The 110,485-nt window shown below is 51.2% G+C and overlaps 2 protein-coding genes across 23 annotated transcripts; one reads left to right on the top strand and one right to left on the bottom strand.

Annotated features, from left to right (window-relative positions):
* Positions 1-1,264: 1,264 nt before the first annotated feature.
* Positions 1,265-50,545, bottom strand: CCL25 (C-C motif chemokine ligand 25). Of its 17 annotated transcripts, none has more exons than XM_074025647.1 (11): positions 50,373-50,545; positions 47,663-47,787; positions 27,688-27,944; positions 26,759-26,904; positions 13,198-13,320; positions 10,606-10,664; positions 10,307-10,437; positions 7,307-7,424; positions 7,077-7,210; positions 5,311-5,430; positions 1,265-1,697 (listed from the first exon to the last, which is right to left on the bottom strand). In XM_074025647.1, exons 7-11 carry the CDS (start codon positions 10,377-10,379, stop codon positions 1,690-1,692), a joined length of 453 nt encoding a protein of 150 aa, XP_073881748.1. In that variant the 5' UTR covers positions 10,380-10,437; positions 10,606-10,664; positions 13,198-13,320; positions 26,759-26,904; positions 27,688-27,944; positions 47,663-47,787; positions 50,373-50,545; the 3' UTR covers positions 1,265-1,689. The 17 variants fall into 17 exon arrangements, with proteins under 17 accessions (XP_073881748.1, XP_073881747.1, XP_073881756.1 ...); XM_074025646.1 differs by lacking the exon at positions 47,663-47,787 and adding an exon at positions 12,623-12,733; XM_074025655.1 differs by lacking the exon at positions 47,663-47,787 and adding an exon at positions 12,623-12,733 and having other exon boundaries at positions 5,311-5,427.
* A 152-nt stretch (positions 50,546-50,697) lies between these two features.
* ELAVL1 (ELAV like RNA binding protein 1) lies at positions 50,698-94,677 on the top strand. 6 transcript variants are annotated; one of them, XM_065536396.1, is made up of 7 exons: positions 50,698-50,844; positions 63,738-63,878; positions 64,625-64,812; positions 75,731-75,834; positions 83,136-83,289; positions 89,216-89,441; positions 93,147-94,677. In XM_065536396.1, the coding sequence occupies exons 2-7, from the start codon at positions 63,832-63,834 to the stop codon at positions 93,469-93,471; spliced, it is 1,044 nt and encodes a 347-aa protein (XP_065392468.1). In that variant the 5' UTR covers positions 50,698-50,844; positions 63,738-63,831; the 3' UTR covers positions 93,472-94,677. The 6 variants fall into 6 exon arrangements, with proteins under 6 accessions (XP_065392468.1, XP_045235847.1, XP_073881743.1 ...); XM_045379912.2 differs by lacking the exon at positions 63,738-63,878; XM_074025642.1 differs by lacking the exon at positions 89,216-89,441.
* The last annotated feature ends 15,808 nt before the right edge of the window (positions 94,678-110,485 follow it).

Here is a 110,485-nt window from a genome sequence, read left to right as displayed (position 1 = left end):
GGTGGTGCATGCCTGTCATACCAGTTACTCAGGAGACTGAGGCAGGAGAATCGCTTGAACCTGGGAAGTGGAGGTTGCAGTGAGCGGAGATTATGCTATTGCACTCCAGCCTGGGTGACACAGGGAAAAAGGTGGGCATGTTCCCGGGCCATCAGCCCCCACACTACCCTTCCTGGTTCCAGGGGAACTCCAATGGCCAGGATATTCATTGTGTTAATAAATACACAGCATATACTGTGTGCTGTACATGTTACACATCACAGTGTATTTGGTCCCCAACAAAGCGCTATGAGGCAGGCAGTATTATCACCCCCATTTCCCAGGGGGGCAAAATTGAGGCTGAGAGAGCTTGTGGAACCTGTCTGGATCACCCACATAGTGTGCGGTGGAGCCTGAACACTGAACGTGACTGCATTTCTTCTGCAACTTCATCCCAGTCCCTGACCCCAAACCACCAGGGTGTCCCCTAAGAGATGATGTGCTTGGTTTTCCTTTTTTTTTTGAAACAGACTCTCGCTCTGTCACCCTGGAGGGCAGTGGTGTGATCTCGGCTCACTGCAAGCTCTGCCTCCCGGATTCAAACATTTCTCCTGCCTCAGCCTCCTGAGTAGCTGGGATTACAGGCGCCCGCCACCACGCCTGGTTAATTTTTGCATTTTTAGTAGAGATGGGGTTTCACCATATTGGCCAGGCTGGCCTTGAACTCCTGACCTCAGGTGATCCACTCACCTCAGCCTCCCAAAGTCCTGAGATGACAGATGTGAGCCACTGTGCCCAGCCAATGTGTGTTGGTTTTCATCCAGATCATTCTCTGTTGTGATGGAAACTCAGGTTGCCAAGGACCGAAGACAGCATCATCGGGTGGTGACTCAGGCCTCCACCTGCAGAATTGTCACTAGCGCCTGGCACCAGAGCTCTGTCCTTGGTCCACTCCTGGCCCACCTGACTTACCAGTGGCCTCCAGGCAGCCCATAAGAGCTTGCAGAGGGCTTCTGTGTCCATCAGCTGGACTCACCACAGCCCTGGAATCTAAGCAGAGCGAGCGCAGTGACCCTTATTCTACAGACAAGCTGAGAGGTACCAGAGAGTGACCAATTGTTTCAAGGTCACCAGCTGGGAAGTGCAATTTGCAGCCAGCAGCTACTGCTTGGCCCCTCGAGAGCTGTCTGTTAGGAGAGCTTGGGGTGGCAAAGATCGCATTGGCTTCACCCCAGGGTGGGGCAGCAGCAACTTGCACCTCATCATGAAACATAACAGGCAGGAATGACTCCATCACTCCCCGAGGTTTATTTAAAAGTTATAGAAAAGCATAACCTGGGAGGGGCATCCTTGAACTGACTAGAGTTTTGCAGGGACCCAGAGGGACACACTGGGATGGCTCAGGGGGGGTGGCAAGAAACAGCAAGTGAGAGAGGTATCCTAAGTCTTCTCTACAAGAGACACTGGCTGCTCAGGGTTGACGCCGGTCCCTGGAGTGGCAAAAGGCTTAAAATCAGGTCAACTCTCTCTTTCCAGTTGCCAGAGGGACAGGAGGTGGTGGGGGTGGAGAGGGAGGACCAACCTAGGTGCAGGGATTAAGACTTGACCCGAAAAACAGAGGCGTGGGGACAGCTGGGTCTGTAGGGCAATGGTTTTAGCGGAGAAAGATCTGGCCCCTCCTGTGCCGATGGATCCCAGAAATGAGTCGGCTCACAGTCCTGCAGAAGCAATTAGGCCGAAGTGAAATTGATGGCTGTGAAATAATAGCAACGATATGCATTGGTCTCTACCTCCAGTCCCTAGCACACAGCTCCTAAAACCCTTATGAGTTTCTGAGTAATAGGAGTGCTAGAATCTTTTGTGCTGATTTTTTTTTTTGAGACAGAGTCTCGCTCTGTTGCCAGGCTGGAGTACAGTGGTGCAATCTCGGCTCACTGCAACCTCCGCCTCCCAGGTTCAAGTGATTCTCCTGCCTCAGCCTCCCAGGTAGCTGCAACTACAGGCGCCCGCCACCATGCCCAGTCAATTTTTGTATTTTTAGTAGAGACGGGGTTTCACCATGTTAGCCAGGATGGTCTTGATCTCTTGACCTCGTGATCTGCCTGCCTCAGCTTCCCAAAGTGCTGGGATTACAGGCGTGAGCCACCGCGCCTGGCCTTTTGTGCTAATGTTTGGTCTTTGAATTCTGTTTCTGACACAGAGCTCTGGATCCCTTGGAGTTTCCTGGGTAATGGGGACATCTTTTATTCTAATGAGGTGACTCTTGGTGGGCTTCTGGGTGGGGGCTGGTCACCAGCAAGACCAAGCTGTTGATTAGAAACTAGGAGCTTTCAGTCCCATTCTCCAGGAAGGGGAAGAAGGTTGGAAATGGAGTTAATCATCCTTCACTCCTATGTGATGAAACCTCTAAAGAAACCTCTGGTTGGCCGGGCACAGTGGCTCACGCCTGTCATCCCAGAACTTTGGGAGGCCGAGGCAGGCGGATCACAAGGTCAGGAGTTTGAGACCAGCCTGGCCAACATAGTGAAATGCCGTCTCTACTAAAAATACAAAAAAAAAAAAAAAAAAAAAAATCCCTGGTGAAGGCCAGGCGCAGTGGCTCACGCCTGTAATCCCAGCACTTTGGGCAGCTGAGGTGGGTGGATCACCTGAGGTCAGGAGATTGAGACCATTGTGGCTAACATGGTAAAACCTTGTCTCTACTAAAAATACAAAAAATTAGCCAGGTGTGGTGGCACGCACCTGTAGTCCCAGCTACTTGGGAGGCTGAGGTAGAAGAATCGCTTGAACCCAGTAGGCGGAGGTTGCGGTGAGCCAAGATCATGCCACTGCACTCCAGCCTGGGCAACAGAGTGAGATTCCATCTCAAAAAAAAAAAAAAAAAAAGATCTCTGGTAAGCTGAGGGTACTGGCCTGTAGTCCCAGCTACTCGGGAGGCTGAGACAGTGAGCTATGTGGTCCAAGCTACTCAATGAGGCAGTGAGCTATGACTGTGCCACTGCACTTCAGCCTGGCAGAGAGAATGAGACCTCATCTCTAAAAAAAAAAAAAAAGCCTGAACTATGGGGTTCAGGGTCTTGTGACCACATCCACGTGTGTGGGATGGGTGGTGTACCCCAACTCCATGGGGACAGAAGCCCCTGCACTTGAGTTCTTCCAGTCTTTGCCTACCTAAGCATCTCTTCCATCTGGCTTATTCATCCCTATCCTTTGTAATATCTATCTTTTTTTTTTTTTTGAGACGGAGTCTTGCTCTGTTGCCCAGGCTGGAGTGCAGTGGCCGGATCTCCGCTCGCTGCAAGCTCCGCCTCCCAGGTTTACACCATTCTCCTGCCTCGGCCTCCCAAGTAGCTGGGACTACAGGCGCCCGCCACCTCGCCTGGCTAGTTTTTTGTATTTTTAGTAGAGACGGGGTTTCACTGTGTTAGCCAGGATGGTCTCAATCTCCTGACCTCGTGATCCGCCTGTCTCAGCCTCCCAAAGTGCTGGGATTACAGGCTTGAGCCACCGCACCCAGCTCTTTTTTTTTTTTTTTGAGATGGGCTCTCATTTTGTCTCCCAGGCTGAAGTTCCAGTGGTATGATCATAGCTCACTGCAACCTCTACCTCCTAGGCTCAAGTAATCTTCTCACCTCAGCCTCCTAAGCAGCTGGAGCTACAGGTGCATACCATCACAACTAGCTAATTAAAAAAAAATTTTTTTTTTCTTGAGACAGGGTCCTGCTATGTTTCCCAGGCTGGTCTCGAACTCCTCAGCTCAATTGATCCTTCTGCCTCAGCCTTTCAGAGTGCTAGGATTACAGGCGTGAACCACCATGCTCAGCCCCTTTGTAATCTTTTACAATAAAATGGTAAACGTAAGTAGAGCGTTTCCCTGAGCCTGTGAGCTATTCTAGCAAATGATCCAACCAGAGGTTCAAGCCCTGACTTACAGCCAATCAGTCAGAAATACAGGTGACAACTTGCTACTTGCAATCAGCATCTGAAATGGGGGCAGTCTTGGGGGACTGAGTCCTTAACCTGTGGGTTGTGTCACTACCTCCAGATAGACAATGTCAGCTGGACGCAGTGGCTCATGCCTGCAGTCCCAGCACTTTGGGAGGCCGAGGTGGGAGAATTGCTTGAAGCCAGAAATTCGAGACCAGCCTAAGCAACATGACGAAACCCCATCTCTACTAAATATATGAAAATTAGCCAGGCATGGTGATGCACGGCCAGTAATCCCAGCTACTTGGGTGGGTGAGGCACGAGAATCGCCTGAACCCTGGAGGCGGAGGTTGCAGTGAGCTGAGATGGCACCACTGCACTCCAGCCTCAGCAACAGAGTGAGACCCTGTCATAAAATATATGTTTTTGTATATATATTTTTATATATAATATATTTATATATTATATATTGTTATACATTATATATTTACATATATAATATATATTATATTATATATCATATTTTATATATGATTTATGTAATATAATTATATTTTATATATAATATTAATTATAATTAAATATATTAATTGTATATTTATATAATATGTAAATATGTATTATGTTATATATTAATTATATATCATATATATCTCGTATATCATGTCCATAATATATATAATATATAATATATAATATGTAATTTATTCTATATTTATAGTTTATTTATTTATTTATTTATTTTTATTTATTTTTTTTTTGAGACAGAGTCTCGCTCTGTCGCCCAGGCTGGAGTGCAGTGGCCGGATCTCAGCTCACTGCAAGCTCCGCCTCCCGGGTTCATGCCATTCTCCGGCCTCAGCCTCCCAAGTAGCTGGGACTATAGGCGCCTGCCACCTCGCCCGGCTAGTTTTTTGTATTTCTTAATAGAGACGGGGTTTCACCGTGTTAGCCAGGATGGTTTCGATCTCCTGACCTCGTGATCCGCCCGTCTCGGCCTCCCAAAGTGCTGGGATTACAGGCTTGAGCCACCGCACCCGGCCATATTTATAGTTTATATATAAATTTATATATATATTATATAGAGAGAGACAATGTCAGAATTCAATAGAATTACAGCACACCCACCTGGTTCCTGCTGAAGAATTGTTGGGTGTGGGGGGCCCTGGAGCTCTTGGGCCACTCCCCTGGGGCTTCACTTTCGCACTTTAGTGTCTTTGGGTTGGGTCACGGCAGTGGACAGCCACCGAGGACCCTCCCCTGTGAACGTGCAGCGCTGACCACACAACCACCCCTCCTTGGTCCTGGAGGTGAATCTCCTGTCCCAGCGTGAGCCAATCATGAGCCCTCAGCCCTCAGCAAAGGTGATGGATAGGAGACGGTCACATGACCAAGAGTCCTTACCTGAATTAGCTGATGTCAGGAGGGAGGCATTCCTCTTGCTGCTGCTGGTGGGATTGCTAAACTTAGACGATGGTAGTTTGGAGTTTGCAGAACTCAACTTCTTTGCAGCATGAGAGCCTGCTGGAGAAATGGAGAGAGAAATAAGCAAGAGCTCTGCCATCATCCTTTGAGCTCCTGGATCCAGCTGAGCCTGAAGCTGTTGACTGGTTATTTAAGCCAGTGAGTCTCCCATGTGCTTGAGCTTTCCATCTGCACCAATGGGAAGTGTCCTGATTAAAAGAGCTGGACTGGCTGGGTGCAGTGGCTCATGCCTATAGTCCCAGCACTTTGGGAGGCCAAGGCAGGTGGATTGCTTGAGTCCAGGGGTTCCAGTCCAGCTTGGGCAACATGGCACAACCTGTCTCTGCAAAATGAAAACAAAAAATTACCCAGGCATGGTGGTGTATGCCTGTCATCCCAGTTACTTGGGAGGCTGAGGTGGGAGGATTGCTTGAGCCCAGGAACACAAGGCTGCAGTGAGCTGTGATTGTGCCACTGCACTCCAGTAAAACCCTGTCTCAAAATAATAATAATAATAATAACAACAACAACAACAACAATAACAATGAGCTGCAGCCGGGCATGATGGTTCATGCCTATAATCCTAGTACTCTGGGAGGCCAAGGCGGGCAGATCATCTGAGGTCAGCAGTTCAAGACCAGCCTGGCCAACATGGTGAAATCCCGTCTCTACTAAAAATACAAAAATTGGCCGGGCGCGGTGGCTCAAGCCTGTAATCCCAGCACTTTGGGAGGCCGAGATGGGCGGATCACGAGGTCAGGAGATCGAGACCATGCTGGCTAACACGGTGAAACCCTGTCTCTACTAAAAAATACAAAAAATTAGCCGGGCGAGGTGGCGGGCGCCTGTGGTCCCAGCTACTCAGGAGGCTGAGGCAGGAGAATGGCGTGAACCCAGGAGGCGGAGCTTGCAGTGAGCTGAGATCCGGCCACTGCACTCCAGCCTGGGCGACAGAGCGAGACTCCGTCTCAAAAAAAAAAAAAAATAAAAAAATAAAAATAAAAATACAAAAATTAGCCAGGCGTGGTGGCATGAGCCTGCGCTCCTGCTACTCAGGAGGCTGAGGCAGGAGAATCACTTGAATTCGGGAGGCAGAGGTTGTAGTGAGCCGAGATTGTGCCACTGCACTCCAGCCTGGATGACAGAGCAAGACTCCATCTCAAAAAATAAAAATAAAAACTAAAATAATAATAATGAGCTGGATTAGTGGAGCATGCCTGTAGTCCTGGCTACTCAGGAGGCTGAGGTAGGAGGATTGCTTGAGCCTGGGAGGTCAAGGCTGCAGTGAGCTGTGATGGCACCACTGCACTCCAACCTGGGTGACACAGTAAGACTCTGTCTCAAAATAATAATAATAAAAGAGCTGGACTGGTGGCACACACCTGTAATCCCACCTACTTTGGGAGGCTAAAGTGAGAGGATTGCTTGAGCCCATGAGTTCGAGGCTGCAGTGAGCTATGGTCATGCTACTGCACTCCAGCCTGGGCAACAGAGCAAGAACCCATCTCCAAAAACAAAAACTGAACAATGACTCAATAAGTTGGTCATTCACTTGGTGCCCCACTCACCAGCAACTGGCTTTGTGTGGGGTTCAGGCAGGTGTCAGTATTCTGGTCTCCAATTCCCTCCCTCGGGGTCTGAGCCACACATGGGCTTGCAGGCAGGGAGGGCAGGCTCCCTAGATGCCCAGTGGGGGTCTCGCTCACCTGGGAAGGTCTGCGTGTTGTGGCGGAACTTTGCAAAAATCTTATTGCGAGCATCCAGGAGCTTCATGGCTCTCTGCACCTCCTTGTTCTTGGGGTTCCCACACACTTTCCTGTGTCTCTTGGGGAGGTAGAATCTGTGGTGAGCAGAGCGGGGTGCCCAGATTAGGGTATAGGCTGAGAGCAAGGCTGTGTGTGCACCTCACCCTGCCAGCCCCCATGGCCCCACTCACATTGCAGCAGGCAGATTGCAGCTCCCGCTCACCTCCTGGATCCGATAAGTCCAGGCGTGCCGGAGCACAGCCCACCCAATGGGGTAGTGGTAGGCCAGGCAGCAGTCCTCAAAGACACCTGCAACCACACAGCCACCCAGACACTCGCAGCCTTGCCTGTGAGCTTGGCGGGGCCAGCCACAGACAAGGGCACCTGTCTGCATACCTGTCTGCTCATACCACAACCCTTCCAGGCCCGCCAGAGGCTGAGGAACAGCCTTAGGAAAAGAAAGCCACCTGGCTCACCCCTTACCCCTGGATATTGGGACAGCCAGAAGTTGGAGAGGACCCTTGGGTCCCGGCTGGGAAGGGTGTGGAACCAGCAAATGAACGGACCAAGGCCACCTCTACTCCTGCCCTGGGGAAAAGGGTGACTCAGAGTGCAGGTGCACCCTGAGGAGGGGCCAACACCACCCCTCCCCAGCCAAATTCTACCCTCCTAAAAATGAGCTGATTGGAGCCTCAGCATGGTGGCTTATGCCTATAAACCCAGCACACTGGGAGGCCGAGGTGGGCAGATCGCTTGAGGTCAGAAGTTCGAGACCAACCTGGAAAACATGGTGAAACCCCGTCTCTACTAAAAATACAAAAATTGGCCAGGCACAGTGGCTCACGCCTGTAATCTTAGCACTTTAGGAGGCCAAGGCGGGTGGATCACCTGAGGTCAGTGGTTCGAGACGAGCCCAGCCAACATGGTGAAACCCCGTCTCTACTAAAAAATACAAAAATTAGCTGGGCATGGTGGCGGGCGCCTTTTTTTTTTTTTTTTTTTTCCGGAGTCTCACTCTGTGGCCCAGGCTGGAGTGCAGTGGCACAATCTCAGCTCACTGCAACCTCCATCTCCTGAGTTCAAGCGATTCTCCTGCCTCAGCCTCCTGAGTAGCTGGGATTACGGGTGCCCGCCACTACGACCAGCTAATTTTTGTATTTTTAGTAGAGATGGAGTTTCACCATGTTGACCAGGATGGTCTTGATCTCTTGACCTGGTGATCCACTCGCCTTGGCCTCTCAAAGTGCTGGGATTACAGGCATGAGCCACTGTGCCCTGCTGATGGTGGGGGCTTTTAATCCCAGCTACTCCAGAGGCTGAGGCAGGAGAATCGCTTGGACCCAGGAGGTGGAGATTGCAGTGAGCCGACTTCGTGCCATTGCACTTCAGCCTGGGCGACAATAGCAAAACTCCGTCTCAATAAAACAAAACAAAACACCAACCAACCAAACAAACAAAAAAAAAGTGTTAATACAAAGTATGGAGCTCTCAGTAAATGCCAGTTGTCTAGACAAGCAGAAATGAAACCCACAGATGAATTAGACCTAGTGTTGTCTTCGTGGAGCTCCAGGGAGATTGATCTCTACAGAGAGGAGGAAGCACAGGCACTGTGGGGGGTGCCCAGAGGAGGAGGTGATGCTGCCAGAAGGTTCTGGGGGGATGAGCAGGTGGAATGAATGAGCCGAGGATGAGCTGATGAGATGGTGGTGGAAGCTGGGGCACAATTCTCTGTCCAAATGGCCTTTGGAGTTCTCTGCAATCCCACCCCTGCCCGAACTAACCTCCAGAGGTCAAGTCTGAGTCCCTACAGAGCCCAGCCCAGCAGGAGCAGGGAGAGGGAGGACTCAAGCCCTCCAGGTATCTCCCAACCTCGGCCTCTGAGGGCAAGGGGCAGCGCGTTCCGTTGGAACCTCGGGCTGCAGTGCCAGGCAGGTAGTTCCCAAGGCTGGGGGCCAGGATCAAAGGGCCGGGCTGGGCCTGGCTCTGATAGCAAAACAATCAGACCACAGCCCAACCCCCTTCCCGGGCAAAGGCTAAGGACTTGGACCCATCAGACCCAGCCGAGGGCCAGGTGGGGCAGGTAGGGGCAGACAGGACAGGAGGGTGGAGCCCTGGGTCTGCCACGCAGCCAGAGGCCCTGCTTTGGCCAGCTGCTGAAACTCAGAGGATGTAGGATCCAATGTCAGGGCTCCCGTGGGGACACCCCAGGCTCAGGAACTGTCCTTTGGCAACTGAAATCCCCAAGTGCCTGCTCTGTGGTAGGGAGTGGGGGAAGAAGGAGCGTTCCCTATTAATAACAGGAACAGTTATTATTGCTGCCGCCAGACACGAGGCCTAGTCTTGTGCAGGCATGAGCTCACTGGACCCTCAAGTCAGAGCCATGCAGTGTGAAGTTTAGATTCCCACTTTGCAGCTGAGGAAAGGGAGACTCCTAAAGTTTAGGAAGCCGGGCGCAGTGGCTCACGCCTGTAATTCTAGCACTTTGGGAGGCTCAGGCGGGTGGATCACCTGAGATCAGGAGATCGAGACTACTCTGGCCAACATAGTGAAACCCCATCTCTACTAAAAATACAAAAATTAGCCGGGCATGGTAGCATGTGCCTGTAGTCCCAGCTACTTGGGAGACTGAGGCAGAAGAATTGCTTGAACCCAGGAGACAGAAGTTGCAGTGAGCCAAGATCGCACCACTGCTCTCCAGCCAGGGCGACAGAGTGAGACTCTGTCTCAAAAAAAAAACCAAAACAAACAAACAAACAAACAAAAAAACGGTTTAGGAGCAACTAACTCTCAGCTGGACTGCATGGAGGGACCAGGATGGGAATCCACTCCTGTCAGTCTCCAGGGCGCTGATTTCCAGCCCCACCCCTGGCTTGGCAGGATTAGGGTTCTACAATATATCGCTGGCAGTAACTGGCTTCGCCCACAGCTGGAAGCCACCATGTGCTCCCTCATGTCTTTAGGAGTCTTGCGAAGGACTCCATGGGGCTCTCGAAGAAGGAACTGGGAACACTCCATCTCCCCAACCCCATCCCAGGAGCTACCCAAACGCCAGGAGTTCCTGCATGTCAGGAGCAGGAGAATTCAGTGGAGATGGGGTTGGGGAGACCTCTGGAAGAGATAAGGGACAAAAGGGGTGGGGTGGGGGCACGGGGAGATGGGCACTTGGGGGTAGGCATTGCCGAACACAGTACCTTGGGTGTGGACAGTGGGGGCCCAGGCTCCCAGGAAGCCGGCCACCAGGCAAGCCAGGAGCCACAGGTTCATGCTGCAGGCGGGTCCTCCTCCCTGGGCACCTGGACAAATAACCGGGCCACCTGGGGTCCTGGAGAGAAGTGGAGAGGACTGAGGAAGAGGAAGGGAGTGGGTACTGGGAACACCCCCGTCTTAAGCGCCAGGCATATGGCAAGGGAAGGAGGTTGCATAAAATGGGAACAAGTTGTGCTGGAGGGACAAGCTGGTCATCTGAGTCATGTTCAAGGAAAAGACTCACCGATATCCACTGGGTCAAGGGAGCTGATGCCCGCCAGGCTGTATGCCAAGCTCTTCCATCTGCAGGACCAAGACGCTGAGCTTCACTCTTTATAGACAGAGCCCCACCCAGCCACCCCCTGCCTGCCCTCCTCCCTTCCTCCTCCTCCACACCTGCACTCTCAGCCTCTGGAATTCTCCCTCCTCTACAGCAAGCTCCGACCTCGACTCACAGGCCCCCTTGCCTCCCCACTCCCCATCCCAGGCTTGCCAGCCAGCACCCCTACTGTCTCCAGAAAGGGCCCTTTTTCCCCTGTTTCCCTCACCTGCACACACCTGGTGGACGCTGGCTGCCTGCAAACAAGGCTCAGACTGCCTTGAGCCCCCAAAGCAAGCCCTTACCTTCATGCTTCCCCCACCCTCAAGCTACCTGTTCCCTGTTGGGTCCCTGACTTTCCCTCTCCTTCCACACCAGAGTTAGGTAACTTAGCACGTCACAGAAATCCTCTGGTTGTGACCACAGGGAAATCCATAGAAACAGAAAGTAAATTATCGGTGGCCATAGGATGGGGGAAGGGGAGAATGAAGGAGTGACTTCGAGAGGGTATGAGTTTCAGAACAAAAGTTCTGAAATTAGATGCGAGTGATGGTTACATAACTCTATGAATATAGTCAGCACGGCACAAGGGTGCACTTCCCACCGATGAACAATCCCAACAAGAAATGAACTCTCTAGGCCAGGCATGGTGGCTCAGGTCTGTAATCCCAACACTTTGGGAGGCCAAGGCCAGAGGATCGCTTGAGCCCAGGAGCTCAAGACCAGCCCCGGCAACAGAGAGAGACCTGCGTCATTATAAAAAATTTTTAAAAAATTAACCCGACGTGGTAGTGCATACCTGTAGTCTCAGCTACTGGGTAGGCTGAGGTGGGGGGATTGCTTCAGCCCAGGAGGTTGAGGCTGCAGTGAGCCGTGATCATGCCACTGCACTCCAGCCTGGGCAACAGAGCAAGACCCTGTCTCAAAAAATGAAAAAAACGGTGACCGGGCACAGTGGCTCACACCTGTAATCTCAGCAGTTTGGGAGGCCAAAGCAGGCGGATCCCCTGAGGTGAGGAGTTTGAGACCAGCCTGGCCAACATGGCAAAACCCCATCTCTACTAAAATTACAAAAATTACCCAAGCGTGGTGGCAGGCACCTGTAATTCCAGCTACTCAGGAGGCTGAGGCAGGAGAATCGCTTGAACCCGGGAGGCGGAGGTTGCAGTGAGCAGAGATTGCACCACTGCATTCCAGCCTGGGCAACAAGAGTGAAACTCTGTCTCAAAAAAAAAAAAAAAAAAAAAAAAAAACCAAAATAAAAATGGAAGAAATGTTTTGTTTTTGGAAGAAAAACCAGGAGCCCCAGGTAGCCATGCCCTCAGGAAGCAAAGCAAAATTCACTGAGAAGGCATGTCCTCTTTCCCTGGGTCAGCAAGACCCACCCAGGACACAGGGACTAGGGGAGACACGGAGGTGAAGATTAGGGAGGGCGAAAGGAGCGCTGCAGAAGCCACAGAGCTGATTGCTTCAAACTTTTTATCGCCTGCATCCATAGCTACATCTGACCTCTGTGGGTATTTATCACACCCTGAACTGCTTTCTCATTTCTCCCCTTCCACTGGGAGCCCAGAGGCGGCGGCCCCTAGCCTACTTCCCTGTCCCAAACCACATGGCCGGGTGGGTGGGGCTTAGAGCTGGGGCCGGGTCTGGTGGGTGTGGCTTCTAGCCGGGGACGTGACTAGATAGATAAATGACACCTAGAGCCCAGGGGCAGGGCTGGGTGGGCGTGGTTTGTGGCTATGGGCGGGGCTTACTATATAGCTCAGAATGAGGGGCAGGGCAGAGTGAGTGGGATTTAAAACAGTGGGCGGAGCCTGACATATAGCGCTTATGGCAAGGGGCCGGGCTTTGTAGGAGGGGCTTAGACTGGGGCGGGGCCTGCACGGTCAGCCCCGCCCCACCAGAGGAGCTACGACGCGCCGGGGGCAGGTGCTCTCACCCGTCCCGTTGCTGCGGCCGGAGGCAGCCCCCGGGCCCGGGCGCTGCTCCAGTTCCTCCGCCTCTTTTGCTCTAGGTGGGTGAGGCTGGACCAGGACGCGGCTCCGCGTGGCTGCGAGCGTGGGGAAGCGGCGTGGCGGGCCCGGCCCAGGCTCTCCGCTACGGCCCACTGCCCCCTACCTGACCAGCCCGCGGGCAGCGGCCAAGACGGTGTTACCCAGGCTTGGGGGAGGGCCCCTACGTGTGAGTCTCCCTCCCTGCCTCACCCCTCACCGTTTGTCCCGCCGGCAGCCTTCACGGGGAGAAGGGGTTCTCAGCAAGGGGGCCCTCCATGGGCCAGCATGCAAGGTGCACTGGGGTGGGCGCTCTGGGGACCCGGGACCCAGGGGTTGGAGCAAGAGAGGGGATGATCCGGGAGTCGAGGCCCCGAGTTAAAACCCGGAGTTCTGAGGACCACAATTGCTGTGAATGAAGGCCAGACCTTCACATTCGGGGCAGGACTAGCCTCTTCCATTCCTGCAGCTGCTGGAGGGCATTAAGAGTAATCGGCTATCGGCTGGGGGCAGTGGCTCACACCTGTAATCCCAGCACTTTGGGAGGCCGAGGCAGCAGAATCACTTGAACCCGGGAGGTGGAAGTTGCTGTGAGCCGAGATCTTGCCATTGTACTCCAGCCTGGGCGACAAGAGCTAAACTCCATCTCATAAAAAAAATAAAAATAAAATTCATTATCAGCAGGAGTCCTCTTCTCCACCAGTGTGAAATCAGCACAGCTGGGGGAACAAGTGCCCCCCAACACCGACTTCTGTTCTGCATCTCTGATGATGGGAGCAGTTGAGGGTGGTCTCCATCCTGTAGCTCAGATAAATTCAGAGACTAATATCCCAGAGCCTGCAGGGTTGGGCGGGAAGGCAGGTGTCTTTCTAGACAAGCCCAGTCGGTTGCAGTGGCCAGGTGGTGGGCAGGGGCGATGAGATGTTCTGGGAAGCCTGCACCAGCCACCACCATCTCTGCCCCACCCAGTGGCAGGCACCTCTAGTGGGATGTAGGATGTTCCTGGGTGCTCACCATTGGCCCAACTGTACAGAGGAGGAGACTGAGAGTCAGAGAAGCCAAGTTATTTACTTTTTTTGTTGGCCAGGAAAATCTAATTTTTATTTCTTAAATACTGTGAAGAAAAGAACAGTCCCCCAGTGGGGAAGCGCCATAGAGCAGATGCCTGGGAGGTCATTGACAAAGGCACAGGGGCAATGGGAGAACTGGCAGAAGTGGCGGTCCTCCTGTAGTCGCTTTTGCATATCAGACCCCAGCTGCCTGCAGCTCTCCTGAACTCTGGTGCCTCCAGGTCCCTAATGAGACTCTTGGCTTCTGATGAGCCCCCACTGCCCTGCATGGTCACGAGTCTTGTAAGAGCCCCATCTGCCAGGCCTGGACTCCTGTTGTGCCCAGCTGCCTCCCTTTTTTTTTTTTTTTTTTAAGACAGAGTCTTCCTCTGTTGCCCAGGCTGGAGTGCAGTGGCATGATCTTGGCTCACTGCAACCTCCACCTTCTGAGTTCAAGCGATTCTCCTGCCTCAGCCTCCCAAGTAGCTGGGACTACAGGGGCCCACCACCATGCCTGGCTAATTTTTGTATTTTTAGTAGAGACCATGTTTCACTGTGTTGCCCAGGCTGGTCTCAAACTCCTGACCTCAAGTGACCTGCCTGCCTTGGCCTCCCAAAGTGTTGGGATTGCAGGCTTGAGCCACCATGCCCAGCCTCCAGTTATCTCTTTTTTTAAGAGAATTTGGTTATTTGAAAGATCTTTCTTCTTTTTTATGTAGGCATTTATTTATTGCTATAAACTTCCCTCTTAGAACCACTTTTGCTGCATTCATTGGTTTAGGTATATTGTATGTCCATTTCAGTTTGTCTCATGTTTTTTGTTGTTGTTTCTGTTTTATTTTGTTTCGTTTTTAGAGACAGATCTCCCTCTATCACCCAGGCTGAGTGCAGTAGCATAATCATAGCTCACTGCAGCTTCCAACTCAAGTGTTCCTCCCACCTTAGCCTCCCAAATAACTGGGACTACAGGTGAGCATCACCATGCCTGGCTAATTATTTTTATTATTTGTACAGATGGCGGGGCGTCTCACTATGTTGCCCAGGCTGGTCTTGAACTCCTGGCCTCTGGTGATCCTCTTGCCTCAGCCACCAAAGTGCTGGGATTACAGGCATGAGCCACTGCACCTGGCCTCGAGATATTTTTAAATTTCCCTTTTAATTTCTTCTTTGACCCATTGGTTGTGTAGGAGAGTATTGTTTAATTTTCTCACGTGTCAATTTTCCAGAATTCCTCCTATTAGTGATTTCTAGTTTCGTATCACTGTGGTCAGAAAAGAAAGATTGATATAATTGCAATTTTACTTTTTTTTTTTTTTTTTTTGAGATGGAGTCTCACTCTGTCACCCAGGCTGGAGTGAAGTGGCACGAACTGGGCTCACTGCAAGCTCCGCCTCCTGGGTTCACACCATTCTCCTGCCTCAGCCTCCCGAGTAGCTGGGACTACAGGCGCCCACCACCACGCCCGGCTAATCTTTTGTATTTTTAGTAGAGATGGGGTTTCACCGTGTTAGCCAGGATGGTCTTGATCTCCTGACCTCGTGATCTGCCTGCCTCGGCCTCCCAAAGTGCTGAGATTACAGGCGTGAGCCACCGCACCTGGCAATCTTAACATTTGTTTAGGCTTGCTTTGTGGTCTAACATGGTCTATCCTGGAGTATGTCCCCTGTGCACTTGAGGAGAATGTGTTCCACTGCTGTCAAATGGAATGTTCTACATAAGTCATTAGTTCCATTTGATCTACAACGTATTTCAAATCCAATGTTTCCTTACTGATTTTCTGCCTGGATCTGTTCATTGCTTTTTTTTTTTTTTTTTTTTTTTTTGACAGAGTCTCAGTCTGTCACCCAGGCTGGAGTACAGTGATGTTGTTATGGCTCACTGCAGCCTTGAACTCCTGGGCTCCAGCAATCCTCCTGCCTCAGCCTTTCAAGTAGCTGAGACTACAGATATGCACTACCACACCCCACAAATATTTTTTTTTAAATTTTGTGGAGATGGGGTCTTGCTATGTTGCCCAGGCTGGTGTTTTTTGTTGTTGTTGTTGAAAGTGCAGTACTATTCCTGTATTGCAGTTCAGATCTATTCATATTTCCTTCATATATATTTCCTTTATATATTTAGGTCCTCTGATGTTGGGTGCATATATATATAATTGTTTTATCCTCTTGATGAACTGACTCCTTTTTCATTTTATAATGACCTTCTTCCTCTCGTGTTAGTTTTGACTTAAAAACTATTTTATCTGATACAAGTATAGCTACCCCTGATCTCTTTCGGTTTTCATTTTCAAAGAATATCTTTTTGCCTCCCTTCACTTTCAGTCTGTGTGTGTCTTTAAACCAGCTGCCTCTTGCTTTGGTCCAGATGCATAGTGGTTGCCCAGCAACCGGAGGAGGAGGAGGAGGTGGGGGGGAAGGAGAGGAGGAGGAGGAGGAAAGAAGGGTTTTTCCAGGATGTCTTGTAAGCTCTTGGCCTGATGTTCGGCAATTTGGTTAATTCTAACCCGAACCCTAAGTCCCTGATGTAGCTGACTCTGCTGGCCTCTGGAAAGTCAGTTCTGAGGGGATCCCCACCCCGAGCTAACCAGAGGCCTCTGTCTTCCAGGGGACAGCTGTAGCAGTGGCCTGGGCAGGGGCCGTGGTTCTCCAGAGGGATTCAGACTACTGGTATTACCAAGCACATGACCTTGGCTTTCGTCCTTGTGCTTGTCCTGCCCATGCAGAATGTGCGGGGGCCGGACAGCTGGGAAGAGTCCCTGATCCTGGCCCTGCTGCCTGGGGCTGGAGGAGGGGTTGCATGGGAAAGAGAGGGTGGCAGGCCTTGGGGAGAGGGTCCCATAGGGTCCTGAGTCCCTCTTTGAATGTGCTGAGCTCCACTCACCCTTTCCACATCCGTTTTCTAAGTATCCCTTGTGTTCCAGGTACACGCTGGGCCCCAGGGTGATGGCAGTGAGCAAGCCGACATGTTGCAGCTATCAAAGATGATGGTGACTGGCTGGGTGTGGTGGCTCATGCCTATAATCCCAACACTTTGGGAGGCCAAGGAAAAAGGATCACTTGAGCCCAGGAGTTTGAAATCAGCCTGGACAACACAGTAAGACCCCCATCTCTACAAAAAAAAAATGTTTTTTTTAAATAGCCAGGCAAGGTGGCCTGCATCTGGAATCCCAGTTACTCAGGAGACTGGGGTGGGAGGATTGCTCGATCTCAGGAGTTCAAGGCTGCAGTGAGCTATGATTGCACCACTGCACTCTAGCCTGGGCAACAGAGTAAGAACTCATCTCCAAAAAAAAAAAAAAAAAAAAAAAAAGATGACGTTGATGTCACTGACGCCTCATGGAACATCTATGTGGGACCATTTGTTATTCATTCAACAAACACTTATTGAGCACTGTCTACGCGCCCAGCACCAGGCTGGGTGCTGGGGACAAGCAGTAAAGGAGTCAGTCCCACGTGCTCTGTGCCTAGTAGCATTGCAGACAAGAGAAGCAGCAAGTAATGAAGCAAGACATTCAGATGTGACTTTCTGCTGACAAGGAAAAAAAAATTTAATTTGAAAAAAATTTGAAAAACAATTTTCAGATGAGGATCACTGTCACCAATGCTGGTATGATTGGAAGAGATTAGGGATGAGTTGGATGCCTTTTTTTTTTTTTTTTTTTCTGGAGACAGGGTCTTACTCTGTCACCCAGGCTGGAGTGCAGTGGTATGATCTCAGCTCACTGCAACCTCCACCTCCTGGGTGCAAGTGATTCTCCCACTTCAGCCTCCTAAGTATTACAGGCACGTACCACCACGCCCAGCTGCTGGATGCCTTTAAAGAGAGTGGCTTGAGGTAATAAGACCCTTATTAGGTTAAAATTGATTCCCACTTTATAGAGAAAGAAAATCACCTGAGGCCGAGAGAGGTTACATTGCTTGACCAAGTAACTTGACTAAAATGCTTGTCTCTAAATAAAGTAAGTAAGTAAATAAAAACGGGTGCCCAGTGATGCGTGGGGAGCTGGAGACAGAAGACAGATAATACCACTCTCCAGGTGGCCCTCACAGTTAATGGGGAAATTGTTTTTTTTTTTTCAAGATAATGTCTTTGTTTTGTTTTTGGTTTGGGTTTCAGTTTTTTTGTTTGTTTTTTTTTTTTTTAATTGTTGTTTTTTGAGACTGAGTCTTGCTCTGTTGCCAAGGCTGGAGTGTGGTGGTGCGATCTGGGCTCACTGTAGCCTTCGCCTCCCAGGCTCAAGCAATTCTCCTGCCTCAGCCTCGCCAGTAGCTGGGATTACAGGCATGCACCACCACGCCCGGCTAATTTTTGTGTTTTTAGTAGAGATGGGGTTTCACCATGTTGGCCAGGCTGGTCTCATACTCCTGACCTCAAGCGATCCACCCACCTCGGCCTCCCAAAGTGCTGGGATTACAGGCATGAACCACTGTGCCTGGCGGAGATAATGTTTCTGTTGCTCAGGCTGGAGTGCTGTGGTGTGACCATGGCTCTCCGCAATCTTGACCTCTGGATTCAAGTGATCCCCCCGCCTCAGCCCCACAAGTATCTGGGATTACAGGCACACACCATCATGCCCGGCTAATTTTGTAACTTTTTGTAGAAACAGGGTCTCCCTGTGTTGCCCAGGCTGGTCTTGAACTCCTGGGCTCAAGGGATCCTCCCGCCTTGGCCTCCCAAAGTGCTGGGATTACAGGCCTGAGCCACGTCACTCAGCCTTAGGCTGCCATGCCTCCTGATCAGTGTCCTGGAGGAACATCTGCATCAGGCTGTGGGGATGTGAAGGGCATCCCACCTGTTTCCAGGGGGACCTACAGCTGAATGGTGACCTGAAGGACAACCTGGTGTTAGTCAGAGACCAGCAGGACAGGACGCTAGAGGGAACAGCCAAGTGCAGAATATCTGGGGCAGGAGGTGCGGGGGTGGATAGCGGAAGATGAAGTAGGCGGGGAGAAGCTATTCAGGGCCTCACATGCCAAGCCCAGAAGGGTGACCTTCATCCAGAGGCCATGAGGGAGCTGCTGAAAAGATTTATTTATTTTTATTTATTTATTTTTGAGACAGAGTCCTGCTCTGTGGCCCAGGCTGGAGTACAGTGGCATGATCTTGGCTCACTGCAACCTCCACCTCCTGGGTTCAAGTAATTCTCCTGCCTCAGCCTCCCGAGTAGCTGAGATTACAGATGCATGCCACCACACAGAGCTAATTTTTGTATTTTTAGTAGAGATGGGGTTTCACCATGTTGGCCAGGCCGGTCTCGAACTCCTGACCTCAGATGATACACCTGCCTCGGCCTCCCAGAGTACTGGGATTACAGGTGTGAGCCACTACGCCCACCCTGAATAGATGTATTTAGCCATGGGAGGGTTATGGTCAAGTCTGCGTCTGAGCTCTGCCAAGGTCATCTGGAAGATGCCACAGAGGGTGAGGTGAGGGCAGGGAGATTCAACAGCCCAGGCATGGTAGGGCATGGTAGTGTGAACCTGTAGTCCCAGCTATTTGGGAGGCTGAGGCAAGAGGACTGCTTGAGCCTAGGAGTTCAAGGTTACAGTGGGCTATGATTGCACCATGACACTCCAGCCTGGGAGACAGACTCTCCCTCTGAAAAAAATTTAAAAAGGGTTGGGCGCAGTGGCTCACACCTGTAATCCCAGCACTTTGGGAGGCCGAGGCGAGTGGATCATCTGAGGTCAGGAGTTCGAGACCAGCCTGGCCAACATGGTGAAACCCCGTCTCTACCAAAAATACAAAAATTAGCCAGGCATGGTGACAGGCGCCTGCAATCCCAGCTACTCGGGAGGCTGAGGCAGGAGAATCACTTGAATCCGGGAGGCGGAGGTTGCAGCAAGCCAAGATTGTGCCGCTGTACGGCAGCCTGGGTGACAGAGCGAGACCCAGTCTCAAAAAAATAAATAATTAATTAATTAAAAATAAAAAAAAGACGTGGGGCGCGGTGGCTCACACCTGTAATCCCAGCACTTTGGGAGGCTGAGGCAGGTGGATTACAAGGTCAGGAGATCGAGACCATCCTGGTTAACACGGTGAAACCCCGTCTCTACTAAAAATAAAAAAAAAAAAAAATTAGCTGGGCGTGGTGGCGGGCGCCTGTAGTCCAGCTTCTCGGGAGTCTGAGACAGGAGAATGGCGTGAACCCGGGAGGCGGAGCTTGCAGTGAGCGGAGATGGCACCACTGCACTCCAGCCTGGGCGACAGAGTGAGACTCCATCTCAAAAAAAAAAAAAAAAGGCCTATGTAGTGGCTGGACGTGGTGGGTCACGCCTGTAATTCCAGCACTTTGAGAGGCCAAGGTGGGCAGATCATGAGGTCAGTAGTTTAAGGCCAGCCTGGCCAACATGGTGAAACCCTGTCTCTACTAAAAATACAAAAAATTAGCTGATGTGATGGTGCGCGCCTGTAATCCCAGCTACTCAGGAGGCTGAGGCAGGAGAATCGCTTGAACCCATGAGGCAGAGGTTGCAGTGAGCTGAGATTACACCATTGCACTCCAGCCTGGGCAACAGAGCAAGACTCTGTCTCAAGGAAAAAAAAAAAAAAAGGCCTATGTAGCAAATAATTATTCTTGCTGCACTGTATACAAATAATTAAGCCAAATATAATAAAGCAAACCAGTCCTACCATTATTTGTCTTTTAATAAAGATGGGAAACTGAAGAGTGAAAATTATGTTTAAAAAACTATAGCACACTGGCTGGGCGCGGTGGCTCACGCCTGTAATCCCAGCACTTTGGGAGGCCAGGGCAGGTGGATCACGAGGTCAGGAGATTGAGACCATCCTGGCCAACATGGTGAAACCCCATCTCTACTAAAAATACAAAAAATTAGCTGGGCGCGGTGGCGGGCGCCTGTAGTCCCAGCTACTCGGGAGGCTGAGGCAGGAGAATGGCGTGAACCCGGGAGGCGGAGCTTCCAGTGAGCCGAGATCGCACCACTGCACTCCAGCCTGTGCTAAAGTATGAGACTCCATCTCAAAAAAAACAAAAACAAAAACAAAAAACCATAGCGCACCTGGGGGGAGGGGGAAGGGATAGCATTAGGAGACATACCTAATGTAAATGACTAGTTAATGGGTGCAGCACACCAACATGGCATATGTATACATATGTAACAAACCTGCAGGTTGTGCACATGTACCCTAGAACTTATAGTAAAAACAAAAACAAAAACTATAGCACACCTGTTGTTACATTCTAGTCTTGCCTAATTTTTTCAATTTTTATTATTTTCTACAGTTTAAATTATATCTGTTACAGAAATCAACTCCTGGATACATTACACTCAAGTCAAAGCCTGAAAAGTGGAGAAAGCAACCCCTAACAGCCCAGAAAAATGTCCTATCAATGTAAAAAAAAATAAGAAATCTTAATCTGAAAATCATAAAAGATAAGTGGCAGGCAAGGTGGCTCACGCCTGTAATCCAGGCACTTTGGGAGGCCGAGGTGGGTGGATCACCTGAGGTCAGGAGTTTGAGACCAGCCTGAGACAACCCCAACAAGGAGAGGAACCCCGTCGCTACTGAAAATGCAAAAATTAGCCAGGTGTGGTGGCAGGCACCTGTAATCCCAACTACTAGGGAGGCTGAGACAGGAGGTTGCAGTGAGCTGAGATCATGCCACTGTACTCTAGCTTGAGCCATGGAGCAAGACTCCGTCTCAAAAAAAAAAAAAAGATAAGTAACTAAGTGAAAATTACTCACCTTAGTCTCACCCCTACCTCACCAAATACCTTTTGTCACTTCTACGTCTCCTTTTAAACCAAATATTAAAACTTTTTTTAATGAAAATTATTTACTACACCACCCTCTGGGAATTGCTTTATCTACTATTTGCAGTAGAACTATATACTATAACGTCCCCAGGGTGGAATATCAGACAGAGAATCTCAATTACTGTAGCATTTGGCTTAGTTATTTTCCTCATATCAGGAATAACAGTTGCTAACAAAAAAATAACACACGGGTCTTCCCAAACACGTGCCTCTGCCTGTCACTGGGAAAAAAATGTTGCTTCTGTCTCAACCAATCGGACCTAATAAGAAACGCTGCTGCCGGGAGCGGTGGCTCACGCCTGTAATCCCAGCACTTTGGGAGGCCGAGGCGGGCGGATCACGAGGTCAGGAAATCGAGACCATCCTGGCTAACACGGTGAAACCCCGTCTCTACTAAAAATACAAAAAAAAAATTAGCCGGGCGTGGTGGTGCGTGCCTGTAGTCCCAGCTACTCGGAGGCTGACGCAGGAGAACGGCGTGAACCCAGGAGGCAGAGCTTGCGGTGAGCCGAGATGGTGCCACTGCACTCCAGCCTGGGCAACAAAGCGAGACTCCGTCTCAAAAAACAAAAACAAACAAACAAAAAAAGAAACGCTGCTGAAGGCTGGGCGCGGTGGCTCCTGCCCGTAATCCCAACACTTTGGGAGGCTGAGGCGGTCAGGAGATCGAGACCATCCTGGCTAACAGGGTGAAACACCATCTCTGCTAAAAATACAAAAAAATTAGCCAGGCGTGGTGGTGGGCGCCTGTAGTCCCAGCTACTCGGGAGGCTGAGGCAGGGGAATCGCTTGAGCCTGGGAGGCGGAGGTTGCAGTGAGCCGAGATTGCACCACTGCACTGCAGCCTGGGCGACAGAGCAAGACTCCCTATCAAAAAGAGAGAAAGTAAAGAAAAAAAAAACGCTGCTGAAAAGTCTAGGACTAATGTTTTTACCCTGCCTAATTAACCTTTTTAAAAAATTTTTAACCGACAGAATCACGGCCATTTCGCAGACAACTACCCAAAAACATCTACACACAATGTTGCTCCTGTAGTCAGTCCAAGACCAGAAAACTCTCCGTGCCTCCCGCGACCCCCAACATCAGCAGGAAGTAGCCAGAAAGAACACGTCGCGCCTTGTCCTTTTACAACTATAGGGTCTGGAATGACAGAGCAGGAGCACCGTCATCTGGGACAAACCCCGCCAGTGTCAGTTCCAGCTCCCTCTCTAGCCTCTTGCATTTCAAGGAAATCACTTATCTTCCAACCCACAAGCAGCCAGAAAGAGCAGATAGTAAAACACAGATAAGACAGCTCGGGCACAGAGGGAAATAGGGGGAAAGTCTCTTGGGTAACTGCCAAACTTCACCCTCATACAATGGGCCCCAGTAAAACAGTGAGGCCTTACTTAATAAGCACATTCCTTTCCCTTCAGGTGCGCTGAAATAGGGAAGCTAAAGGCTGACTTTAGCGGAGGAGAGGAGGGGGGTATGCCTGCAGCTGCAGGAAGATGTATGGGGACAGACACACAACTCTCCCTCCCAGACAAGTACAACAGAGACACAGAAGCAGTCCAAGCCTCTGATAAACTCTCCCACCCTGAATCAAAAACTCAGTCTGGGCTGGGCAAGGTGGCTCATGCCTGTAATCCCTGCACTTTGGGAGACTGAGGTGGACAGATCATGAGGTAAAGAGTTCGAGACCAGCCTGGTCAACATGGTGAAACCCTGTCTCTACTAAAAATACAAAAATTAGCCGGGCGTGGTGGCACACGCCTGTAATTCCAGCTACTAGGGAGGCTGAGGCAGGAGAATCGCTTGAATTCAGGAGGCAGAGGTTGCAGTGAGTCAAAATCCTGTCATTGAACTCTAGCTTGGGAAACAAGAGCGAAACTCTGTCTCAAAAAAAGAAAAATCAAAACCAAAAAAGCAATAAACAGGGCCGGGCACGGTGGCTCACGCCTGTAATCCCTGCACTTTGGGAGGCCAGGGCGGGTGGATCACGAGTTCAGGGGATCGAGACCATCCTGGCTAACATGGTGAAACCCCGTCTCTACTAAAAATACAAAAAATTAGCCATGTGTCATGGCGGGCGCCTGTAGTCCCAGCTACTCGGGAAGCTGAGGAGGCAGGAGAATTGCTTGAACCCAGGAGGCAGAGGTTGCAGTGAGTCAAGATCATGCCATTGCACTCCAGCCTGGGTGACAGAGCAACACTCCGTCTAAAAAAAAAACAAAAAAACCCACCAAAACCCAGAAACAAACAAAAAACCCAAACACAAAAAAATCTGGGCCAGGCACGGTGGCTCACGCCTGTAATCCCAGCACTCTAGGAGGCCGAGGCCAGTGGATCACAAGGTCAGGAGATTGAGAACATCCTGGCTAACGTGGTGAAACCACGTTTCTACTAAAAAATACAAAAAAACTAGCCGGGCGAGGTGGCAGGTGCCTGTAGTCCCAGCTACTCGGGAGGCTGAGGCAGGAGAATGGCGTAAACCCAGGAGGCAGAGCTTGCAGCGAGCGGAGATCCAGCCACTGCACTCCAGCCTGGGCGACAGAGCGAGACTCCGTCTCAAAAAAAAAAAAAAAAGTAATAAGAAATAAAGAACAAAGCTACCATGACCCAAGATTGGACCCTTGGGTCTTTATAGGAATCACTTTTTTCGCGGGCAGGGATGGCGGTAGGGTCTCCCTCTGTCATCCAGGCTGGAGTGCAGTGGCATGATCACAACTCACTACAGCCTGGAACTCCTGGGCTCCTGGGCTCAAGTGATCTTCCTACCACAGCCTCCCAAAGTGCTGGGATTCCAGATACGAGCCACCAGCCTGGCCTTTTAAAAAAATTATTTGGGCTGGGCATGGTGGCTCATGCCTGTAATCCCAGCACTTTGGGGGGCCAAGGCAGGTGGATTATTTGAGGTCAGGAGTTGGAGACCAGCGTGGCCAACATGGTGAAACTCCATCTCCACTAAAAATACCAAAAAACTAGCTGGGTGTGGTGGTGCATGTCTGTAATTCCAGCTACTTGGGAGGCTGAGGCAGGAGAATCACTTGAACCCAGGCGGAACCCAGGCGGAAGTTGCAGTGAGCCAAGATCAAGCCACTGTACTCCAGCCTGGATGACAGAGACAGAGTCCGTCTGAAAAGAAATTAAATAAATAAATTGGAGAGAATACGAGTCACTTTGTCTGCTTCTCCACCTCCCTAGCGAAGCTCTCTATGGCATAAAGCTTGAAGGAATGTGGTCCACCTAAGCCCTGACTCCGAAACCTTTTTCCATTGAGTTCCCCCATCTCCTAGGAGATGCTTGTCACGGCCAGTAGCTCTGCCAGGTTACAAAGCTCGTGCCAGGAAGGGCAAATGCCAGCCTGACTGCCCAGTGGCTCTCCAGGGCTGACTCGGGGCTGCAGAGCAGAGGCTGGTATGAGTCTCTTGTGGCTGCTGAAACAAATGACCAGAAACAGAGCAGCTTAAAGCAACACAGACTTATGATTTTACAGCACTGGAGGTCAGATGCCCTAAAATTAAGGCGTTGATGAGGCTGGTTCCTCCTGGAAGCTCCATTTACAGCCTTTCCCAGCTTCTAGAGGCACCCACAGCTCTCATCTTGGGGCCCCTTCCTCCACCTTCACAGCTAGCAGCACGGCCTCTTCCAGCCTCTTTCTGACGGTGACCCTCCTGCCTCCTCCCTTTTTTTTTTTTTTTCTCTGAGACAGAGTCTTGCTCTATAGCCAAGGCTGGAGTGCAGTGGCTCCATCTAGCAGCAACCTCTGCCCCCCGAGTTCAAGCGATTCTCCTGCCTCAGCCTCCCAAGTAGCTGGGATTGCAGGCATGCGCCACCACGTCCAGCTAATTTTGTATTTTTAGTAGAGACAGGGTTTCTCCATGTTGGACAGGCTGGTCTTGAACTCCCAACCTCGTGATCCGCTTGCCTCAGCCTCCCAAAGTGCTGGGATTACAGGCATGAGCCAGAGAGACCAGCTTTTTTTTTTTTTTTTTTTTTTTTTGAGACAGAGTCTTGCTCTGTAGCCAAGGCTGAAGTGCAGTGGCTCAATCTCAGCACACTGCAACCTCTGCCCCCACCCCCCCACCCGAGTTCAAGCAATTCTCCTGCCTCAGCCTCTCAAGTACAACTGGGACTACAGGCATGTGCCACCACGCCTGGCTAATTTTTGTATTTTTACTAGAGTTGGGGTTTCACCTTGTTGGCCAGACTGGTCTCAAACTCCTGGCATCAAGGGATCTACCTGCCTTGGCCTCCCAAAGTGCTGGGATTATAGGCATGAGCCACTGCAACAAGCCCCTGCTAATTTTTTTTTTTTTTTTTTTTTTATGAGTCTCGCTCTGTCACCAGGCTGGAGTGCAGCGGTGCAATCTCGGCTCACTGCAACTTCCACTTCCCGGGTTCAAGCGATTCTCCTCCCTCAGCCTCCTGAGTAGCTGGGACTACAGGCACATGCCAACACACCCAGCTAATTTTTGTATTTTTACTAGACACGGGGTTTAACCATGTTGGCCAGGATGGTCTTGATCTCTTGACCTCATGATCTGCCCACCTTAGCCTCCCAGAATGTTGGGATTACAGGCGTGAGCCACCGCGCCAGGCCCCAGCTAATTTTTAAAAATATTTTGTAGAGGCCAGGCGTGGTGGCTCAAGCCTGTAATCCCAGCACTTTGGGAGGCCGAGACGGGCGGATCACGAGGTCAGGTGATCGAGACCATCCTGGCTAACATGGTGAAACCCCGTCTCTACTAAAAAAAATACAAAAAACTAGCCGGGCGAGGTGGTAGGCGCCTGTAGTCCCAGCTACTTGGGAGGCTGAGGCAGAAGAATGGCGTGAACCCGGGAGGCGGAGCTTGCAGTGAGCTGAGATCCGGCCACTGCACTCCAGCCTGGGCGACAGAGCGAGACTCCGTTTCAAAAAAAAAATACATATTTTGTAGAGACTGTGTCCTGCTGTGTTGTCCAGGCTGGTCTCAAACTCCTAGGCTCAAGCGATCTTCCCTCCTCGGCATCCCAAAGTGATGGGATTACAGGTGTGAGCCACCGTATCTGGCCAAGGGGGCATTATTTTACCTACCACAGCATCCGTGGGGGCCAAACTCATAAGATGGGGGGGTCCACGGGAAACTTCCTGAGCGAGGTGATGTGTGGGTTTAGTTCTGGAAGACTGCAGGGCTGGTGGGGGTTTGTGCTATGTGGGAAGAGGATTCCAGGCCGAGAGAACAGAGTCCATAGAACAGCAGGCTCCTAAATACCTACCCCAAATACCTACCCTGGCTGTGCCTGGAGAGAGAGTTGGCTGTCACCGCTTAGGTGGGGGTGGTGAGGCGGGGCAGGCGGTGGGCTGCCAGAGAGCTGCTAAATAATCTAGAATGCACAGGACCACCCCCTACCAGGAAGAATCAGCCAGCGGGTAGCCTAGAGGGTTAGAATGCTTCTGTCCTCATCCGTCTGGACTCAGAGGGGGTTTCCCAGCAGGGGCAGCTGGAAGGTGTTTACTGGGTGACCTTTGGCCTTTCTACCCCTGCCCCCACCCCCCACCCCGTCTCCTGCTTTTCTTGGGAAAAGCTGATTTTAGTTCCTGGTGACCCTTGGCCTCCTCAGGGAACAGAAGCATTTGTGTGGGCTGATGGCTTCTACCTCTGGAATGTGACTGCTCGGCCTGACCCGAGCCCTGGAGGACAAGGGATCTAAGAATAGTGATGTTTTTCTCCCCACCCCTAGGCCTGGCCCGCTCTGGCCTCCGGATCCCATGCCCCTCGCTGTGCTGGAAGAGGTGGTCAGGCAGACAATGTCTGAGGGAAACGTCTTGAGCCTGTGCTGGTCACTGGGCTGGAAAGGAGCTGGTTCGTTCATGGGGCACAGGGCAGAGATGACGGGATTTGCGGAGGAGGGGTTGGGTTGGGGTGGTGGGTCTGCACCTTGCCAGCACCTCGCACCCCAGGCCTGCCCTATTCTCCCTACAGCTTCTTGTCCCTGCTGCCTCTGAAGGACTTATGTCACGGATCCCCTCATTGGCCACCCCTTGGAGTTGGCAGGTTCTCCTTGGGCTGGAGCAGGAGTGAAGTGCCTCTCTTGCCGACTGGAAAAGGGACCCCAAGCTTGGGAGGCCTGATCCAGTGGGGCAAGGGCCCTGGTGCCAGTGCCAGAGAGGGACTGGTCCCTGGGGGCCTCGTGTCTGCTGGGATGTCATAAACCCACCTGGTGTCCTCAAGACAGGCCCTTGAAGGTAGGGCTCACTGCTTGTTCATCCGGTCCGCAAGCTTCGACTGCCTCATGGGTGCCAGGCCCCCCATGCGGGGCACTGGGGATGCCAAGGGGGACAGATCCCCGCTTCCTTCCTGAAGGAGCCTGCAGTGACCCAGGAGAGCAGGGCTCACATTTGCTGATGTCTCAGTCAAGAGCCGGGCCCTGCACTGGATGGGGGAGCTGTGGTTGAGGGCAAAGCAGCTGCATTTCTGGGGGACAAGGTAGGGAGACATCAGCCACAGGAAGGGAAGGCAGCAGGGATCTGGGTAAAGAAAACCCCAGGGGCCGGGTGCCAGTGGCTCATGTCTGTAATCCCAGCACTTTGGAAGGCCAAGGCCGGTGGATCACTTGAGATCAGGAGTTCAAGACCAGCCTGGCCAACATAATGAATCCCTGTCTCCACTAAAAAAAAAAAAAAAAAAAAAAAAAAAATTTAAAAATTAGCCGGATGTGGTGGCACATGCCTATAATCCCAGCTACTCAGGAGACTGAGGCAGGAGAATCGCTTGAATCTGGGAGGCGGAGGTTGCAGTGGACTGCACTCCATCCTGGGCGACAGAGCAAGCCTCTGTCACTAAAAACAGACAAACAAACCCGGGTGCAATGGTATAAAGAGGGGGACGAGGAAGGAAAGTTTGTGTCCAGGGAAGCCCCTGCACCCTGGAGGGTGGAGGCTAGTTTCAGGGTTTGGTCGTCCCTCCCACGGGGGCCCATCCAATCCCACTGCTGGCTCCTGCCCTCTACCTGATGTGGCTGCAACTGCTCTGGCCAGCCGGGTGATTTCCATGTGACCCCTCCCCAAGCCTGAGCCCCGTGAGTCAGCAGTGTGGGTAACAAGGGCCACCCGAGGTCCTCTGCTCACCCTGCTGAAACCCCGTGGGCTGTAGAACAGTCATGCGTCCCCCGGGGTGCACCCCAGTAAGACAGAAGCACATCAGGTACTGAATGGGAATGAGGATGGAACACAGATGAAAAGACCACTGAGACTGGGCAGTGGCTCATGCCTGTAATCTCAGCCCTTTGGGAGGCCGAGGTGGGCAGATCTCTGTCGCCCAAGAGTTTGAGACCAGCCTGACCAACAAGGTGAAAACCCTGTCCTTATTGAAAATAAAAAAATTAGCCGGGTTTGGTGGCACATGCCTGTAATCCCAGCTACTCGGGAGGCTGAGGCATGAGAATCGCTTGAACCTGGCAGGCGGAGGTTGCAGTGAGCCGAGATTGTGCCATTACACTCCAGCCCAGCCTAGGTGACAGAGCAAGAATGTCTCCAAAAAAAAAAAAAAGACTAATATGGCCGGGCGCGGTGGCTCACGCCTATAATCCCAGCACTTTGGGAGGCCGAGGCGGGCGGATCATGAGGTCAGAAGATCGAGACCATCCTAACACGGTGAAACCCCATCTCTACTAAAAATACAAAAAATTAGCTGGGCATGGTAGGTGGCGGGCACCTGTAGTCCCAGCTACTCGGGAGGCTGAGGCAGGAGAATGGCGTGAACCCGGGAGGCGGAGCTTGCAGTGAGCCAAGATTGCACCACTGCACTCCAGCCTGGGCGACACAGCGAGACTCTGTCTCAAAAAAAAAAAAAAAAGATGAATACATCCCTTTTCCCTAGCTGTTTCTTCCTCTCCCACCTGGACCTGAAGCCACCGCTTTAACTGCACCATTTAGAGGGTCCCTGTCTCCCCAAATTCAAGCCTCTTAAGCCTCAGGCCCTTGATTGGATGGAGTACCCACAGATGTCACCATAAACCCACGATCTCCCACCCAGCTGGGCTCCTCCCCTCCCCCAGAGCAGCCCTTTGCTGTAAAATGGGGCTAACAGAACTGAATAGGCTGTTACTGTGAGGATTTGAGGGTATCAGTACAGTGCTTGGCCCAGGGCTCGGGAGCCACTACTACTCTACAGGGTCACAGGCCTCCTGACCGTAACTCCTATGGGTGCATGATTTACCGGGCCAACCTGAGTGCTGGGCATTTAGGTAGTTTCCAACCAGAAGGTAACTTATTAAAGATCCTAAGACACGTCCTCCTGCAGGCAGCCCTTCCACAGGTGGCTTAGGGGTAATTTTCAGTGGTATAATCACAAGCTCAGACTATGAACCCTCTTTTTTTTTTTTTTTTTTTTTTTTTTGAGATGGAGTCTCGTTCTGTTGCCCAGGCTGGAGTGCAATGGCACGATAGGCTCACTGCAACCTCCACCTCCCAGGATGAAGCGATTCTCATGCCTCAGCCTCTCCAGTAACCAGGATTACAGGTGTGCTAATTACTGCCATGCCCAGCTAATTATTATATTTTTAAAGAGCTACTGAGCGCGAACTCCTGATCTCAGGTGATCTGCATTTTTACAGAGCTACTGAGCTCAAACTCCTGACCTCAGGTGATCCGCCTGCCTCAGCCTCCCAAAGTGCTGGGATTACAGGCAGGAGCCACTGGGCCTGACCTTTTTTTTTTTCCCCATAGAGACAGGTTCTTGCTATGTTGCCCTGGCTGGTCTTGAACTCCCGGACTCAAGCAATTCTCCTCCTGCCTCAGCCTTCCAAAGTGCTGGGATTACAGGCGTGAGACACCACGCCTGGTCTATGAACCCTCTTATATGCTGGGTATGCATTATCCAAAGGGTCTCTCCAATTGAAATGGCAGCCACCCCTTTGGAAAGCAAGTGTTGAGGTCCTGGCAGCATTGGAATGATCCTTGCTGTGACCAACCCTGGGCCAATAGGCCCTCCCCTGATGCCCAATACATCCACTCTTAGGCTCCTAGACTCCCCTTCTCTTCCTGGGAATTGTCTGTTTCTGATCTTTGCACCTTTGGTGCTTATCAATTTGCATGAGCTTTTAATAGACTGATAACACCTGATGCTACAGTTTCAATGTTCATTCCCTCCAAAACTCACGGTGAAACTTAATCCTCGATGTAGCAGTCAGTGTCGACAGAGGTGGGGCCTTTAAGGGGTGACTGGGTCATGAGAATTCTGGCCTCATGAACAGATCAATCCATTCATGCGTTAATAGATCCACAGGTTAATAGATAATGGGTTATCATAGGAGGGCAACTGGTGGCTTTGAAAGAATAGGAAGAAGGGGCTGGGTGCACACGCCTGGAATCCCAGCACTTTGGGAGGCTGAGGTGGGTGGATCACAAGGTCGGAAGATCGAGACCATCCTAACACGGTGAAACCCTGTCTCTACTTTAAAAATACAAAAAATTAGCCGGGTGTGGTGGTGGCAGTGAGCCGAGATCACACCACTACACTTGCCGCAACCTCCGCCTCCTGGGTTCAAGCAATTCTCAGGTGATCAGCCCCCCTCAGCCTCCCAACAGGCTAAGATTACAGGGGTGAGACACTGCACCCTGCCAACCCCCAGCTAATTTTTATTTTATTTTTATTTTTTGATATGGAATTTTGTGTCGCCCAGGCCGGAGTGAAAGTGGCGCGATCTTGGCTCACTGCAACCTCTGCCTCCCAGGTTCAAGCAATTCTCCTGCCTCAGCCTCCTGAGTAGCTGGGACTACAGGCTCTCGCCACCATGCCCCGCTAATTTTTGCATTTTTAGTAGAGACAGGCTTTCATCGTGTTGGCCAGGCTGGTCTCAAGCTCCTGACCTCAGGTGATCAGCCTGCCTTGGACCATCAATGTGCTGGGATGACAGGCATGAACCACCCCGCCCAGGCTTGATTTTTCAAAGATGTTTTAAAGTTAGAGTCTTGCTATGTGGCCTAAGGGAACTCCCCGCCTCAAGTAACCCTCCTGACTTAGCCTCCGGCATAGGATGAAATTATATTCAACCCTAAAAAGGAATGAAGTACTAACTCCTTCTACAATAGCACATGAACCTTAAAAACATGCTCAGTGAAAGAAACCAGACACAAAATAATTCACTGGATAAGATTCCATTTGTATGAAGTATCCAGAGTAGAAAAATCCGTGGAGTCAGGAAGTAGACTAGTGGGTTCCAGAAATGGGGAATGACAAGCTAATGGTTACAGGGTTTCTTTATGGGGTGATGAAAATATTCTGGAGACCAGGCATGGTGGGTCACACCTGTAATCCCAGCACTTTCGGAGGCCGAGATGAGTAGATCACTTGAGGTCAGGGGTTTGAGACCAGCATGGCCAACACGGCGATACTGTCTCTACTAAAATACAAAAATTAGCTGGCCGTGGTGACACACACACGTAGTCCCAGCTACTTGGGAGGCTGAGGCGGAAGCATCACTTGAACCCAGGAGGTGGAGGTTGCAGTGAGCCAAGATTGTGCCATTGCACTCTAGCCTGGGTGACAGAATGAGACTCCATCAAAGAAAGAAAGAGAAAGAGAGAGAGAGGGAAAGAGGGAAGGAAGAAAGGAAGGAAGGAAGGAAGGAAGGAAGGAAGGAAGGAAGGAAGGAAGGAAGGAGAAAGCAAGAGAAAGAAGAAAGAGAGAGAGAAAGAAAGAAAGAGAGAAAGAAAGAAAAAGAGAAAAAGAGAAAGAGAAAGAAAAAAAAGAGAAAGAGAAAGAAGGAAAGAAAAAGAGAAAGAGAGAAAGAAGGAAAGAAAAAGAAAAAGAGAAAAAGAAAGACGAGAGAAAGAAAAAAGAGAAAGAAAGAAAAAGAGAAAGGAAAGAGAGAAAGAAAGAAAAAGAGAGAAAGAAAAAGAAGAGAACGAAAGAAAAAGAAAGAAAGAAAGAAAGAAAAAGGAATGGAAGGGTTATAGTTAGGATCCAGAAAGTGAACTCTGGAAAACGTCCCAAGCTGGCTCAGGCCAGTGACCTGTGTTATCTTGCGTGTGGTGTTAGAGAGGCTGCAATTCTGTGACAAGCAGTGGAGAGGTCTGTGCTGCCCTCTGGGTCACTGACCCCCATGCTGTTTACTGGACGGCCACCAAGAAGGTGCGTTAAGTGCCCTGCTGGGTTCCTGCTTTAAACAGGCTTTTGAGGTGGTGGCACCAGTACTGCCTGCCTTGTACAAATAAACAAACTGCGGCTGGGGAAAGTGAAGTAATTCCTAAAGTCAAGCATGGTGGCCAGGCGCGGTGGCTCACACCTGTAATCCCAGCACTTTAGGAGGCTGAGGCAGGTGGACCATTTGAGATCAGGAGTTCTCGACCAGACTGCCCAACATGGTGAAACCCCATCTCTGCTAAAAATACAAAAAAATTAGTCGGGTATGGTGGTGGGTGCCTGTAATCTCAACCATTCAGAAGGCTGAAGCAAGAAAATTGCTTGAATCTGGGACACGAGGTTGCAGTGAGCTGAGATCGTGCCACTGCACTGTAGCCTGGGCGACAGAGCAAGACTCTGTCTTAAATAAATAGGCCAGGCGCAGTGGCTCACACCTATAATCCCAGCACTTTGGGAGGCCGAGGCAGGTGGATTACGAGGTCAGGAGATCAAGAGCATCCTGGCCAACATGGTGAAACCCCCATCTCTACTAAAAATATAAAAATTAGCTGGGTGTGGTGGCACGTAACTGTAATCCCAGCCACTTGGGAGGGTGAGGCAGGAGAATCGCTTGAACCCAGGAGGCGGAGGTTGCAGTGAGCCGAGATCATGCCACTGCACTCCAGCCTGGCGACAGAGTGAGACTCCATCTCAAAAATAAATAAATAAATAAAGTAAGTAAGCCTGGTATTCCTGTGTCTGCTCCGGGGCCAGCCTCTTCAGGTCAGAACTGTGCACAAGGTAGAACTGCCAATGAGCCGTGGCTGCAAGGACTCTTCACACAGTAACACCGTGGCCACCTGCCCCTCCAACTCTGATCTCATCCAGGAAGTGAACTCCAAACTGCTGCTAACCTGAAAATAAACTCAACTGCCTGAGAAAAAACATAAAGCCTCTAATCTTCTCCTATGACCGATTTCACTGGTGCTTGAGGTGGCATTGGATTGAAGTTGGGCCTCAGAAGAACACAGGGCTTCTAGAAGGTTCTTCCAGCTTTTTGGAGCTTGCCCGGCTTCTGTTTTCAGAATGGACAGTGAACTGGGGTGGGCTGTGATGCCTTGGCTCTGTGTGGGGGCTGACCAGTGAACTGCTCGCCTGACAGGCACACCCATTTCTGATGATGTCCCCAGAGTAACTCCATCCGGTATATGGAACTCTCCAGAATTTTGAGACAGAATGGCTTTCCCCCACATCTGTCTCTAATTGACCTGGCTGCCACCTTCTTCACATTTCACTGGTCACTCAGGGTCCTGCTGACCCCACATCTTAGACATCTGGAATCAGCCTCCTTCTCTCCAGAACCCTCCAGCACTCCTCCGGCCACCAGTCCACTCTGCCATCTCTCCTTCAGTTGTCTAGATGGCCTCCCTGGAGGCCTCCCCACTTCTCATGTTGTATCTTCTACTTGCCCCAGGTTCCTGTGGAAAGAAGGAAAAAAGGAAAGAAGAAAGGAAGGAAGGAAGGGAGGGAGGGAGGGACGGAGGGGAGAGAAAGAGAAAGAAAGGAGGGAAGGAGGGAAAAGAAAAGAAAGGAAGGAAGGGAAAGAGAAAGAAAGAAAGAGCTAGAGAGGGCCAGGTGCCATGGCTCATGCCTGTAATCCCAGCACTTTGGAAAGCCGAGGTAGTTAGACTACCTGAGGTTGGGAGTTCGAGACCAGCCTGATCAACACGGAGAAACCCCATCTCTACTAAAAATACAAAATTAGCCCCGCGTGGTGGCACATGCCTGTAATCCCAGCTACTCGGGAGGCTGAGGCAGGAGAATTGCTTGAACCCAGGAGGCAGAGGTTGCGGTGAGCCAAGATCACGCCATTGCACTCCAGCCTGGGCAACAAGGGAGAAACTCTGTCTCAGAAAAAAAAAAAGGAGAGAATCATATAAGTCTCTCAGGTTTTTTTTGTTTTTTTTTTTGAGACAGAGTCTCGCTCTGTCGCCCAGGCTGGAGTGCAGTGGCGCAATCTCGGCTCACTGCAAGCTCTGCCTCCCGGATGCACACCATTCTCCTGCCTCAGCCTCCCGAGTAGCTGGGACTACAGGCGCCCGCCACCATGCCCAGCTAATTTTTTGTATTTTTAGTAGAGACGGGGTTTCACCGTGTTAGCCAGGGTGGTCTCAATCTCCTGACGTCGTGATCCGCCCGCCTCGGCCTCCCAAAGTGCTGGGATTACAGGCGTGAGCCACCGCGCCCGGCAGTCTCTCAGTTTTAAACTCTTTCAGCTAAAAGATAAATTCTTTGTTTGTTTGTTTAAGACAGATCTCACTGCCGTCCAGGCTGGATTGCAGGGGCACAATCTCAGCTCACAGCAAACTCCGATTCCTGGGTTCAAGCGATTCTCCTGCTTTTCTCCTGCCTCAGCCTCCTGAGTTGCTGGGATTACAGGCATGTTCCGCCATGCCTGGCTAATTTTTGTATTTGTATTTTTATATATATTGTTTGAGATGGAGTTTCACTCTTGTCGCCCAGGTTGGAATGCAGTGGCATAGTCTCGGCTCACTGCAACCTCCACCTCCTGGGTTCAAGCAATTCTCCTGCCTCAGCCTCCCAAGCAGCTGGAATTACAGGCACCCGCCACCAAGCCCGGCTAATTTTTGTATTTTTAGTAGAGATGGGGTTTCACCATGTTGGCCAGGCTGGCCTTGAACTCCTGACTTCAACTGATCACCAGCCTCAGCCTCCCAAAGTGCTGGGATTACAGGCGTGAGCCACCACACCCAGCCAATAAATTTTCAATGCCCACCCCCTTTATTTCTCTGCGGCTACTGTAACAAACAACCACAACCCTGGTGACTTAAAACAACTATTTTATGTTATTTATTTTATTTATTTTAATTTTAGACAGGGCCTCACTCTATTGCCCAGGTTGGAATGCCATGGTGCGATCATGGCTCACTGCAGCCTCAGTCTCATGGGCTCAGTCCATCTTCCCACCTTGGTCTCCCAAGTAGCTAGGACTACAGGCATGTGCCACCACACCGAGCTAATTTTATTTTTTGTACAGATGGGGTTTCACCATACTGCCCAGGCTAGTCTCAAACTCCTGAGCTCAAGCAGTCTGTCCATCTCAGCCTCCCAAAAGTGCTGGAATTACAGATGTAAGCCACCGCATCCAGCCCAAAGCAGTACATTTTTATTATCTTACAATCCTGCGGTCAGAAGTCTGAAATTAGTTCTTACTAGGTTCTAAAATCAAGGTGTGCGCAGGGCTGGTTCCTTCTAGAGGCTCCAAGGGAGGATCCATTTCCCTGCATTTCCCAACATCTAGAGGCCGTCTGAATTCCTTGGCTTGTGGCCCCTTCCACCACCTTCAAGCCGGCAGTGCAGCCTCTTCCAATCTCTGATTCTGATCCTCCTGCCTCCTTCTTATAAGGACCCTGTGATGACATTGGGTCACCCAGATCATCCAGAATGATCTCCCATCTCAAGATCTTTTTTTTTTTTTTTTTTTTTTTTGAGATGGAGTCTTGCTCTGTTGCCCAGGCTGAAGTGCAGTGGTGCAACCTCGGCTCACAGCAACCCCAGCCTCCAAAGTAGCTGGGACTACAGGCGTGTGCCACCATAGCTGGCCAATTTTTGTATTTTTAGTAGAGACAGGGTTTCAGCATGTTGGCCAGGCTGGTCTCAAACTCCTGGCCTCAGGTGATCCACTCACCTCAGCCTCCCAAAGTGCTGGAATTACAGGCATGAGTCACCATGCCTGGCCCATCTCAAAATATTTAACCAGGTTGGGCACAGTGGCTCACACCTATAATCCCAACACTGGGAGGCTGAGTTGGGAGTATCGTTTGAAGCCAGGAGTTCAATAAAACCAGCTTGGGCAACACAGTGAGACCCCATTTCTAAAAAAATTTTTTTAAATTAGCTGGGGATTATGTCTGTAGCCCCAGCTACTCAGGAGGCTAAGCCAGGAGGATCGCTTGAGCCCAAAAGTTTTGAGGCTGTAGTGAACTGTGATCATGCCACTGCATTCCAGCCTGGGTGACAGAGCAAGACCCTATCTCTCTTTTTTTTTTTTTTTTTGAGATGGAGTCTCGCTCTGTTGCCCAGGCCAGAGTGCAGTGGCACGATCTCGGCTCACTGTAAGCTCCCCCTCCCGGGTTCACGCCATTCTCCTGCCTCAGCCTCCCGAGTAGCTGGGACTACAGGCGCCCGCCACCACGCCTGGCTAATTTTTTATATATTTAGTAGAGACGGGGTTTCACCATGTTAGCCAGGATGGTCTCGATCTCCTGACCTCGTGATCCACCTGCCCTGGCCTCCCAAAGTGCTGGGATTACAGGAGTGAGCCAACGTGCCCGGCCAGACCCTATCTCTTAAAAAAAAAAAAAAAGACCCTTAAGCCTGCCATGTGATGTACCATATTAATTGGTTCCAGGGTATCAGGACATAGAAACCTCTGGGGTGGGGGGGAGACGGGATCCACCAATGTTTCCTGAAAAGGGTCTGATAGCAAATATTTGGGGCTTTGTAGGGTACGTGTCCTCTGTTGCTAGGGCCGGCTATATAATTTCCATGGCCTGACGCAAAATAAAAACGCAGGGCCCTTCAGTCATAAACTATAAAGAACTTCAGAACGGGGACAGTGGAAGGGCAGGGCCCTGCGTGATGCAGTTTGCACATCCATAAAGCGGGTCCTGTCTGCACAACTTCCACCTCTGTGGCAGCTCAAGAGCGTCCCCTGGCCACACACAAAGGAGAGGCGTGGCTGTGTTACTGGCAAGCTTTATGGACACTGAAACTTGCATTTCATGTATTTTTCACGTGTCACAAAATACTACTGTTAGTTTTCCAACCGTGGAAAAATCATTCTTGGCTCACGGGCCATTGGAAAACAGGCATGGGCCGCATCGGGCTGTAGTGGGTTGACTACATGGGCTATGGGATCACATCAGAGCTTCTCTGCCCGACTTTCCAGGGCTCCTCAAGGTCAGTGACACCTCACTGTGATCTCCCCTCCGAACCAGCGCCCCTGCTCCCCAAATGATCCTCCCTGACAAAAGTTTTGAGGCTGTAGTGAACTGTGATCATGCCACTGCACTCCAGCCTGGGTGACAGAACAAGACCCTATCTCTTAAAAAAAAAAAAAAAGAGCCCAGGAGGCTGAGGCTGCAGTGAGCCATGATCACACCATGGCATTCCAGCTTGGGCAACAGAGTGAGGCCCTGTCTAAAATTAAAATAAAATAAAATAAATAAAATGAAACGGCTCTGTGCCATTGCTCCTGCCAGTCCCTCTGTCTGGAACTCCCCACTTCTCTTCTCTGCCCGGCCGACCCTTCCTCATGGATTAATGTGGCCCCGACACTGCCCTCCATGGGAGGCCGATCTGTGCCCATCCCTCGTCACGCTGGGTGGATTTATGTGTCCACGTGTCCGTCTTTGCCTCGGGGCAGTGATATCCTCTAGAGCAGGGACTTGGGCTCAGTCAGCTTCTGTGTCTCCTAACCTCCTGGACTCACAACAGCTTATGCTGAAGGAACGGACAGGGACTGAGAGGGACGGCAAGAAAACCCCGAACTACCGTTGCCGATTGATTCCTACTTCCTAGGATCAAAACTATGCTTCTGATTAAAAAAAAAAAAAAAAAAAAAAAGGAAAACAGAGCCAGACGCGGTGACTCATGCCTGTAACACTTTGGGTGGCCAAGGCGGGTAGACCACTTGAGGTCAGGAGTTCGAGACTAGCTTGGCCAACATGGCAAAACCATGTCTCTACTAAAAATACAAAAAAATTAGCCAAGCGTGGGGGTGCGTGCCTGTAATCCCAGCTACTTGAGAGGCTGAGGCAGAAGAATCGCTTGAATCCGGGAGGCGGAGGTTGCAGTGAGCTGAGATCTTGCCATTGCACTCTAGCCTGTGCAACAAGACCAAAACTCCATCTCATAAAAAACTAAAAATAAAAGTGTAATCCACTATCAGTGGAGGTTACAGTGAGCCGAAATTGTGCCACTGCACTCCTGGATGACAGAGACAGACTCCATCACAAAAAGAAAAGCAAAACCAGACAGGAACTTCCTATCTCACAATCAGAGCAGGCAAATAAAGATCTTTGAGACCAAGCAGACCTGGGTTTTGTTTTTTAGAAAATTTTTTTAGAGACAGGGTCTTGCTGTCACCCAGGTTGGAGTGCAGTGGCATGATCACGGCTCACGGCAACCTCAAACTTCTGAGCTCAAGGGATCCTCCCACCTCAGTCACCTGACTAGCTGGGACTACAGGCACACGCCAGCACGTCTGGTTAAGTTTTTTTGTTTTTGTTTTTTGAGACAGAGTCTTGCTTTGTCGCCCAGGCTGGAGTGCAGTGGCACGATCCCGGCTCACTACAAGCTCTGCCTCCCGGGTTCACACCATTCTCCTGCCTCAGCCTCCCCAGCAGCTGGGACTACAGGCGCACGCCACCATGCCCGACTAATTTTTTGTATTTTTGGTAGAGATGGGGTTTCACCGTGTTAGCCAGGATGGTCTCGATCTCCTGACCTTGTGATCTGCCTGCCTCGGCCTCCCAAAGTGCTGGGATTACAGGTGTGAGCCACTGTGCCCGGCCGCCTGGTTAAGTTTTAAAAATTTTTGTAGAGACGGAGTCTTGCTTTATTGTCCAGGCTGGTCTCAAACTCTTGGCCTCAAGGATCTTCCTGCCTCAGCCTCCCTAAGTGCTGGAATTACAGGTGTGAGCCCCAGCACCTGCCCTTGGTTCCAAAGATTGTAAAAGTGGGTCAATTTAGTTCTCACAGTGCCCTCAGGAAGTGCGCCTGACCCTTATACACACTGCCCCAAAATTTAACCACCAATAGCCCACTGTTGACCAGAAACCTTACTCATAACATATACAGTCCATTAACACATATTCTGTATTTTATTTGTATCGTATATTTTTATGATAAAGGAAGATAGAGAAAACAAGATGTACTTTAAAAAATCATTAGGAAGAGGCCAGGCGAGGTGGTTCATGCCTGTAATCCCAGCACTTTGGGAGGCCAAGTCAGGCGGATCACATGAGGTCAGGAGTTTGAGACCAGCCTGGCCAACATAGTGAAACCCAGGCTCTATTAAAAATACCAAAATTAGCCGGGCATGGTGGCAGACGCCTGTAATCCCAGCTACTCAGGAGACTGAGGCAGGAGAATCGCTTGAACCCAGGAGGTGGAGGTTGCAGTGAGCCAAGATCATACCACTGTACTCCAGCCTGGGGAATACAGCGAGACTGTCTCAAAAAAAAAAAAAAAATCATTAGGAAGAGAAAATACATTCATCATTCATTAAGTGGTAGTGGATCATAATGGTCTTCGTGTCGTCTTCACTTGGAGTAGGCTGAGGAGGAGGAGGAGGAGGAGGAGGAGGAGGAGGAGGAGGAGGAGGAGGAGGAGGAGGAGGGGTTGGTCTTGCTGTCTCACAGGTGGCAGAGGTGGAAGAAAATCCACTTGTAAGTGGACCTGTACGGTTCAGATGTAGGACCCGGGTTGTTCAAGGATCACCTGGACTATGATAACCCCCGTTTTATTTATTTCATTTTTATTTTTAGAGACCGAGTTTCACTCTTGTCTCCCAGGCTGGAGTGCAATGGCGCGCTCTTGGCTTACCGCAACCTCCGCCTCCCAGGTTTAAGCGATTCTCCAGCCTCAGCCTCCCGAGTAGCTGGGATTACAGGCACCCACCACCACACCCGGCTAATTTTGTATTTTTAGTAGAGACAGGGTTTCTCCATGTTGGTCAGGCTGATCTCGAACTCTCAACCTCAGGTGATCCGCCTGCCTTGGCCTCCAATGTGCTGTGATTACAGGCATGTGCCACCACACCAGCCTTATTTTATTTTTATTTATTGGAGACAGAGTCTCGCTGTTGCCCAGACTGGAGTGCAGTGGCACCATCTTGGCTCACTGCAACCTCCCCTTCTCGGGTTCAAGTGATTCTCTTATCTCAGCCTCCAGAGTAGCTGGCATTACAGGTGTGTACCACCATGCCTGGCTAATTTTTTTACTTTTAGTAGAGATGGGGTTTTACCATATTGGCCAGGCTGGTCTGAACTCTTAGCCTCAAATGATCTGCCCACCTCAGCCTCCCAAAGTGCTGGGACTACAGGTGTGAGCCACCACATCTGGCCCACCGCCATTTTAGACATTTTAGAGATGAGGAAGCTGAAACTTAGAGAGATTAAATGACTCGCCAAGGTCACACAGCTGGTGAGTGCAGACCCTTTCACAAAAAACCAAAAAAACAAAAAAACAAAAAAAAAAAGGAAAGAAAAAACAAAAAGAAAAAGAAAAGAGCTATTGATACTGGGTTTGGTGGTTCACGCCTGTAATCGCAGCACTTCGAGAGACCAAGGTGGGTGGATCACTTGAGCTCAGGAGTTCGAGACCAGGCTGAGCAACATGGTAAAACCCTGTCTCTACAAAAAATGCAAAAATTTAGGTGGGCATGGTGGCACACGCCTATAGTCCCAGCTACTTGGGACACTGAGGTGGGAGGATGGCTTGAGTCCAGGAGGTTTAGGCTGCAGTGAGCCAAGATGGCACCACTGCACTCCAGCCTGGGCAATATAGTGAGACCCTGTCTTAAAAAAAAAAAGGAAAAAGCTACTGGTAATCTAAAGATCTAAAGAAACAACATTCCAGTAGCAACAAGCACTCCTGGTGCCCCAGATCCTGGCTTTCAATACCATTCTCTACTAAAAGGAACCAGGGCCCCCTTGGAGACATGGCTGCTTCTAGGACAAAGGGCAGAAATATACAAGATAGGCCTGCAGCATTTTGTGTTGCCACAAAGTAAGCAACTGCTTCGAATAAAACAAATAAACAAAAAAACCACTGAAAAACACATTGATGGGAATATGTCAGAGGGCCACAGAAGCCAAATTAAAGAGTGGTAGATGGCCAAAGCCGGAACAATTTGACTGACAAAATACAGTAGTATTGGGTTATAACACAAAGCATAAAATAAACATCCAGGCCAGGCGTGGTGGCTTATGCCGATAATTCCAGCACTTTTGGAGGCCGAGGCAGGCGGATCACCTAAGGTCGGGAGTTCAAGACCAGCCTGACCAACGTGGAGAAACCCCGTCTCTACTAAAAATACAAAATTAGCCGGGCAAGGTGGCACATGCCTGTAATCCCATCTACTTGGAAGGCTGAGGCAGGAGAATCGCTTGAACCTGGGAGGCAGAGGTTGTGGTGAGCTGAGATCATGCCATTGTATTCCAGCCTGGGCAACAAGGGCAAAACTCCATCTCAAAAGCAAAATAAAATAAATAGGCCGGGCGCGGTGGCTCAAGCCTGTAATCCCAGCACTTTGGGAGGACGAGATGGGCGGATCACGAGGTCAGGAGATCGAGACCATCCTGACTAACACGGTGAAACCCCGTCTCTACCAAAAAATACAAAAAACTAGCCGGACGAGGTGGCGGGCACCTGTAGTCCCAGCTACTTGGCAGGCTGAGGCAGGAGAATTGTGTAAACCCGGGAGGCGGAGCTTGCAGTGAGCCGAGATCTAGTTACTGCACCCCAGCCTGGGCGACAGAGGGAGCCGGGAGGCAGAGCTTGCAGTGAGCCGAGATCTAGTCACTGCACTCCAGCCTGGGCGACAGAGGGAGATTCCGTCTCAAAAAAAATTTAAAAATAAAAAATAAATAAATAAATAAATAAATATATAGCATTCCATCCTGATATAATTCAATGACCTAATACATGGGGGAGAGTGACATAAATCTCCCATGTGGAAGGATTCTAGAAAACTTATGTTTCAGCTGTGGACAAGCTTAAAAAATAATAATTTATGTAGGCCAGATGCAGTGATGTAAATCGTAACCCCAGAACTTTGGGAGGCCAAGGTGGGAGGAGTGCTTGAGGCCAGGAGTTCCAGACTAGCCTGAGCAACATAGTGCGATCCCACCTCTACAAAAATATACAAAAAGTAGCCAGATGTGATGACACACACCTGTAGTCCCAGCTACTAGAGGCTGAGGCAGAAGGATCCCTTGAGCCCAGGAAGTTGAGGCTGCAGTGAGCCATGATCACACCACTGCACTCCAGCCTGGGCAACACAGCCAGACTCTGTCTCTAAAATTTAAAAAAAAAAAAAAAATTATGTAGACAGTCTACCCTTAAAGAAATAGAGTATAACTTCCCACAACTTAGGTGTGGGTTACATATAGTGACTTCCTTCCACCGTATTCCAAAAAAAAAGAGGAGGGCTGGGCACAGTGGCTCATGCCTGTAATGCCAGCACTTTGGGAGAACAAGACGGGAGGATCACCTGAGGTCTGGAGTTCAACACCAGCCTGGCCAACACGGTGAAAACCCATCTCTACTAAAAAATACAAAATTAGCTGGGCATGGTGGTGCACACCTGTAATCCCCAGGCTGGAGTGTAGCAGCACAATCTTGGCTCACTACAATCTCCACCACCCAGGTTCAAGCAATTTTCATGCCTCAGCCTCCAGAGTAGCTGGGACTACAGGTGCACACCACCACATCCAGCTAATTTTTGTACTTTTTTAGTAGAGATGGGGTTTCACCATGTTGGCCAGGCTGGTCTCGAATTCCTGACCTCAAGTGATCCACCTGCCTCTATCTCCCAAAGGGCTAGGATTAGAGGTGTGAGCCACAGTGCCCGGCCGGGACCCTGTGTCTTTAAATAAAAAAACAATAAATTTGATAGGCTGTACCCTTGATATGGTGTGATGAAAATGGCACTTTACTTCCTTGATCTTGCTGCCAAAAACATGTCATCCCACTCTTATGAGAAAAATGCCACATGAATTCCAAAAGAGGGACATTCTTACCAAAATACCTGACTGGCACTCCTCAAAACTGTCAAGGTCATCACAAATTAGGGAAGTTTGAGAATCTGTCACAGCTAAGAAGAGCCTAAAGAGGTAAGAGAACTGAAAGTGAGATGAACTGGTCGGGCGCGGTGGCTTACGCCTGTAATCCCAGCACGTTGGGAGGCCGAGGCAGGTGGATCACTTGAGGTCAGGAGTTCAAGACCAGCCTGGCCAACATGGCAAAACCCCATCTCTACTAAAAATACAAAAATTAGCCGGGCATGATGGTGGGTCCCTGTAGACTGAGCTACTTGGGAGGCTGAGTCAGAAGGATCACTTGAACCCAGGAGGTGAAGGCTGCAGTGAGCCGAGATCACACCACTGCACTCCAGTCCAGGTGACAGAGCGAGACTCCATCTCAAAAAGAAAAAAAAAAAGTGAGATGGTCTCCTGGGTAGGACCCTGGAAGAGAAAAAAGATACTAGGGCAACACAAAGGAAGACTAAATAAACTCTGACCTTCAGTTAATAGCAAAGTATCAGTATTGGTCCATTAATTGCAACAAATTATCATTATTAATTTGTTACCAATATGTTACTCATTTGTAACTAAAATATTTAACTAATAGGGAATAATGGTAATTCTGGTTTTTTATTTGTTTTTAACACAGGGTCAGGTCTCACGCCTGTAATCCCAGCACTTTGGGAAGCCAAAGCAGGTGGATCACCTGAGGTCAGGAGTTGGAGACCAGCCTGGCCAACATGGTGAAAACTCGTCTCTACTAAAAATATAAAAATTATCTGGGTGTGGTGGTAGGTGCATATAATCCCAGCTACTCGGGAGGCTGAGGCAGGAGAATCACTTGAACCCAGGAGATGCAGATTGCAGTGAGCTGAGATCACACCACTGCACTCCATGGGCGATAGAGTGAGACTTGGTCTCAAAAAAAAAAAAAAAAAGAAAAAAAAGGACAGGGTCTGGCTATGTTGCCCAGGCTGTTCTGCAACTCCTGGGCTCAGAGATCCTCCCACCTTAGCCTCCCAAGTAGCTGGGATTATAAGCACCTGCCACTGCACCAGGCCTGGTAACTCTCTACTACTACTTTGGCAGTATTTCTGTAAATCTAAAATTTTTATTTTATTTATTTATTTTGAGATAAGGTCACACTCTGTCACCCAGAATGGAGGGCAGTGGTGCAATCACAGTTCACTGTAGCCTTGACCTCCCAGACTTAACCAGCCCTCCCACCTCAGCCTCCTCAGTACCTGGGAGCACAGGTGCATCCTACCACACCCAGCAAATTTTTTAAATTTTTGCTAGAGATGGGGGTCTTGTTATATTACCTGCGCTGGTCTCAAACTCCAGGCCTCAACAGATCCTCCCACCTCAGCCTCCCAAACTGCTGGGATTATAGATGTGAGCCACTGTGCCAGGTTTAAATTTTTCTAAAAGATAAAGTCTTTTTTTTTTTTTTTTTGAGACAGTCTCACTCTGTTGCCCATCACTCCAATCTCAGTTTAGAACATTTTATTTTCCTTTTTTTTTTTGAAATGGAGTTTGGCTTTTGTTGCCCAGGTTGGAGTGCAATGGCGCGATCTTGGCTCACTGCAACCTCTGCTTCCCCGGTTCAAGTGATTCTCCTCCCTCAGCTCCCAAGTAGTTGGGATTACAGGCGCCACCAAGCCCGACTAATTTTTGTAGTTTTAGAAGAGATGGGGTTTCACCAAGTTGGCCAGGCTGGTTTATTTTTTATTTTTTGAAATGGAGTCTCGCTCTGTTGCCCCAGCTGGAGTGCAGTGGCACGGTCTTGGCTCACTGCAAGCTCTGCTTCCCGGGTTCACGCCATTCTCCTGCCTCCACCTCCCAAGTAGCTGGACTACAGGCGTCCACCACCACGCCCGGCTAATTTTTTGTATTTTTAGTAGAGACAGGGTTTCACCGTGTTAGCCAGGATGATCCCGATCTCTTGACCTCGTGATCCACCCACCTTGGCCTCCCAAAGTGCTGGGATTACAGGAGTGAGCCAACGTGCCTGGCGGCCAGGCTGGTCTTGAACTCCTGACCTCAAGTGATCTGCCTGCCTCAGCCTCCCAAAGTGTTGGGATTATATATGTGAGCCACCACACCTGGGATTAAAAAATAAAATCTATCAACAATACTAAAGTATAGATGAATGAATGAAGTTTATTTTTCATTGTGGGAACAATGATTATAGCTCCCATATCACAGAGCTATTTCTAGGATTTCGTGTTTTTGTTTTGTTTTGTTCTGTTTTTGAAACAGTCTCGCTTTGTTGCACAGGCTGGAGTGCAGCGGCGCAATCTCAGCTCACTGCAACCTCCAACTCCTGGGTTCAAGCGATTCTCCTGCCTCAGCCTCCTGAGTAGCTGGGATTACAGGCGCCTGCTACCATGCCTGGCTAATTTTTGTATTTTTAGTAGAGATGGGGTTTCACTATGTTGGCTAGACTTGTCTTGAACTGCTGACCTCGTGATCCGCCTGCCTCGGCCTCCCAAAGTGCTGGGATTATAGGCATCAGCCACCCTGCCCGGCCTATTTCTAGGATTTCACAGGAGGATGTCCATAAAGCATTTGCCATGAAGGACCCACTTAATTCAGAGAACTTGTCACCACTGTACTAACCCTATGCCGTCCACTACAGGATCCACTAACTCTATGTGGTTATTTACATTTGAATTAATTAAAAACTTATGCTCAGTTTTTTTTTGTTTGTTTTTGTTTTTTGACATGGGGTTTTGCTTTGTTGCCCAGGCTGAAGTGTTGTGGCATGATCACAACTCACTGCAGTGTCGAACTACTGAGCTCGAGAAATCCTCTCACCTCAGCCTTTCAAGTAGCCGAGACTAAAGGCCCACACCATATCACCTGGCTATTTTTTTTTTTTCTTTGGTAGAGATAGGGGCTTGCTATGTTGCCCAGGCTGGTCTGGAACTCCTGGCCCCAAGTGATCCTCCCACTTCGGCTTCCCAAAGTGCTTGAGATTACAGGCATAAGCTGCTGTTGTCTGGCCAGAAAGTCAGTTCTTTAATGGTACCAGCCATATGCCAAGTGCAAAAAAAAAAACACCCCACAAAACACATATGCAGGTCAGATGCAGTGGCTCATGCCTGTAATCCCAGCACTTTGGGAGGCCGAGGTTGGTGGATCACCTGAAGTTGGGAGTTCAAGACTGGCCTGGCCAACATGGTGAAATCCTGTTTCCACTAAAAATACAAAAAAAGTTAGTCAGGTGTGGTGGCAGGCGGTCCCAGCTACTTGGGAGGCTGAGGCACGAGAATCACTTGAACCCGGGAGGCAGAGGTTGCAGCGAGCCGAGATCACACCACTGCACTCCAGCCTGGGTGATAGTGCAAGATTCCGTCTCAAAAAAAAAATAATAATGATGATAATAATAATAAATAAAAATATAAATATAGGCCGGACACTGTGGCTCACGCCTGTCATCCCAGCACTTTGGGAGGCCAAGGCCGTCAGATCACGAGGTCAGGAGATACAGACCATCCTGGTTAACATGGTGAAACCCCATCTCTACTAAAAATACAAGAAAAAATTAGCTGGGCGTGGTAGCGGGCGCCTGTAGTCCCAGCTACTTGGGAGGCTGAGGCAGGAGAATGGAGTGAACCTGGGAGGCGGAGCTTGCAGTGAGCCGAGATCGTGCCACTGCACTCCAGCCTGGGCGACAGGACGAGACTCTGCCTCAGACAAAACAAAAACAAAACAAAACAAAAAATATATATATAAACATTAGCCAGGCGTGGTGGTGCACGCCTGTAGTTCCAGCTACTTGGGAGGCTGAGGCAAGAGAATCGCTTAAACCCAGGAGGCGGAGTTTGCAGTGAGCTAAGATCACACCACTGCACTCCAGCCTGGGTAAGACAGTGAGACTCCATATTAAAAAAAAAAAAAAAAAAAGAAAGAGAAAAAGGAAAGAAAGAAAGAAAGAAAAGAAGAACAGAAAGAAAGAAAGAAAACCCCACGGAGCCAGGGGCTACTGAATTGGACGGTGCTGATACGGAACATGCCCATTATTGTGGGAAGTTCTTCTGGACAGCACTGTGGCAGACAACGAAGAATGTAACTATTCGTTCAGTGCTCTCACCTCCTTTGGGTCCCTCTGCAAATGACATCTCTTCAACCTTCTCAACCATCCTCTTTCAAACAGCAACTTCCACATTCCCTGTGCTCTTTCCCTAATTTGCTTTTCTTAGCCTGTTCACTTGACATGGAAATCACCTGGTTTCTCTTCTGACTCCCCATCCAGCACTGCACAGTCTGATGCAGTAGCGACTGGTAATGTGTGATGGCTGAGCTCTTGAAATGCAGCCAGTCCGACCTGAGATGTGCGGTGCTGTGCTGTGCTGTGGAGTATAAAATACATACTAGATTTCCAAAGCAGGCAGCCAGTCCGACTTGAGATGTGCGGTGCTGTGCTGTGCTGTGGAGTATAAAATACATACTAGATTTCCAAAGCAGGCAGCAGCCGAGCGCGGTGGCTCATACCTGTAATACCAGCACTATGGGAGGCCAGGGCGGGTGGATCACTTGAAGTAAGGAGTTCGAGGCCAGCCTGGGCAACATGGTGAAACCCCATCTCTACTAAAAATACAAAAAATTAGCCGGGCATGGTGGCAAATGTCTGTAATCTCAGCTACTCGGAAGGCTGAGGCAGGAGAATCATTTGAACCCAGGAGGCAGAGGTTGCAGTGAGCAAAGATCGTGTCACTGCACTCCAGCCTGGGCAACAGATTGAGACTCTGTCTCCAAACAAACAAACAAACAAAACCAAGCAGGGCAACATGGTGAAACCTCATCTCTACTAAAAATACAAAAATTAGGCTGTAATTCTGGCACTTTGGGAGGGCGAGGCAGGCAGATCACCTAACATCAGGAGTTCGAGACCGGCCTGACCAACAAGGTAAAACCCCATCTCTACCAAAAATACAAAAATTAGCTGGGCGTGGTGGCGCACGCCTGTAATCCCAGCTACTCGGGGAGGCTGAGGCAGAAGAATCACTTTGAACCTGGGAAGCAGAAGTTGCAGTGAGCTGAGATGCTGCCACTACACTCCAGCTTGGGTGAGACAGACAGACAGAGATTCGTCTCAAAAAAAAAAAAAAAAAAAAAATAGCGGGGTGTGGTCACGGGTGCCTGTGATCCCAGTTACTTGGGAGGGAGGCTGAGGCAGGAGAATTGCTTGAACCCGGGAGGGGAAGGTTGAAATGAGCCGAGATCCCACCACTGCATTCCAGGCTGGGCAACAGAGTGAGACTCTGTTTCCAAAAAAAAAAAAGCATGCAGGAAAGAAAAAGGACACACAAAGTATCTTGTATTTTGGAAAGATAATAGATACAAAATATCCTGTATTTTAAAATATTGACTACATGTTTAAATAATAACATATTCAACATACTGAGTTAAATAAAACACATTACAATTAACATCACCTGTTTCTTTTTACTTATTTTTAAATATGGCTAACAATTTAATTAATTTAAATTACATACCTCGCTGACAAATCTGTGGCTTGCTTATACTTCTTTTTTTTTTTTTTGAGATGGAATTTCCCTCTTTCACCTAGGCTGGAGTGCAGAGGCAGGATCTTGGCTCACTGCAACCTCTGCCTTCCAGTTTCAAGCGATTCTCCTGCCTCAGCCTCCCGATTAGCTGGGATTACGGATACCCGCCACCACGCCCAGCTAATTTTTGTATTTTTAGTAGAGATGGGGGTTTACCATGTTGGCCAGGCTGGTCTTGAACTCCTGACCTCGTGATCTGCCTCCCAAAGTGCTGGGATTACAGGCATGAGCCACTGTGCCTGGCCTCCTTTGCTTATATTTCTATTGCACCGTGATGATCCAGAATGCTAGCTACCATAAAATATAACAATTAAATGTTAAATTTAACATTTAATTGAGCTAGGTGTGGTGGCACATGCCTATAATCCCAGCTACTTGGGAGCCTGAGGCAGGAGGACTGCTTGAGGTCAGGAGTTAAACCTGTGGGATGATTGCACCTGTGAACACCCACTGTACTCCAGCCTGGGCAACACAGTGAGACCCAATCTGTAAAAAGCTTTTCTAGGCCAGATGGTGGCTCACGCCTGTAATCCCAGCACTTTGGGAGGCCGAGGTGGGCGGATCAGGAGGTCAAGAGAGAGAGACCATCCTGGCCAACACCGTGAAACCCCGTCACTCTAAAAATACAAAAATTAGCTGGTTGTGGTGGCACGCGCCTGTAGTCCCTGCTACTCAGGAGGCTGAGGCAGGAGAATCGCTTGAACCCGGGAAGCGGAGGTTGCAGTGAGCCGAGATCACGCCACTGCACTCCAGCCTGGTGACTCAGCAAGACTCCTTCTCAAATAAATAAATAAAAATAAAAAGATTATTATTTTCAGATCACACACACACAAAAAAAAGAAAAACAAAATTAGGCAGAGTGCAAGCATGCCTGTAATCCCAGCTCTTTGTGAGGCGGACGCAGGAGAATCACTTGAGTCCAGGAGTTCCAGACCAGCCTGGGCAACAGAGCCAGAGCCCATCTTTATTTAAAAAATTAAAGCATAAAAAAATTAAACATGTAGGTTGTATGTATTTCTACTAGGGCATTCTAGGTCAGCGCTGGCTTAGAATGTTAGCCCAATAAGACCAGGTATTTTTTTTCTGCTCACTGCCCATACAGTGACTGACACACAGTAGGCGCTCAATGACATTTTAATGAATGAATGAGAGGCTGAGCCTTCGGGAACTGGCTTGCTCAAAGAGCCAGCACCGATGGTGCTCTGACCACGTTCCATGCCCCGCCTCCTCAGCGCACCAGAAAAGGAAACTGAGGCCCGGCAAGGTGACGTCAGCTCCTGCCCAACCGCACTACGTGAGGAAACGTCGGGGCCGGGATTCGAACCTAGGTTTTGTACGCGTAACCCCGGCGCGCTGACCGTTCCTACCTTACTGGGCGGCGGCGGCAGGTCACACAGGTGCGGGACATACGGCGAGCGCTCAACCAGAGGCGCCGCTCCTCAGCCACCTCCTTCCGTCAGCCTCCGAGGTCGGGAACCCAGTCCGCCCCCTCCGCGGCCATCGCTGGCTGCCCGCGTCTCCGCCGGCCGCGGAGCCCTTCGCAGGCGGCGCCGACCGGAAGTCCCGCCTCTCCCGCGCGCCCCGGGGTGCCGCGACAGCCACGACGGCCAATGAGCAGCGCGACGTGGCGGACGCCGACCAATGGGCGCGCGCGCCGGGGGGGCGTGTCCGGTCCGCGGGCCGGAGCGGGTCGTGCGCGCTGAGGAGGAGCCGCTGCCGCCGTCGCCGTCGCCGCCACCGCCGCCACCGCTACCGAGGCCGAGCGGAGCCGTTAGCGCCGCGCCGCCGCCGCCTCCCGCCCGCCCCGGAGCAGCCCCGGGCCCGCCCGCCCGCGTCCAGGTGAGGCGGTGGGGGGCCTTCGGCGGCGCCCGACGGGGTAGGCCGCGGCAGGCCTGAGCTCGCCTGGCCTGGCCGCGGGGCGCCCGCGGGCCTGCACCGGCCGAGGCCCAGGCCGCGCCGGACCGCGGGAGGGGACGCGCGCTGGGGCCGCGGCGGGCGGGTCGGGGCGGGCCGGTGTAGGCGCCGGCAACAGGCCCTGGGGCCGGATTCCTCTGGCGCCTCGAGGGACGGGCGAGGGGAATACGGCGTGGGCATGCGCCGGGGGGCCGGGCTGCACGGCCGGGGGCTCAGGTCGCCTTGGAAGCCCGGGCTCCGGGGGCGGGAGAGTGGGGCCAGCGGCGGGGGGAGCGCGGGGAACGCTTTGAGCGCGCAGAGGTCACGGCCCACGGGCTCGCTCCCCCGGGAAATCCCACAGATTCTTTTGTGGTCGTTGTCAGAGCACCGCGGCCGGTGCGAGGTCCTTTGAGAAGTGTGCAAACCCTTCAGTAGATACACGGGAGTCCTGGGGGGGGGGAAAAAATCTAAACTGCATCTTTTTTTGAGCGCCATCTCTAACAAAGCTGTTTGTGGGGCGTGGGACGTTAGGATTTGTAAAATATGTGTGTGTGTCTGTTGGAAACACAAACTGCACACAGTTGAACAATGGGGGATGGATGCCCTTCCTTCCTTTTCCGGTGCTCTGGGCTGCCGGGCTTGTTAAAATGGGTTTTGGTCCCTACTGTGTGCAGGGCAGGTGGGGAAGAACTTCTGCACAACTTCTGCACGGGCTTCCCGTGGTGGGACTGAGCCCCCTTGCTGGAAAGTGTTCATCTAAGATCCGGATGGCCAGAAGTGGGAAGATCAGGAGAGTGACCTGGCTAGAGAAGGGTTTCTCAACGTTAGCACTACTGATGTTCGGGGTCAGATAGTTTTTGGTTGTGGGTGGGGGCCTTCCCTGTGCAATGTAGGAAGTTGAGCCGTATTCCTGGCCTCTACCCACTAGATACCAGCAGTATCCCCATCCCCCAAGTCGTGAGGATCAACAAGATCTCCAAACATTGCCAGATGTCCCGGGTTGTGGGGGAGGGGTCTCTTCCACTCTCTCATACACGCAGGTGAGAACCATTACTGAACTAAATCCCTTCCTCCAAAAGTTCTAATGCCCTGGGAGATGCTCCCAAGACCTCGAACAAGCTTGACTCTGTTGAGCCTTAGTTTTCTTATCTGTCAAATGGGAAGGACAAAAGTGTGCAGATTGAAGGGGTTGAGAAGCCTGTTGCGTTGTGCGTGGTCTGTACCTGGTAGGCACTGAATAAATGATGTTATACATAACCACCAGTATTTATTGAGGATTTACTATGAGCTCGACACTTTGTGGACGTTTGTCTCCAGTCCTTGAGGCGGATGATGTTATAATTTCCATTAATTTCCATTTTAGAGATGAAGAAACTGAGGCTTAGATGGGTCACTTCATATGACCAGTCTCATGCACTAAAGTGGCTGCGCCAGGGTTTGAACTCTGATTCAAAACCCTTACTCTTAACCACCCGGTTGTATTGCTCCCATAATCGCAAGGCTCCAGGACACTCCACTCAGTTGTCATCAAGTATTTTCTGTGTGCAAAGTTTTGTGCTGGGATCTGTTATCAAATTCTGCAACTTCAAGGCCCACAAAGAGGTTGAGATACGTGAACGTCTCCAAATGTGGAAGGAAATAATACTGTTTATGTTGACGCATTGGTTTTGAGCAGACAGAGTTTCAGTTTGGATGTGTTGAGTCTGAGATCATGGTGCTTTTTTTTTTCTTTCTTTCTTTTTGGAGACACAGTTTCACCCTTGTAGCCCAGGCTGGAGTGCAGTTGTGCCATCTCGACTCACTGCAACCTTTGCCTCCCGAGTTCAAGCGATTCTCCTGCCTCAGCCTCCCGAGTAGCTGGGATTACAGGCGGCCGCCACAACGCACGGCTAATTTTTTGTATTTTTAATAGAGACAGGATTTCGCCTTATTGAGCAGGCTGGTCTCGAACTCCTGACCTCAGGAGATCCATCTGCCTTGGCCTCCTAAAGTCCTGGGATTACAGGCGTGAGACACCGCACCCAGCCCATGATGCTATTTCAAGTAAAAGAAATGAGAATTATGAAAAAACTGTTTATGAAAACAACAAGAAATTATGAAAATGTATTGCCTCTCTCACTCGCGGCTTCCAATCTCTTCCCCTTTCCACACTCCAGCAGGAGTTCTGTTCTGTAAATGCACATCTAATTGTGTCCCTTCTGATTTAAAATCTTTGGGCAGAAAAAAGACGTTTTCTTGACCTCTTTCGTGGCTTAAAAGATAAAGTTAGAAGCCCTTAGTTTGGAGTACCAGTTCCTTCACACCCAAACGCTCCCTGCCCCTGCATGTAGACGCCAAACTCTAACCCTCCCTGCCTGTTGCAGCCTCCACCTGGAGATAGATCTCTTCCACCTGGAGATCCGTTGCTCAGGCTCCATGGCTCAGCCCAGAGCTCACTGGCCGTTTGAAGCCTCGTCTGACTGCCACTCTTCCTCCCCCCAACCGGAATCAACTGTTCCCTCTTTAGTGTTCCCATCCCGTTCAGTTTATTGAATCGAATTCAAGGCTGAATGGCAAGAGAAGCGCAGCGCCCGACTGGCGCCCCTAGGTGGCAGTAGCGAGGCGGTGCGGCCAACCCGAGCTGTGGGTCAGGGGAAGACCGACGGAAGCCAGCCTGTGGGAGGGAAGTGAGGTTCGCTCCCGCCTCTGAACGACTCTCCCTGCTTCGCTGCTGTGTCCTGGCCCACGCTAGGCTCTGGAGAGTGTGCATGATGTGTGTAGGTCATCTCAGCCCACTCTGATGAGTGTGGTGAGAGTGATGCCCTGGCTGATGTGGAAGCCCAGAAGAGGGACCTGGATGGGCACAGGAGAGCCCAGAATGCTTCCTGGAGGAGAGGAGGCAGTAGCGGTGGGGAGGAGTTACCCAGGCAAAGACAATGGGGTGGGGCTTTGTAGGATACAGCGAAGACCGGAGGTGGAACATCGCAGTGTTCAGAGAACATCGTGTGTTCAAAGAACCACGTGGATTCTTTAGGGGCAAGAAGGATGAAGTGGGTAGTCGTGGCAGGAGTGCTCAGGTGGCCGGTGGGCAGAGGGCTTGGCTGTTACTCTGCGGCTAGGCCAGAGGGTGGCTACTGAGCAGTTTTAGTTCACTGCTCACCCTGGTGGAGAGGCTGGGGGGAGACAAGGAGAAACTAGTCATGGGCTATTGCAGTACTGAGGTGGCCCCGTAATGGCTGAACCGCTTGAGGGTCAGGACTGGGACTGCTTCTTTGTTTTGTATGCCTGATGCTATGCTCTGTGCCTGGCACGTGGTTGCTATTTTGTCTGTGCCAGGGAAAGGAAAGATTGGCAGACCACTCAGAAGTGACTGGATCCAGGTACCTGTCAGACAGACATCTGTGGCTGGGTGTAGTGGCTCACACCTGTAACCCCGACAACTTGGGAGGCCAAGGTGGAGGATTGCTCAAGGCCAGGAGTTCAAGACCATCCTGGGCAACAGAGTGAGATCCCATCTCTAAAAAAAAAAAAAAAATTTTTTTTTTTTTTCACAGCAAGACATTTATGTCAGGGGAAGGAATCACAGGAGAGGGAACAATCCTGAACAACTCGATGGCCAGACTCATGTCATCATGAACAGAAACAGGCAGACTCAAGGAAGGGGAGTGACTAGGCGGGAGAAGACGAAGCTGGGTTTAGAGACACTGAGTTTGAAATCCCACTTAGGAGTCTGTCTAGGAGGAGGTGACGGGAATCTGTATGGGGATGGTGGCAGAGAGGTGGCAGGACAGTGAGAGATCTCACGTGTTAAACTGGCAGGACATGGTGCTTGATTAGGTCCAAGGGAGAGAGAGAGGTGGCTTGGGGGACAGGTGGGGCTGTGCCACCAAACGAAGTAATTCAGGGGGCGGAGGCGGTTTGAAGAGAGGGCAAGGGCAGGAGGAGAGGAGATGAAGGTGTTTGTAGCTGCAGACAGGGAGGTTGGGGAGACATATGTTCACCTTGATTTTGTTCATGAAGTGGGACTAGAGACAGGTACTCACTGTACCAGGCGCTGTGGAGCAGGGGGTGACATCCCCAGTGGAGGAAGCTGAAGCTCTGGGAAGGGGGAGCGACTTCTGCATAGTAGTTCAGCCGGTGAGCAGGAGACTTAGTGCCCAGCTCGGGCCTGCCAGACTCCAGAGTCCAGGGTTTTTTCCTGCCATTCCCTGTCGCTTTGCACTTCCGTGCGAGATCCCTGCAGTGGCCTTTGGCCTTGACCAGCCAGAAAGAAGCCAGAGCTCTTAGCAGGGCTGTGGGGTGCCTGGACTGGGCCATAGGCCAGCCACACCTGACCTGCTCCTGCCCCGGGCTTCTCAGCCTGGCTGATAGGGAATTGTCACTTAGCTGGAGCTGCTCCAGCCAGGCATCCTGCCCTTCTGTGGGCCATGGGCAGGGGCCTGGAAGAAGCCGGTGCTGTGTCCACCTGAGACCTCGCGTTGCGTGGCAGTTATAACTGGGTCAGGTGGTGCTTTAGGTTTTCTCTGGCAGCAGAGCATTTCCTGAATGACCTAAGCCTTTTTTACCTTGAAGACTCAGAATGTTGCATCTGGAAAGGACCTTAACAATTACTGGGTCCAAGCCCTATCAGATGATGTGTGAAGTGTCAAGATTGAGCCTGAAGATAGATTTGACTGTTCTAGTTTTGCTCTGGCTCAAGTGGTTTAGAATACCTGCTCCATCATGATGCAATGAAAGCGATTCTCATACATGCCTGGTGGAAACAGCCTCTTTTTCTGTTACACATAAAGACGCACACATCTCTCTCCCCTGGATATGTGCTAGATGATCTACGGATGTGAACAACATCAGTGGTGTCACGTAGACAACCAGGATTGTTTAAAATAGTGCATTGGAGTCAAAAACCTTCAGAGATCATCCAGCCAATACTTCTCCCTGAGGTCAGGCACGCCTCTAAGCCCAGTGCTTGGGAGGCTGAGGTGGGAGGATCACTTGAGGTCAGGAGTTAAAGACCAGCCTGGGCAACATAGTAAGACCACCCCCACCCCCACCCCCCCGCTCTACAAAACATAAAAAAGCAGCCGGGTGTGATGGCTCATGCCTGTAATTCTAGCACTTTGAGAGGCCAAGGCGGACAGATTGCCTCAGGTCAGGAGTGCGAGAGCAGCCTGGCCAACATGGTGAAACCCCGTCTCTACTAAAAATACAAAAATTAGCCGGGCATGGTGGCAGGTGCCTGTAATCCCAGCTACTCGGGAGGCTGAAGCCGGAGAATTGCTTGAACCCAGGAGGTGGAGGTTACAGTGAGCCAAGACCACACCATTGCATTCCAGCCTGGGTGACAAAGCAAGACCCCCCTCTCTACAAAACATTAAAAAGCTTAATCAGAACTACATAGAGGACTTAGTAGGACTGCATAGTGATGCAGGTGCGCATCACTATGCAGTCCTAGGTACTTGGGAGGCTTAGGTGGGAGGATCACCTGAGCCCAGGAGGCCAGGGCTGCAGTGAGCCGTGATCATGCCTCTGCACTCCAGCCTGTCTGAGAGCCAGCAGCCGCCTGTCCTGCTGTGTGACACGCCCTGGGTTTGCCTGGGGACTCTTAAATGGCAATGATATAACCTGGGCCCTCAAGGTTCTCACCATTGACACTGGTTGTTGAGTGTAAAGCAAATAATGATAGGAGTGGTTTGGACAGTAATGAAGGTTTACAGCAATGGCATGGAGGCGCTGAGAACTAGAGTAACCCGTTGTCCTGGGGGAGGTGGTTTTTTGTTTGTTTGTTTGTTTTGAGACAGTCTCACTTTCTTGCCTGGGCTGGAGTACAGTGGTATGATCTTGACTCACTGCGACCTCTGCCTCCCGGGTTCAAGTGAGTCTCCTGTCTCAGCCTCCTGAGTAGCTGGGACTACAGGTATGTACCATCACACCCAGCTAATTTTTGTATTTTTAGTATAGATGGGGTTTCGCTATGTTGGCCATGCTGGTCTCAAGCTCCTGACCTCAGGTGATCCGCCTGCCTCAGCCTCCCAAAGTGCTGCGATTACAGGCGTGAGTCACCACACCGGGCCAGGAAGGTAGCTTTTTAAAGATGAGCCAGCCTGGTGTAGTGACTCTCACCTATAATCCCAGCACTTTGGGAGGCCCAGGTGGGAGGATGACTTGAAGCCAGCATGGGCAACAAAATGAGACCCTTGTCTCTATAAAAAATTTAAAAATCAGCCGGGTATGGTGGCACACACTGGTAGTCCCAGCTACTTGGGAAACTGAGGCAGTTCGAGTCTGCAGTGAGCCGTGATTGTGCCACTGCACTCCAGTTTGGCAGCAGAGAAAGACCCTGTCTCAAAAGAAAAATAAATAAGTAAAAATAAAAGTGAGCTGGGAGGCCAGGCGTGATGGCTCACACCTGCAATCCCAACACTTTGGGAGGCCAAGGTAGGAGGATCACTTGAGCTTGGGAGTTCAAGACCAGCCTGGGCAACATAGTGAGACCCCCACTCTTTAAAAATATGTATATTAATTTTGAAAAATGAGCTGGGAAGTGAAGGAGAGGACACTTGTGCCCTGCAGAGGGAACAGCCAAAACAGAGGCCTGTAGCATATTGGCAAGAAGCTGGAGTGAGCGGGAAGGGAGAGTGGCGACTGAGGCTAGAGAACCACCTAGGTCCGATCGTGAAGGGCCTTGCCAATATGACAGTTGCACTGTCATGACAACTTGAGGCCTGGCCCTGACACTTATTAACAGCACGCCTGACTGTGAGCATCATCGCGTGACGTCTGAGCCTCAGTGCGTGGTGACCACTGACAGGGAAGATCAGAGAGGCGAGCATCTTGATTGCGGGACAGTGCAGGCCTTGCACCTTGAGAGCCAGAGGCAGCTACAACTTGGGAGTCATTGATAATTGAGTGGTGACAGGCCCGGTCGCGGTTGGAGTTTGTGGGACAGAAACTGATTTGGCCTGGGATTGATGATGCAGACTTGGAGAAGGTCAAGCAAAGGGCCTCCAGAGAGTGGGGTGGGGGCCCGGAAACACCATGAAACTGCTTGGGGGTGCAGGCTGTTGGTTTCTCCCTTGTTGCTCGTTGACCAAGAACTTGACCTGCCGGGGCTGCTCAGCCTTGACTCAGAATGTCAAGAGGAACAGGGCCACAAAGCAGAAGTTCTCTTTTTAAACCTTTTAAAATTTATTTTTATTGTGGTTTTGTTGTTGTTTTTGAGGCAGGATCTCAGTCTGTCACCCAGGGTGGACTGCAGTGGCGCAATCATAGCTAACTGCAGCATTGACCTCCCAGGCTGTAGTGATCCTCCTGACCAAGCCCCCGATTAGCTGGGATTGCATACAGGCATGCATCACCATTCCTGGGTAATTTTAATTTTTTTTTTTTTTTTTTTTTTGTAATGATGGCATCTTTCTGTGCTGCCCAGGCCAGTCTCGAACTCCAGGTTCAAGCAGTCCTCCCATGTTGGCCTCCGAAAGCCCTGGGATTAAAGGCATGAGTCGCCACACTCAGACAATTTATTTTTAAATTTGCATGTAGGAAAATTCATTCTTTGGAGTAGAGTTCTCTGCGTTTTGACAAATGGATAAAGTTGTTTGATTACCACCATAATAAAGATTGGAAAGTTCGCTCTCCCCCAAACAGAAATACTCCCTCCTCCTATCCCTGTGTAATCAACTTTTCCCCTCACTCCCTAACCCCATCGACCGCAGATCCATCCCTATGGTTTTGCCTTTTCCAGGTAGGCACAGAAATGATGTGGCAAGATGTATTTGAGATTCACACAAGTAGCATGAATTGGTGGTACCTTTTATTGCCTAGTAGTAGTCTGTTGTATGGTATATCCCAGTTTATCCATGAATGGCTTAAAGAATATTTGGGTTGTTGTAGTTTTGGATGATTATGAATAATGCCACTCTACACATTTATATACAGATTTTTGTGTGAACATAGATTTTCCTTTCTATTGCCTTAATACTAGGAGTAGGATTGCTGGATCCCATGCTAAGTGTATATTTCACCATAAGAAACTGCCAATCTGTTTTCCAAAGTGGCTGTCACATTTCACATTTTTGCATTCTCACCAGCAGTGCATGAATATTCTGGCTTCTCCACATCCCTGCCAGCACTTGATATTGTTTTGTTGTTGTTGGTTGTTTTTGTTTTATTTTGTTTTAGCCATTCTAATAGGTTGGTAGTGGTGTCTCGATGTGGTTTTAAGTTGACTAATGATGTTGAGCATCTTTTCATGTGCCTGTCTGCCATCCATATATATTCTTTGGTGTAGTGTCTGTTCAAATCTTTTGCCATTTTTGAAACCAGGTTGTTTGCTCATTATGTTGTTTTTGGGTTTTGTTTTGTTTTGTTTTGTTTTGTTTTTCTTTGGAGACAGAGTCTGGCCCTATTGCCCAGGTTGGAATGCAGTGGCGCGATCTCGGCTCATTGCAACCTCTGCGTCCTGAGTTCAAGCGATTCTCCTGCCTCAGCCTCCCCAGTAACTGAGATTACAGATGCCCACCACCACGCCTTGCTAATTTTTTTTGTTGTTTTATTTTTGTAGAGATGGGGTTTCACTATGTTGGCCGGACTTGTCTCAAACTCCTGACCTCAGGTGATCCACCCACCCTGGCCTCCCAAAGTACTGGAATTCCAGGCGTGAACCACCACACTGGCCTGCTTATGTTTTGAGAGCTTAAAAGAAAGTGTTCTGGGCCAGGCGCGGTGGCTCACACCTGTAATCCCAGGACTTTGGGAGGCCGAGGCGGGCAGATCACGAGGTCAGGAGATCTAGACCATCCTGGCTAACACGGTGAAACCCTGTCTCCATTAAAAATACAAAAAATTAGCTGGGCCTCATGGTGGGTGCCTGTACTCCCAGCTACTCGGGAGGCTAAGGCAGGAGAATGGCGTGAACCTGGGAGGTGGAGCTTGCGGTGAGCGGAGATCATACCATTACACTCCAAGCTGGGCGACAAAGCGAGACTCCATCTCAAAAAAAAAAAAAAACAAAAAGTGTTCTCGGTTGGGTGAAGTGGCTCACCCCTATAATTCTAACACTGTGAGAGGCTGAGATGGGAGGATCACTTGATACCAGGAATTCGAGACCAGTGTGGGCAACATAGCAACATAGTGAGACCCCATCTCCACAAAAAATAAAATATTAGCCAGAAGGCTGAGGCAGGAGGATTGCTTGAACCCAAGAGTTTGTAGCTGCAGTGAGCTATGCTTATGGCAGTGCACTTCAGCCTGGGCAGTGGAGTGAGACTTTGACTCAAAAAAAAAAAAGGTGTTCTAACTACAAGTCCTTTTTGCAAATGTTTACTCCAGTTGGTGGATTTTACTTCTCTTAGCAGTATCTTTCACAGAGCAAAAGTTTTAAATTTTGATAATATCCAGTTTATCCTTTTTTTTTTTTTTTTTAAATGAAGTGGGCTTTTGGTATTGTGTCTGAGAAATCTTTGCCCAGCCCAATGCCACAAAGATTTTTCTCCTAGAAATTTTATATTTTTACATTTTAAAACAGAGGTCGGCAGTTTTTTTGTGTGTGAAGAGCCAGATGGTAAATATTCTCAGCTTTTTCGGCCATACGGTTGCTACTACTTAACTCTGTTATTGTGGTACAAAACTATCTATAGACAGACAATACATAAACAAATGAGACAGGCCGTGTTCCAATAAAACTTTATTTATAACAACAGGCAGTGGGCCAGATTTGTCCCACAGGCCATGATGTGTGTTTCAGAAAGTCCAATTTTCCCAGGCCTAGAGGATACCACACTGTGGACAGTAAGCCTGGGGCAGCCATTGTCCATCTCACCGTCCATGAAAACAGAATGAGGGAAAAAGCAGAGTATATGTGTAACTCTCAGAGAAAGGGCGAGGAGAAGGAAGGGTAAAAGAAGAAAGAAGGGGAAATGCTTGAATCACATTTTGAACATGCTTCAGTGTGCATTTTAATTCTTCAGAGTTAACCCTTGTGGTCTGTTTGGATCAGCTTCCAGCAAATGTTTTTGTCTGTTTGTTTGTTTTTGAGCCAGTGATCTATTTTAAAATCTCATGGCCACAGATGGTGTAACAGACACGTGTAGTTTCTCATGATTAAACTCTGTAGGTCCCGAGCTGCTACTGAAAGTTGATATTTACCCATTCCCTATTAACGAATATTTGGAATTCTATCCAGTTTTACACTCTTATGAACCATCAGTTAGTGCCTGCCTTGCACTTTTGTTTCATTTTGTTTTCAGACAGGGTCTTGCTCTGTTGCCCAGGCTGGAGTGCAGTGGCGCCATCATGGCTCAGGCAGCCTTGATCTCCTGGACTGAAGCAATCCTCCCTGCCTTTGTCTCCCGAGTAGCTGAAACTATGGGCACGGGTCACCATGCCCACTAAATTATTTTATTTTTTGTTAGAGTCAGGGTCTCACATTGTTGTCCAGACTGGTCTTGAACTCCTGCACTTGAGTGATTATTTCTGTAGAAAGATCCTGCAGTTGTGAGTCAGGTTATACCATCTCATACTCAGATCAGTAGCAGGTGATCTTACGCTGGATTTTATTCCATGTGACTGGCAGAAAGTAGCATCTGGTTTTCTTTTGCATTTTCCTCATTGTTCATGAAGACGAAGTTCAGTGTCTTTTTCTGGACTTATGAGCCATTTGAATTTCAGGCCTTTATTATAAATTGCCGCTCACATCCTTTGCCTACTTCGCTCTTGGTTACATCTCTTCTTTTTTTTTTTTTTTTTTTTTGAGACGGAGTCTCGCTCTGTCGCCCAGGCTGGAGTGCAGTGGCCGTACATCTCTTCTTTTATCCCTTACCAATTTGTAGATGTTCCGAATCAAGTTTTCCCAACCTTGGCAGCACTAACATTTGGGGTCAGATAATTCTTGGTTGTGGGGCTGTCCTGTGCCCTGAAGGATGCTTTACAGCTCTCTGACCTCTACCCACCAGATGTCAGTAGCACCCCCCACCGCCGACCCCTGGCCCTGACCAAGTCACAGTAACCAAAAATGTCTCCAGACATTGCCCAGTGTCCCCTGGGGGGCAGAATGGCCCGGGGTGAAAACCATGGGTCTAAATAATAGAATATGCAGTGAATCTTTTCTCCAGGCTACTCCTCCTCGTCTAGGTCTATGATGCCTTTTGCTGTACAGAAGTTTTTAATTTCATGGAGTCTCACTTTTCAGTCTCTTTTTCTATGGCTTTTGATGCTAACCTACTTTTTAAAGAGCGGGGAGCATAGGACATCCTCAAATAAAAGAAATGCTAGGAAATTGTACTGATTTTGCTCATTGTCTGAGAGTAGTAGGAGGGTAGGGAAGACCTGGATGTTTCCACCAGGAAGAAAGAAACCAGACCTAATTCTTCCCTCAGTGTTGATTCAGGAAGTAGGTAGGAAATCTCCACATGAGAAGTGTGTTCAGATTTTTATGTAACTGCTGGCAAGGCTATTTTTAAAGAAGGCCAAAGGCGCGTGACCGTGGGCACTGGGTGTTCAAACATAGCATAGAATTGAGCAACAGGGATCTGGGGAAAGTGGTGGGCTCTCACCGAGACCTCCAGGCGGGTGGCCATCCTCAGGGTTGACTACCTGCGTGTTTAGAGGCAGGGATTGAGGGGCCTCTGAGAAGCGAGCCCAGGATGTGGCGCACTTTCAGCAGGGCGGGCTCGGCATGCTTGGCCACATTGATCTGGACTCTTCTCCAAAGTCACCACTGGCTCTGATGTTTATCACTGAAAGGAAAGACTTCAGCAACTGAGAAAGACTTTTCAAAGCCTGCAAACTGTGAAGACCAAGTTCTCTGACTGGTAGAGAAACCCTCACCTCCTTCCAGCTCAGTCACTGCATCTTTGAGAATAAACAGATGCAGAGGACCATTGCCTGCCCGCCCCTCAGCAGCAGAGTGTCCAGGGATGGGATTCAGGGACACCCCACAGGCTCTGGACATGGGGAGAAAGCAACTAGAAATCTGGAATGCTCTTGAGAGACAACCCAAAGGCCTTCTTACAGGATCTTAAATTGTGCTGGAATTGTTCGTAGGTCTCTTCAAAGCCCTCTTAGTGAACTTGGAGTTGTTCTGTTTTGTGTCCATAGACTATTTTTTAGAGCAGTTTTAGGTTTGCAGGAAAATTGTGAAGTGGAGAACACTCGTTCCGTAGCGTTACAATGAAGTATTGACTGAATAAAATTTTTTTAAAATAGAAGCCGGACACAGTGGCTCATGCCCGTAATTGTAGCACTTTGGGAGGGTGAGACGGAAGGATTACTTGAGGCCAGGAGTTCAAAATTAACCTGGGCAAGATACCATCTCTACAAAAAGTGTTAAAAATTAGCTGGGCATGGTGGCGCATACCTGTATTCCCAACTACTCAGGAGGCTGAGGTGAGAGGATTGCTTAAGGATCTCCCAGGAGTTCAAGGCTGCGGTGAGCTGTGATGGCACCACCACACCCATTATTAGCATCTCACATTCACATGATACCTCTGTTATTCTTAGTGAATCAATATTGACACATTATTAGTAACTAAAGCCCGTAATTCAGATTAGAGTTCACTGTGTATATTGTTCATTCTATAGGTTTTGACAAACATGTATTGTCACATCCACCATTATGTATCATGCAAAATAGTTTCACTGCCCTAAAACTCTGACAATCCTGTGTTCCACTATTTGTTGTCCCCCCCACCCCTGACCTGCATCCCTGGCAACCACTGATCTTTTTCTCTGTAATGTGCCTTTTCCAGAAGGTCATAGAGTTGGAATCATACAGTATACTGTGTTCCTTCACTTAACAATATACATTTAAAGTTCCTTTAAATGTCTTACCTGGCTTAATAGCTCATTTCTTTTTATCATCAAAGAGTGTGCCTGTGTACAGCTGAACCACACGAATGAAGTCTGTTTATTCATTCACCCATTGGAGGAGATCCTGGTTGCTTCCAGGTTTTGGCAATTATGAGTGAAGCCGCTGTAAACCTCCACGTGCAGATTTTTATGTGGCTGTAAGTTAACGTGCAGTGTAGAAAAGAATCTCTAAGTGCAGGGCCAGAACCAGGGGCTCACGCCTCTAATCCCAGCACTTTGGGAGGCTGAGGTGGATGGATAATCTGAGGTCAGGGGTTCGAGACCAGCCTGGCCAACACGACGAAACCCCATCTCTACTAAAAATACAAAAATTAGCTGGGCATTGTGGCAGACACCTGTAATCCCAGCTACTCAGGAGGCTGAGGTAGGAGAATCACTTGAACCTGGGATGCAGAGGTTGCAGTAAGCCGAGATTGTGCCACTGCACTCCAGCCTGGGTGACGGAGTGAGACTCTGTCTCAAAAATAAACAAAAAGAAAGAAAGAAAAATTTTTTTTTTTTTTTTTTTTTTTTTTTTGAGACGGAGTCTCGCTCTGTCGCCTAGGCTGGAGTGCAGTGGTGCGATCTCGGCTCACTGCAAGCTCCGCCTCCTGGGTTTACGCCATTCTCCTGCCTCAGCCTCCTGAGTAGCTGGGACTACAGGCGCCCGCCACCGTGCCCGGCTAATTTTTTGTATTTTTAGTAGAGACGGGGTTTCACCGTGGTCTCGATCTCCTGACCTTGTGATTCGCCCGCCTCGGCCTCCCAAAGTGCTGGGATTACAGGCGTGAGCCATCGCGCCCGGCCTAAGAAAAATGTTTAAGTGCAAATGCAGTTTCTAGTTTTGCCTTCATATACTGCAGTATGAACATTTTGAGTTTACTTGCTCTTTTTTCCTTTGTAGATTTTTGAAAAATACAATGTCTAATGGTTATGAAGACCACATGGCCGAAGACTGCAGGGGTGACATCGGGAGAACGAATTTGATCGTCAACTACCTCCCTCAGAACATGACCCAGGATGAGTTGCGCAGCCTGTTCAGCAGCATTGGCGAAGTGGAATCTGCAAAACTCATTCGGGATAAAGTAGCAGGTAAACATATGGAGGCGTTTTAGTAATTTAGTATTGGTGGCCATCCGGTGGGCATTGTCTCTTCTGTCTGTGACTCTGGCATTCCTCAGTGCAGGATGACTACAGCCTTGAAACGATGGCTGTGGAGTTTCATTTTTATTTCAAACTCCATTTGTCCATTGCTCTTGTATAAGATCAGACATAAGTTCCCAAAAGAGGAAAAATTCATTGTAAGACAGAGAGCGTGTACAAAATAAGACATTGCGAGGAGAGGAAGGAACCAGAGACAGGGCATTCTGAGAACTGGAAGGGGCCGGAGAACCACAGCCTGACCTGGCTTGGCCTGGGCAGGTCAATTGTGTCCGATGTGTGGAAGGGACCCCGGCGAGTGTACTGTCCAGGGCAGGCGCAGGCAGGCCCGCCCCTGTCTGTCCAGGCCCCCACGTTTGGTCAGGCCCAGTTCAGCAGAACACTGACGACCTCGTGGACAGCCCTTCATTATGTTTGGGCTGCTCTGTTTACTGTCAACGCCATCAACTTGAACTTCTGCACCATGCTGAGCTTGAACTCTCAGAGGGGCAGGTTCCTGGCAGCTGAAAGCCCTGATGTTCCACTCCCTCACAGTGGGACTTCTAAGCCTCTGTGTCCCCATCCGGAATGTGGAGATTGTGGCTCCTACATCCTGGTGGTCCCTACCTCATAGGTGTTTGCAGAGGGCCTGGCACCTGTGAAGGCCCTCCTTACAGAGTGGCCTCCATTCTGAGAGTGTGGCTTCAAGGACTCTGGAGAGAATTACGGACAGACCATGTGTGGAGCTGTCCTCCTCCTCCTCTCCCAGTGCCCCCTCTTCCTCCTCCTCCCTCTACCCGCCACCACCCCCCTGCCTTCCTTTCTGTCTCCACCCTGCTTTTAGGAAGCCAAGGAGTGGCCATTCCTCTCCAGGCTGTGGCTGCTACCCTGGATTTGGGGACTGTGATTCCCTATACTGAAAACTCATTTCAGGCCGGGCATGGTGACTCACACCTGTAATCCCAGCACTTTGGGAGGTCGAGGTGGGAGGATCACTTGCTCAGGAGTTCAAGACCAGCCTGGGCAACATGGTGAAACCCCATTTCTACAAAAAATACAAAAACTTAGCTAGGCGTGGTGGCCCGCATTTGTGGTCCTGGCTACTTGGGGGGCTGAGGCAGGAGGATTGCTTGAGTCTGGGGGGTTGAGGTTGCAGTGAGCCGAGATTGCACCTTACTAAGTAACACTTGGTACTAAAGTGTCTTCTACACTTGAGCGTGGGCAACATAGTGAGACTTCGTCTCAAAAAAAAAAAAAAAAAGAGAGAGAACTAATTTAAAAGTTAAACGCTGGGCACAGTGGCTCATGCCTGTAATCTCAGCACTTTGGGAGGCCAAGGCAGGCAGATCACCTGAGGTCAGGAGTTTGAGACCAGCCTGGTCAACATGGAAAAACCTCATCTCTACTAAAATACAAAAGTTAGCCAAGCATGGTGGCGCATGCCTGTGATCCCAGCTACTCGGGAGGCTGAAGCAGGAGAATCACTTGAACCTGGGAGGCGGAGGTTGTGGTGAGCTGAGATTGCGCCACTGCACTTCAGTCTGGGCAACAGAGTGAGACTCTGTCTTAAAAATTAAATGAAAGTTAAAAAAAGTTTCTATTATGAAACGTTTCAAGCATACATGAACATAGAGCGATGTGTTGGACCTAATGTGCCCATCGATGCACTTTATCTTCAACAGTTCCCCAGTAACCATAAGACACCTGACCCCCCAGTGACTCCCAAAGAGCCTGTCTGGCGGCTGTACAGGGAATTCAGATGCGGGCACTGAATACAAAAGCCTTCTCTCCTTCCAACTCCAAGAGTCTGATTTAATAAACGCCTTCTCAATAGGGATTTTACGCAGTATACAAACTTAAGCAGTGTTAGAATGTTCTAGAAGCCAGCATCTCTCTCCTGCTCCAGGAGACCATCCTGAATAAGAGAAGGGTTTAAAAATTCTCCTGTGCCACTAACAAGTCTCACCTTTTTCCTCTGACTTTCTGGTGGAAGGGAATTTTCCTTGATATTCCTGAGCACTGGAGATTTTGCAAGCATTCCCACGGAATTTGCAGTCGTTCTCCTGGAACCTGACTTCTTTGTCTATTCCCTTGTGGTTTTCACAGGAATGTGAGCTATGCTAATAGGAACACCTAGATTTGGCTCGGTCTGGAGAAAACTGGTTTTGAGAATCAGTGAAGTCTGCAAAAGTGTAATTTGGAAATTATTTCAGTTCAGAGGTGAGCTCTGTCTTATCTTTGGACAGTAGTTAGTAACTGGCACACCAGGAGTTGTGGAGTGGCTGGGCCTGGGCTTTCATCTTGGCCCAGCCTCTTGCTAGCAGCTCTTCAAGTGACTGGAGCTTTATGGAGAACATGCTGCAACCTGGCTTTGCTCAGCCTGCCGCCAATGTGGGCAAACCTCTTTGCTGGCGGGGCCCAGGGCGTGGCCCTAGGTCTCACCACCCCTCTTCCCAGCCAACTGCTTTCTCCAGCCCCCCAGGATAGCCTCTCACCTGGCCAGGCAAGCACCCCGGCAAATCTGATGCCTGGTCTAGCTTATCTTACAACACGGGTGTCCCGGAGCCCCACAGGAGCCATTTCCCTGTGTTTACCCTCCTCAGGCCTCCAGCCACCCACTTCACCCTCAGCGGATGACACCTCCCGCTTCGCAGTGGAACTGACAGCATTTCCAGCTCTCCAACTCCAATCCTTCCTACCCTTCCCTTCCCTTCCCTTCCCGGCTTCCCAAGAGCCTCAGGCTCTCCAAGTACCCACTTTTCCTGGGCATCGAGTGTCTTGAAAGGAATCCTTCCAGATTCCCAGCTTCCTCTAGCTTGGAGTTCCTCCACGTCCATGCTCCTGACGTCGGGACTGGACACCATGCTGGACGCTGCAGGTGTTGAGCAGCATCCTGGCCTCCACCCATGTGGTCCCAGCAGTGACTTCCCAGTGGTGAAACCCAATAATGTCCTTACATTGCCGCATGTCCCCTGGGAGGCAGTCTCCCTGAGTGAGAGCCACTGCTGTGTGTGTTGGCCTCCCACCCACATACTGTCCTGTTCCCTGTCTCTTCCTTCCAGAAGCATCTTCTCCCATTGGCTTTCAGGAGCATCACCTCCTCCCACCTGTCTGACTGCCCCTGAGGCTGTCTGTCTTTAGCACCTTTCCCCAGCCTTTGACTCAGCCGGTTATGCCAGAGGTTTATGCTCAGAGGATTATGCCAGAGGGTTATGCCATTGTCCTCTTCTTTTTTTTTTTTTTTTTTTTTTTTGAGACGGAGTCTTGCTCTGTCGCCCAGGCTGGGGTGCAGTGGCCGGATCTCAGCTCACTGCAAGCTCCACCTCCCGGGTTTACGCCATTCTCCTGTCTCAGCCTCCTGAGTAGCTGGGACTACAGGCGCCCACCACCTCGCCCGGCTAGTTTTTTGTATTTTTTAGTAGAGATGGGGTTTCACCGTGTTAGCCAGGATGGTCTCGATCTCCTGACCTCGTGATCCACCCGTCTCGGCCTCCCAAAGTGCTGGGATTACAGGCTTGAGCCACCGCGCCCGGCCTGTCCTCTTCTTCCAAAGCCGACATTCAGCATGGGCAGAGTCACTCCATGGTTCCCAGCTGCCCTTTGTCTACCACCTCCTTTTTGACCAGAAAGCTGTCCTGAGCTCCAGATGCCCTTGGCCCCTCAAATGCAGTATATTCCAAACTGACCTGAGTCTCCCTAAAGCCAGCTGCTCGTTTCCAGTTGTCCCCACCTTAGCTGATGGCACCACCATCCACTTGGTAGCTCTGCTCAGAAATCTGAGAGTGTCCTTGGCTCTTGTCCTCCTGGGTGTTTCTTCAGTCCATCCCTTTCCCCTCTCTCCTCAGCCACCATTCTAGCCCAGGACACCACTGCCTGTGGCCTGTGCGTCGTTTTGGCCTCTTAACTGGCCCCCTGTGCTCCCTGAAGACCGCTCTCCTCACTGCAGCAGAGGGGCCTGTTTGACAGCCCGCATGTGTCCCTGTCACTCCCCTCCTCAAACCATTCACGTCCTGGCCCTGTTTGCTTAAGGAGGCCTCCCCTGGCCCAAGTGTCGGATGCTCCGCTGTGGGTTCCCATGGCACCTGGGCCAACCTGCACTGTGGGGTTTCCACCCGGCACTGAGCTGGAGCTTTCTGGTCCAGCACATCGGTATTGCTCCTGGAGGCAGGAGCTTTGTTAGTCTCTGTAGCCCTAGACATAGCCAGTCGGTGTTTGCAGAGTGAAGGAAGGAATGAATGAATGAGTGGTACTGGGCAGGAGGAGAGTGCAGATCATCATTCAGCAAATCCTGGTTGAGTGCCAGCCATGGGCTGGGCACTGGTGGCAGGAGGAAGGAGGGGCGTGGTGATGGCTGGGAGGAAGGGACTGCCCCATGTGCCGCCCTCAAGACTCGGATTGTTTCTGGCTGGCCTGGCCCTGGTCCCTATGTTGGGGATATGGTGTTGGTTGGTTGTTGGCTGTTCCACCTACAAACACCAGCTAAGGAGGCCACTGCAGCACCCAGTGGTCCTGCCCGCTGCCTTCCTGGGCAGCCCTGCCCTGGTGTCTGGTCTCTCCACGGTGGCCCCATATGTCCCTCGGGAGATCAGAAGGAATGAGCCCGCCACCCTCATGGACGGCCTGTCATGCTGGAGCCACCAGGCTGCAGCCCCGTTCACGGCTTCTGTCTTGCTGTGTATCTCTGGTCGGGTTAAAGTCCTCATCCCTGCCTGGGGCTCCCAAGAGCCCTCGGCGCTTGCCCCCTCTTCCCGCTTGCTGCACCCCCCGCACTCCTCCAGTCAGGCCCTATTCTTAGGCACTCTGATTCTCTGAACACTGTTCCCTCTGCAGGAATGCCCTTCCGGGCTTTCCCAGCCTTACGGCTTTTTTCTTAATATGAGTCATGTTTGCTTCTCACAGAAAAAAACTTAAGCATGAGCCAAGCAAAAAAAAAATCACCTACAATGACACTGCTGTTAGCTTTTGGGCACATGTCCCTCCAGATGATTTTCTTTACGTATTTGTGGCCATAAGCAGTCATGTACTTCTATAGAATGGGCTCTCCCCTCAGGCTGCAGATAAACTTTCCTTCCTATATCTGGACATTTTTCCACTTCGCTGAACATCTTGCGATCCCATCATTATGCAGTCACATAGTATTCTGCTTTCCATTTGTTGATATTTGAAAGACCCGCTGAGATAAATGTCCTGGCACAAATCTTTGCTCATTGTTTATTTCCATAGAAAGTCTTCCTGCCTTCGAAGCAGCAGATGGGAGAGCACACCTTTTAAAGGCTCTTGGTCCCTGTCGCTAACTCACTCTCTAGGGGACTCCTAGTTCGCCCTTCCTTCTGTCCGGCCCTGCCATCCTCTAGCCTTGGCAGGATTTCTTACCTTTGCCACCCTGTGAGGGACGAGCGACATCCAATCAGGGTGATTCCTATTTCTCATGAAGTTCATCACTGTTTCTATTTAGTGGTTGGTTGTACTTCTTTTGTAAAATACCCTTCTTGTCCTTCGCCCATTTCTTTTCTTTTGCGGACCTTTGCTGTTTCTTATTTATTGCTGAATTAATTCACTCCCCACCTCCAGTCTCTGTCTCTCAGTGAAGTCTTCCCTTGAGCCTTTAAAGAGAGAACTCACAGGACCTGCCCTCTCAGTGCAGAGGAGGGCTTCACCCACAGGGCACTTGCCCCCTCAGCCCTGCATCCCACGTCAGGTCAGGGCGCTGCCCGCGGCAAGAAGCACTGAGGGATGGAAGCATTATGTCTGGCAGCGTAAGACAAGGAAGCAGCTCTCCAGTCTTAACCCTCATCTAAAGAGAGGGAAAAATGTGTTTGGAAGTTTGAGAGCACTAGCTGGGGTGGGCAGGGTATGGGTGCCCTGCTCAGGGTATGGGTACCCTGTAAGGTGTCCGTGGTGCTCCCCGCAGAGGCAGCTTTGTCTTCTCCAGGCAGCAGCTCTCAGGGTGCAGTCCCTGGGCCAGCAGCAGCATCGGGATACCTGGGGAAATGCGAGTCTCAGACCCCATCCAGACCCCTGAGTCAGCCACTTGGGGTGTTTGACCATCTGTGCTTTAACCTTCATGGACGGGGATGCTCATGGCAGGCAGGCAGAGAACCAGAGCCCAGAACCCCTGCCCTGTGGCCAGAAAGGGTGCGGAGGCTCTTCCTCCAGTTGAGGGAAGTGAGAGTCGGGCATGCACTGGCCTCTGGGACAGCCCTGCATCTTACTCCTGGGTTCTGTGTCCTGCATTCCTCCCTGCCGGTCTCCTCCTTCCTGCTTCCCTGTATCTCCCACCTGCACGCTCTCCATCCCATCTCCCATCCCAGGGTCCCCGTTTGCCCCCCAAGCACCTACATCAGGCAGACCCACTGCGGCCTGTGCAGGAGCCAGGCCCCTCTGAGCTTGCCTCCCTGTCCTCCTGCTCCTTCACAAGCCCTCAGGCCTCCTGTCTTGGGGCTGATCTCCTATCTCCAGGCAGGGGCTCTGGCAGGCTCTGCCATTGGCGGGCAGGAAGAGCATCTGTAAGGAGTTTGGAGATGCGGATTCCCACGCCTGCCTGACATCCTAGGTCCCAGGCTGGGGTGTAGGGGCATCTAGGGAGCCAAGTTGTTGCCCTGAAGTCCAGATGCCCCTGGTACAGGTGGCTTGTGGACCCTGCCTGGAGAAACAGTAACTTGGGGGCCCATTTCCACTTCTTCTCTAGAGGCCTCCTCTCCTCTGCATAACCATGGGAAGCCCCCTGTCCCTCATGCACTGGAATCACTAGGGAGCTTTAAAAACTACTGAGGAGGCCGGGTGCGGTGGCTCACGCCTGTAATCCCAGCACTTTGGGAACCCGAGGTGGGAGGATCACTTGAGCTCAGGAGTTCGAAACCAACTTGGGCAATGTGGCAAAACCCCATCTGTACAAAAAGTAAAAAAATTAGCCAGGCATGGTGGTGCGCCCCTCTAGTCCCAGCTCCTTGGGAGGCTGAGGTGGGAGCATCACCTGAGCCTAGGAGGCAGAGGTTGCAGTGAGCTGAGATCCTGTCACTGCACTCCAGTCTTGGCAACAGACTGAGACCTTGTCTTGAAACCACTGAAGCCAGCTGGCAACCCCCCCACCTCCTCCTTTTCTGACTTCATTGGTTGGGGGTGTGGCCTGGGCAGTCAGTGGTGGCTTAGAAAGCTGCCCAGGTTGGTTTGTATTGGAGGCAAAGGTGGAGGTGGGCGGTCAGGTGCTGGATGAAGCCCTTCTGATTGACGGCCTCACCCAGCGGGTGGAAACCAGGACAGCTTCATCCCTCACCTTCCTCCCTTCCCACTGCCTCCAGGCACCCACTGCAGAGAGGAGAGCAGACTCTGGGGATGAAACTAGGCCTTGACTCACAAGGCCCAGCCCATAGGGAGGACAGGGCCCTTACCCCACTACCCCACGTGTAGTCCTCTGGGTGGGGTATTCATCTACCGCCCTGGCCTGTGCACATAGCCTGCATCTCCCATCTGGATTAGATCAGCAGCCCACTGGCTGCACACTGGCTCTGCCCTGCTGCCAGTGGCCACTTCCCAGGCCCTTGCCACACGGGCCACCTCTACTTTCTGGGAATACACAGGCATTGTCTCTGCCTCAGAGACTTGGCACCTGCTCTTCTGTCTGGAATGCTCACGCCAGCCACGCAGAGGTTTTGTTTAAAATATCTCCTCCGCCACGGGCCCTCCTGACCCCTGTCTTAATGCTTGTCAGTTTCTCACCACCATGTTGTCTGACTTGCCCCCAGGGATGTGACAGCTTTCATGATGGTAGCGACCGTCCTCTGTCGTGCATCACCAACCCCCAGCCAAGCACAGGGCCTGACACATAGTAGGTGCTCAGTTAATGCATCAGCTCCTTGAGGATAGAGAAGGAGCTTGACCATGGGAGGCGACGGGGGCCGCCCAAGGGTGTGCGACTCCCTCGGTGTTGGCAGGCGTGGGCACATGTGGTGAGGAAGAGCATATGGCAGAGACAAGGGCCAAATGTGGGTGGGTACTCAGGGCCCGTGAGTCTTCTTGGAATGGACAGGGGATGAGGAGCCTGAGGAGGGACAGTCAGGGAGATGGAAACCTGGTGTGGTTTCCACATCCCAGAGGAGGGGTGTCCCAAAGGGGTAGGCCCTACCCTAAGCTGCCGAAAGCTCAGGGGACACATCCTGAAACGGTCCCTGGAGCAGTGACCATCCTCGGGGACCAGCCAGGACCACCCAGCACCTGGGAGATGAAGCAGGGACTTGGGCCAGGCAGGGACTATGTTTATGTGTTGAGAGGAGCTGGCTGTGGCTGAGGACACAGGAACGGGGATTGGTGCTCGAGTCCTTACCGGTGTGTGACTTTCTCAAGCAGTGCTTAGGCTGCCTGAGGCGCTGCAGCCAAGGAGGCAAGTGGTCCAGGCTTGTGGATGGAGCAGAAGGACGGGGCCCGAATGTAGATGGCGCTGAGCAATTGGAGAGCAGGTGTTCAGGAGTGAATAAAACCCAGCCAGGCTGACGTTGTGGTCAAGAATCCATATCACAGGAATCCCTGACCCCAGAGGCTGTCCCCTCTGGTCTTGCCCTTGCCATCCCGAGTCCCTCCCGTGGTGTCCAGTGAGTGGGTGTTCGTTTGTACCTGTGCTGAGTGTGTCACAGAGTGGGTGCAGGGACACCTGCCAGTTTCACACTGCCGTCTGGAGCGCTTGCAGAGGCCCTGGCAGTCCCGACCTGGCCGCGCTGCTGCGCTGCTTGTTCTCTGAGCTACGATCCCAGTTCGCTCCACGTGGGCCTGGTCCTGCAGTCTTGGTGCTCTGGGTTCTCCCTTTGTCCAGGGCCCCAGAGCTGAGTCTCTTAGCCCCATGGAGTTTTATTAGAAATACGGGTCTAGAGGATCTGATTTTGGTTTTGTTCGTCAGGAAAGAGAGTGCCCCATGCAGAACTAGCTGCATGTCATTTCTGTAGCTGCTACATCAGGGCCATTCCTTAAGTGTGGGCTGGGCGTCCTGACTTCCTTCCGCGGAGGGCAGTGTGGAAAGGGGTGGGAGTCACTTTACAGCGAAGAAACCTGGCAAACTGACTGCCTCGGCCGAGTGATCAGGGTCAGCACCAGCAGCCATAAGTCACGTTGACGGCCTGTGCCCTTGACATAGTGTGATGAGAAGGGCACTCCAGCTGTGCTCTTCTGCACCAACACCCGCAGCCCCACTCCAGGCATGACAGAGACTCCATCAAACCCGATGGAGAGTCTATGGAATATCCGACCAGTCCTCAAAACTGTCAAGGTCACGAGAAACAAGAAACTGTCGTAGTCGAGAGGAGCCTGAGGGAATGTGACTACTAAGTGTCACATGGGATCCTGGATGAGGTCCTGGGGCAGGAAAAAACATGAGGGAAAGACTAAGGAAGCGGATGGGGCATGGACCAGAGTTAATGGGAACGTTCATCATCACCAGCATTCCATACTCACACGCGGTGGTACCGATAGGGAAACTGGGAGGGAGCCGTATGGGAACTTGGTATTATCCTTGTAATTTTTCTGTAAACCTAAAACTGTTCTGAAAAATAAAATTCATTTTAAAAAGAAAGTGGCAAATCTGGGTTAGGCTCTCTGCTGGATTTGTAATCTTGCTGTGGGTGAGATGGGTCTGGATGCCCCTGGCGCAGCTGCAAAGAGGATCTCTGCCGCAGTGGGGCTCCAGGCCTCCTCTTCGGTGGCCTGCTCATTGTGGTGCTCTGCTGGCTGGGGGAGTGGAGCAGTGCCGGGTGAGGCTCCGGCCAAAGCAGGTGCTCAGCAGCGTTGCAAGTGCATGGATATGCTGGGGGGAGGCGGGGATTGCGCTCTTCCCTGGGCCTCCTCACTTCCCCTTTAGTGAGAGCGTTTAGCCAAATGTCCTATGAAGCTCCTTCTGAACCCTGACCTCAGAGGCTGTTTCCTCTGGTCTTGCCCTTGCCATCCCGAGTCCCTCTCGTGGTGTCCAGTGAGTGGGTATTCACTTGTACCTGGCTGAGTGTTTCACAAAGGGGGTGCGGGGACATCTGCCCGTGAACTTGGTTCTCCCCCACTGTCCGGCGGGGCTGGGGATTCTCAGCCCCTGGCCTCTCCTTGGGCTCTCCGTCCTCTTCTGCCCCACAGCAGGGTCGGGCTGGTCTCAGGCTTGGGAAGGTAAATGGAACTGGTGCTGGGTGGTGCCAGCAGACCCTCCTGCTCTGGACAAGGAAGTGGTAGAGAAACAGCAGTGACACAAACTGGGGTCCACCAGCCTGTCCACTGCCATGGTCTTCCTTTTCCTCACCACCCAGGTCCACAGAGTGGCTGGCACCCACGGGACTGGTCATTCAGAAAGATGCTGTCCGTAGCACAGTATTTTTAAAAAATATTCCATTTTAAATAACTTTTGGGGTTATTTTAATTACAAAAATAAAACCTCTTGGCCAGGCGTAGTGACCCACATCTGTAATCCCAACGCTTTGGGAGGCCGAGGTGGGAGGATTGCTTGAGCCCAAAAGTTTTAGAACAGTCTGGGCAACATAGTGAGACCCCATCTCTACAAATAATTTTAACAATTAGCTTGGGCCTGCCGGAGTGGGCCTGTAGTCCCAGATACTCTGGAGGCTGAGGTGGGAGGCTCTAGCCCAAGAATCTGAGGTGGCAGTGAGCTGTGATCACAGCGCTGGACTCTACCCTGGGTGACAGAGCAAGGTCCTATCTCCAAAAAAAAAAAAAAAAAAAAGTAACCTGTGTCTATTGCAGAAAATGTACGTGTTTGCCAAAGTAAGAAAGTCTACTAGCACCTGTAATCGCATTTCCCAAAGGCCTGGCAGATAAAGTACTTCCCGACCTCCCTGTCCCTCACTCACAGACGGTCAGCTTACCAATGTCCTTGTGTTCTCCCGCACAGGACACAGCTTGGGCTATGGCTTTGTGAACTACGTGACCGCAAAGGATGCAGAGAGAGCAATCAACACGCTGAACGGCTTGAGGCTCCAGTCAAAAACCATTAAGGTAAAACCATTAAGGATCTGATCATCACCGCATCCATTCCTGCCCTAGACACAGGTCTGTGCTGAGCCCCGCCCAGCCTCACAGTCACTCTCCAAGGGACTATGAGCACAGCCACTCCTCCTTGGGGGCTCCCATCAGATACCCTGGTCAGGTGGTGACCCTCCCAGGCCTTACATGGGTGGTTCAGGGCCAACTCCCCACCCAGGGTGCCCCCAGGTTGCATCAGCTCCCAGGCCTCCCCTGTCGTCTCTCCTGCCTGACTTGCTGTGTTCCCATCCCTGGACAGCTCCATCCACTCCCAACTTGCCCAGCGCTCCCTCTGCGCTCCCTGGGGCCAGTTGTAACCCTTCTCTCACCCAGCACCTCACTCAGCACCTACCGTGTGCCCCACAGTGACCAAAACAGACAAACTCAGTGCCCCCATGGGTCGGGGGTAGACAGTAAACAAGACAGAGGATAGCCATGTGTGACAGGCGGTTGCCGTGTGTGGAAGCTTCACAGTGGCAGGTGACTAGAGGAAGCCAACTGTGCAGCAACCCAGGGGTGGCACCTCCAGCAGGGCCATGGTGGCTTCCTGGGATGAGTCACAGGTCCTCCAGGTCACACAGATGGATTTCCTCTGTCTTCATCATCTGACCCGTGCCCTCGTGCCCTGGGGCTGTCAACCCCGAACCCCACTTAACCCCCGTCTGCACGTGTCTGCCTTCTGGCTCCTGGGTTTGTGGGCAGCTCCTGCCATCTGGATCAAGCCTCGTGTCTTTCTGACCTTTGCTCCCTGGTCTCCTGTCAGTCCTGGGTGCTGCTGAGCCTTCCCTAAGCCTCCCGTGTCCCAGTCAGGCCCCTGCAACCGAGCTTCCTGCAGCAGCCACTGCACCCACCCGCCCTCAGTGCCGGCCTTCACAGGGTACCCACAGACGTGAGAGCTTGCCGGCCAGTATCCTCTCTCTTGCTCCGAGGCCATTTGGAATGAGGTGGTCCTCTGTGAGCCTTTAGATCTGCTAGATGCTCCTGCCCCAGAGAAAGGTGCTCCCTGAGTCACATCGGTCGCCCAGAAGGGTCCCTCTTGGACCCGCACCAATGATCAGGGCCCCTGGGGAGCTGTGAAATATAGATTCCCAGGCTGCGGGGGGCCTCCTGAGTCGCTGCAGGGTCGGCCTGGGAGCCTGGGTTTTTGCCTGCCCACCAAGAGGGGTCCTGTGACCTGGCAGTGGCAGCACCTTCAGCCAAGAGGTGGCCTTTGTCCCTGCCTTCAGACTGCCCCATGATCTTGGTTACTCAGGGGCCAAACCCTCGCTCAACAGCAGCTCTTCTAGACCTGCCCCGTGCTGCATGGGCGTTGTGTGCAGTGGGCTCCCCGAGGGCAGGCGTGCCACTCCTGCATCCTCATATCCAGCGCAGGTCCTCAGAGGTGCCTTCCCTGGTGGGGGCTGCTGAGGGCAGCCAAGCGCCATGGGTTTCCACCTGAGCAGGGGCGGCCCTTCCGGAATCACCTCCAGCCCTGGGTGGCTTATCCTTGGCCCTGGACTCCCCATCTAGGAATTCTTTTCTCCATTTAGAAAATGTTTGAAGGTTCTTGTTTCTGAGGCAGCCCAGCCAGGCGGAGGTGTGGAGCAGAACAGTTGATTATTCCTGCGCAGCTGTTCTGTTTACTCAAATGCAAGAGCCGGGTGCCCAGTGCGTAAACAGGACTCTCTTGCCTCTCTAGGATTGATGTTGGCGGGAAAGGCTGGTGTGGCTGCCTGAGTTTGGAGCCAGAGCCTCACAGAACACCAGGGGCTCAGGCCTGGGCAGGTGTCCCTCCCCGTCATCCCGGCCATGCGTGCAGAAGCCTACCTCACCTTCGGTGGCCCTGCCCTCTGCCGGCAGAGTCTGGTTCTCAGTGGCTTCCCACCACTGTCCTAGTTCTGCAGAAACAGGCCAGCCTCATGGGGATGTGACAGCCCTCAGTAATTTCTCCCCAGGTCTCCCCGAGGCTGCCTGGGCCTGGCTTCTCTAGCAGTTCCCCTGGCGCAGCCCTGGGGTCCTCTGTGCTCCAAGTGTGTTCATTCTGCAAACCTTTATTGAGCCCCTGGCCAGTGTCTGGTGCTGGTCCAGGTACCTCGATACTGAGGGACTTCGGATCCCCTGCCCTCCCCAGTTTAAGGGTGGTTCATCTGTGCAGCGTCATAAGGGCCTGGATGGAGTTGTGCGTTCAACTCATCCTGGATTTTTTTTTTCCATGTTGGTCTGATGCCACCTGGTATCCTGCAGTTCTGTTCTGACACCAGTCACCCAGAGTTAGCACAGCCCCCGCACATTTAAGGCCATAGTCTCCAATGAGACCGCCCTCACCTCAGATGCCAGTCACCCTTTGGGGGTCCCCAGGCCCCTGCACTTCTGACCAACTGGCTACAAATTCAGAGGTTCCCGCCACCCCTTCAGGGTGCATGACTCACTAGAATGACTCCTGGAACCCACGCTTCTGATGACAGTTTGTTTATAAAGGTTGCAACTCAGGGCATGCCAAATGAAGAGCCACACAGGAAGGGTCCCAAGCACAGAGCTCACATGTCTGCACCTGGTGGGATCAGGTGCCTTGTCCTCCCTGCATGTGACCTGCGCACCTGCCGGGAGGCTCCATATAGCTTTGGTGTCTGGCATTTTTACTGGGCTCATTACGAATGCATGACCGATTGACTCTTCGGCCATGTGATGGAACTCCATCCCCAGCACCCTTTTCCCCTCCCCCACCCTGGAGGTCAGGCCGGTATCGCCCAGCTCAGAGCCCCAGCCCTCTAGTCACATGCTTGGTCTTTCTGGTGCTGGGGCCTATCCTGAGCCATCACTTAGCACAAACTCAAGTGGGATCGAAGGCCTCATGGTAACAAAGACAGAAATTCCAGAAGTTTTACAAACTCTCTCCTAAGAATCTGGGACAGAGACTAGACAAATCCTTTATGACGGACAATATGGGCTGGGGCCAAGCCTTCTGCCAGGGGCTGGGGGTCCCTGCCCCATGGTCCGCCCTCGGGGAGCCCAGCGGTGCCCACTATTCACTGTAAGGTGGTCCCAGGGTGGGCTCAGGAGCCTATAATAGTGGCCAGTGCCAGGGGAGGCTCCTTCAAGAAAGCCAGAGTTGAGATCTGGAGGAGGAGAGGGAGTTAGCCAGGCCAGGGTGGGGATGAGGGTATTCTGAGCAGCAGGACCTACAGGGGCACAAGGCAAGGGCCACATCCTAGAGGAAACCCAGTGGTCAGGCACATCCTGGGAACTGCAGGCTGGCCCCAAGCCTCTGCCCCACTCCTGCCCTGCAGGCAGGGCCTCCTGGAGCCTTGTGCTCACCCTGGGCTCTGAGGCCCCAGCCCTGCACAGACAGCCGAGACATGCCCTTACTTTCACCCTGTCCGCTCTGTCCTCTTTGGTCCTGATGTCATTCCCTTGATGGCAGAGTGGAGAGGGAGGAGTCCTGTCTCCTCATCCCTGTCTATCTTTTCCCCGTAGTAGCAGCCCAAGCAGCCACAGTGGGAGTGGTCCTGCATGGAGGCAACCGGCTGAGCATGTCCCAGATGCAGCTCGGTGTCCCTGCCGGGACGCCGCAGTCTCTGTGAGCAGCTCTGCATCACTGCCGGGTCCCCTATGCCACACACAGCCGGTGTTTACCAAAGGCTGACGGGAGGCCAGACCTTCCATCCCGTGTCTCACGTGCCCTCTCCACAGCCCCATAGAAAATGGTCCCCAGATTTGGGTTGAAGAAGCTGATGTTTCCAGTTGTGAAACAGCTCTGCCAAGGTCACGGAGGGATGGGGGGGCAAAGCCAGGGTGTGAAACCAGGTGCTCTGTGTGGCTACAGGCACTTAACGTCACCTGGAGGCTTCCCTAGCACATTGTGAGAACCAAGCCTCAGGAACCAGAACAGCAAAACTCCTGTCACCCACAGAAGCCAGCGCTGGGGACTGCAGTGCAGATAGGCAGACATTCTTCACAGCAGCGGCAGCTGCGCACTCCATTCACACAGCAGCAGTCCCCAGGTGCTTACCGTTCACCAGAGGCTGCTCTGAGTGCTTTGGATGTGGCAGGAAACACACAAGTCTGGCCCTCACAGAGTCTGTTTGCAAAGTTAAAAGTTAAATAAATAAAGTAGATGCCAGGCAGGGTGGCACATGCCTGTAATCCAAGCCATTTGGGAGGCTGGGGCAGGAGGATCACTTGAGCCCAGGAGTTCAAGTCTAACCTGAGCAACATAGCAAGACCCTGTCTCTACAAAAAAAGCTAAAAAAGTAAATAAAATATGTAGCGTGTCAGGTCATGATCAATGCAGTCAAGAAGTAAATAGGGAGAGGAGGAACTGGGCATTGATGCCAGTGGAGGGATCTGTGGCAAGCTGAGTGGTCAGGAGTTTGCTCAGCTGCCATGACAAAGCCCCACAGGCCAGGTTGCTTCAACAGAAGAAGAGTATTGACTCAGGGTTCTGGAGACTGGAAGCCCAAGACCACGGTGTCAGCAGGGTTGGTTTCTCCCGAAGGCACTGGGTAGGGATCTGTCCAAGAGGCCTGTCTCACAGCTTCTGGTGGAAGCTGGCGGTCTCTGGCATTCCTTGGCTTAGAGAAGCATCACCCCAGTCTCTGCGTCTGTCTTCACACAGCCTTCTCCCTGTGTGAGTGCCTGTATCCACATTTCCTGCCTTTCTAAATTGAATTTATTTTTTCAAAAAAAAAAAAAAGCTTTTTTTTTTTTTTTTTTTTTTTTTTTAAGGGCCTCACTCAGTCACCCAGGCTGGACTGCAGTGGTGTGATCACGGCTCACTGCAGCCTCAAACTCCTGCACTAAGGCTATCCTCCCACCTTAGCCTCCTGCGTAGCTGGGACTAGAGGTGTGTGCCACCATGACCAGCTAATTTTGTTTTTTGTAGAGATGGGTTCTTGCCATGTTGCCTGGGTTGGTCTTGAACTTCTGTGTTCAAGCGATCCTCCCACCTCAGCCTCCCAAAACAGTGGGATTACTGGCCTGTGCCACCACGCCTGGCCTAAATTTCCCTTATTTTTATAAGGATATCAGTCACATTTGATTAGAGATCACCCTATACCAGTGTGACCTCATCTTAACTGATTACACCCCCAATGACTGTATCCAAATCAGGTCACGTCCTGAGGTCCCAAGGGGTTAGGACTTCGGCTATGAATTTGGATTGTGGGGTGGGGGGAACACGATTGAACCCCTCACTGGATGAATTATTGAGCATTGGCAGCCAGAAAAAGACCCGATTGAGGCCAAAGAGCAAGCGATGTTGGGAGCTTAGGAAAGAGGATTCTGGCCGAGGGGCCGGGGATCCCCAGGTCAGTGCACACCTGCTCTGCACCAGCTGCTCTGATTCTAGCCTGACTGAATGTGACCATGTCCAGAGAGAAGAGGAAAGCGGAGTTCCCATGGTCCTTGGAGACACCTGTCCTTGGGAGGCATCAGAGCTTTCCCCAGCACTTGGCTCTAGGGCGCTTCTCCTCTGGGGCTTCATCCAGGGACGGCAGTAGGTCCAGTCAGTGACAGCCTCAGCTCTGCTCCACCGGCACCAGGGTCACGGTTTGGCAGGTCCCCAAATACTGCCCCAGTCCAGACGGGTCTGCAGCAAGCCAGGGCAGGCCCGGACACTGTAGGGGAGGCTGGGGGCCCAGGCAGCCTCTTTTTCTCTGGGGACAGCACTGGCAGCCCCTGACCCACATTGTGGGGTGGCCAAGTGTCCGCAGAGCTCCTGCCCACAGGCTGATGGAGGTGCCCCAGGCCTGGGAGCAGCACGGCTTCCCCAGAGACCTCTTGGGCCCCGTAGTGACATGCTCCCTCGATTCCCACCGCTACCGGGTGGAGCTGGCCTCCAGCCCCACACTCCTCTCCTCATGGGGCTCTCCTGTTCCCCTGCTGGGCTGCCCGCTGCCCTGTGAGCAGGGGCAATGTCTGTCGTTCCTTCTCTGGGACATGATAGGAGCTTCTCAGAGGACGCTGTGTGTTCTCGGCACACAGATTCTGCCCAGTGACTCCTGAGTGGCGGTTTCTCCCTGCGTTCTGGTCTCAGTTACCTTGGCTCATCAGTTCTGTGCCCCTCCCTCAAAGGGAACGAACTCCTTTTGCACAGGTTCAAGTCCCCACCCTTCCCGGGCACACAGCTCCTGCTCCCTCTGTTCCTGCTCCCTCTTCTCCTGCTCCCTCTGCTCCTGCTCCCTCCTCTCCTGCTCACTCCTCCATATCCCAGCCTGCTGATGAGGCTGTGAGTCCTGCCAGGCTGCCCCTTCACAGGCAGAGGGGTTCTGCCGTGGTCCTTTTTTTTTTTTTTGAGACGGAGTCTCACTCTGTCCCGCTGGCTGGAGTGCAGTGGCGCAATCTCGACTCACTGCAAGCTCCGCCTCCCAGGTTCACACCACTCTCCTGCCTCAGCCTCCCCAAGTAGCTGGGACTACAGGCGCCCGCCACCGCGCCCGGCTAAATTTTTTTTGTATTTTTAGTAGAGATGGGGTTTCACCGTGGTCTCGGTCTCCTGACCTTGTGATCCGCTGGCCTCGGCCTCCCAAAGTGCTGGGATTACAGCGTGAGCCACCGCGCCCGGCCCCGCCATGGTCCTTTTTCTCCTTCTGGGCCCGTGGGGTCTGCACGGCTGTCAGCGCCAACCTGAGAAAGCACTGCAGGCCTTGTCTTGCATCGGCCTGCGGGCTCCCCTCACTGCCCTCTCCACACGAATGATGAATGTACCATTTTGACAAAGTATCCAGAAGGTTCTCTTCAGTTTTCTTTGATTTTGCAAAATAAAAATCCAAAAGGTGTTGAGTCATTTAATATTGAATGCTTGAGTGGATTTGAGTACAAACTCGGGGTCCTCCATCAGGGCTTCCGTGGCAAGCTTGCTCTTTGGCAGGGGCGTCTCGTGGAGTCTCGTGCGCTCCCAGTAGCTCCCAGCTTGCTTGCCCGCTGCAGCACGGACTTCTTTCGGGCACCAGGACCTATCTCTGGCACTGGCTCATTGTCCAGCACATCAGAGAGGTAGCCACCCACAAGCGTCAGGCCCTCAGTTGCTGGGCTTTGTGACATAGGAGTCACACTTGCCTCCTTGAGGATGGTGAGCACCCAGTGAGGAAGCGCTGCCAGGCACCCCGGCTCACGGCCCATCACGCAGTGAGCTTGCCACCATGCGGCTGCAGGTGGTGAGTGTCAGTGATGATAATCGTTCCTTGCATGAATTCTTACCACACAGTGTTGGCTTTTCCTAACCTAAAATTTAGCACCTTCCTCAGTGCTTTGGCCACGTACCTGTCCTAATCTCAGAAAGTGGTTGTGTTCTCAAGGTGTCGTATGCTCGCCCGAGCTCAGAGGTCATCAAAGATGCCAACTTGTACATCAGCGGGCTCCCTCGGACCATGACCCAGAAGGACGTAGAGGACATGTTCTCTCGGTTTGGGCGGATCATCAACTCACGAGTCCTCGTGGATCAGACCACAGGTACCAGAGGGGCCCGAGATGTGTGGGGAGGGTGTTCTCTAGGTGGAGGCTGGGTTTTCTAGGGAAGGCAGATCACTGTTTGATTTTAAATGTCATTAGTTATTCTGCAAAAGAGGACAACACCAAAATGAGAAGACGTTGACTTTGGTTTGAGAAGGCTGAGGAGGTAAGATGGCATTAAAAGAAGCTGGAGATGGCTGGGCGTGGTGGCTCACGCCTGTAATCCCAGCACTTTGGGAGGCCGAGGCGGGTGGATCATGAGGTCAGGAGATCGAGATCAGCCTGACCAACATGGTGAAACCCCGTCTCTACTAAAAATACAAAAAATTAGGTGGGCATGGTGGTGGGCGCCTATAGTCCCAGCTACTCGGGAGGCCGAGGCAGGAGAATAGCATGAACCCAGGAAGCGGAGGTTGCGGTGAGCTGAGATCATGCCACTGCACTCCAGCCTGAGTGACACAGCAAGACTCCGTCTCAAAAAAAAAAAGGCCGGGGATTAGGCCAGCGTTTCATGTATGGTGAAGACACCAAGAGATTCTAGCACCTTCCCTCAAGCACCCAAATTCCTGGCCTTGCCCATGAACGGGGTGAAAAGGACACTGCAGGCTGGGTGTGGTGGCTCATGCCTATAATCCCAGCACTTTGGGAGGCCGAGGCAGATGGATCACCTGAGATCAGGAGTTCGAGACCAGCCTGGCCAACATGGTGAAGTCCCATCTCTACTAAAAATACAAAAATTAGCCGGGTATAGTGGCAGGTGCCTGTAATCTCAGCTACTCGGGAGGCTGAGGCAAGAGAATCGCCTGAACCCACGAGGCGGAGATTGCGGCCAGCTGAGATTGCACCACTGAGCTCCAGCCTGGGCAACAGAGCAGGATTCCATCTCAAAAAAAATAAAGGATACTGTAGCCAGGTGCGGTGGTGTGGGCTTGTCATCACAGCTGCTCAGGAGACTGAGGCGGGAGGACTGCTTGAACCCAGGAGTATACAGCTGTGGTGAGCCGTGATCATGCCACTACACTTCAGCCTGGGCAACAGAGCAAGATGCTGTTTCTTTTTTTAAAAAAAAAAAAAAAAAAAAAAAAGGCTGCTACACATTTGTCCACTGTGAATTTCATTGCAGGCATTTGGGGTGCAGTAGTCTGATGGCCCAAATCCCCAGAATTCGGATGCCCTTCTCTGGGGAGCACATCTAAAATGCACAGAGGACATGGCAGTGAATTCCTCTAATGGGCAGGCAATCCTGGCCACTTTGCTGGCCCTTCCATGCTGTCTTGCCATTGGACATGGGCATGGGGCTTTGTGTGACGCCATCAGGCAGAGATGAGCAGGGGACATGTGCACATCCACGGCTGTGCTCCGGCCCCACTTCCCGGCCCGCCTGCCGCACTAGGCTGGGAACCAGTGCACCACCACATCGTTTGCCAAGCCCTGCATGTGGCCCCGCCTGGGGGATGGGGAGCTCGGGCCACCCTGAGGGGATTTAGAATCGCTTAGCTCTGTTTGGGGCAGGAGCAGGAGTGTGCTGACCAACCAGGAGGGAAGAGTCCGCTCCCCAAGCCCAGTGAGGCCTGTGCGTTCGTTTTATGGGTGGTTTTCATATTCCTCCCACACAGACTGTGCCCCACCTTGGCTGTGATGTTGAAATAACACCGAGTAGTCGGGCCACAGGAAGTCGTGCTCTGAGGTGACCTCTTTTCGAGAGAACAGCAGCACTCCCCCAACAGCCCAGAGCCTTGCCTTTCATGTGCACACAGGTGGGGCCTTCCTGGCCTGCAGGCTGGAGGGGCATGCACATCGTCCTGCATCCCCTGAGCTGCGTGCTTTGGGGTGGGCGGCCTTATCAGTCTCTCTCCCTCCTGGCCGGCTGTGGGAACCCCACCTGGCACGCACCGGCCCTGCTGCTGCCGGCCTTCCGTCCCGCTGGGGCCCGAGGAGGGGAAGGGCCCCTGTGCACTTCACGGGGGCTCTGGGGGCTGCCTGTAGCCTAGCACAGACTCGTGCCCTGGCACCCAGCAGTGCCGAAGGACGGGGCTCACTCGCACGGCCGCCTCTATTCTGTCTTCGCTCTGGGGAGAGGGTCGGGGGATGCCAGTTACTTGGTGTAAACTCCCCTGATTTGTACCAGAAGAATCTCCTGTGGTTCCTGAAGTCCCCTCACTTACTTTCAAGTGCTAGCTGAAAGAACGATCCTGTCGGTGGGCCAGTGTGTGGGTTCCTTGCCCCCCACTTTGCATTATGGCATCTGAACTGGCTGCGCAGGGCCCGGGGCTGGGGAAGCTGACCTCGCCGGCCCACAGTCCACTCTCCTCCTCCTCTAGACCCCACATGCACGGCTTTGCCTCGGCCTCTCTCTGTCCAGTACGGTCCTGATGATGGGAGCCTACACTCCACTTGGAGCCCCCAGTGCCTGAGAGCATGCCTCCAGCCACCCAACTCTCCCGGGGCCTTCCCTAGTCTCTCAGGCACACACAGGCCACAGGCAGGGGGAACTCACCTCTGCACACAGCTGCTGGGGGCATTGCTTCCTTTCCCTCTGCAAGGTAGTGTCTCCCAGGGTGTTGGGGGCACCTCAGTATCGCCCGCCAGGTCAGCTGTGAACCTCAAGGTGGCATAAGCAACCTTTGGCATCTTTGTAGAGGGGTGAAGGAGGCAGAGAAGGGAGCCAGGAGGGTCTCCCTGGCTCTGCTTCCCACCCCAGGGTGCAGAATTGGTGGGAAGGTGAGGCTCCCATCCCAGGGCTATGGCTCCCTCTGCTGGGGACAGAGGGTGCCTGTTCCTGGGACCTCATGAGGCGCAAGGCGGACAGCAGGGAAGAGAAGTGTGTGGCAAACCAGCCTGTGTGGAGTTTGCCTTCCTGCGATGGGCTTTTCAGTGTTAAATAGACGAGGATGGCTGGGCGCGGTGGCTCACACCTGTAATCCTAATACTTTGGGAGGCCGAGGTGGGAGGATTGCTTGAGCCCAGAAGTTCAGAACAGCCTGGCCAACATAGCGAGACCCCAACTCTTTTTTAAAAAAAGAGAAAAAAATCCCATCTTGAGCTGAAACAGCTTAATTTTTTTTTATTCCTTTGCTTCTGTATCCATCTTAATTGTGAACTTTATAGTGTGTTCATCTGGAGATTATGCTGTTTCTTGGACTCTGCTGTTAAATTCTAAAAAACACAAGGGGGCTGGGCGCGGTGGCTCACGCCTGTAATCCCAGCACTTTGGGAGGCCGAGGCAGGTGGATCTCCTGAGGTCAGCAGTTCGAGACCAGCCTGGCCAACATGGCAAAACTCCATTTCTACTAAAAATAGGCCAGGCGCAGTGGCTCACGCCTGTAATCCCAGCACTTTGGGAGGCCGAGGCATGTGGATCACGAGGTCGAGAGGTCAAGACCATCCTGGCCAACATGGTGAAACCCTGTCTCTACTAAGAATACAAAAAATTAGCCAGGCTTGGTGGCGGGCACCTGTAATCCCAGCTACTGGGGAGGCTGAGGCAGGAGAATCACTTGAATCTGGGAGGCGGAGGTTGCAGTGAGCCGAGATTGCACTATTGCACTCCACCCTGGGCAAAAAGAGTGAAACTCCATCTCAAATAAATAAAGTAAAATAAAATAAAATAAAGATTAGCCGGGCATGATGGCAGGCGCCTGGAGTCCCACCTACTTGGGAGGCTGAGGCAGGAGAATCACTTGAACCAGGGAGGTGGGGGTTGCAGTGAACTGAGATCGTGCCATTGTACTCCAGCCTGGGTGACAGAGTGAGACTCCATCTTAAAGACAATTAAAAATAAAAAACACTAGGGGAAGACAAAAAAAAAATGCAGAGCCATCTTCAGAAAGTATACATCCATTACATAATTGAGTGAATTGATATCCCCCTGTGTTAAACAGCATCGCTCCTGCCCCGCTTACTTGAGTTTTCTTCGTTTCACTCAGGCAGTTTGCATTTGAAAGCCACTTGACAACACCAGAGGAGCCCACACTTGCACGCATGCCTTCTCTCCGCTGTGCCGCAAGGTCTTTAGAAACAGAATGAAGCCATCTGCTTGGAGCCAGCTTCCCTACGAGCCGGCCAGCGTCAGCTCTCAGTCGTATTTGCCTAAAGTTAGATTTTCATTTAGGTTTCCAGGACTGACTAAGCTGTCATTCGTGTCGTGAGAGAGTCAAAGAAAACAGCGTCTGTCAGGGTTATGTTTTCAGGTGTTCCTTCTGAGTAGCAGCTCAGAAATGAGCTTGAGCCCCAGAATATTCCTGGCACATGTGTGTAGCGCTAGGTCTGACCTTACTAAGGCTGCTGTCTGTGTGCTCACGTGTGACCTGCAGTGTCGCGATTGTGGGGCAGCTGGTAGGACCCTCTGGAAAGTGGTGGAGTAAGGTGCCGGAAGAGATGTGGAGACAGGACATGGGGACAGTTGGGTGCCTGCTGGACAGGTCACCCACGGCTCCAGGCTGCCTGACTTTGGTCATTGTTCATTACCATGTGCCAGAGGCCTTTGCCTGGAGAAGAAACCTGACTTAAGACACCCTTTGACTGGAAGTCTTTCTTTTTCCTTAAGAGATGAGATCTTACTATGTTGTCCAGGCTGGTCTTGAACTCCTGGCCTCAGACGATTCTCTTGCCTTAGCCTCTGGAGTAGCTGAGACCACAGGCACGAGTCTTGGCCTGGCTTGACTAAAAGTCTTGAGAAGTAGGGTGTTTGGGTTGGGTTGTCTGCGGCCGCCTCTCCCACTGGGACACACCCACGACTCCCACCTAGCGACATCACTCTCAGACTGGCCCTCAGCTGTCACGTCTCCGATCCCCAGGCCTTCCCCTGACCCCATCGTGTCCTCGCTCCAAGAGAAGGAGCTAGTCCGCCTCTCAGTGTGCCCTCACCCCCATCCCCTCATCCAGTTCCCAGCCCACTCCCCAGGTTCTTCAAGGGACGGGCTACTCATGTTTCCCTCCCGGGCCTAGTGTATGGACAGGCAGGGGTGGAGGACAGCCACGCTCTCCTTCCACCCACCTTGCTCAGCGTCTCACACCAATGCTACCCACAGTAGGACGGGCCTCAGGTCTCACGCTGCCCCGTCCAGGGATTGGGTTCAGCCTAGAACCCGGGACTGGCCCTTGGGTGGCTCAGTTGAGGTAGCAAGAGAAGGTGCCCTCTGGGCTTGGCTGCTGGGGCCCTGGCCTTTCCCACACAGGGACCCCAGGCCTGCCTGGCGAGCCTGTGGATAGGTTCAGCTCTGCTGTGTGAGCCTGGGCAGTGTTCTGGCCTCACTTGATTCTGACGGCAATTTGGGGCCCACGGGAGGGTGCAGGACCTTAGAGTGGAGTATCCCAAGACAGGAGTGAGGTGACGGCAGCAGCACAGAGCTGGCAGGGGGCAGCCACAGGATCCCACTCCCTCCTGGCATGAAGGAGAGGGCATGCAGGCTGAGCTGGGCACCTTGACAGGAGGCTCGGCCACGAGGCCTGCTGTCACAGTGGGCCCCAGAGACAGCAGCCAGGAGGGTGGCCCCAGAGCCCAGGGAGGAACTCTCAGACGCAGTCCCCACCCCGACCCTGTTACCCACCAACCCCACACACCCACTCTGTAGTGGGTATCTGGCAGCTAAATAGTGACGGTGGACATGCTGTTTCCTAATGTTGCTTTCTTCCAAATAAGAGGCTTGGGTGTCTATTGGGGATGTCTGTCACCAAAATATCTTTGGGCGCTGACACCGTGGAGTCGTGGCTTCAGCCGGGAAGAAAGTCTGAAGTTTTAATCTTCTGTTAGTCATTGGTTTTCTTTACTCCATCCATTTGTTTTCACTTTTAGGTTAATTTTTGTTTATTTCCTTAACCAGACTTCCAGCCTGGCCCACAGTAGACTGACCTGACTTTTGCTTTTCAGTTTTGAAAGTCCTAGCATTTTTCCCCCTAACTCCGTTTTTGTTGGTTTGTTAAAAAGGTTTGTCCAGAGGGGTTGCGTTTATCCGGTTTGACAAACGGTCGGAGGCAGAAGAGGCAATTACCAGTTTCAATGGTCATAAACCCCCAGGTTCCTCTGAGCCCATCACAGTGAAGTTTGCAGCCAACCCCAACCAGAACAAAAACGTGGCACTCCTCTCGCAGCTGTACCACTCGCCAGCGCGACGGTTTGGAGGCCCCGTTCACCACCAGGCGCAGAGATTCAGGTGGGTCGGGAGGGTGCGCACTCCTGAAAGCCATACGTAGCCCCGCTGGTGGGCGACGGCACAGCCACAGAATAGAAACCACGGGGACGCTCGACTGATCCTGCCAGAGAGCACGTTTCAGAATCATTCTGCAGCTCCGCACCACAATTTCATCAGAAAGGTATCTGTAGGAAAGCCGTTTACTTCCGATGGGGCGTTGTCTTTCATGGGAATCAAAACAGTGACTCCAGGCTAGACACAGTGGCTCATCCCTGTAATCCTAGCACCTTGGGTGGCCAAGAGAGGAAGATCGATTGAGCCCAGGAGTTCAAGACCAACCTGGGCAATATTGTGAGACCCCATCTCTACAAAAAATACAAAACTGGCCAGGCATGGTGGTGCGCTCCTGTAGTTGCAGCAACTCAGGAAGCTGAGGTGGGAGGATTGCTTTAGCCCAGGAGGTTGAGGCTGCAGTGAGTTGTGATCATACCACTGCACTCCTGGGCCACAGAGCCAGAACCTTTTTTTTTTTTTTTTTTTTTTTTTTAAAAAAGACGGCACCAGTCCCCACCAGTTGCTATGTGAGCGTGAGCACCAGTCCCCACCAGTTGAGTGTGAGCGCTTAGAGCTTCAACACGCAGTTCCTAGTAACAGGAGAACGGAGCAGCGAGCTTTAAAGATGGTTTCATGCCCAGTGTCGGGGAGCACACACCAGTAATCTCAGCTATCAGGAGGCCGAGGTAGGAGGATTACTTGAAGCCCTGAGTTTGAGCAGCCTGGGCAGCAAAGTGAGACCCCCGTTCCTACAAAAAGTAATGAAAAAACGGCGTGGTGGTGCTGGCCTTTAGTCCCAACTACTCAGGAAGCCACGGCGGGAGGATCACTTGAACCCAGGAAGTGGAGGCTGCAGTGAACTATGATTGCACCACTGTACTGCAGCCTGGGTGACAGAGTGAGACCCTGTCTCTAAAAAGTAAATGAATAATGAACGTCTCATATCTGTGGGAGGAAAGATGCTGTCTTAGGTATAGTCGGGTGAGAGCAGATCTTCCAGAGTTCCTAGACGTGATCAGCAGCCCTAAGGCAAACTTTCTTCATACACCTGCCTTGTGCAGTCATTTGTATTGGTGAATGTTATCAGTATGCATTCTGTTTATGAGCCCTGTCCTAGATGGGAGCAGTTTTCCCGGATTCCTTAGTCTTTCCATCCTGAAAATGGGTCTGGCTGCCAGGATGAAGTGGGATAGAGGTGATGAGAGTCAGGGCCTTGGACTCCAGGATCTGGTGTGCTGTTGCCTCAGAAACAGCAGAGGTCTCAGTGTCAGGGCTGTTTTGTTTCGTTCCTCAAGGAATGACATCGAGGGCTTATCTCAGGTATGACAAGGATAGATATCCCATTTTTAATGTTTTTATTTTTTGTTGAGATGGAGTCTCACTATGTTGCCCAGGCTGGTCTTAAACTCCTAGCCTCAAGTGATCCTCCTACCTCAGCCTCCCAACGTACTGGGATTATAGGCGTGAGCCCGGCCCCATCGTTGTTTTAACAGTGAGGCTGGGTGGGCGCTGCCCACTGCCACACATGCTGCTGTGAGAGGTGTTATTCTCATGGCTGTGTTACCCAGCATTCTCCGCCTGGCTCAAATTCCAAAGCTGGCCTGCCTGCCTTGAGGTTTCTGGGTTGAAGACAAGGCTGGAGAAGCTTCTCTGGACAGAATGGAGCTGAATTTTAAAATCCAGCTGTAGGAATTCCACCATACAGTTGGCACTGCTCTTGATGGGGCGGGCTATATGGGCAGTGGCGTTGGGTGAACTGCTCCTTAGCCTGGAAGGAAGACAGGGAAGGTTGGAGGAGGAGACATGGGACTCTGGTCCCGGTAATGAGGACGGGAAAAGAAAGGGGAAACCAGAGGAGTGGACATTTCTGGTCGAGCAGGAAAGTGAGTGGCAGGGCAACCACCAAGACAAAGTTATGGAAGGAAGTGGGGAGGGCGGGAGAGTCTAGAGGGAAAGATCTGCTCAGGAGGCTGAGAGAAGAGGAGGAAGAAAGACCCAGACTGCAGGGAGTTTGCCGTCAGTCCCTATCACGTCCAGAAAACCCCGGAGAATTGGGTTGGAGGAAAAGAGAGATTTATGACTGTCAAGACCAGAGAAATCAGCAAGAGAAAAACTACCAACAAGAGTAATTCTTAAGAAGGCCGGGCGCATTGACTCACGCCTGTAATCCCAACACTTTGGGAGGCCAAAGCAGGAGGATCACTGGAGCCCAGGAATTTGGGACCAGTCTGGACAACATAGACCCTGTCTCTACAAAAAATGTAAAAATTAGCCCAGTGTGGTGGCACACACCTGTGGTCCCAGCTACTCAGGAGGCAGGAGGATCACTTGAGCCTAAGAGTTTGAGACCATACTGGACAACATAGTGAGACCCTGTCTCAAAAAAAAGAAAAAATCACCCTTGGGCTAGTGAGCTGCCCCGTGGGAGCTGGTGTCCTCTTGTGTCTGTTGAGAGGGTGAATCGGTTTAATGGCACTTGAAGGCACTCACTTACCTTAGCTGATAGGGCCATAGCCTGAAGCCCAGTTTTATTTTGGAGCAGGAAATCCTTCTCTGCATGCATCGTGCGGCTTCACAGATGCTGTCTTCGCAGATATACGGTACTCAGATATTCCCAAACTGACCCTCAGACTTTTACTTTTTTAATTTGAGAAAGTTCCAGAGGGAAGCATGGCTTTAGGAACTGTTTTGTCATCTACCTTAATCCTTATTACGGCATCTGTACGTTTTCAGAAGGCTTTATTTTCGTTTAGTTTGGTTTTAGTTTGATGAGGTTTTTGTTTGTTTTTTTCCTAGAGATGGGGTCTCTCTGTGTTGCCCAGGCTGGTCTCAAACTCCTGGCCTCCAGTGATCCTCCCACCTTGGCCTCTGAAAGTCCTGGGATTCCGGGCTTGAGCTACCACGCCTGGCCCAGAAAGGCTTTTTTTTTAAATGTAAATAAAAGTATCACTGTGGAAAGAGCCCCACGTGTGTGGTCAAGTTTGGTGAGTCTGCAGTTGCTGGTGTCCCAGGGCCCTTCCCTGTCCCTTGAGTTCTCAGCCCTCAGTGGTTTGGCCCCTGGCCCTCGTGGGATGTTGAAATGCAGCCACAGAAGGTTGGTTGCCTGGTGCGTGGGAAGGAATTCTTGGGCCCTACAGTGGCCCTGGCAAAGGCATGCTCTAACCAAAGACCACTGGGCTATGAACCCTTGGGGGTGGGTCATGATGAGGGGAAGGTGCAAAATCTGGAAAAAGGAGTTCAGCCCCTGCACGTACCCCACAGTACGAGGAGAGTTTCCTCCAGGGAGAGCTGAGGCTGTCTGCGCCTGCAGAGCGTTTCTACCCTCAATGGAGGACCCGGAGAAGCGCCCATCATCTAAAATGTGGGGAACCGCAGAAACCCCTAAACAGAAACCCCCACATACACAGTGGGAGGAGTGGAGGTCACCAACCAGCCCCTCAGAGTCAGCTCCCTATAGAACAGGGTCCTGCCCCTCCATTACTGTATTTAATTCCTCCCAGTTTAAAACAATGTCATGGTTTTGACCCATGCAGGTGTCTCAACTGTGAGCACCTCGTGGCTGCGCAGAGCGGGATAGGGCCCAGCGGCCATGGTCAGCATGTGTCCAGGCCTTGCCCCATCACCAGGCCGCCTGCACTGACTGTGGCCTGACGCTTGCTCTCTGTCTGCCAGGTTCTCCCCCATGGGCGTCGATCACATGAGCGGGCTCTCTGGTGTCAACGTGCCCGGAAATGCCTCCTCCGGCTGGTGCATTTTCATCTACAACCTGGGGCAGGACGCCGACGAGGGGATCCTCTGGCAGATGTTTGGGCCCTTTGGCGCCGTCACCAATGTGAAAGTGATCCGCGACTTCAACACCAACAAGTGCAAAGGGTTTGGCTTTGTGACCATGACAAACTATGAAGAAGCCGCGATGGCCATAGCCAGCCTGAACGGCTACCGCCTGGGGGACAAGATCTTACAGGTTTCCTTCAAAACCAACAAGTCCCACAAATAACTCGCTCATGCTTTTTTTTTGTACGGAATAGATAATTAAGAGTGAAGGAGTTGAAACTTTTCTTGTTAGTGTACAACTCATTTTGCGCCAATTTTCACAAGTGTTTGTCTTTGTCTGAATGAGAAGTGAGAAGGTTTTTATACTCTGGGATGCAACCGACATGTTCAAATGTTTGAAATCCCACAATGTTAGACCAATCTTAAGTTTCGTAAGTTATTTCCTTTAAGATATATATTAAACAGAAATCTAAGTAGAACTGCATTGACTAACCAGTCCCTCTGGATGGTGGTGAACCTGAAGCATGCTTTAACCTCTAAGACTGTCTAACACGCGTTTCATTCAATGTCTCCACAGACTGGGTAGCAAAAAAAATCACCTTTTAGTTTTAGTTTTTAATCTAAAGATGTTAGACAGATGCTGAGTGTGCGTTTTCTCAACCGCTTCAACATTGTAAGCGATGTATGCTTTGGTTGACAGGAAGTTCCTTTTCCAGGCAGGTCCCATTGCCACCTCCTGCTCACTCAGTCCCGGGCTCTGCCAAGTGGTCCTGGGAATGGCGGTGGGCCCGTCCAGCGTGGGCCACCACTGGGGCCGGGGGCCGCATGCCGGGCGGGCCCTCCAGAGAAGGACACAAACGTGTTTCGTAAGCCCAGGCACCAATGGGAATGGACCAAAGAGTTTCAGGGAAACTCCAGTATATTCCAGAGTTAGATCTAAGCTCCAGGCACGCCTGAAGATGTGTTGCTACTCTGACGCCCCGAGTTTCTGTCCACACATTGCATGCACAGTGCCCCACACATTGGATACTGTTGTTCCACGATAATTTCTCCCATTTTCCAGAGCATTTAACATAGCTTGGAGGCATAAGATGGCTCTGTTTTTTAATAACACAGAAACATTTGAGCATTGTATTTCTCGCATCCCTTCTCGTGAGCGCTTAGACCTTTTTCTATTTTAGTCGCATTTTGTTTTGGAATTTTGCTTTTGTATGAACACTCAGCAGAAAAGTACTTACTTCTTGCCAGTTATCTATTAACCAAAACCTTTGATTTGTAGTTTTAAAGATTAACCCTCAAAGTTCTCTTCATAACTGCCTTGACATTTTGGGTTGTTCTGTTCTGTTAATTTTCTTTTGCTTTTTTGTGTTTTTTGTTTGTTTTTACTTTTGCATTTAAGACCATTAAATTTGATTTTGTTTTGCTCGAATTTTGTTTTGTTTTTTATTTTACCTTTTCTTTCTTTTTGGCTAGGGAAGGTGCAGGCGGCCCAGCATTCAGGGAGGAGTCGTAAGATCTTAAGAAACCAATACTTGCCTCAAGCAAAAGCATTTCTGAATATGTGACGCAGGAATGTGCAGTTACAGGCTGGTGGCTTTTAAACCGGGAGCCCGAAGGAAGGGTGAAAGAGAAAGCCTGTGAAATAGGCAGGGCCAGATCGCCCAAAACTCCTCAGGACTGGGATCTGGCATTTATAAATAGTATACAGAGAGAATCACAAACAGGATAACTTAGTACCAGCAGTTTTTAACCTTGACGTGAGACTAAAACGTGACCGTAGGCTGTTTTTTAGTTATTGCTCTCATGAGATGACGGCTGTATTTATCTGTTTATTTATACCGATCTATTTATTTATTTATTTATTGAAGTGGGAAATGGAGCAATAGGCAGGCACCACCGTCCCCAGAGCAGGTCAGCGTCTCTAGAGGCCCCTGGACAACTGAGGATGCCCATCCCCTCCCCTTTCCCTGATCTTTTACCGAGGGGCTGTGTGCGCGATCCTTGCAAATTGATGATGTTGCCATCTGTACCCAGGCCACATCTCATAAAAGTCGGCCTGGTGCCAGAGAGGACCTCCTTTCTCCCACAGAATCCCAGATCCTCAGGAACCTAAGCCAAAACCGAGGCCCGTTTGCCCAGATTCGACACAAAAGAGGGTCCCTGCTCTGTTGCCGGAGAGCAGTCTCCACCCTGGGACCAGAATGTTTTCCTGGAAAAAGAAGCCTTTCAGGTTTCCCCAGGCCAGCATCTTCAGATGGAAGGTGGGAGCCAACACCTTCTGATGGAAGGTGGGAGCCAGCATCTTCTGATGGAAGGTGGGAGCCCACACCTTCTGATGGAAGGTGGGAGCCAACATCTTCTGATGGAAGGCTGGATTCCCGCTTCTGAAACTCCCCTTGGAGTCTCACTGCCATACATGCCCGTAGCTAGCATTCAACAGAGAACTCTGTCTTAAGCTTCAACTGTGAAAAGGATGACGGGCTTGTAGCCAGCACCTCAGCTTCTTTCCTCGCCCCTTTTTATCTGAATCCTATCAGTTGTTCTGATGCTGGGACAGGTGAGAAGAAACTGTGAAGTGTATGAGCCTTTGAGAGTTCCCTGAAGTTTCTCAGTTCAGGAACATTCTCATTGTACGTGGTCTCCACTGTTTTAACAGCCTTCTAGCTAAAAAATTCCAACGCCTTTATTTGGGAGTCTTAACTTGCAAGCTTGTGGAAGGATTTAGCTTTTGAACTGTCACTCCTGAAAAGCAATCTCCGTTCCCATCAAGGTTCTAGTTGCCGGCCCTGTGCCCTCCAAGTTCATTACATCTTGCCAAGGCCTGTTTGCAAAGGGGAGATCCCTTTTCTTTAAAAAGGCACAACTCAAAAGAAACCATTTCTTTAAAAATTTTACGTAGATGAGTCGTATTTATAGTTAACAAAAATGAGTGCTCTCCTTTTATTTGGGAATTTCGATGAAAAAGCGTTCAGAGTAGATAATGTTCATTTATCAAAAATCTGGTTTGGGAAATACCAAAGAGGCTTTGATTGAATTCCCTTTTGACCTGTGTGTAACTTCCTCTGGTAGTTAGACCCCAGGCAACTCCGAATTTGTGAACCTGCTTCCTGATGAATTCTCCCTTGTTCCCCCTTGGCTTTGCCATTATTTCGTTTTCAGTGTGATTTGCCAAGCCACAGTTTTCTGTGCTGGCTGTGCCTCTAGTCACAGCTCTGTGACTGATTCCCTCCCGGGTGCTGAGTCCTCTCCTTGGCCACTATCCTGCGTGAATATCCTGAAATTCATGGACTTCCTCAGGGGCCTGCCCGCAGGTGGTGCTGGGTGGGGTCCACCACCTTCTCCTGGAAGGTGAACCTTTTCCTGGCCAAGGGCAGCTGCCTTAACCTCTGAGAGTCTGCGCTTGGCCTTAGTCCTGGAGACCCAGTCTCCAGGGACTGAATCGTGCTGCTGTCGGGAGCCAAGGCCGGCCCTTTGGAGCTGGCAGCCCAGGGGTCCCTGCTGGATCAGAGAAACAGAAGCACCCGAAGACGGTTAGTGGCAATTCCTTGACCAGTTTGCTTCCAAACGAAGGCCATTTGTCCACCAGGCATTGAAAAGACATGACTTAACCAGTCCGGTATCGGACTTGAAAATCAAAATTGACATCACTCAGCTGTTAACATTTCACATCCCATTCAGCCCGGTTTTATTTCCATGTGCTTTTCGCAGCCTTCCTGTGTTGGATGAAAGAGAATAAGAATTCAGCTGACAGGAGGCCTCTATCGTCTGTCCCTCCACCCCTCCCTCCACCTCAATCCCCTCCCATCTTCCCCAGACCTACCTCACCTACTAGGACCTGAGGCAGCTCCTTAGCAGAGACCCCTGGGGTTCAGCAGACTGGGGGTCAGGGAGTCCTGTCCCCAGACTTCCCAAGACAGCCCTGAAGTCACAAGTGCTTTTTTTTTTGAGTGGCATTGGCAATTGGCATGTAACGATGGCAGTAGAATCTGAATCTCGGATCCCAGGCAGGGTTCACGTTTCCAAACCTTTTGATTTCCCCTGACTTCTAATGGCCGGATCCTATTTTTCTACCTTTCAGTGACATCATTCAGGTTTTTTTCTTGGCCATTTAAAAAAAAGCTTTTTTTTTTTTTTTTTTCTCGCTTGTAAGTCACCGCCAGTACGTAAGTTTGGCTAACGGAGACTTTGACAGGACTGGATTTTTCTTCCACTAGAAGAGAAGGCTTTTCCGTTGGTTTGGGGCCACCTCTTTGACCATGACCATGTGATGTTCCGTTTACAGTGACTTGCTTTGGGGGAGGGGAGGCTCTCTTAACCGATTCCCATGTTGTACAGTAGATGGTTAGACCTTTTGTATATTAGTGTGTTTTAAGTTATTGATTTGTTTTATATAAAATAATTTATTTTTCAGGTGCCATTTTTCATTTTAACTTTGTTTTTACATGGGTTTGTTTTCAATAAAGTCTGACACTGGTGTCCAAAAGTCAACAACAAAATGAATCCCATTGTGTTCTTTTGAAGATGCTTATGTAACTTTTAAGTTTTTAAAATTATTTTCAGAAAAAAAAAAAAAAAAGAAAGAAAAGCCCTCACCGGTTTTCCATCAGCCCATTGCCTTTTTATTTTTATTTTTAATCCTTGTGAATAAATGTTCTTTAGTGTTTTAGGAGGAAAAAGCAAACCTAGATTTTGATAACCCAGAAGACTTCAGATTAATAAAGAAACTTTGAAAGAAGACCATTTTTCAAAATTTTAGTGAAGTGTGAATATTTTTTGTCAATGGCTTTCTCAAAGAGAATGAAACTTTTGCACCATTTTCAGAGTTTTTATAGAGATGCCAAATTGATATATTTACATGTAATGGAAACATGAAAAAGTTTTATTAAACAATTGTTCATAGCTGTGTAGACATTTTAATTCAGTTTCCAAAGCTCTCAAAAAAGCGTATTTTTGAAGTACGGAGTGATGCGGTTTGGGGCGTGGCTTACAGTTCCAAACGACTCAATTGTCCGGATACTCAGTTCTTTCTGCAGGTATCAGGTTCGTGTTAAACGCTGTATGTTAACTATGACTGGAATTCTGTGATATTTTGGTAATAAATGAAGTGGGATCATTGAGATGTGCTGGTGTAGGGGTGATGGTGTGTCACTTGTGAGCAGCCCACAGCCCAGTAATAGAGTGCTAGGGGATGGGGACCTCCTCCCTCCAAGGTAAGCCTGGGCCAGGCCCCGGGAGCCCACGAGGGGACACCCAGTTCGGGTGTGCCCTGTGCTGGCTCACCCATGGCCCTTCAGCTCCCACCCAGATGCCCCTCTTCTCCAGGTTCACAGGTCAGTGGGCCCACTGAGTGGCCCCTGGATATGGCCCCCCTCCATCTGCTTCCCACACCAGTGCTCCCTGAACAGTGACCCGGGGATCCAGCCTCTTCCCCTGTCTGTATGTGGAACCATAGTCACTCCCGAGCCCTGGGACCGTCCTGAGTGTCCCCTCCGTGAGACTGATCTCCTTTGGGATGGGAATGGTTAGGGGTCTCAAGGTCAGAGAGTCCAGGTTCAAATCCTGGCTCTGACACCACTCCCCAGCGTGCGACCCGGGGGAAAGTCTCTGGCTCTCTGAGTCTCCGCTCTACCCTCTGTGAAATGGGTCCACGCTGCCCATCCCCTCCAGATCCTCAGGAAAATGAGATCAAGTAGGAATGGTGACAGTTGCTACCAAGACTCCGCCAAGGACTGGATGGTCGCGCTTAGCACTCGGAGAGTTGAGCTAACATAGTCCCACGGGCGGGCTTCTCGGAAAGCATTTACGGAGCCCGTTTTCAAGTCGCTAGTTTCTCTATTGCTTGTGCGTCTTGTGGGTCTGCGTTCACCATCTTCTTTTCCAGACGTGACTGATCCCTCGGCTTCCGGGAAAACTTCGTGTTATCCGACACCACCTGGGGCCAAAGGGCCAGGGCTGTGCTCCAGCCAGAGTCCTGACAGTGCTCAGGGCTGTCCCTCAGGTGTTCAGAGCCCAGGGGCTGACAGCTGGGGCTCCAGAGGCCTCTGGGCAGCTCCCACTGGCTCAGGCTAGTGGATCTCCTGACCGCCCAACCTGTGAACCCAGGAGAAGGGGTCTGGGTGTCTGCGCCTCCCAAACTTAAGAATGCATCTGCCTCCCACAGGGGAGCATCGTTTCAAAGCAGATTCAGCTTCTGCAGGTCTGGTGCGGGCCTGGGAATCTGCATTTCTTTCTTTTCTTTCTCTTCTTTCTTTCTCTTTTCTCTCTTTTCTTTTTTTTTTTTTTTTTTTCTTAAGACAGAGTCTCACTCTGTTGCCCAGGCTGCACTGCGGCAATCTCGGCTCACTACAACCTCCACCTTCTGGGTTCAAGCAAGTATCCTGCTTCAGCCACCCGAACAACTGAGATTACAGGCCCACGCCACCATGCCCGGCTAATTTTTGTATTTTTAGTAGAGATGGGGTTTCACCATGTTGGCCAGGCTGGTCTCAAACTCCTGACCTCAGGTGATCCACCCGCCTCAACCTCCCAAAGTGCTGGGAGTACAGGCATGAGCCACGGCGCCTGGCCTGAGAACCTGTATTTCTCCTGGGCGACGCCAGTGTCAGAGACTCACCTCGAGAAGCAAGAAGTTTAGAGGAGTCCCCTATGTGGGACGAACCTTAATGAAACCTGACAGCCCCCATCTCCACCTCTGCTCCAGGGATGGCTTCCATCCCCGCCTCACCCCAGAATTCAGAGCCAGAGAGGCCCAGCCCCAAGCGAGGCCCCTGTGCATGGCAGGCGACACTCAGGTTCCACCAGACCTCTCCAGACCTCCCCTCTCCAGACCTCCGCCTTTCATGGGGGCTATTTCCATTGCTCCCTTCAAGGGCAAGGGTCTGAGGCCTGCATCCTTTTTCCCTTGGGCTTCGCGTGTGTGTGTTTCAACCTCAGTAATTTCTTAGCACAATTTAAAAGGATTTCTGGAAGACAAGGAGAAACTGACACCTGTGTTGTCCGGAGAACCACAGTTTGTGTTTAGTAATACGAGTCCTGACATGAGAGTGTTTTCACCGGGGGACGAGGGGCAGGGAGAGCGTGGGTTCCCTCCCACCTCAGTGTCCTTAGAGCCTGAGGAGTTCTCAACAACCTGTCCTGAGAACTGGTATGAGGAGGGAGGATCGCCTGAGATCAGGAGTTCAAAACCAGCCTGGGCAACATCATGAGAGTCTATCTCGGGCCGGGCGCGGTGGCTCAAGCCTGTAATCCCAGCACTTTGGGAGGCCGAGGCGGGTGGATCATGAGGTCAGGAGATCGAGACTATCCTGGCTAATATGGTGAAACCCCGTCTCTACTAAAAATACAAAAAACTAGCCGGGCGTGGTGGCGGGCGCCTATAGTCCCAGCTACTTGGGAGGCTGAGGCGGGAGAATGGCGTGAACCCGGGAGGCGGAGCTTGCAGTGAGCCGAGATCACGCCACTGCACTCCAGCCTGGGAGACACAGCGAGACTCCGTCTCAAAAAAAAAAAAAAAAAAAAAAGAGAGTCTATCTCTACAAAACATGTAAAAATGAGACCGGGCATGATGGTTCATGCCTGTAATCCCAGCACTTTGGGAGGCTGAGGTGGGTGGATCACTTGAGGTCAGGAGTTCCAGACCAGCCTGCCCAACATGGTGAAACCCCGTCTCTACTAAAAATACAAAAATGAGCTGGGCATGGTGGTGTGTGCCTGTAATCCCAGCTACTTGGGAGACTGAGGCAGAAGAATCACTTAAACCTGGGAGGTGGAGGGTGCAGAGAGCCCAGATCATGTCACTGCACTTCAGCCTAGGTGACAAAGCAAGATGCTATTTAAAAAAAAAAAAAAGGCTGAGCACAGTAGCTCACGCCTGTAATCCCAGCACTTTGGGAGGCTGAGGTGGGCAGATCACCTGAGGTCAGGAGTTCAAGACCAGCCTGGCCAACATAGTGAAACCCCGTCTCTACTAAAAATACAAAAATTAGCCGAGCGTGGTGGCGGGCGCCTGTAATCCCAGCTACTCGGGAGACTGAGGCAGGAGAATCACTTGAACTCAGGAGGCAGAGGTTGCAGTGAGTCAAGTTCACACCATTGCACTCTAGCCTGGGCAACAAGAACGAGACTCCATCTCAAAAGAAAAAAAAAGGCCGGGAGTGGTGACATGCACCTGTATTCCCAGCTACTTGGGAGGCTAAGGTAACAGGATCACTTGAGCCCAGGAGTTCGAGGCTGCAGTGAGCTATAAAAGAAAAAAAAGAAAGGAAAGGAAAAATGTGCAGGGCCTGTTGGTCAAAGATGACTAAATTTCAAAATGGTTGCTGGGCATGGTGGCTCACACCTGTAATCCCAGCACTTGGGGAGGCCAACGCGGGTGGATCACGAGGTCAGGAGTTCAAGACCAGCCTGACCAACATGGTGAAACCCCATCTCTACTAAAAATACAAAAATTAGCCACGCGTGGTGGTGGGTACCTGTAATCCCAGCTACTCGGGAGGCTGAGGCAGGAGAATCACTTGAACCCAAGAGGCAGAGGTTGCAGTGAGCCGAGATTGCGCCACTGTACTCCGGCCCGGGCAAAACTCCGTCTCAAAAAAAAAAAAAAAAAAGGAATTTCAAAATGGCAACAGAAAGCATTAACCCACGCGGGGGGTGGGGGGTGGCCCTTGAGCACCTGCCAACCTCCCCTCACTCCCTCCGCCTCCTGGGCAGCCTCCTCCCTCCCCTCCCTCCGCCCCCGCCCAGGGTCCCTCCCGGCAGCTGCTGAAGGCCCTGGCTGGGAAATTCTCTCCCAGATACCTGAGGCAATCGAGTCTCCGCTCAGAACTTTTCCGTTCATCTTAGGACTTCTTGTAGACCGTGGCCTTTCACAACTTCATTGCAAGGATGGCATTTTGTCTGTTTGGTTTTCTCACGGTGAGGGATGTTAATGCTGGGGGATGGTGGGGGAAGAGGAAGAGGAGGAAAGGGAGGAGGGGGAGGAGAGGAAGGAGAGAGGAGGGGGAGGAGAGAACGGGAGGAGAAGCAGGAAGGAGGAGAGGGAGGAAGGGCATGAAAGGAAGGAGGAGAGGAGGGTGAGGAGAGGGAAGAGGGGAGGAGGAGAGGAGAGGGAGGAGGAGAGGGAGGAAGGAGAAGAGGAGGGAGGGAGGAGGAGGAGGAGTGGGAGAATGAGGTGGAGGAGGACAGGTAGGAGGAATGGAATGGCAGCCAGCCCAGGACCTGTGGAATGAGTGGGGCCTGGGTAAGGAGAGGAAATTGCAGCTGAGAGAGCCAGCGCGTGGAGGGAGGAGAGGGAGCAGGCCTGGATAAGGCCACTGAATCAGGCTCCTTACCAGTTGATGGAACCCAGGATAAGAGATTGGAGGAAGGGTGCACCTAGGAAGGGGCAGTTGACAAGGGGATTTGTGACAGGACAGGCCCCAGTGCCAGTTTCTATCAAGTCAAGCCTCATGGAGACAGGCCTGTGGGTCCTCAGCGAAAGCCACGCATCCCCCAACCCACAGCATGTAGCCGGCCACTGGCCAGCGTCAAAGAGCTGGGGAAGTCGAGACCGTGGAAATAGCCTGTGATGGACCTGGGACCTCTCAGGAGACATGCCTGAACCCCCCCGCCGCCCATTAGGGCCGAGGGCCTCCGGAAAGTCTGGAATCCAGGCAGGAGGAAATGATGCCTTGGCCACAGCCAGTTTTGAATTTTTTTTTTTTTTTTTTTTGAGACGGAGTCTCGCTCTATCACCCAGGCTGGAGTGCAGTGGCCGGATCTCAGCTCACTGCAAGCTCCGCCTCCCAGGTTTATGCCATTCTCCTGCCTCAGCCTCCCGAGTAGCTGGGACTACAGGCGCCCGCCACCTCGCCCAGCTAGTTTTTTGTATTTTTTAGTAGAGACGGGGTTTCACCGTGTTAGCCAGGATGGTCTCGATCTCCTGACCTCGTGATCCGCCCGTCTCAGCCTCCCAAAGTGCTGGGATTACAGGCTTGAGCCACCGTGCCTGGCCAGTTTTGAATTTTTTTAGAGACAGTGTCTAACACTGTGTCACCCAGGCTAGAGTGGACATCATCATAGCTCACTGCAGCCTTGCCATCCCAGGCTCAAGCGATCCTCCTACCTCAGCCTCCTGAGTACATGGGATTACAGGTACATGCCACTACACCCTGCTATTTATTTTATTAATTGTATTTTTTTTTTTTTTTTTTTTTGAGACGGAGTCTCGCTCTGTTGCCCAGGCTGGAGTGCAGTGGCGCAATCTCGGCTCACTGCAAGCTCCGCCTCCCGGGTTCACGCCATTCTCCTGCCTCAGCCTCCCGAGTAGCTGGGACTACAGGCGCCCACAACCGCGCCCGGCTAATTTTTTGTATTTTTAGTAGAGATGGGGTTTCACCGTGGTCTCGATCTCCTGACCTTGTGATCCGCCCGCCTCGGCCTCCCAAAGTGCTGGGATTACAGGCGTGAGCCACCGCGCCCGGCTATTAATTGTATTTTAATTCTTTTTTTCTTTTTCTTTCTTTTTTTTTCTTTGCACAGAGTCTCACTCTATCGCCCAGGCTGGAGTACAGTGTCGCAAACTTGGCTCACTGCAACCTCCGCCTCCCGGGTTCAAGCAGTTCTCTGCCTCAGCCTCCTGAGTAGCTGGGACTACAGGCACCCGCCACCATGCCCAGCTAATTTTTGCATTTTTAGTAGAGACGGGATTTCACCATCTTGGCCAGGCTGGTCTTGAACTCCTGACCTCAGGTGATCCACCTGCCTCGGCCTCCCAAAGTGCTGGGATTACAAGCGTGAGCCACCGTGCCCGGCTTCTATTTTAATTTTTGAGACAGGGTCTCCCTTTGTCGCCCAGGCTGGAGTGTGGTGGTACAATCACAGCTCACTGCAGCCTCGAACGCCTGGGCTCAATCACTCCTCCCACTTCAGCTTCCCGAGTAGCTGGGACCACAGGCATGTGCCACCATACGCAGCTGACAGATTCTCTTTTACATGCTAGCTGCGTGGCCCTGGGCAACCCCCTTCAGCTCTGGAAGGCTTGGGCATGCACCGCTTTGGTATAAGAGAGCTAATGATAGCCCCTGCTTCCCAGGGTTGCTGGGTTGGTGTTAAATAAGATACGGCCTCCGATGGCCAGGCAGACACTTTGGCACAGAGCAGACAGGCACTAGTGCCAGCAGCTATAATTATACCTCGAGAAGGAGAACCGGAGATGGAGGAGTCCGCTGGGTAGAAGGTACAGAAGTGAAAAGGAAGCCAGACAGAAGGCAGACAGATGGCAGAGGCCTGCAGGCAGCAGCCAATGCGAGTGGGTGGGGGCCGGGAGCCAGAGGGAAGAGGCTGAGGGGCACCTGCATTGGTTTGCTCGGCCTGCAGGTAACAGAGCACTCAGATCCCGTGGCTTCAGCAGTAGAAATGCATTGTCTCACAGTCCTGGAGGCTAGAAGTTTGAGATCAAGGTGACAGGAGGGTCCCTTTCTTCTGAGGCCTGTCTCCTTGGCTGGCAGATGGCCATCTTCTTGTGTCTTCCCACAGTCATTCCTCTGTGTGTATCTGTGTCCTAATCTCCGCTTCGTTTTTTGCGGGGTTGGGGGGGACGAAGTCTCACTCTATCACCCAAGCTAGAGTGTAGTGGTGCGATCTTGGCTCACTGCAACCTCCACCTCTCAGGTTCAAGTGATTCTCCTACCTCAGCCTCCAGAATAGCTGGGACCACAGGCACACGCCACCACGCCCGGCTAATTTTTGTATTTTTAGCAGAGATGGGGTTTCACTATGTTGGCCAGGCTGGTCTTGAACTCCTGACCTTGTGATCCACCCACTCGGCCTCTGAAAGTGCTGGGATTAAAAGCTTGAGCCACTGCACCCGGCCTATTTCTGCTTCTTTTGTTTGTTTGTTTGTTTGTTTGTTTTTGAGACAGAGTTTTCCTCTTGTTGCCCAGGCTGGAGTGCAATGGCGCGATCTCAGCTCACTGCAACCTGCGCCTCCGGGTCCAAGCGATTCTCCTGCTTCAGCCTCCCGAGTAGATGGGATTACAGGTGTGAGCCAGCACGCCCAGCTAATTGTGTATTTTTAGTAGAGAGAGGGTGTCTCCATGTTGGTCAGGCTGGTCTCGAACTCCTGACCTCAGGTAATCCTCCTGCCTCAGCCTCCCAAAGTGCTGAGATTACAGATGTGAGCCACCGTGCCCAGCCCAATCTCTGCTTCTTATAAGGACACCAGTTGTGCTGGATTAGGGCCCATACCCTAATAACCTAATTGTAATTTATTTATTTATACTTTTTTATTTTTTATTTTATTATTTTTTTTTTGAGACGGAGTCTCGCTCTGTTGCCCAGGCTGGAGTGCAGTAGCGCAATCTCCGCTCACTGCAAGCTCCGCCTCCTGGGTTCTCGCCATTCTCCTGCCTCAGCCTCCCGAGTAGCTGGGACTAGACGCACCCGCGACCACACCCGGCTAATTTTTTGTATTTTTAGTAGAGACAGGGTTTCACCATGTTAGCCACGATGGTCTCAATCTCCTGACCTCAGCTTCCTAAAGTGCTGGGATTACAGGCATGAGCCACCGCGCCCGGCCTATTTTTGTTTTTTGAGACGGAGTCTTTCGTTGCTGAGGCTGGAGTGCAGCGGTGCGATCTTGGCTCACTGCAACCTCCGCTTCCCAGGTTCAAGTGATTCTACTGCCTCAGCCTCCGGAGTAGCTGGGACTACAGACACCCGCCACCACACCTGGCTAATTTCTGTATTTTTAGTAGAGAAACGTTTTCACCACGTTGGCCAGGCTGGCCTTTAACTCCTGACATCAAGCGATCCGTCCACCTCAGCCTCCCAAAGTGCTGGGATTACAGGCGAGAGCGACCACACCCGGCCCCATTGTACTTTAGTTACTTGGAGTGCAGTGGCGCAATCACTGCAGCCTCTCACTTCTGGTCTCAAGCAATCCTCCCACCTCAGCCTCCGCGGTAGCTGGGACCACAGCCACTCTCTACCTACACCTGGCTAATTTTTTTTTTTTTTTTTTTTTTGTAGAGATGAGGTTTCACCATGTTGCCCAGGCTGTTTTCGAACTCCTGAGCTAAGCCTCCCAAAGTCCTGGGATTACAAGTGTGAGCCACCGTACGTACCCTGCCTATTTTTAATTTTTGTGGGTGCATAGTAGGTGTATATACTTATGATCTACAGGACATATGTTGATACAGGCATGCAATGCAGAATAATCACATCACAGCAGCTGGGTGCGGTGACTCACGCCTATAGTCTCAGCACTTTGGGAGGCCAAGGTGGGTGGATCACCCGAGGTCAGGAGTTCAAGACCAGCCTGACCAACATGGTGAAACCTCATCTCTACTAAAAATTCGAAAATTAGCTGGGCGTGGTGGTGGGTGCCTGTAATCCCAGTTACTCAGGAGGCTGAGGCAGGAGAATCGCTGCAACCCGAGGGGAAGGAGGTTGCAGTGAGCCGAGGTCATGCCACTGCACTCCAGCCTGGGCAACAGAATGAGGCTCGGCGTCAACGACAAAACAAAAACAAAAATTTTGCTAAGAGAGTAGATCTCACATTAAGTGTGCTTTCGTTTTTTTGTTTTTGTTTAAGACGGGGGTCCCCAGCCCCTTGGCCATGAACTGGTACGGGTCTGTGGCCTGTGAGGAACTGGGCCATAGAGCAGGAGATGAGCAAGCAGGCAGCAAAGCTTCATCTGTATTTACAGCCGCTCCCCATCGCTTGAGCCTCCTGTAAGATCAGCAGTGGCATTAGATTCTCATAGGAGTGCAAACTGTTAGGAATAACACTTAAAATTTTAAGGAAATTGAACACTTGAACAAAGGATTTTTAACAAAGTAATTTTATTTTTGTGCAGAGGGGTTTTTGGCCGGTTGTTATGAGTATACTTGAACAAAGGGGCACGAGAGCCTTTATTTTGGACACAAGTTTTGTTTTTGTACCCTTTTTTTATTGGCCAGGGTCGGGTTGTATAATTTAAACTAATTTTGGTTGGCTAAACATTTGGTCTTTTTTAGATAAGGTGGGCACGGAAAACAAAGTGGAGAGGAAAGGGGAAGGGTGTCTTCAATAAGCTAGAAATTTAGTTTTTTTTTAAATAAGGAAACGCATGTGAGCTGGTACTGATAACGCCTGGTACTGTGGCGTGCCTGGGCATCTAACAAAGGCAAAAAGGAAAAAAAGGAGAAAAAGGAAAAAGGGGGGTGGGGTACTATGAATTACAGAATAAAAGATCAATCAGATTATTTGAAGAGAAACCTTATCAAATCCCACAAAACCCTATTGTGACCTGCACACGCAGTGATCTAGGTTGTGAGCTCCCTGGTCTGTCACGGTCTCCCATCACCCCCAGATGGGACCATCTAGTTGCAGGAAAACTGAAAGATTCTTGTAACTGGTTCTACCGTAAAAGCGCGCCAACAGTCAACACGAGGCAGTGTGAAGATTTTTTTTTTTGAGGCGGAGTCTGGCTGTGTCGCCCAGGCTGTTGCAGTGGCGCTATCTCAACAATATGCTGTATCAATGAGCACCTGACTGCAGGCGGGCTGAGGCCTAAAATGGCATCAGCACCAGATGAGGACGGCGCAGGGGTTTCATGGTCTCCCGTAAACAAGAAGTCCCCCAGTCTGATGTAACTGCTGTGTGGTACCCAGATGGCCTCTGTCTCCATCTTCAGGGATAGGTGTCTTCCAGCCAAGTTCCCTTCCTATTGCTGCAGTCCTGCTGGCGCCCACGGCTGGTGCAGCTGGCCTTGCACCTTGTGACTGAGCCCGAGAGGAGTTGTTCCTCCTCCCTTCAAACTTTCAGGCCCTGGGGATAATCTTTCACACACAAGCCCCAGGGCTCGCCCTAGATTCTACATGATGGTGAGTTGTATAATTATCACATACTACAATGTGATGATCAAGTACATCTGTGGGAAAATTGTCTTCCACAAAACCGTTACCTGATGCCAAAATAGTTAGCAACTTGGTTTACAAGATGGGGTTTCAGTGTCCTATTTACCATGATACACCATGTCAGGCATTGGTGGGGTTCTTGGTCAATACTGACTTCAAGAAGTAAATTGCAGACCCTCACCCTATTACAGTTCTTAAACATGGAGTGTCTGAAGTTTGTTTCTTCAGATGCATCCGCAGTTCACTCCTTCTGGTAAGTTCGTGGTCTCTCTGACTTCAGGACTGAAGTCGCAGACCCTCACGGTGAGTGTTACAGCTCTATAAAACCAGCACGTCTGGAGCTGTTTGTTCTTCCTAGTGTGTTTGTGGTCTCGTGACCTTCAAGTGTGAAGCTACAGACCTTGACGGTGAGTATTGTAGCTCGTAAAAGCAGCGCAAACCCAAAACACAAACACCAACAAGCTCTGTTAAGGAGAAAAATAAAAACTACGCCTCCACAAACAAAAACAAACCGCAAACAAGTTACCACTGGTAGGTTGGCAGCCTGCTTTTATTCCCTTATCAGACCCCACCACATCCTGCTGATTGGTCCATTTTACAGAGTGCTGATTGGTCTATTTTACAGAGAGCTGATTGGTCCATTTTACAGAGCACTGATTGGTCCACTTTGACAAAGCGCTGATTGGTGCATTTACAATCCCTGAGCTAGACACAGAGTGCTGATTGGTGCATTTACAATCCTTTAGCTAGACACAAAAGTTCTCCAAGTCCCCACTAGATTAGCTAGACACAGAGCACTGATTGGTGCATTTACAAACCTTGAGCTAGACACAGGGTGCTGTTTGGTGTGTTCACAATCCCTGAGCTATACACAAAGTGCTGATTGGTGCATTTACAATCCTCCAGCTAGACATAAAAGTTCTCCAAGTCCCCACCAGATTAGCTAGATACAGAGTGCTGATGGGTGCATCTGCAAACCTCGAGCTAGACACAGAGTGCTGATTGGTGCATATGCAATCCTTCAGCTAGACATAAAAGTTCTCCAAGTCACCACCCAACTCAGGAGCCCAGCTGGCTTGGGCTAGCGGATACCTGGGTGGGACCGCGGGGCGGAGATGCCCGTCAGTCCAGCGCCGTCTGCCGGTGCTCCTCAGCCATTGGGCGGTCCATGGGACCAGGAGCCAGGGCGCAGGGGGCGGCGCCCGTCCACGCGCCTCAGGCCGCGCGCGGCAGCCCACGCGGGGCGGGGGACTCGGGCATGGCGGGCTGCAGGTCCTGAGCCCTGCCCCGCGGGGAGGTGGCTGAGGCCCGGCGAGAATTCGAGCATGGCGGGGGTGGGCTGGCAGTGCTGGGGAACCCGGCACACCCTGCGCAGCTGCTGGCCCGGGTGCTAAGCCCCTCACTGCCTGGGACCGGTGGCGCCGGCTGGCCGCTCCGAGTGCGGGGCCTGCAGAGCCCGCGACCACCTGGAACTCGCGCTGGCCCGCGAGCGCCGTGCGCAGCCTGGGTTCCTGCCCGCGCTTCTCCCTCTACACCCCGGGCAAGCAGAGGGAGCCGGCCAGCCCAGAAAGGGGCTCCCACAGTGCAGCGGCAGGCTGAAGGGTTCCTCAAGCATGGCCAGAGCGGACGCCGAGGCCGAGGAGGCGCTGAGAGCGGGCGAGGGCCGCCAGCACGTTGTCACCTCTCAATATGATTTTTTTTTTTTTTTTTTTTTTTTGCGACAGTCTCACTCTGTCACCCAGACAGAGTGCTGGGATTACAGGTGTGAGCCACTGCGCCTGGCCCTTTTAGCAAAATTTTTAAGTGTCCGGGATAATATTGGTAACTGCAGGCAAGTTTTTTGTTTCTTTTGTTTTTGTTTTTTTTTTGAGACAGAGTCTCGCTCTGTCGCTCAGGCTGGAGCGTAGTGGCGCGATCTCGGCTCACTGAAAGCTCCGCCTCCTGGGTTCATGCCACCATTCTCCTGCCTAAGCCTCCCGAGTAGCTGGGAATACAGGCACCCGCCACCGTGCCCGACTAATTTTTTTTTTTTTTTTTTTTTTTTAGTAGAGAAGGGGTTTCAACGTGTTAACCAGGATGGTCTCCATCTCCTGACCTCGTGATCCGCCTGCCTTGGCCTCTCAAAGTGCTGGGATTACAGGCTTGAGCCACCGCGCCCGACCAGGCAAGATGTTAATATAGCCAATCTGTAGAATGTTTCATCTTGCATATCTGAAACTTTTTTTTTAGACAGTCTCACTCTGTTGTCAGGCTGGAGTGCAGTGGCACGATCTTGGCTCACTGCAACCTCTGCCTCCCGGGTTCAAGCGATTCTCCTGCCTCCGCCTCCCAAGTAGCTGGGACTACAGGCGTGCGCC

The sequence above is a fragment of the Macaca fascicularis genome, chromosome 19 (genome assembly GCF_037993035.2).
Source record: "Macaca fascicularis isolate 582-1 chromosome 19, T2T-MFA8v1.1".
Lineage (NCBI taxonomy): Eukaryota > Metazoa > Chordata > Mammalia > Primates > Cercopithecidae > Macaca > Macaca fascicularis.
This window is presented reverse-complemented; position numbering and strand designations above follow the sequence as displayed.

Excerpts from the sequence above, each read along its gene's own strand:
- CCL25 (XM_074025647.1), bottom strand. The coding sequence starts at position 10,379 with ATGAACCTGTGGCTCCTGGCTTGCCTGGTGGCCGGCTTCCTGGGAGCC. Across the intron at positions 7,425-10,306 it reads CCCCACTGTCCACACCCAAG|GTGTCTTTGAGGACTGCTGC; the intron begins GTACTGTGTTCG and ends GTGTGGTTGCAG. Across the intron at positions 5,431-7,076 it reads CAACACGCAGACCTTCCCAG|CAGGCTCTCATGCTGCAAAG; the intron begins GTGAGCGAGACC and ends CCATTTCTCCAG.
- ELAVL1 (XM_065536396.1), top strand. The coding sequence starts at position 63,832 with ATGAGTGAAGCCGCTGTAAACCTCCACGTGCAGATTTTTATGTGGCT. Across the intron at positions 63,879-64,624 it reads GTGCAGATTTTTATGTGGCT|ATTTTTGAAAAATACAATGT; the intron begins GTAAGTTAACGT and ends TTTCCTTTGTAG. Across the intron at positions 89,442-93,146 it reads CACCAGGCGCAGAGATTCAG|GTTCTCCCCCATGGGCGTCG; the intron begins GTGGGTCGGGAG and ends TCTGTCTGCCAG.